Source organism: Hypanus sabinus, chromosome 8 (assembly GCF_030144855.1).
Source record: "Hypanus sabinus isolate sHypSab1 chromosome 8, sHypSab1.hap1, whole genome shotgun sequence".
Lineage (NCBI taxonomy): Eukaryota > Metazoa > Chordata > Chondrichthyes > Myliobatiformes > Dasyatidae > Hypanus > Hypanus sabinus.
The window spans coordinates 99,354,543-99,498,721 of NC_082713.1; positions in this window are offsets into that span (position 1 = coordinate 99,354,543).

Sequence of the window (144,179 nt, forward strand, 5' to 3'; positions counted from 1 at the left end):
GCAAGTTTCTTCCGGACCTATCAAAGGTTTTGGCCCGACTGTATAAGCTGCTTCACAATGACACTAAGTGGCAGTGGGGTGAAGAGCAGGAGGAAGCTTTCAGGGAAGTGAAAGAACTCCTCCACTCAGCGAAGCTGCTCGTTCACTATGACCCAGACAAAGAGATCACCCTTTCATGCGATGCTTCACCCTGTGGAGTCGGGGCAGTTCTCTCACACGTAATGGAGGACCGTTCAGAAAAGCCTATTGGTTTTGCTTCACGTACTCTGATGGCTGCTGAGAAGGGATATTCACAGCTAGACAAAGAAGGTCTGGCCATTGTTTTTGCGTCAAACATTTTCATCAGTACCTCTATGGACATGCATTCACAATTTATACGGACCATAAACCACTGATGAGCTTTTTTAGGGAGACCAGATGCATCCCACCGCTAGCCTCAGCCAGGATACAGTGTTGGGCTCTCACATTGTCAGCCTACCAGTATACTATAGTGTACAGAGCGGGTGGAGATAGTGCAAACATCGATGTGCTGAGTCGACTCCCTTTACCCGAGACGCCTGTTACTACAGATGTGCCTCCAGAGACTGTGTTTTCATTGGAGAGGCTGTCCGAGACACCTGTAAAGGTGACCCAGATCAAGCAATGGACAGAGAGGGACCCAGTCCTGTCTCAAGTCAAGACTTTTCTTTTACAAGGTTGGCCCAGAGTTGTGGAAGGAGAGGAACTGAGGCCTTATGCCAAACGCAAGACTGAAATGAGTCTGCAGGATGGTTGCATTTTCTGGGGGGCGAGGGTCATCGTGCCTCCCCCTGGCCATTCACAGATTGTGGAGTAAATTCATGAGACTCATCCAGGGGTGTCTCGAAAGAAAAGCCTTGCAAGATCCTACGTCTGGTGGCCAAGAGTGGATCAGGATCTGGAAAACAAGGTAAAATCATGCCCGCAATGTCAGACCAACCAGCTCCTTTGCACCCATGGGAGTGGCCAGTCTACCCCTGGTCTAGGCTACATTTGGACCTTGCTGGCCCCTTTATGGGACAGACATTTCTTGTAATGGTAAATGCGCATTCCAAATGGATCAAAGCTTACATCATGAGCAACATCACAGCCCCCTCAACCATAGACAAACTCAGGCAAGTTTTTGGAGTCCACGGGTTGCCTGACACACTGGTCACTGATAATCGCCCGATGTTCACAATTGAACTGTTCAGTGAGTTCATGGGGCAGAATGGCATTCGTCACATTTGGACGGCCCCTTTCCACCCAGCCTCAAATGGTTTAGCTGAGCAAGCTGTTCAGACAGTGAAGGAAGGCCTGAAGCGGATGACCGGGGACTCTCTTAGTACCGGGCTTTCACATTTCCTGTTTAAATACCTCCTCATGCCACAGACTACGACTGCACGCACTCCAGCAGAGATGCTGATGGGGCGTAGGCCTAAGTCAAGATTGGACCTGCTGCGCCCAGACATGAAGGCAAAAGTGGAGAGAAAGCAGGAAAAGCAGAAGGAGGGACATGATCAACAGCGAGAGAGATGGTTTAAACCAGATGACGATGTCTATGTGAGAAACAATCAGCAATGGCTACCTGGGGTTATTCTTGAGCAGAGAGGTCCAGTCTCCTATGTTGTTAAGCTGACCAATGGGCGTGCTTTCCGCAGACACCAGGACCATGTGCGCCTGCGTCATGGGTCCGGTTCAGGGGTAGACAGTTCCATGGAGTTTCCAATGATGAGACAGACTACTGGGGAGGTATGTCCAGCAGTGACATTGCTAGAGGGAGAGAGAGAGAAACACTGGCAGAGTCCCCTGAAGAGGATGGACATTCTCACGCAGACACACAGACCCGTCTTGTGTCCCCAACACCAGATCCACCCAAAACATCCTCATCGGCAGTTCCTGCTGGGTCACCGGGGGTAGTGTGTAGATCGCAGCGCCCTCGCAAACCTCCTGACAGACTGAATCTTTGATTGGATAGTTTCTTTTGTTGTTAGATTGAATGTTGAATTTGCCACGTTTTTTAGGTGTTTTTGTATTGGTAACCTGTTGCTAGTGATACCACTGTTTTTATTTCCCAGTTCTTCTATATTTGGGGAATGTTGGATTTTAAAGGGGGAGAAGTGTGGTAATGTGAGTATTATTAAAAGTAAGTTAATACTACTGGGGTTGGCGGGGTCTTTACTTCCGCTCTTTTTACTCCAAGTATACATTGTATGTAGTTCCTCCACCCATGCCGCACGAGGTACCTGGAAGCCTTTGTATTGTAAATATCATTTGCCGTCCCAGATAAAGATGTTCTTTTGGCCATCAAGTTGTCGAGAGGTCTTTTTGTAAAGTATAAGTTACCACAGTGTAGGTCTTGTAGCTTTAGTTTTTGGTTTGTTGGGTGGTAGAGTTGGTCTCTTGACTTGGTTTGTCTGGGTAGTCTTGTGTTGTCTGGTGGATTTTGAGCTCCTTTCTGGGGAACGCGCTAAGATGGTAGTGCGATATTAATACACAGCATCCTCTCCGGACTCTTGATTTGGGGATTACCAAACGTTATGTGGATTTTCTGGTGTAGTCTGTTTTGTCGTGTGCTTTTGTGATATCATTCTGGAGAACGTTGTCTCATTTTTTAACTGCATTGTATTTGTGGTTTCTAAATGACAATAAACTGAAACTGAACTGAACTGAACAGAACATGTACAGGTCAGGCCTGAACTACATACCCCTGTGCAGGCCAGACCAGAATTACAGAGAGGACTGCAGGCCAGATCTGAACTACAGATCCAACTGCAGGTCAGACCTGAACTACAGACAGTACTACAGAACAGCCCTGAACCGCAGACAGCACTAAGGCCAGGCCTGAAGGACAGACCTCACTGCAGGTCAGACCTGAACTCCAGACAGTACTACAGAACAGCCCTGAACCGCAGACAGCACTAAGGCCAGGCCTGAAGGACAGACCTCACTGCAGGGCAAACCTAAACTACAGACAGTACTACAGAACAGCCCTGAACCGCAGACAGCACTAAGGCCAGGCCTGAAGGACAGACCTCACTGCAGGGCAAACCTAAACTACAGAAACCTGTGCAGGCCAGACCTGAACTCCAGACATCAGTTCAGATCAGATCTTAACTACAGATCCCAGTGTAGGCCAGGCCTGAACTACCGATCGAAGTGCAGGATAGACCAGAATGGCACAAAGCACTGAGGCCAGACCTGAACTAGAGACAGCACTGCAATCCAGGCTTTAACTAAGAACATCACTGCAGGCCAGGCCTGAACTACAGACCTCACTGTAGGGCAACTCTGAACTACAGACAGTACTGCAGGCCAGGCCTGAAAAGCAGTCAGTGTTGCAGACCAGATCTGTACTAGATACCCCAGTGCAGGGCAGACCAGAACTGCAGACAGCAAAGCAGGCCAGGCCTGAACTACAGACCCCTGGCAGGTAAGGCGAGAGCTACAGACAGCTGTGCTACAGACTATACAGAATCTGTCTGAACTACAGACTATAGTGAAGTCCAGACCTGAACTACAGACAGCACTTTAGGCCAGGCCTGTCCTAACAGACCCCTGTGCAGGCCAGATCTGAACTACAAACCCCAATACAGGCCAGGACTGAGTTAGAGACCTATGTGCAACCATACCTGAACTACATAGAGCACTGCGGGACAGACCTGAACTCCAAACAATCCTGCAGGCCAGGCCTGAACAACAAACCTGTGCAACTAGTCCTGAACTACAGTCAGCACTTCAGGCCAGACCTGAAGAACAGACCCATGTGCAGGCCTGAACTGCAGATATTACAGAAGACCAACACTGAGGCCAGACTTGAGATACAGACCTCACTGCAGACCAGGCCTGAACTACAGACAGTGCTGCATGCCAGACTTTAACTACAGACAGTTCTGCAGGCCAGGCCTTAACTACAGACCCCTGTGAAGGACAGACCCAAATTGCAGACTGTGTTGAGTCCAGGCCTGAACTACATACCTCACTGCAGAGCAGGCCTGAACCACAGTGTGGTAAACTATGTGTATACCTGTCTGGACACACCCATCTGCTCCTGTGACTCCTCCCACAAACCCCTGTATAAAGGCAATTGGAGGCACTGCTCCTCCCTCAGTCTCCAAGATGTTGTGGTCACTTTTGCAGCTAATAAAAGCCTATCGTTTCCCTCCTGTCTCCGAGAGTTATTGATGGTGCGTCAATTTTATTAGCTGCAATTTTAAAACATGGAGAGTATTTTACGACCGGAAAAACTGGACATTGATCCTCAAGCTCCCGAAGCAGCCATTGCCTTTGAACTCTGGCGTGCATGCTTCCAATCCTACCTGGAAGAGATTCCCATGACTGAGCCTGCTATCATCCACAGAGTCCTCCTGTCCAGGGTCAGTCCGCGAGTGTACTCCCTTATCAGAGACCTGCCAACCTACCAAGGGGCACTGGACGCCCTCAAAAGACAGTACCTGCGGCCGGTGAACCCTGTCTACGCAAGATATCGCTTAGCGACGCGGTGGCAGCGGGCCGGAGAGTCGAGCGCTGAGTTTGTCCAGGCCCTACAGACACTCGTGTGGGCCTGCGACTGCAGGGGACTGACGGCGGAACAGCATTCGGAGCTCCTGGTACGAGACGCCTTCGTTACGGGGATCAGGTCAGTGTACATGCGCCAGTGGCTGCTGGAAAACGCCGATCTTACCTTACAGTTGGCTATCGAGCTGGTCGACACGCTGGAGGCTGCTCTGCACAATGCTGACGCTGTCCAGCCGTGCAATCTCCCGCTGGTCCCGTGGACGCTGCAGATCCCACCACCCGTCGGCGAATCGACCACAGCTGCTTCCAGTCGCGAGCCCGTGAAGTCCCGCAATTGACGACGGCTGCTGCCAGTCGCAAGTCCACGCAGTGTTACTTCTGCGGACTCGAAAAGCACCTCCAAAAATGCTGCCCGGCCCGAGAAACTGTCTGCTCCAGATGCGGAAAGAAAGGCCACTTCGCCAAGGCCTGTAAGTCTAAACTGCGAGCAGGGTTGAGCAGCGCCGCGTGAGAGGCAAGGGGTTCGCCATCTTGGTTGCCGCCATCTTGCCTGCCCACCTCATGCGAGGCATGGGGGCAGACATCTTTGTTGGCGCCACCTCGCCCCGCCTCCAACCCACGAGTGCTTACCGGACACCAAGACGGCCGTTCAACTCTGGCCTCCCTAACCCTCGACCAAAGCGCTCCACACCAGCTTGCAAGGTCAATGATGGACATCCTGGTGGAGGGGCACAGGACTAGCTGCCTGTTTGACACGGGCAGCACTGAGAGTTTTATTTACTCGGACATTGTGCAACGCTGCGGACTCATGACACGGCCGGTAAGCCAGAGGGTCACCATGGCTTCTGGGTCGCATTCCACAGACATCCGGGGGGGTTGTGTAGCGACATTGGTGGTGCAGGGCACAGAATATCGGGACTTTGCATTACTGGTCATGCCTCAACTGTGTGCCCCTGTGCTATTGGGGCTGGACTTCCAGAGCCACCTCGAAAGTGTGACTATGGAGTATGACGGCCCCTCCCACCACTCACTGTCCAGAATCCTCAGTTTTGTGGGACTTCATCACTACTGACCACACACACACACACACACACGGGCCCACACGTCCCATCCAGCACCATGCCGACAGCTGCGCTACCAACACCACTTGCAGTCTCTCCACCCTCAAAGTCCCTCCACCACCGCTGTTTGCCAACCTGACCCCTGACTGTAAACCTGTGGCAACTAAAAGCAGGAGGTACAGCGCGGGGGACAGGGCCTTCATTCAGTCAGAGGTTCAGCGGCTGCTCAGGGAGGGGATCATTGAGCCAAGCTCAAGCCCTTGGAGGGCCCAGGTGGTTGTTGTTCGGACTGGGCAGAAAAATAGGATGGTGGTGGACTATAGTCAAACCATCAATAGGTTCACGCACTTGACGCGTACCCCCTACCCTGCATCGCGGATATGGTCAACCAGATAGCTCAGTACAAGGTGTACTCGACCATAGACCTGAAATCTGCTTATCACCAGCTCCCCATCTGCCCAGAGGACTGCCCCTACACCGCCTTCGAGGCGGGCGGCAGGCTCTATCACTTCCTGCGCATCTCCTTCGGTGCCACAAATGGTGTCTCTGTCTTCCAGAGGGAAATGGACCAGATGGGGGACCAGTGCCAACTGAAGGCCACGTTCCCATATTTGGATAACATCACCATCTGCGGTCATGACTGGCAGGATCATGACACCAACCTCCAATGATTTTTCCAAGCAGCCAAAGCTCTTAACCTTACCTATAACAGAGACAAGTGTGTGTTCGGAACCACCCGACTTGCTATCCTTGGGTATGTCGTGGAGAACGGGGTCATTGGCCCTGACCCTGTCCATATGTGCCCCCTGTTAGAACTCCCTCTTCCCACCACCCTCAAGAGCCCTCAGACGGTGCCTGGCTTCTTTTCCTATTACGCCCAATGGGTCCCTCACTACGCAGACAAGGCCCACCCGCTGGTCAAGTCCACCGCATTTCCACTCTCAGCCGAGGCCTGTGCGGCCTTCAGCCGCATTAAAGGGGACATTGCCAAAGCAACAATGCATGCGGTGGACGAGACCATTCCCTTCCAAGTAGAGAGTGGTGCTTCCGATTTTGCGCTGGCTGCTACCCTCAATCAGGCAGGCGGGCCAGTAGCATTCATCTCTCGTACCCTTCAAGGCTCTGAAATTCGGCACTGCGCGGTGGAGAAAGAACCCCAGGCCATTGTGGAAGCTATTAGGCACTGGAGGCACTATCTCGCCGGCAAAAGGTTCACCTTGCTGATCGACCAGCGCTCAGTTGCGTTCATGTTCAGCAACCAACAGTGGGGCAAAGTCAAAAATGATAAAATTTGCGGTGGAGAATAGAACTCTCCACCTACAACTATGATATCCTGTACCGGCCTGGAAGGCTCAATGAGCCCCCTGATGCCCTATCCCGGGGAGCGTGTGCCAGCGCACAGCTCGACCAACTATACACCCTCCATGCAGATCTTTGCCACCCGGGGGTCACCCAACTTTACCATTTCATGAAAGCCCGGAACCTGCCTTACTCCCTTGAGGAAATCAGGACGATGTCCAGGGACTGCCAAGTCTGTGCTGAATGCAAACGGCACTTCTACCGACCTGAAAAGGCACAACTTATCAAGGCCACCTGCCCCTTTGAGCGACTGAGTGTCGACTTTAAGGGTCCCCTTCCCTCCACCGACCGCAATGTCTACTTTCTCAACGTAATCAACAAGTACTCGCGGTTCCCCTTTGCCATCCCCTGCCATGTCTGTCATAAAAGCCCTGCACCAGCACTTCACTCTATTCGGATATCCCTGCTATATCCACAGTGATAGAGGGTCCTCCTTTATGAGTGACGAGCTGCGCCAGTACCTGCTGGCTAGGGGCATTGCTACTAGTAGGACTATGAGCTATAATCCCCAGGGGAATAGACAGGTTGAGAGGGAGAATGCCACAGTGTGGAAGGCCACACTCTTAGCCCTTAGGTCAAAGGGATTGCCAGTCTCTCGCTGGCAAGAGGTCCTCCCCGAGGCGCTCCACTCCATCTGCTCCCTGTTATGCACATCCACCAATGCCACCCCTCATGAGCAACTCTTTTCTTTTCCCAGGAAGTCTGCCACTGGGACTACCCTACCAGCTTGGCTGACGTCCCCAGGGCCAGTGCTACTCCAGAAACATGCGAGGAGCAATAAATACTCCCCGCTGGTCGAGAGGGTTCACCTACTTCATGCGAACCCCCAGTATGCCTACGTGGTCTTACCTGATGGGCAGGAGGACACGGTCTCCGTCTGCAACCTTGTGCCCACAGGAGCACCAGACCCGTAACCCGAACACTCCATGGTGACTATGAACCCCGTACTCACCGATGTATATATATATATATCCCCACGAGACCCTGGGCACACTCCCCCTCAGCTGAGGCCCACGCGCACACCAAGCCCTACGCAAACCCCTCACGGCACTCCCATACCGGGCACCAGGCACACGCATGAGGGATCACTGATGCCTAACGGGCTGGCACCTCAAGTCAGGCCGGAGCCAGCACAACCACCAGCAATCACCACCGGTGCTCCACAGATTGCAACGACAGACTCGACCACCTGATAGACTTAACCTGTAAATATACTTGTGAGAAACTTCACCCCGTTTTAAAACAAAGGGGGGGGGGGTGAATGTGGTGGACTACATATACCTGTCTGGACACACCCCCCTGCTGACTGCTCCTGTGGCTCCTCCCACAGACCCCTGTATAAAGGCAATTGGAGGCACTGCTCCTCCCTCAGTCTCCAAGATGTTGTGGTCACTTTTGCAGCTAATAAAAGCCTATCGTTTGCCTCCCGTCCCCAAGAGTTATTGATGGTGCATCAAACAGACCCCAGTGTAGGCCCGTGGTAACTTCTACTTTAAAAAAGGATCACTTGCCAAAAGAATATTTTTATCTGGGATGGCAAATGATATTTACAATACAGAGGCTTCCAGGTACCTGGTGTGGCATGGTGTGGTGAACTGTCTGGACACGTCCCCTGCTGACTGCTCCTGTGGCTCCTCCCACAGGCCCCTGTATAAAGGCGATCTGAGGCCTGATGCTTGGCCTCAGTCTCCAGGACGTAGTATGATGGTCACTCACTTCTGGTTCCTTCTTCCAGTCAATAAAAGCCGATATCTCGCTTTACGTCTCAGAGTGAGTTATTGATGATGCATCAATTTTAGTGACTGAAAGTTTTAAAACTTTGCGTCCGGAAAGGTTGGATTTGGACCCTCAAGACCCTGAAGCAGCTCTTGCTTTTGAACTCTGGCTTTCATGCTTCCAATCATACTTGGAGGAGGTTCGTGCAACTGAACCCGCCGTTATGCACAGAATTCTCCTCTCGAGGGTCACCCCAAAAGTTTATTCCATTATCCGGGACCTGCCGACCTACGATGGGGCACGGGATGCCCTCAAAAGACAGTACGTGCAGCCGGTGAACACAGTCTACGCAAGACATCGTTTAGCTACCCGGCGACAGCGGCCTGGCGAATCGTGCGCTGAGTTTCTCCGAGCACTACAGACACTCGTCCGAACTTGTGACAGCAAGACGCTCACGGCAGAACAGCATGTGGAGCTGCTAGTGCGAGATGCCTTTGTGACGGGACTGAGGTCAGCGTACATGCACCAGCGGCTGCTGGAAAAAGCCGATCTGACCTTACGCTCGGCGATCGAGACGGCCAATGCTCTGGAAGCTGCTCTGCACAACGCCGACGCTGTCCAGTCACACAATTCCCCGCCGGTTCCGTGGACACCTCAGACCCTGCCACCGGCGGCTCCCGGGAGCGAATTCGCCAACGCCACTGCCAGTCGCGATTCCACGAGCTCCCCGAACCTGACCACGGCTGTGGCCCGTCAGAAGCCCGTGCTTTGTTATTTCTGCGGACTCAAAAAGCACCCCCGTCAATGCTGCCCAGCGCGAGAAGCGACCTGCTCCAGCTGCGGAAAGCGGGGCCATTTCGCCAAGGTCTGTAAGTCTAAACTACAAGCAGAGTGCAGCGCTGTGGGTGAGACGTGGGGGCTGCCATCTTGCCCAGATGTGGGCGGCCATCTTTGTCGGTGTCAGCATGCCCCGCCCCGACCCTCCGATACTTACCGGATACCCCGACGGCTCAACTCTGGCCACTGTAACCCTCGACCAAAGCGCCCCACACCAACTTGCAAGGTCCATGATGGACATCCCGGTGGAGGGGCACAGGACTAGATGCCTGTTTGACAAGGGCAGCACTGAGAGTTTTATTCACCCGGACACAGTATAACGCTGCGGACTCGCAAAGCGGCCGGTAAGTTGGAGGATCAATTTGGCTTCTGGGTCGCATTCCGCAGACATCCGGGCGGGTTGTGTAGCGACGTTGGTGGTGCAAGGAACAGAATATCGGAACTTTGCGCTACTGGTCATGCCTAAACTGTGCGCACCTGTGCTATTGGGGCTGGACTTCCAGAGCCATCTCGAAAGTGTGACTATGGTATATGATGGGCCCCTCCCACCACTCACTGTCCAGAATCCTCAGTTTTGTGGGACTTCATCACTTCTGACCACACACACACACACACACAGGCCCACACGTCCCATCCAGCACCATGTCGACAGCTGCGCTACCGACACCACTTGCAGTCTCTCCACCCTCAAGGTCCCTCCCCCACCACTGTTCGCCAACCTGACCCCTGACTGTAAACCTGTGGCAACTAAAAGCAGGAGGTACAGCGTGGGGGACAGGGCATTCATTCAGTCAGAGGTGCAGCGGCTGCTCAGGGAGGGGATCACTGAGCCACGCTCAAGCCCTTGGAGGGCCCAGGTGGTTGTTGATCAGACTGGGCAGAAAAATAGGATGGTGGTGGACTATAGTCAAACCATCAATAGGTTCACGCAGCTTGATGCGTACCCCCTACCCCGCATCGCGGATATGGTCAACCAGATAGCTCAGTACAAGGTGTACTCGACAATAGATCTGAAATCCGCTTATCACCAGCTACCCACCTGCCCAGAGGACCGCCCCTACACCGCCTTTGAAGCGGGCGGCAGGCTCTATCACTTCCTGCGCGTCCCTTTCAGTGTCACGAATGGTGTCTCTGTCTTCCAGAGGGAAATGGACCGGATAGTGGACCAGTACCAACTGCAGGCCACATTTCCCTATCTAGATAACATCACCATCTGTGGTCACGACTGGCCAGATCACGACGCCAACCTCCAATGATTTCTCCAAGTGGCCGCAGCTCTGAACCTTACTTATAACAGGGACAAGTGTGTGTTCGGAACCACCCGACTCGCTATCCTTGGGTATGTCGTGGAAAACGGGGTCATTGGCCCTGATCCTGACTGTAGGCGCCCCCTGTTAGAACTCTCTCTTCCCACCACTCTCAAAGCCCTCAGATGGTACCTGGGTTTTTTTTTCCTATTACGCCCAATGGGTCCCCCATTACACAGACAAGGCCCGCCCCCTGGTCAAGTCTACCACGTTTCCCCTCTCTGCTGAGGCCTGCGCGGCCTTCAGCTGCATTAAAGAGGACATTGCCAAAGCTACGATGCATGCGGTGGACGAGACCGTTCCCTTCCAAGTGGAGTGTGACGCCTCCGATTTCACTCTGGCTGCTACCCTCAATCAGGAAGGCAGGCCAGTAGCATTCTTTTCTCGCACCCTCCAAGGCTCTGAAATTCGGCACTCCGCGGTGGAGAAAGAAGCCCAGGCCATAGTGGAGGCTGTTAGGCACTGGAGGCACTATCTTGCTGGCAAAAGATTCACTGTGCTGACCGACCGGCGCTCGGTTGCGTTCATGTTCAGCAACCAACAGCGGGGCAAAATCAAAAATGATAAGATTTTGCGGTGGAGAATAGAACTCTCCACCTACAACTATGATATCCTGTACCGGCCTGGCAGACTCAATGAGCCCCCTGATGCCCTATCCCGGGGAACATGTGCTAGCACACAGCTCGACCAGCTGTACGCCCTTCATGCACAACTTTGCCATCCGGGGGTCACCCGATTTTACCATTTTGTGAAAGCTCGGAACCTGCCGTACTCTCTGGAGGACATCAGGATGATGACCAGGGACTGCCAAATTTGCGCTGAGTGCAAACCGCACTTCTACCGTCCTGACACGGCGCAACTTGTCAAGGCCACCCGCCCTTTTGAGCGATTGAGTGTTGACTTTAAGGGCCCACTTCCCTCCACTGACCGCAATGTCTATTTTCTCAATGTTATCGACGAGTACTCACGGTTCCCCTTTGCCATCCCCTACCCCGACACCACTGCCACGTCCGTCATAAAAGCCCTGCACCAGCTCTTCACTCTGTTCGGGTATCCCTGCTATATCCACAGTGATAGAGGGTCCTCCTTTATGAGTGACGAGCTGCGCCAGTATCTGCTAGCTAGGGAAATTGCTACTAGTCGGACCACGAGTTATAATCCCCGGGGTAATGGACAGGTGGAGCGGGAGAGTGCCACAGTGTGGAAGGCCACACTTTTAGCCCTTAAGTCAAAAGGGTTGCCGGTCTCTCGATGGCAGGAGGTCCTCCCTGAGGCACTCCACTCTCTGCTCTCTGTTATGTACGTCCACCAATGCCACCCCTCACGAACGCCTATTCTCTTTTCCCAGGAAGTCTGTCACTGGGACCACCCTACCAGTTTGACTGACGTCCCTGGGGCCAGTGCTGCTCCTGAAACAAGTGAGGAGTAATAAATACTCCCGGCTGGTCGAGAGGGTTCACCATCTACATGCGAACCCCCAGTATGCCTACGTGGTCTTACCTTATGGGCGGGAGGACACGGTCTCCATCCGCGACCTGGCACCCGCAGGTGCAGCAGACCACTACCTTGAACACTCTCCGGTAACTATGAACCCTGCACCTGAGGTGACACCGTGCTAGCCATGCCCTACACAGACTCCTCACGACACTTATATACCAAAATTCTTCCATCTTTTCCTAATTCAACTCCATCGGATTTTTCAGATTTGATTTTTACTTTTAATCCTTGTCAGAAGGGATTAGTAGCTTTTATTTATAACATGATTATGAAGATACAGCCAGAAATATCGGATAGAATTAGACAAGAATGGGAAAAAGAACTTCGATGTAATATATCAACAGATAAATGGGAAAAAATTTTACAAATGGTTAATTCCTCTTCTATTTGTGCTAAACATGCTTTAATACAATTTAAAATTGTACATAGAGCTTATATGTCTAAAGATAAGCTTGCCCGATTTTACTCGCATATCAATCCTCAATGTGACAGATGTCACTTAGAAGTGGCTTCATTGACTCACATGTTTTGGACATGTCCCACTTTACATAACTATTGGAAGGACATTTTTGATGTCATTTCCTCAGTATGGAATATCGATTTACAACCCCATTTTATTACTGCAATTTTCGGTATACCAAATGAAGATGGCAATCAGCTTTCCCCTTCAATCAGACGAATGATTGCCTTTGTAACATTAATTGCCAGAAGGTCTATATTACAAAACTGGAAAGAAGTAAATCCTCCTACTACATTTCAGTGGTTCTCCCAAACTATTTCTTATCTGAGTTTGGAAAAAATTAGAAGCACTATCTTTGATTCTTCAATTAAATTTGAAGAAACCTGGGGACCATTTATTCGACACTTTCATATGAATTAATTTGGCCTATTTCAGATCCTTCTCTCTACTTATCCTTGTTCAGGTATGGAGTTCCGGAGTTCTTTTCTTGACACCTTCATATATTTATAAAGTGCTATTATTGCCCATGTTAGTTTAGTTTAGTATTTTTTTCAATATATATTTTTTCTCATATATAATTTCAATTTTTTTTTCTTTTTTGATGATTATTTTTGTTTTTTTTTCATATATATTTATATAGACTTGATTGATTTATGTACCTTTTGTTGATTGATGTTTAATAGGATATTAGTATCCTATTACTAATGTAATCTCAAGTTTATTGAATTTGTAATCTATTCATTATTATGTGTTGTTTTTTTTTCTTATATATGAAATTTAATAAAAAGATTGAAAAAGAAAGAAAGACACTTATATACCGGGTGTTTCGTACGCATATATACCAGGCGCCTCGCACATGCGTGAGGGATCACTGGCAATTAGTGGGCTGGAACAAGCACAACCTCCGTCTCCTGTGCAATCAGCAATGTCGCCGGCGTCTGTGCAATCATAGCCGGTGCTACGTAGATCACAGCGACAGATTCGACCACCTGATAGACTTGACTTGTAAGAAACAGCCACATGGGGACTCTTTTAAACAAAGGGGGGGTGAATGTGGTGAACTACGTGTGCATGTCTGGAAAACGCCCCCTGCTGACTGCTCCTGTGGCTCCTCCCACAGGCCCCTGTATACAGGCGATCTGAGGCCTGATGCTCGGCCTCAGTCTCCAGTACGTAGTATGATGGTCACTCACTTCTGGTTCCTTCTTCCAGTCATTAAAAGCCGATATCTCGCCTTACGTCTCAGAGTGAGTTATTGATGGTGCATCACATGGGTGGTGGAACTATATACAAAGTATTCCAGGAGAAAAACCCCACCAACCCCGGAACCGGCCTTTTGTTACCAACAGCTTCCCGATTAGTATTAACTTACTTTTAACAACACTCACATTAAACAAGGCCATATCTTAACTACAATCCACACTTTAGGCCAGCACAGAAATCAATGAAGCCAGACCTGAACTGCAGCTATTACAGTAGACCAGGCCTGAACTAGAGACAGCAGTCCAGGCCATACCTCAACGACAGACTCCAGTGAAGGCCACACCTGAACTACAGACCACAGTGCAGACCAGACATGAACTACAGAGAGCACAGAGGTCAGGCCTGAGTGTTGTAGGCCAGCCCTCAACAGCACGTCATAGAGCTGGCCAGTCTATGAAGACCACTAGAGTCCTTGAATACTATAGAGACCTCCAGAGTCATTGTACATCATAGAGACCTCCAGAGTCATTGTACATTATACAGACCTCCAGAGTCATTGTAAACTATGGAGACGTCCTGAGTCATTGTAAACTATGGAGACATCCAGAGTCGTTGTAAACTATAGAGACCTCCAGAGTCATTGTAAACTATGGAGACCTCCAGAGGCATGGAAAGCAATGGAGACCTCCAGAGTCATTGTACATTATAGAGACCTCCAGAGTCAATGTACATCATAGAGACCTCCAGTCATTGTAAACTATCGAGATGTCCTGAGTCATTGTAAACTATAGAGACCTCAAGAGTCATTGTACATTATAGAGACCTCCACAGTCATTGTACATTATAGAGACATCCAGAGTCATTGTACATTATAGAGAACTCCAGAGTCATTGTAAACTATGGAGACCTCCAGAGTCATTGTACATTATAGAGACATCCAGAGTCATTGTACATTATAGAGACCTCAAGAGTCATTGTAAACTATGGAGACCTGCAGAATCATTGTACATTATAGAGACCTCCAGAGTCATTATAAACTATAGAGACCTCCTGAGTCATTGTAAACTATGGAGACATCCAGAGTCATTGTAAACTATGGAGGCCACCTGAGTCTGTACATTATACAGACATTCAGAGTCATTGTATATTATAGAGACCTCAAGAGTCATTGTAAACTATGGAGACCTCCAGAGTCATTGTACATTTTAGAGACCTCCAGAGTTATTGTACATTATAGAGACCTCCAGAGTCATTGTAAACTATGGAGACCTCCAGAGTCATTGTACAGTATAGAGACCTCCAGAGTCATTGAAAACTATAGAGACCTCCAGAGTCATTGTACATTATACAGACCTCCAGAGTCATTGTAAACTATGGAGACCTGCAGAGTCATTGTACATTATAGAGACCTCCAGAGTCATTGTAAACTATGGAGACCTCCAGAGTCATTATAAACTATGGAGACCTCCTGAGTCATTGTAAACTATGGAGACCTCCAGAGTCATTATAAACTATGGAGACCTCCAGAGTCATTGTAAACTATGGAGACCTCCAGAGTCATTGTACAGTATAGAGACCTCCAGAGTCATTGAAAACTATAGAGACCTCCAGAGTCATTGTACATTATACAGACCTCCAGAGTCATTGTAAACTATGGAGACCTGCAGAGTCATTGTACATTATAGAGACCTCCAGAGTCATTGTAAACTATGGATACGTCCTGAGTCATTGTAAACTATGGAGACCTCCAGAGTCATTGTAACTATGGAGACCTCCAGAGTCATTGTACATTATAGAGAGCTCCAGTGTCATTGTAAATTATGGAGTCCACCTGAGTCTTTGTGCTGTAGATTTCACAGAGAGAATTCCGTGTGTTTCTCAGGGGGAATGCTGTAGATTGCACAGAGAGAATGCCATGGGTTTCACAGGGGGAATGCAGTAGATTTCACAGAGAGAATGCCATGGGTTTCACAGGGGGAATGCAGTAGATTTCACACAGAGAATGCCGTGGGTTTCACAGAGGGAATGCTGTAGATTTCACACAGAGAATGCCATGGGTTTCACAGCGGGAATGCTGTAGATTTCACAGAGAGAATGCCCTGGGTTTCACAGCGGGAATGCTGTAGATTTCACAGAGAGAATGCCAATGGTTTCACAGGGGGAATGCTGTAGATTTCACAGAGAGAATGCCATGGGTTTCACAGGGGGAATGCTGTAGATTTCACAGAGAGAATGCCATGGGTTTCACACAGGGAATGCAGTAGATTTCACAGAGAGAATGCCAATGGTTTCACAGGGGGAATGCTGTAGATTTCACAGAGAGAATGCCATGGGTTTCACAGGGGGAATGCTGTAGATTTCACAGAGAGAATGCCATGGGTTTCACACAGGGAATGCAGTAGATTTCACAGAGAGAGTGCCATGGGTTTCACAGGGGGAATGCAGAAGATTTCACAGAGAGAATGCCGTGGGTTTCACAGTGGGAATGATGTAGATTTCACAGAGAGAATGCCATGGTTTTCACAGAGGGATTGCTGTAGATTTCACAGAGAGAATGCCGTGGGTTTCACAGAGGGAATGCAGTAGATTTCACAGAGAGAATGCCGTGGGTTTCACAGGGGGAATGCTGTAGATTTCACAGAAAGAATGCCATGGGTTTCACAGGGGGAATGCTGTAGATTTCACAGAGAGGATGCCATGGGTTTCACAGGGGAATGCTGTAGATTTCACAGAGAGAATGCCATGGGTTTCACAGAGGGAATGCTGTAGATTTCACAGAGAAAATGCAATGGGTTTCACAGAGAGAATGAAATGGGTTTCACAGAGGGAATGCTGTAGATTTCACAGAGAGAATGCCATGGGTTTCACAGGGGAATGCTGTAGATTTCACAGAGAGAATGCCGTGGGTTTCACAGAGGGAATGCAGTAGATTTCACAGAGAGAATGCCATGGGTTTCACAGGGGAATGCTGTAGATTTCACAGAGAGAATGCCATGGGTTTCACAGAGGGAATGCTGTAGATTTCAGAGAGAGAATGCCATGGGTTTCACAGAGGGAATGCTGTAGATTTCACAGAGAGATGCCATGGGTATCACAGAGGGAATGCAGTAGATTTCACAGAGAGAATGCCATGGGTATCACAGAGGGAATGCAGTAGATTTCACAGAGAGAATGCCGTGGGTTTCACAGAGAGAATGCAGTAGATTTCACAGAGAGAATGCCATGGGTTTCACAGGGGGAATGCAGTAGATTTCACAGAGAGATTGTCATGGGTTTCACAGAGGGAATGCAGTAGATTTCACAGAGAGAATGCAATGGGTTTAACAGGGTGAATGCTGTAGATTTCACAGAGAGAATGCCGTGGGTATCACAGAGGGAATGCAGGAGATTTCACAGAGAGAATGCCGTGGGTTTCACAGAGGGAATGCTGTAGATTTCACAGAGAGAATGCCATGGGTATCACAGAGGGAATACAGTAGATTTCACAGAGAGAATGCCGTGGGTTTCACAGAGGGAATGCAGTAGATTTCACAGAGAGAATGCCATGGGTTTCACAGAGGGAATGCTGTAGATTTCACAGAGAGAATGCCATGGGTTTCACAGGGGGAATGCTGTAGATTTCACAGAGAGAATGCCATGGGTTTCACAGTGGGAATGCTGTCGATTTCACAGAGAGAATGCCGTGGTTTTCACAGAGGGAATGCAGTAGATTTCACAGAGAGAATGCCGTGGGTTTCACAGAGGGAATGCAGTAGATTTCACAGAGAGAATGCCGTGGGTTTCACAGAGGGAATGCAGTAGATTTCACAGAGATAATGCCGTGGGTTTCACAGGGGGAATGCAGTAGATTTCACAGAGAGAATGCCATGGGTTTCACAGAGAGAATGCAGTAGATTTCACAGAGAGAATGCCGTGGGTTTCAGAGGGGGAATGCTGTAGATTTCACAGAGAGAATGCCGTGGGTTTTACAGAGGGAATGCAGTAGATTTCACAGAGAGAATGCAATGGGTTTAACAGGGTGAATGCTGTAGATTTCACAGAGAGAATGCCGTGGGTATCACAGAGGGAATGCAGGAGATTTCACAGAGAGAATGCTGTGGGTTTCACTCAGGGAATGCAGTAGATTTCACAGAGAGAATGCCATAGGTTTCACAGAGGGAATGCTGTAGATTTCTCAGAGAGAATGCCATGGGTTTCACAGGGGGAATGCTGTAGATTTCACAGAGAGAATGCCATGGGTTTCACAGTGGGAATGCTGTAGATTTCACAGAGAGAATGCCATGGGTTTCACAGAGAGAATGCAGTAGATTTCACAGAGAGAATGCCGTGGGTTTCACAGGGGGAATGCTGTAGATTTCACAGAGAGAATGCCGTGGGTTTCACAGAGGGAATGCTGTAGATTTCACAGAAAGAATGCCATGGGTTTCACAGGGGGAATGCTGTAGATTTCACAGAGAGGATGCCATGGGTTTCACAGGGGAATGCTGTAGATTTCACAGAGAGAATGCCATGGGTTTCACAGAGGGAATGCTGTAGATTTCACAGAGAGAATGCAATGGGTTTCACAGAGAGAATGAAATGGGTTTCACAGAGGGAATGCTGTAGATTTCACAGAGAGAATGCCATGGGTTTCACAGGGGAATGCTGTAGATTTCACAGAGAGAATGCCGTGGGTTTCACAGAGGGAATGCAGTAGATTTCACAGAGAGAATGCCATGGGTTTCACAGGGGAATGCTGTAGATTTCACAGAGAGAATGCCATGGGTTTCACAGAGGGAATGCTGTAGATTTCACAGAGAGAATGCCATGGGTTTCACAGAGGGAATGCTGTAGATTTCACAGAGAGATGCCATGGGTATCACAGAGGGAATGCAGTAGATTTCACAGAGAGAATGCCATGGGTATCGCAGAGGGAATGCAGTAGATTTCACAGAGAGAATGCCGTGGGTTTCACAGAGAGAATGCAGTAGATTTCACAGAGAGAATGCCATGGGTTTCACAGGGGGAATGCAGTAGATTTCACAGAGAGATTGTCATGGGTTTCACAGAGGGAATGCTGTAGATTTCACAGAGAGAATGCCATGGGTTTCACAGTGGGAATGATGTAGATTTCACAGAGAGAATGCCGTGTGTTTCACAGGGGGAATGCCGTAGATTTCACAGAGAGAATGCCATGGGTTTCACAGGGGGAATGCTGTAGATTTCACAGAGCGAACGCCGTGGGTATCACATGGGGAATGCTGTAGATTTCACAGAGAGAATGCCATGGGTTTCACAGTGGGAATGCTGTAGATTTCACAGAGAGTACGCCGTGGGTTTCACAGGGGGAATGCTGTAGATTTCACAGAGAGAATGCCGTAGGTTTCACAGGGGGAATGCTGTAGATTTCACAGAGAGAACGCCGTGGGTTTCACAGGGGGAATGCTGTAGATTTCACAGAGAGAATGCAGTGGGTTTCACAGGGGGAATGCTGTAGATTTCACAGAGAGAATGCCATGGGTTTCACAGAGGGAATGCAGTAGATTTCACAGAGAGAATGCCATGGGTTTCACAGGGGAATGCTGTAGATTTCACAGAGAGAATGCCATGCGTTTCACAGAGGGAATGCTGTAGATTTCACAGACAGAATGCCATGGGTTTCACACAGGGAATGCAGTAGATTTCACAGAGAGAGTGCCATGGGTTTCACAGGGGGAATGCAGAAGATTTCACAGAGAGAATGCCGTGGGTTTCACAGTGGGAATGATGTAGATTTCACAGAGAGAATGCCATGGTTTTCACAGAGGGATTGCTGTAGATTTCACAGAGAGAATGCCGTGGGTTTCACAGAGGGAATGCAGTAGATTTCACAGAGAGAATGCCGTGGGTTTCACAGGGGGAATGCTGTAGATTTCACAGAAACAATGCCATGGGTTTCACAGGGGGAATGCTGTAGATTTCACAGAGAGGATGCCATGGGTTTCACAGGGGAATGCTGTAGATTTCACAGAGAGAATGCCATGGGTTTCACAGAGGGAATGCTGTAGATTTCACAGAGAGAATGCCATGGGTTTCACAGAGAGAATGACATGGGTTTCACAGAGGGAATGCTGTAGATTTCACAGAGAGAATGCCATGGGTTTCACAGGGGAATGCTGTAGATTCACAGAGAGAATGCCGTGGGTTTCACAGAGGGAATGCAGTAGATTTCACAGAGAGAATGCCATGGGTTTCACAGGGGAATGCTGTAGATTTCACAGAGAGAATGCCATGGGTTTCACAGGGGGAATGCTGTAGATTTCACAGAGCGAACGCCGTGGGTATCACATGGGGAATGCTGTAGATTTCACAGAGAGAATGCCATGGGTTTCACAGTGGGAATGCTGTAGATTTCACAGAGAGTACGCCGTGGGTTTCACAGGGGGAATGCTGTAGATTTCACAGAGAGAATGCCGTAGGTTTCACAGGGGGAATGCTGTAGATTTCACAGAGAGAACGCCGTGGGTTTCACAGGGGGAATGCTGTAGATTTCACAGAGAGAATGCAGTGGGTTTCACAGGGGGAATGCTGTAGATTTCACAGAGAGAATGCCATGGGTTTCACAGAGGGAATGCAGTAGATTTCACAGAGAGAATGCCATGGGTTTCACAGGGGAATGCTGTAGATTTCACAGAGAGAATGCCATGCGTTTCACAGAGGGAATGCTGTAGATTTCACAGACAGAATGCCATGGGTTTCACAGAGGGAATGCGGTAGATTTCACAGAGAGAATGCCGTGGGTTTCACAGTGGGAATGCAGTAGATTTCACAGGGAGAATGCCGTGGGTTTCACAGGGGGAATGCTGTAGATTTCACAGAGAGAATGCCGTGGGTTTCACAGGGGGAATGCTGTAGATTTCACAGAGAGAATGCCATGGGTTTCACAGGGGAATGCTGAAGATTTCACAGAGAGAATGCCGTGGGTTTCACAGAGGGAATGCAGTAGATTTCATAGAGAGAATGCTGTGGGTTTCACAGAGGGAATGCAGTAGATTTCACAGAAAGAATGTCGTGGGATTCACAAGGGGAATGCTGAAGATTTCACAGAGAGAATGCCATGGGTATCACAGAGGGAATGCAGAAGATTTCACAGAGAGAATGCCGTGGGTTTCGCAGAGGGAATGCAGTAGATTTCACAGAGAGAATGCCATGGGTTTCACAGAGGGAATGCAGTAGATTTCACAGAGAGAATGCCATGGGTATCACAGAGGGAATGCAGTAGATTTCACAGAGAGAATGCTGTGGGTTTCACAAGGGGAATGCTGTGGATTGCACAGAGAGAATGCCATGGGTTTCACAGGGGGAATGCAGGAGATTTCACAGAGAGTATGCCGTGGGTTTCACAGAGGGAATGCTGTAGATTTCACAGAGAGAATGCCATGGGTATCACAGAGGGAATACAGTAGATTTCACAGAGAGAATGCCGTGGGTTTCACAGAGGGAATGCAGTAGATTTCACAGAGAGAATGCCATGGGTTTCACAGAGGGAATGCTGTAGATTTCACAGAGAGAATGCCATGGGTTTCACAGGGGGAATGCTGTAGATTTCACAGAGAGAATGCCATGGGTTTCACAGTGGGAATGCTGTCGATTTCACAGAGAGAATGCCGTGGTTTTCACAGAGGGAATGCAGTAGATTTCACAGAGAGAATGCCGTGGGTTTCACAGAGGGAATGCAGTAGATTTCACAGAGAGAATGCCGTGGGTTTCACAGAGGGAATGCAGTAGATTTCACAGAGATAATGCCGTGGGTTTCACAGGGGGAATGCAGTAGATTTCACAGAGAGAATGCCATGGGTTTCACAGAGAGAATGCAGTAGATTTCACAGAGAGAATGCCGTGGGTTTCACAGGGGGAATGCTGTAGATTTCACAGAGAGAATGCAGTGGGTTTCACAGAGGGAATGCAGTAGATTTCACAGAGAGAATGCAATGGGTTTAACAGGGTGAATGCTGTAGATTTCACAGAGAGAATGCCGTGGGTATCACAGAGGGAATGCAGGAGATTTCACAGAGAGAATGCCGTGGGTTTCACAGAGGGAATGCTGTAGATTTCACAGAGAGAATGCCATGGGTATCACAGAGGGAATACAGTAGATTTCACAGAGAGAATGCCGTGGGTTTCACAGAGGGAATGCAGTAGATTTCACAGAGAGAATGCCATGGGTTTCACAGAGGGAATGCTGTAGATTTCACAGAGAGAATGCCATGGGTTTCACAGGGGGAATGCTGTAGATTTCACAGAGAGAATGCCATGGGTTTCACAGTGGGAATGCTGTCGATTTCACAGAGAGAATGCCGTGGTTTTCACAGAGGGAATGCAGTAGATTTCACAGAGAGAATGCCGTGGGTTTCACAGAGGGAATGCAGTAGATTTCACAGAGAGAATGCCGTGGGTTTCACAGAGGGAATGCAGTAGATTTCACAGAGATAATGCCGTGGGTTTCACAGGGGGAATGCAGTAGATTTCACAGAGAGAATGCCATGGGTTTCACAGAGAGAATGCAGTAGATTTCACAGAGAGAATGCCGTGGGTTTCACAGGGGGAATGCTGTAGATTTCACAGAGAGAATGCCGTGGGTTTCACAGAGGGAATGCAGTAGATTTCACAGAGAGAATGCAATGGGTTTAACAGGGTGAATGCTGTAGATTTCACAGAGAGAATGCCGTGGGTATCACAGAGGGAATGCAGGAGATTTCACAGAGAGAATGCTGTGGGTTTCACTCAGGGAATGCAGTAGATTTCACAGAGAGAATGCCATAGGTTTCACAGAGGGAATGCTGTAGATTTCTCAGAGAGAATGCCATGGGTTTCACAGGGGGAATGCTGTAGATTTCACAGAGAGAATGCCATGGGTTTCACAGTGGGAATGCTGTAGATTTCACAGAGAGAATGCCGTGGGTTTCACAGAGGGAATGCAGTAGATGTCACAGAGAGAATGCCGTGGGTTTCACAGGGGGAATGCTGTAGATTTCACAGAGAGAATGTCATGGGTATAACAGGGGGAATGCTGTAGATTTCACAGATTGAATGCCATGGGTTTCACAGTGGGAATGCAGTAGATTTCACAGAAAGAATGCCATGGGTTTCTCAGGGGGAATGCAGTAGATTTCACAGAGAGAATGCCATGGGTTTCACAGGGGGAATGCAGTAGATTTCACAGAGAGAATGTCATGGGTATAACAGGGGGAATGCTGTAGATTTCACAGATTGAATGCCATGGGTTTCACAGTGGGAATGCAGTAGATTTCACAGAAAGAATGCCATGGGTTTCTCAGGGGGAATGCAGTAGATTTCACAGAGAGAATGCCATGGGTTTCACAGGGGCAATGCAGTAGATTTCACAGAGAGAATGCCGTGGGTTTCACAGAGGGAATGCAGTAGATTTCAGAGAGATAATGCCGTGGGTTTCACAGGGGGAATGCAGTAGATTTCACAGAGAGAATGCCGTGGTTTTCACTCAGGGAATGCAGTAGATTTCACAGAGAGAATGCCATGGGTTTCACAGAGGGAATGCTGTAGATTTCACAGAGAGAATGCCATGGGTTTCACAGGGGGAATGCTGTAGATTTCACAGAGAGAATGCCATGGGTTTCACAGTGGGAATGCTGCAGATTTCACAGAGAGAATGCCGTGGGTTTCACAGAGGGAATGCAGTAGATGTCACAGAGAGAATGCCGTGGGTTTCACAGGGGGAATGCTGTAGATTTCACAGAGAGAATGCCATGGATTTCACAGGGGGAATGCTGTAGATTTCACAGAGAGAATGTCGTCGGCTTCACAGGGGGAATGCAGTAGATTTCACAGAGAGAATGCCATGGGTTTCACAGGGGGAATGCAGTAGATTTCACAGAGATAATGCCGTGGGTTTCACAGGGGGAATGCAGTAGATTTCACAGAGAGAATGTCGTGGGTTTCACAGGGGGAATGCTGTAGATTTCACAGAGAGAATGTCGTGGGCTTCACAGGGGGAATGCTGTAGATTTCACAGAGAGAATGCCCTGGGTTTCACAGAGGGAATGCAGTAGATTTCACAGAGAGAATGCCGTGGGTTTCACAGAGGGAATGCAGTAGATTTCACAGAGATAATGCCGTGGGTTTCACAGGGGGAATGCAGTAGATTTCACAGAGAGAATGCCATGTGTTTCACAGAGGGAATGCAGTAGATTTCACAGAGAGAATGCCGTGGGTTTCACAGGGGGAATGCTGTAGATTTCACAGAGAGAATGCCATGGGTTTTCACAGTGGGAATGCAGTAGATTTCACAGAGAGAATGCCGTGGGTATCACAGAGTGAATGCAGTAGATTTCACAGAGAATGCCGTGGGTTTCACTCAGGGAATGCAGTAGATTTCACAGAGAGAATGCCATGGGTTTCACAGAGGGAATGCTGTAGATTTCACAGAGAGAATGCCATGGGTTTCACAGGGGGAATGCTGTAGATTTCACAGAGAGAATGCCATGGGTTTCACAGTGGGAATGCTGTAGATTTCACAGAGAGAATGCCGTGGTTTTCACAGAGGGAATGCAGTAGATGTCACAGAGAGAATGCCGTGGGTTTCACAGGGGGAATGCTGTAGATTTCACAGAGAGAATGCCATGGATTTCACAGGGGGAATGCTGTAGATTTCACAGAGAGAATGTCGTCGGCTTCACAGGGGGAATGCAGTATATTTCACAGAGAGAATGCCGTGGGTTTCACAGAGGGTATGAAGTAGATTTCACGGAGAGAGTGCCGTGGGTTTCACAGAGGGAATGCAGTAGATTTCACAGAGAGAATGCCATCGGTTTCACAGGGGGAATGCTGTAGATTTCACAGAGAGAATGCCATGGGTATAACAGGGGGAATGCTGTAGATTTCACAGATTGAATGCCATGGGTTTCACAGTGGGAATGCAGTAGATTTCACAGAAAGAATGCCATGAGTTTCTCAGTGGGAATGCAGTAGATTTCACAGAGATAATGCCGTGGGTTTCACAGGGGGAATGCAGTAGATTTCACAGAGAGAATGTCGTGGGTTTCATAGGGGGAATGCTGTAGATTTCACAGAGAGAATGTCGTGGGCTTCACAGGGGGAATGCTGTAGATTTCACAGAGAGAATGCCCTGGGTTTCACAGAGGGAATGCAGTAGATTTCACAGAGAGAATGCCGTGGGTTTCACAGAGGGAATGCAGTAGATTTCACAGAGATAATGCCGTGGGTTTCACAGGGGGAATGCAGTAGATTTCACAGAGAGAATGCCATGTGTTTCACAGAGGGAATGCAGTAGATTTCACAGAGAGAATGCCGTGGGTTTCACAGGGGGAATGCTGTAGATTTCACAGAGAGAATGCCATGGGTTTTCATAGTGGGAATGCAGTAGATTTCACAGAGAGAATGCCGTGGGTATCACAGAGTGAATGCAGTAGATTTCACAGAGAATGCCGTGGGTTTCACTCAGGGAATGCAGTAGATTTCACAGAGAGAATGCCATGGGTTTCACAGAGGGAATGCTGTAGATTTCACAGAGAGAATGCCATGGGTTTCACAGGGGGAATGCTGTAGATTTCACAGAGAGAATGCCATGGGTTTCACAGTGGGAATGCTGTAGATTTCGCAGAGAGAATGCCGTGGTTTTCACAGAGGGAATGCAGTAGATGTCACAGAGAGAATGCCGTGGGTTTCACAGGGGGAATGCTGTAGATTTCACAGAGAGAATGCCATGGATTTCACAGGGGGAATGCTGTAGATTTCACAGAGAGAATGTCGTCGGCTTCACAGGGGGAATGCAGTATATTTCACAGAGAGAATGCCGTGGGTTTCACAGAGGGTATGAAGTAGATTTTACGGAGAGAGTGCCGTGGGTTTCACAGAGGGAATGCAGTAGATTTCACAGAGAGAATGCCATCGGTTTCACAGGGGGAATGCTGTAGATTTCACAGAGGGAATGCCATGGGTATAACAGGGGGAATGCTGTAGATTTCACAGATTGAATGCCATGGGTTTCACAGTGGGAATGCAGTAGATTTCACAGAAAGAATGCCATGAGTTTCTCAGTGGGAATGCAGTAGATTTCACAGAGAGAATGCCATGGGTTTCACAGGGGCAATGCAGTAGATTTCACAGAGAGAATGCCGTGGGTTTCACAGAGGGAATGCAGTAGAATTCACAGAGATAATGCCGTGGGTTTCACAGGGGGAATGCAGTAGATTTCACAGAGAGAATGTCATGGGCTTCACAGGGGGAATGCTGTAGATTTCACAGAGAGAATGTCGTGGGCTTCACAGGGGGAATGCTGTAGATTTCACAGAGAGAATGCCCTGGGTTTCACAGAGGGAATGCTGTAGATTTCAGAGAGAGAATGCCATGGGTATCACATAGGGAATGCGGTAGATTTCACAGAGAGAATGCCGTGGGTTTCACAGAGGGAATGCAGTAGATTTCACAGAGAGAATGCCATGGGATTCACAGGGGAATGCTGTAGATTTCTCAGAGAGAATGCCATGGGTTTCACAGAGGGAATGCTGTAGATTTCACAGAGAGAATGCCATGGGTATCACAGAGGGAATGCAGTAGATTTCACAGAGAGAATGCAGTGGGTTTCACAGAGGGAATGCAGTAGATTTCACAGAGAGAATGCAATGGGTTTAACAGGGTGAATGCTGTAGATTTCACAGAGAGAATGCCGTGGGTATCACAGAGGGAATGCAGCAGATTTCACAGAGAGAATGTCGTGGGTTTCACTCAGGGAACGCAGTAGATTTCACGGAGAGAATGCCATGGGTTTCACAGAGGGAATGCTGTAGATTTCACAGAGAGAATGCCGTGGGTTTCACAGAGGGAATGCAGTAGATTTCACAGAGAGAATGCCATGGGTTTCACAGGGGGAATGCAGTAGATTTCACAGAGAGAATGCCATGGGTATAACAGGGGGAATGCTGTAAATTTCACAGATTGAATGCCATGGGTTTCACAGTGGGAATGCAGTAGATTTCACAGAAAGAATGCCATGGGTTTCTCAGGGGGAATGCAGTAGATTTCACAGAGAGAATGCCATGGGTTTCACAGGGGCAATGCAGTAGATTTCACAGAGAGAATGCCGTGGGTTTCACAGAGGGAATGCAGTAGATTTCACAGAGATAATGCCGTGGGTTTCACAGGGGGAATGCAGTAGATTTCACAGAGAGAATGCCGTGGGTTTCACTCAGGGAATGCAGTAGATTTCACAGAGAGAATGCCGTGGGTTTCACAGAGGGAATGCAGTAGATTTCACAGAGATAATGCCGTGGGTTTCACAGGGGGAATGCAGTAGATTTCACAGAGATAATGCCGTGGGTTTCACAGGGGGAATGCAGTAGATTTCACAGAGAGAATGTCGTGGGCTTCACAGGGGGAATGCTGTAGATTTCACAGAGAGAATGTCGTGGGCTTCACAGGGAGAATGCTGTAGATTTCACAGAGAGAATGCCCTGGGTTTCACAGAGGGAATGCTGTAGATTTCACAGAGAGAATGCCGTGGGTTTCACAGAGGGAATGCAGTAGATTTCACAGAGATAATGCCGTGGGTTTCACAGGGGGAATGCAGTAGATTTCACAGAGAGAATGCCATGGGTTTCACAGAGGGAATGCAGTAGATTTCACAGAGAGAATGCCGTGGGTTTCACAGGGGGAATGCTGTAGATTTCACAGAGAGAATGGTTTTCACAGTGGGAATGCAGTAGATTTCACAGAGAGAATGCCGTGGGTATCACAGAGTGAATGCAGTAGATTTCACAGAGAATGCCGTGGGTTTCACTCAGGGAATGCAGTAGATTTCACAGAGAGAATGCCATGGGTTTCACAGAGGGAATGCTGTAGATTTCACAGATTGAATGCCATGGGTTTCACAGTGGGAATGCAGTAGATTTCACAGAAAGAATGCCATGAGTTTCTCAGTGGGAATGCAGTAGATTTCACAGAGAGAATGCCATGGGTTTCACAGGGGCAATGCAGTAGATTTCACAGAGAGAATGCCGTGGGTTTCACAGAGGGAATGCAGTAGATTTCACAGAGAGAATGCCGTGGGTTTCACAGAGGGAATGCAGTAGATTTCACAGAGATAATGCCGTGGGTTTCACAGGGGGAATGCAGTAGATTTCACAGAGAGAATGCCATGGGTTTCACAGAGGGAATGCAGTAGATTTCACAGAGAGAATGCCGTGGGTTTCACAGGGGGAATGCTGTAGATTTCACAGAGAGAATGGTTTTCACAGTGGGAATGCAGTAGATTTCACAGAGAGAATGCCGTGGGTATCACAGAGTGAATGCAGTAGATTTCACAGAGAATGCCGTGGGTTTCACTCAGGGAATGCAGTAGATTTCACAGAGAGAATGCCAGGGTTTCACAGAGGGAATGCTGTAGATTTCACAGAGAGAATGCCATGGGTTTCACAGGGGGAATGCTGTAGATTTCACAGAGAGAATGCCATGGGTTTCACAGTGGGAATGCTGTAGATTTCACAGAGAGAATGCCGTGGTTTTCACAGAGGGAATGCAGTAGATGTCACAGAGAGAATGCCGTGGGTTTCACAGGGGGAATGCTGTAGATTTCACAGAGAGAATGCCATGGATTTCACAGGGGGAATGCTGTAGATTTCACAGAGAGAATGTCGTCGGCTTCACAGGGGGAATGCAGTATATTTCACAGAGAGAATGCCGTGGGTTTCACAGAGGGTATGCAGTAGATTTCACGGAGAGAATGCCGTGGGTTTCACAGAGGGAATGCAGTAGATTTCACAGAGAGAATGCCATGGGTTTCACAGGGGGAATGCTGTAGATTTCACAGAGAGAATGCCATGGGTATAACAGGGGGAATGCTGTAGATTTCACAGATTGAATGCCATGGGTTTCACAGTGGGAATGCAGTAGATTTCACAGAAAGAATGCCATGAGTTTCTCAGTGGGAATGCAGTAGATTTCACAGAGAGAATGCCATGGGTTTCACAGGGGCAATGCAGTAGATTTCACAGAGAGAATGCCGTGGGTTTCACAGAGGGAATGCAGTAGATTTCACAGAGATAATGCCGTGGGTTTCACAGGGGGAATGCAGTAGATTTCACAGAGAGAATGTCGTGGGCTTCACAGGGGGAATGCTGTAGAGTTCACAGAGAGAATGTCGTGGGCTTCACAGGGGGAATGCTGTAGATTTCACAGAGAGAATGCCCTGGGTTTCACAGAGGGAATGCTGTAGATTTCAGAGAGAGAATGCCATGGGTATCACATAGGGAATGCGGTAGATTTCACAGAGAGAATGCCGTGGGTTTCACAGAGGGAATGCAGTAGATTTCACAGAGAGAATGCCATGGGATTCACAGGGGAATGCTGTAGATTTCTCAGAGAGAATGCCATGGGTTTCACAGAGGGAATGCTGTAGATTTCACAGAGAGAATGCCATGGGTATCACAGAGGGAATGCAGTAGATTTCACAGAGAGAATGCCGTGGGTTTCACAGATGGAATGCAGTAGATTTCACAGAGAGAATGCAATGGGTTTAACAGGGTGAATGCTGTAGATTTCACAGAGAGAATGCCGTGGGTATCACAGAGGGAATGCAGCAGATTTCACAGAGAGAATGTCGTGGGTTTCACTAAGGGAACGCAGTAGATTTCATAGAGAGAATGCCATGGGTTTCACAGAGGGAATGCTGTAGATTTCACAGAGAGAATGCCATGGGTTTCACAGGGGAATGCAGTAGATGTCACAGAGAGAATGACATGGGTATAACAGGGGGAATGCTGTAGATTTCACAGATTGAATCCCATGGGTTTCACAGGGGGAATGCAGTAGATTTCACAGAGAAAATGCCATGGGTTTCAGAGGGGCAATGCAGTAGATTTCACAGAGAGAATGCCGTGGGTTTCACAGAGGGAATGCAGTAGATTTCACAGAGAGAATGCCGTGGGTTTCACAGAGGGAATGCAGTAGATTTCACAGAGAGAATGCCGTGGGTTTCACAGAGGGAATGCAGTAGATTTCACAGAGAGAATGCCGTGGGTTTCACAGAGGGAATGCAGTAGATTTCACAGAGAGAATGCCGTGGGTTTCACAGGGGGCATGCTGTAGATTTCACAGAGAGAATGCCGTGGGTTTCACAGAGGGAATGCAATAGATTTCACAGAGAGAATGCCGTGGGTTTCACAGAGGGAATGCAGTAGATTTCACAGAGATAATGCTGTGGGTTTCACAGGGGGAATGCAGTAGATTTCACAGAGAGAATGCCATTGGTTTCACAGAGGGAATGCAGTAGAATTCACAGAGAGAATGCCGTGGGTTTCACAGGGGGAATGCTGTAGATTTCACAGAGAGAATGCCATGGATTTCACAGGGGGAATGCTGTAGATTTCACAGAGAGAATGTCGTCGGCTTCACAGGGGGAATGCAGTATATTTCACAGAGAGAATGCCGTGGGTTTCACAGAGGGTATGCAGTAGATTTCACGGAGAGAATGCCGTGGGTTTCACAGAGGGAATGCAGTAGATTTCACAGAGAGAATGCCATGGGTTTCACAGGGGGAATGCTGTAGATTTCACAGAGAGAATGCCATGGGTATAACAGGGGGAATGCTGTAGATTTCACAGATTGAATGCCATGGGTTTCACAGTGGGAATGCAGTAGATTTCACAGAAAGAATGCCATGAGTTTCTCAGTGGGAATGCAGTAGATTTCACAGAGAGAATGCCATGGGTTTCACAGGGGCAATGCAGTAGATTTCACAGAGAGAATGCCGTGGGTTTCACAGAGGGAATGCAGTAGATTTCACAGAGATAATGCCGTGGGTTTCACAGGGGGAATGCAGTAGATTTCACAGAGAGAATGTCGTGGGCTTCACAGGGGGAATGCTGTAGAGTTCACAGAGAGAATGTCGTGGGCTTCACAGGGGGAATGCTGTAGATTTCACAGAGAGAATGCCCTGGGTTTCACAGAGGGAATGCTGTAGATTTCAGAGAGAGAATGCCATGGGTATCACATAGGGAATGCGGTAGATTTCACAGAGAGAATGCCGTGGGTTTCACAGAGGGAATGCAGTAGATTTCACAGAGAGAATGCCATGGGATTCACAGGGGAATGCTGTAGATTTCTCAGAGAGAATGCCATGGTTTTCACAGAGGGAATGCTGTAGATTTCACAGAGAGAATGCCATGGGTATCACAGAGGGAATGCAGTAGATTTCACAGAGAGAATGCCGTGGGTTTCACAGATGGAATGCAGTAGATTTCACAGAGAGAATGCAATGGGTTTAACAGGGTGAATGCTGTAGATTTCACAGAGAGAATGCCGTGGGTATCACAGAGGGAATGCAGCAGATTTCACAGAGAGAATGTCGTGGGTTTCACTAAGGGAACGCAGTAGATTTCATAGAGAGAATGCCATGGGTTTCACAGAGGGAATGCTGTAGATTTCACAGAGAGAATGCCATGGGTTTCACAGGGGAATGCAGTAGATGTCACAGAGAGAATGACATGGGTATAACAGGGGGAATGCTGTAGATTTCACAGATTGAATCCCATGGGTTTCACAGGGGGAATGCAGTAGATTTCACAGAGAAAATGCCATGGGTTTCAGAGGGGCAATGCAGTAGATTTCACAGAGAGAATGCCGTGGGTTTCACAGAGGGAATGCAGTAGATTTCACAGAGAGAATGCCGTGGGTTTCACAGAGGGAATGCAGTAGATTTCACAGAGAGAATGCCGTGGGTTTCACAGAGGGAATGCAGTAGATTTCACAGAGAGAATGCCGTGGGTTTCACAGAGGGAATGCAGTAGATTTCACAGAGAGAATGCCGTGGGTTTCACAGGGGGCATGCTGTAGATTTCACAGAGAGAATGCCGTGGGTTTCACAGAGGGAATGCAATAGATTTCACAGAGAGAATGCCGTGGGTTTCACAGAGGGAATGCAGTAGATTTCACAGAGATAATGCTGTGGGTTTCACAGGGGGAATGCAGTAGATTTCACAGAGAGAATGCCATTGGTTTCACAGAGGGAATGCAGTAGAATTCACAGAGAGAATGCCGTGGGTTTCACAGGGGGAATGCTGTAGATTTCACAGAGAGAATGCCATGGGTTTTCACAGTGGGAATGCAGTAGATTTCACAGAGAGAATGTCGTGGGTTTCACAGTGGGAATGCAGTAGATTTCACAGAGAGAATGCCGTGGGTTTCACGGAGGGAATGCAGTAGATTTCACAGAGATAATGCCGTGGGCTTCACAGGGGGAATGCTGTAGATTACACAGAGAGATTGACGTGGGCTTCACAGGGGGAATGCTGCAAATTTCACAGAGAGAATGTCGTGGGCTTCACAGGGGGAGTGCTGTAGATTTCACAGAGAGAATGCCCTGGGTTACACAGAGGGAATGGTGTAGATTTCAGAGAGAGAATGCCATGGGTATCACAGAGGGAATGCGGTAGATTTCACAGAGAGACTGCCGTGGGTTTCACAGAGGGAATGCAGTAGATTTCACAGAGAGAATGCCATGGGTTTCACAGGGGAATGCTGTAGATTTCACAGAGAGAATGCCATGGATTTCACAGGGGGAATGCAGTAGATTTCACAGAGAGAATGCCGTGGGTTTCACAGAGGGAATGCAGTAGATTTCACGGAGAGAATGCCGTGGGTTTCACAGAGGGAATGCAGTAGAGTTCACAGAGAGAATGCCATGGGTTTCACAGGGGGAATGCAGTAGATATCACAGAGAGAATGCCATGGGTATAACAGGGGGAATGCCGTAGATTTCACAGATTGAATGCCATGGGTTTCACAGGGGGAATGCAGTAGATTTCACAGAGAGCATGCCATGGGTTTCACAGGGGCAATGCAGTAGATTTCACAGAGAGAATGCCGTGGGTTTCACAGAGGGAATACAGTAGATTTCACAGAGAGAATGCCGTGGGTTTCACAGAGGGAATGCAGTAGATTTCACAGAGAGAATGCCATGGGTTTCACAGAGGGAATGCAGTAGATTTCACAGAGAGAATGCCGTGGGTTTCACAGAGGGAATGCAGTAGATTTCACAGAGAGAATGCCGTGGGTTTCACAGGGGGAATGCTGTAGACTTCACAGAGAGAATGCCGTGGGTTTCACAGGGGGAATGCTGTAGATTTCACAGAGAGAATGCCGTGGGTTTCACAGAGGGAATGCAGTAGATTTCACAGAGAGAATGCCGTGGGTTTCACAGAGGGAATGCAGTAGATTTCACAGAGAGAATGCCGTGGGTTTCACAGGGGGCATGCTGTAGATTTCACAGAGAGAATGCCGTGGGTTTCACAGAGGGAATGCGGTAGATTTCACAGAGAGAATGCCGTGGGTTTCACAGAGGGAATGCAGTAGATTTCTCAGAGATAATGCTGTGGGTTTCACAGGGGGAATGCAGTAGATTTCACAGAGAGAATGCCATGGGTTTCACAGAGGGAATGCAGTAGAATTCACAGAGAGAATGCCGTGGGTTTCACAGGGGGAATGCTGTAGATTTCACAGAGAGAATGCCATGGGTTTTCACAGTGGGAATGCAGTAGATTTCACAGAGAGAATGTCGTGGGTTTCACAGAGGGAATGCAGTAGATTTCACAGAGAGAATGCCGTGGGTTTCACGGAGGGAATGCAGTAGATTTCACAGAGATAATGCCGTGGGCTTCACAGGGGGAATGCTGTAGATTACACAGAGAGATTGACGTGGGCTTCACAGGGGGAATGCTGCAAATTTCACAGAGAGAATGTCGTGGGCTTCACAGGGGGAGTGCTGTAGATTTCACAGAGAGAATGCCCTGGGTTACACAGAGGGAATGGTGTAGATTTCAGAGAGAGAATGCCATGGGTATCACAGAGGGAATGCGGTAGATTTCACAGAGAGACTGCCGTGGGTTTCACAGAGGGAATGCAGTAGATTTCACAGAGAGAATGCCATGGGTTTCACAGGGGAATGCTGTAGATTTCACAGAGAGAATGCCATGGATTTCACAGGGGGAATGCAGTAGATTTCACAGAGAGAATGCCGTGGGTTTCACAGAGGGAATGCAGTAGATTTCACAGAGAGAATGCCGTGGGTTTCACAGAGGGAATGCAGTAGATTTCACAGAGAGAATGCCGTGGGTTTCACAGAGGGAATGCAGTAGATTTCACAGAGAGAATGCCGTGGGTTTCACAGGGGGCATGCTGTAGATTTCACAGAGAGAATGCCGTGGGTTTCACAGAGGGAATGCAATAGATTTCACAGAGAGAATGCCGTGGGTTTCACAGAGGGAATGCAGTAGATTTCACAGAGATAATGCTGTGGGTTTCACAGGGGGAATGCAGTAGATTTCACAGAGAGAATGCCATTGGTTTCACAGAGGGAATGCAGTAGAATTCACAGAGAGAATGCCGTGGGTTTCACAGGGGGAATGCTGTAGATTTCACAGAGAGAATGCCATGGGTTTTCACAGTGGGAATGCAGTAGATTTCACAGAGAGAATGTCGTGGGTTTCACAGTGGGAATGCAGTAGATTTCACAGAGAGAATGCCGTGGGTTTCACGGAGGGAATGCAGTAGATTTCACAGAGATAATGCCGTGGGCTTCACAGGGGGAATGCTGTAGATTACACAGAGAGATTGACGTGGGCTTCACAGGGGGAATGCTGCAAATTTCACAGAGAGAATGTCGTGGGCTTCACAGGGGGAGTGCTGTAGATTTCACAGAGAGAATGCCCTGGGTTACACAGAGGGAATGGTGTAGATTTCAGAGAGAGAATGCCATGGGTATCACAGAGGGAATGCGGTAGATTTCACAGAGAGACTGCCGTGGGTTTCACAGAGGGAATGCAGTAGATTTCACAGAGAGAATGCCATGGGTTTCACAGGGGAATGCTGTAGATTTCACAGAGAGAATGCCATGGATTTCACAGGGGGAATGCAGTAGATTTCACAGAGAGAATGCCGTGGGTTTCACAGAGGGAATGCAGTAGATTTCACGGAGAGAATGCCGTGGGTTTCACAGAGGGAATGCAGTAGAGTTCACAGAGAGAATGCCATGGGTTTCACAGGGGGAATGCAGTAGATATCACAGAGAGAATGCCATGGGTATAACAGGGGGAATGCCGTAGATTTCACAGATTGAATGCCATGGGTTTCACAGGGGGAATGCAGTAGATTTCACAGAGAGCATGCCATGGGTTTCACAGGGGCAATGCAGTAGATTTCACAGAGAGAATGCCGTGGGTTTCACAGAGGGAATACAGTAGATTTCACAGAGAGAATGCCGTGGGTTTCACAGAGGGAATGCAGTAGATTTCACAGAGAGAATGCCATGGGTTTCACAGAGGGAATGCAGTAGATTTCACAGAGAGAATGCCGTGGGTTTCACAGAGGGAATGCAGTAGATTTCACAGAGAGAATGCCGTGGGTTTCACAGGGGGAATGCTGTAGACTTCACAGAGAGAATGCCGTGGGTTTCACAGGGGGAATGCTGTAGATTTCACAGAGAGAATGCCGTGGGTTTCACAGAGGGAATGCAGTAGATTTCACAGAGAGAATGCCGTGGGTTTCACAGAGGGAATGCAGTAGATTTCACAGAGAGAATGCCGTGGGTTTCACAGGGGGCATGCTGTAGATTTCACAGAGAGAATGCCGTGGGTTTCACAGAGGGAATGCGGTAGATTTCACAGAGAGAATGCCGTGGGTTTCACAGAGGGAATGCAGTAGATTTCTCAGAGATAATGCTGTGGGTTTCACAGGGGGAATGCAGTAGATTTCACAGAGAGAATGCCATGGGTTTCACAGAGGGAATGCAGTAGAATTCACAGAGAGAATGCCGTGGGTTTCACAGGGGGAATGCTGTAGATTTCACAGAGAGAATGCCATGGGTTTTCACAGTGGGAATGCAGTAGATTTCACAGAGAGAATGTCGTGGGTTTCACAGAGGGAATGCAGTAGATTTCACAGAGAGAATGCCGTGGGTTTCACGGAGGGAATGCAGTAGATTTCACAGAGATAATGCCGTGGGCTTCACAGGGGGAATGCTGTAGATTACACAGAGAGATTGACGTGGGCTTCACAGGGGGAATGCTGCAAATTTCACAGAGAGAATGTCGTGGGCTTCACAGGGGGAGTGCTGTAGATTTCACAGAGAGAATGCCCTGGTTTACACAGAGGGAATGGTGTAGATTTCAGAGAGAGAATGCCATGGGTATCACAGAGGGAATGCGGTAGATTTCACAGAGAGACTGCCGTGGGTTTCACAGAGGGAATGCAGTAGATTTCACAGAGAGAATGCCATGGGTTTCACAGGGGAATGCTGTAGATTTCACAGAGAGAATGCCATGGATTTCACAGGGGGAATGCAGTAGATTAGACAGAGAGAATGCCGTGGGTTTCACAGAGGGAATGCAGTAGATTTCACGGAGAGAATGCCGTGGGTTTCACAGAATGAATGCAGTAGATTTCACAGAGAGAATGCCATGGGTTTCACAGGGGGAATGCAGTAGATATCACAGAGAGAATGCCATGGGTATAACAGGGGGAATGCCGTAGATTTCACAGATTGAATGCCATGGGTTTCACAGGGGGAATGCAGTAGATTTCACAGAGAGCATGCCATGGGTTTCACAGGGGCAATGCAGTAGATTTCACAGAGAGAATGCCGTGGGTTTCACAGAGGGAATGCAGTAGATTTCACAGAGAGAATGCCGTGGGTTTCACAGAGGGAATGCAGTAGATTTCACAGAGAGAATGCCGTGGGTTTCACAGAGGGAATGCAGTAGATTTCACAGAGAGAATGCCGTGGGTTTCACAGAGGGAATGCAGTAGATTACACAGAGAGATTGACGTGGGCTTCACAGGGGGAATGCTGCAAATTTCACAGAGAGCATGCCATGGGTTTCACAGGGGCAATGCAGTAGATTTCACAGAGAGAATGCCGTGGGTTTCACAGAGGGAATGCAGTAGATTTCACAGAGAGAATGCCGTGGGTTTCACAGAGGGAATGCAGTAGATTTCACAGAGAGAATGCCGTGGGTTTCACAGAGGGAATGCAGTAGATTTCACAGAGAGAATGCCGTGGGTTTCACAGAGGGAATGCAGTAGATTTCACAGAGAGAATGCCGTGGGTTTCACAGGGGGAATGCTGTAGATTTCACTGAGAGAATGCCATGGGTTTTCACAGTGGGAATGCAGTAGATTTCACAGAGAGAATGTCGTGGGTTTCACAGTGGGAATGCAGTAGATTTCACAGAGAGAATGCCGTGGGTTTCACGGAGGGAATGCAGTAGATTTCACAGAGATAATGCCGTGGGCTTCACAGGGGGAATGCTGTAGATTACACAGAGAGATTGACGTGGGCTTCACAGGGGGAATGCTGCAAATTTCACAGAGAGAATGTCGTGGGCTTCACAGGGGGAGTGCTGTAGATTTCACAGAGAGAATGCCCTGGGTTACACAGAGGGAATGGTGTAGATTTCAGAGAGAGAATGCCATGGGTATCACAGAGGGAATGCGGTAGATTTCAAAGAGAGACTGCCGTGGGTTTCACAGAGGGAATGCAATAGATTTCACAGAGAGAATGCCATGGGTTTCACAGGGGAATGCTGTAGATTTCACAGAGAGAATGCCATGGATTTCACAGTGGGAATGCAGTAGATTTCACAGAGAGAATGCCGTGGGTTTCACTGAGGGAATGCAGTAGATTTCACGGAGAGAATGCCGTGGGTTTCACAGAGGGAATGCAGTAGATTTCACAGAGAGAATGCCATGAGTTTCACAGGGGGAATGCAGTAGATATCACAGAGAGAATGCCATGGGTATAACAGGGGGAATGCCGTAGATTTCACAGATTGAATGCCATGGGTTTCACAGGGGGAATGCAGTAGATTTCACAGAGAGCATGCCATGGGTTTCACAGGGGCAATGCAGTAGATTTCACAGAGAGAATGCCGTGGGTTTCACAGAGGGAATGCAGTAGATTTCACAGAGAGAATGCCGTGGGTTTCACAGAGGGAATGCAGTAGATTTCACAGAGAGAATGCCGTGGGTTTCACAGAGGGAATGCAGTAGATTTCACAGAGAGAATGCCGTGGGTTTCACAGAGGGAATGCAGTAGATTTCACAGAGAGAATGCCGTGGGTTTCACAGGGGGAATGCTGTAGACTTCACAGAGAGAATGCCGTGGGTTTCACAGGGGGAATGCTGTAGATTTCACAGAGAGAATGCCCTGGGTTACACAGAGGGAATGGTGTAGATTTCAGAGAGAGAATGCCATGGGTATCACAGAGGGAATGCGGTAGATTTCACAGAGAGACTGCCGTGGGTTTCACAGAGGGAATGCAGTAGATTTCACAGAGAGAATGCCATGGGTTTCACAGGGGAATGCTGTAGATTTCACAGAGAGAATGCCATGGATTTCACAGGGGGAATGCAGTAGACTTCACAGAGAGAATGCCGTGGGTTTCACAGAGGGAATGCAGTAGATTTCACGGAGAGAATGCCGTGGGTTTCACAGAGGGAATGCAGTAGATTTCACAGAGAGAATGCCATGGGTTTCACAGGGGGAATGCAGTAGATATCACAGAGAGAATGCCATGGGTATAACAGGGGGAATGCCGTAGATTTCACAGATTGAATGCCATGGGTTTCACAGGGGGAATGCAGTAGATTTCACAGAGAGCATGCCATGGGTTTCACAGGGGCAATGCAGTAGATTTCACAGAGAGAATGCCGTGGGTTTCACAGAGGGAATGCAGTAGATTTCACAGAGAGAATGCCGTGGGTTTCACAGAGGGAATGCAGTAGATTTCACAGAGAGAATGCCGTGGGTTTCACAGAGGGAATGCAGTAGATTTCACAGTGAGAATGCCGTGGGTTTCACAGAGGGAATGCAGTAGATTACACAGAGAGATTGACGTGGGCTTCACAGGGGGAATGCTGCAAATTTCACAGAGAGCATGCCATGGGTTTCACAGGGGCAATGCAGTAGATTTCACAGAGAGAATGCCGTGGGTTTCACAGAGGGAATGCAGTAGATTTCACAGAGAGAATGCCGTGGGTTTCACAGAGGGAATGCAGTAGATTTCACAGAGAGAATGCCGTGGGTTTCACAGAGGGAATGCAGTAGATTTCACAGAGAGAATGCCGTGGGTTTCACAGAGGGAATGCAGTAGATTTCACAGAGAGAATGCCGTGGGTTTCACAGGGGGAATGCTGTAGATTTCACAGAGAGAATGCCATGGGTTTTCACAGTGGGAATGCAGTAGATTTCACAGAGAGAATGTCGTGGGTTTCACAGTGGGAATGCAGTAGATTTCACAGAGAGAATGCCGTGGGTTTCACGGAGGGAATGCAGTAGATTTCACAGAGATAATGCCGTGGGCTTCACAGGGGGAATGCTGTAGATTACACAGAGAGATTGACGTGGGCTTCACAGGGGGAATGCTGCAAATTTCACAGAGAGAATGTCGTGGGCTTCACAGGGGGAGTGCTGTAGATTTCACAGAGAGAATGCCCTGGGTTACACAGAGGGAATGGTGTAGATTTCAGAGAGAGAATGCCATGGGTATCACAGAGGGAATGCGGTAGATTTCACAGAGAGACTGCCGTGGGTTTCACAGAGGGAATGCAATAGATTTCACAGAGAGAATGCCATGGGTTTCACAGGGGAATGCTGTAGATTTCACAGAGAGAATGCCATGGATTTCACAGTGGGAATGCAGTAGATTTCACAGAGAGAATGCCGTGGGTTTCACTGAGGGAATGCAGTAGATTTCACGGAGAGAATGCCGTGGGTTTCACAGAGGGAATGCAGTAGATTTCACAGAGAGAATGCCATGAGTTTCACAGGGGGAATGCAGTAGATATCACAGAGAGAATGCCATGGGTATAACAGGGGGAATGCCGTAGATTTCACAGATTGAATGCCATGGGTTTCACAGGGGGAATGCAGTAGATTTCACAGAGAGCATGCCATGGGTTTCACAGGGGCAATGCAGTAGATTTCACAGAGAGAATGCCGTGGGTTTCACAGAGGGAATGCAGTAGATTTCACAGAGAGAATGCCGTGGGTTTCACAGAGGGAATGCAGTAGATTTCACAGAGAGAATGCCGTGGGTTTCACAGAGGGAATGCAGTAGATTTCACAGAGAGAATGCCGTGGGTTTCACAGAGGGAATGCAGTAGATTTCACAGAGAGAATGCCGTGGGTTTCACAGGGGGAATTCTGTAGACTTCACAGAGAGAATGCCGTGGGTTTCAGAGGGGGAATGCTGTAGATTTCACAGAGAGAATGCCGTGGGTTTCACAGAGGGAATGCAGTAGATTTCACAGAGAGAATGCCATGGGTTTCACAGAGGGAATGCAGTAGATTTCACAGAGAGAATGCCATGGGTTTCACAGGGGGCATGCTGTAGATTTCACAGAGAGAATGCCGTGGGTTTCACAGAGGGAATGCAGTAGATTTCACAGAGAGAATGCCGTGGGTTTCACAGAGGGAATGCAGTAGATTTCACAGAGATAATGCTGTGGGTTTCACAGGGGGAATGCAGTAGATTTCACAGAGAGAATGCCATGGGTTTCACAGAGGGAATGCAGTAGAATTCACAGAGAGAATGCCGTGGGTTTCACAGGGGGAATGCTGTAGATTTCACAGAGAGAATGCCATGGGTTTTCACAGTGGGAATGCAGTAGATTTCACAGAGAGAATGTCGTGGGTTTCACAGAGGGAATGCAGTAGATTTCACAGAGAGAATGCCGTGGGTTTCACGGAGGGAATGCAGTAGATTTCACAGAGATAATGCCGTGGGCTTCACAGGGGGAATGCTGTAGATTACACAGAGAGATTGACGTGGGCCTCACAGGGGGAATGCTGCAAATTTCACAGAGAGAATGTCGTGGGCTTCACAGGGGGAGTGCTGTAGATTTCACAGAGAGAATGCCCTGGGTTACACAGAGGGAATGGTGTAGATTTCAGAGAGAGAATGCCATGGGTATCACAGAGGGAATGCGGTAGATTTCACAGAGAGACTGCCGTGGGTTTCACAGAGGGAATGCAGTAGATTTCACAGAGAGAATGCCATGGGTTTCACAGGGGAATGCTGTAGATTTCACAGAGAGAATGCCATGGATTTCACAGGGGGAATGCAGTAGATTTCACAGAGAGAATGCCGTGGGTTTCACAGAGGGAATGCAGTAGATTTCACGGAGAGAATGCCGTGGGTTTCACAGAGGGAATGCAGTAGATTTCACAGAGAGAATGCCATGGGTTTCACAGGGGGAATGCAGTAGATATCACAGAGAGAATGCCATGGGTATAACAGGGGGAATGCCGTAGATTTCACAGATTGAATGCCATGGGTTTCACAGGGGGAATGCAGTAGATTTCACAGAGAGCATGCCATTGGTTTCACAGGGGCAATGCAGTACATTTCACAGAGAGAATGCCGTGGGTTTCACAGAGGGAATGCAGTAGATTTCACAGAGAGAATGCCGTGGGTTTCACAGAGGGAATGCAGTAGATTTCACAGAGAGAATGCCGTGGGTTTCACAGAGGGAATGCAGTAGATTTCACAGAGAGAATGCCGTGGGTTTCACAGAGGGAATGCAGTAGATTACACAGAGAGATTGACGTGGGCTTCACAGGGGGAATGCTGCAAATTTCACAGAGAGCATGCCATGGGTTTCACAGGGGCAATGCAGTAGATTTCACAGAGAGAATGCCGTGGGTTTCACAGAGGGACTGCAGTAGATTTCACAGAGAGAATGCCGTGGGTTTCACAGAGGGAATGCAGTAGATTTCACAGAGAGAATGCCGTGGGTTTCACAGAAGAAATGCAGTAGATTTCACAGAGAGAATGCCGTGGGTTTCACAGAGGGAATGCAGTAGATTTCACAGAGAGAATGCCGTGGGTTTCACAGGGGGAATGCTGTAGACTTCACAGAGAGAATGCCGTGGGTTTCACAGGGGGAATGCTGTAGATTTCACAGAGAGAATGCCGTGGGTTTCACAGAGGGAATGCAGTAGATTTCACAGAGAGAATGCCGTGGGTTTCACAGAGGGAATGCAGTAGATTTCACAGAGAGAATGCCGTGGGTTTCACAGGGGGCATGCTGTAGATTTCACAGAGAGAATGCCGTGGGTTTCACAGAGGGAATGCAGTAGATTTCACAGAGAGAATGCCGTGGGTTTCACAGAGGGAATGCAGTAGATTTCACAGAGATAATGCTGTGGGTTTCACAGGGGGAATGCAGTAGATTTCACAGAGAGAATGCCATGGGTTTCACAGAGGGAATGCAGTAGAATTCACAGAGAGAATGCCGTGGGTTTCACAGGGGGAATGCTGTAGATTTCACAGAGAGAATGCCATGGGTTTTCACAGTGGGAATGCAGTAGATTTCACAGAGAGAATGTCGTGGGTTTCACAGAGGGAATGCAGTAGATTTCACAGAGAGAATGCCGTGGGTTTCACGGAGGGAATGCAGTAGATTTCACAGAGATAATGCCGTGGGCTTCACAGGGGGAATGCTGTAGATTACACAGAGAGATTGACGTGGGCCTCACAGGGGGAATGCTGCAAATTTCACAGAGAGAATGTCGTGGGCTTCACAGGGGGAGTGCTGTAGATTTCACAGAGAGAATGCCCTGGGTTACACAGAGGGAATGGTGTAGATTTCAGAGAGAGAATGCCATGGGTATCACAGAGGGAATGCGGTAGATTTCACAGAGAGACTGCCGTGGGTTTCACAGAGGGAATGCAGTAGATTTCACAGAGAGAATGCCATGGGTTTCACAGGGGAATGCTGTAGATTTCACAGAGAGAATGCCATGGATTTCACAGGGGGAATGCAGTAGATTTCACAGAGAGAATGCCGTGGGTTTCACAGAGGGAATGCAGTAGATTTCACGGAGAGAATGCCGTGGGTTTCACAGAGGGAATGCAGTAGATTTCACAGAGAGAATGCCATGGGTTTCACAGGGGGAATGCAGTAGATATCACAGAGAGAATGCCATGGGTATAACAGGGGGAATGCCGTAGATTTCACAGATTGAATGCCATGGGTTTCACAGGGGGAATGCAGTAGATTTCACAGAGAGCATGCCATTGGTTTCACAGGGGCAATGCAGTAGATTTCACAGAGAGAATGCCGTGGGTTTCACAGAGGGAATGCAGTAGATTTCACAGAGAGAATGCCGTGGGTTTCACAGAGGGAATGCAGTAGATTTCACAGAGAGAATGCCGTGGGTTTCACAGAGGGAATGCAGTAGATTTCACAGAGAGAATGCCGTGGGTTTCACAGAGGGAATGCAGTAGATTACACAGAGAGATTGACGTGGGCTTCACAGGGGGAATGCTGCAAATTTCACAGAGAGCATGCCATGGGTTTCACAGGGGCAATGCAGTAGATTTCACAGAGAGAATGCCGTGGGTTTCACAGAGGGACTGCAGTAGATTTCACAGAGAGAATGCCGTGGGTTTCACAGAGGGAATGCAGTAGATTTCACAGAGAGAATGCCGTGGGTTTCACAGAAGAAATGCAGTAGATTTCACAGAGAGAATGCCGTGGGTTTCACAGAGGGAATGCAGTAGATTTCACAGAGAGAATGCCGTGGGTTTCACAGGGGGAATGCAGTAGATTTCACAGAGAGAATGCCGTGGGTTTCACAGGGGGAATGCTGTAGACTTCACAGAGAGAATGCCGTGGGTTTCACAGGGGGAATGCTGTAGATTTCACAGAGAGAATGCCGTGGGTTTCACAGAGGGAATGCAGTAGATTTCACAGAGAGAATGCCGTGGGTTTCACAGAGGGAATGCAGTAGATTTCACAGAGAGAATGCCGTGGGTTTCACAGGGGGCATGCTGTAGATTTCACAGAGAGAATGCCGTGGGTTTCACAGAGGGAATGCAGTAGATTTCACAGAGCGAATGCCGTGGGTTTCACAGAGGGAATGCAGTAGATTTCACAGAGATAATGCTGTGGGTTTCACAGGGGGAATGCAGTAGATTTCACAGAGAGAATGCCATGGGTTTCACAGAGGGAATGCAGTAGAATTCACAGAGAGAATGCCGTGGGTTTCACAGGGGGAATGCTGTAGATTTCACAGAGAGAATGCCATGGGTTTTCACAGTGGGAATGCAGTAGATTTCACAGAGAGAATGTCGTGGGTTTCACAGAGGGAATGCAGTAGATTTCACAGAGAGAATGCCGTGGGTTTCACGGAGGGAATGCAGTAGATTTCACAGAGATAATGCCGTGGGCTTCACAGGGGGAATGCTGTGGATTACACAGAGAGATTGACGTGGGCTTCACAGGGGGAATGCTGCAAATTTCACAGAGAGAATGTCGTGGGCTTCACAGGGGGAGTGCTGTAGATTTCACAGAGAGAATGCCCTGGGTTACACAGAGGGAATGGTGTAGATTTCAGAGAGAGAATGCCATGGGTATCACAGAGGGAATGCGGTAGATTTCACAGAGAGACTGCCGTGGGTTTCACAGAGGGAATGCAGTAGATTTCACAGAGAGAATGCCATGGGTTTCACAGGGGAATGCTGTAGATTTCACAGAGAGAATGCCATGGATTTCACAGGGGGAATGCAGTAGATTTCACAGAGAGAATGCCATGGGTTTCACAGAGGGAATGCAGTAGATTTCACGGAGAGAATGCCGTGGGTTTCACAGAGGGAATGCAGTAGATTTCACAGAGAGAATGCCATGGGTTTCACAGGGGGAATGCAGTAGATATCACAGAGAGAATGCCATGGGTATAACAGGGGGAATGCCGTAGATTTCACAGATTGAATGCCATGGGTTTCACAGGGGGAATGCAGTAGATTTCACAGACAGCATGCCATGGGTTTCACAGGGGCAATGCAGTAGATTTCACAGAGAGAATGCCGTGGGTTTCACAGAGGGAATGCAGTAGATTTCACAGAGAGAATGCCGTGGGTTTCACAGAGGGAATGCAGTAGATTTCACAGAGAGAATGCCGTGGGTTTCACAGAGGGAATGCAGTAGATTTCACAGAGAGAATGCCGTGGGTTTCACAGACGGAATGCAGTAGATTTCACAGAGAGAATGCCGTGGGATTCACAGGGGGAATGCTGTAGACTTCACAGAGAGAATGCCGTGGGTTTCACAGGGGGAATGCTGTAGATTTCACAGAGAGAATGCCGTGGGTTTCACAGAGGGAATGCAGTAGATTTCACAGAGAGAATGCCGTGGGTTTCACAGAGGGAATGCAGTAGATTTCACAGAGAGAATGCCGTGGGTTTCACAGAGGGAATGCAGTAGATTTCACGGAGAGAATGCCGTGTGTTTCACAGGGGGAATGCTGTAGATTTCACAGAGAGAATGCCATGGGTTTTCACAGTGGGAATGCAGTAGATTTCACAGAGAGAATGTCGTGGGTTTCACAGAGGGAATGCAGTAGATTTCACAGAGAGAATGCCGTGGGTTTCACAGAGGGAATGCAGTAGATTTCACAGAGAGAATGCAATGGGTTTAACAGGGTGAATGCTGTAGATTTCACAGAGAGAATGCCGTGGGTATCACAGAGGGAATGCAGTAGATTTCACAGAGAGAATGCTGTGGGTTTCACTCAGGGAATGCAGTAGATTTCACAGAGAGAATGGCATAGGTTTCACAGAGGGAATGCTGTAGATTTCTCAGAGAGAATGCCGTGGGTTTCACAGAGGGAATGCAGTAGATGTCACAGAGAGAATGCCGTGGGTTTCACAGGGGGAATGCTGTAGATTTCACAGAGAGAATGCCATGGATTTCACAGGGGGAATGCTGTAGATTTCACAGAGAGAATGTCGTCGGCTTCACAGGGGGAATGCAGTAGATTTCACAGAGAGAATGCTGTGGGTTTCACAGAGGGAATGCAGTAGATTTCACGGAGAGAATGCCGTGGGGTTCACAGAGGGAATGCAGTAGATTTCACAGAGAGAATGCCATGTGTATAACAGGGGGAATGCTGTAGATTTCCCAGATTGAATGCCATGGGTTTCACAGTGGGAATGCAGTAGATTTCACAGAAAGAATGCCATGGGTTTCTCAGGGGGAATGCAGTAGATTTCACAGAGAGAATGCCATGGGTTTCACAGGGGCAATGCAGTAGATTTCACAGAGAGAATGCCGTGGGTTTCACAGAGGGAATGCAGTAGATTTCACAGAGATAATGCCGTGGGTTTCACAGGGGGAATGCAGTAGATTTCACAGAGAGAATGCCGTGGGTTTCACTCAGGGAATGCAGTAGATTTCACAGAGAGAATGCCATGGGTTTCACAGAGGGAATGCTGTAGATTTCACAGAGAGAATGCCATGGGTTTCACAGGGGGAATGCTGTAGATTTCACAGAGAGAATGCCCTGGGTTTCACAGAGGGAATGCAGTAGATTTCACAGAGAGAATGCCGTGGGTTTCACAGAGGGAATGCAGTAGATTTCACAGAGATAATGCCGTGGGTTTCACAGGGGGAATGCAGTAGATTTCACAGAGAGAATGCCATGGTTTTCACAGAGGGAATGCAGTAGATTTCACAGAGAGAATGCCGTGGGTTTCACAGGGGGAATGCTGTAGATTTCACAGAGAGAATGCCATGGGTTTTCACAGTGGGAATGCAGTAGATTTCACAGAGAGAATGTCGTGGGTATCACAGAGGGAATGCAGTAGATTTCACGGAGAGAATGCCGTGGGTTTCACAGAGGGAATGCAGTAGATTTCACAGAGAGAATGCCATGGGTTTCACAGGGGGAATGCAGTAGATATCACAGAGAGAATGCCATGGGTATAACAGGGGGAATGCTGTAGATTTCACAGATTGAATCCCATGGGTTTCACAGGGGGAATGCAGTAGATTTCACAGAGAGCATGCCATGGGTTTCACAGGGGCAATGCAGTAGATTTCACAGAGAGAATGTCGTGGGTTTCACAGAGGGAATGCAGTAGATTTCACAGAGAGAATGCCGTGGGTTTCACAGAGGGAATGCAGTAGATTTCACAGAGAGAATGCCGTGGGTTTCACAGAGGGAATGCAGTAGATTTCACAGAGAGAATGCCGTGGGTTTCACAGGGGGCATGCTGTAGATTTCACAGAGAGAATGCCATGGGTATCACAGAGGGAATGCGGTAGATTTCACAGAGAGACTGCCGTGGGTTTCACAGAGGGAATGCAGTAGATTTCACAGAGAGAATGCCATGGGTTTCACAGGGGAATGCTGTAGATTTCACAGAGAGAATGCCATGGATTTCACAGGGGGAATGCAGTAGATTTCACAGAGAGAATGCCATGGGTTTCACAGAGGGAATGCAGTAGATTTCACGGAGAGAATGCCGTGGGTTTCACAGAGGGAATGCAGTAGATTTCACAGAGAGAATGCCATGGGTTTCACAGGGGGAATGCAGTAGATATCACAGAGAGAATGCCATGGGTATAACAGGGGGAATGCCGTAGATTTCACAGATTGAATGCCATGGGTTTCACAGGGGGAATGCAGTAGATTTCACAGACAGCATGCCATGGGTTTCACAGGGGCAATGCAGTAGATTTCACAGAGAGAATGCCGTGGGTTTCACAGAGGGAATGCAGTAGATTTCACAGAGAGAATGCCGTGGGTTTCACAGAGGGAATGCAGTAGATTTCACAGAGAGAATGCCGTGGGTTTCACAGAGGGAATGCAGTAGATTTCACAGAGAGAATGCCGTGGGTTTCACAGAGGGAATGCAGTAGATTTCACAGAGAGAATGCCGTGGGATTCACAGGGGGAATGCTGTAGACTTCACAGAGAGAATGCCGTGGGTTTCACAGGGGGAATGCTGTAGATTTCACAGAGAGAATGCCGTGGGTTTCACAGAGGGAATGCAGTAGATTTCACAGAGAGAATGCCGTGGGTTTCACAGAGGGAATGCAGTAGATTTCACAGAGAGAATGCCGTGGGTTTCACAGAGGGAATGCAGTAGATTTCACGGAGAGAATGCCGTGTGTTTCACAGGGGGAATGCTGTAGATTTCACAGAGAGAATGCCATGGGTTTTCACAGTGGGAATGCAGTAGATTTCACAGAGAGAATGTCGTGGGTTTCACAGAGGGAATGCAGTAGATTTCACAGAGAGAATGCCGTGGGTTTCACAGAGGGAATGCAGTAGATTTCACAGAGAGAATGCAATGGGTTTAACAGGGTGAATGCTGTAGATTTCACAGAGAGAATGCCGTGGGTATCACAGAGGGAATGCAGTAGATTTCACAGAGAGAATGCTGTGGGTTTCACTCAGGGAATGCAGTAGATTTCACAGAGAGAATGGCATAGGTTTCACAGAGGGAATGCTGTAGATTTCTCAGAGAGAATGCCGTGGGTTTCACAGAGGGAATGCAGTAGATGTCACAGAGAGAATGCCGTGGGTTTCACAGGGGGAATGCTGTAGATTTCACAGAGAGAATGCCATGGATTTCACAGGGGGAATGCTGTAGATTTCACAGAGAGAATGTCGTCGGCTTCACAGGGGGAATGCAGTAGATTTCACAGAGAGAATGCTGTGGGTTTCACAGAGGGAATGCAGTAGATTTCACGGAGAGAATGCCGTGGGGTTCACAGAGGGAATGCAGTAGATTTCACAGAGAGAATGCCATGGGTATAACAGGGGGAATGCTGTAGATTTCCCAGATTGAATGCCATGGGTTTCACAGTGGGAATGCAGTAGATTTCACAGAAAGAATGCCATGGGTTTCTCAGGGGGAATGCAGTAGATTTCACAGAGAGAATGCCATGGGTTTCACAGGGGCAATGCAGTAGATTTCACAGAGAGAATGCCGTGGGTTTCACAGAGGGAATGCAGTAGATTTCACAGAGATAATGCCGTGGGTTTCACAGGGGGAATGCAGTAGATTTCACAGAGAGAATGCCGTGGGTTTCACTCAGGGAATGCAGTAGATTTCACAGAGAGAATGCCATGGGTTTCACAGAGGGAATGCTGTAGATTTCACAGAGAGAATGCCATGGGTTTCACAGGGGGAATGCTGTAGATTTCACAGAGAGAATGCCCTGGGTTTCACAGAGGGAATGCAGTAGATTTCACAGAGAGAATGCCGTGGGTTTCACAGAGGGAATGCAGTAGATTTCACAGAGATAATGCCGTGGGTTTCACAGGGGGAATGCAGTAGATTTCACAGAGAGAATGCCATGGTTTTCACAGAGGGAATGCAGTAGATTTCACAGAGAGAATGCCGTGGGTTTCACAGGGGGAATGCTGTAGATTTCACAGAGAGAATGCCATGGGTTTTCACAGTGGGAATGCAGTAGATTTCACAGAGAGAATGTCGTGGGTATCACAGAGGGAATGCAGTAGATTTCACGGAGAGAATGCCGTGGGTTTCACAGAGGGAATGCAGTAGATTTCACAGAGAGAATGCCATGGGTTTCACAGGGGGAATGCAGTAGATATCACAGAGAGAATGCCATGGGTATAACAGGGGGAATGCTGTAGATTTCACAGATTGAATCCCATGGGTTTCACAGGGGGAATGCAGTAGATTTCACAGAGAGCATGCCATGGGTTTCACAGGGGCAATGCAGTAGATTTCACAGAGAGAATGTCGTGGGTTTCACAGAGGGAATGCAGTAGATTTCACAGAGAGAATGCCGTGGGTTTCACAGAGGGAATGCAGTAGATTTCACAGAGAGAATGCCGTGGGTTTCACAGAGGGAATGCAGTAGATTTCACAGAGAGAATGCCGTGGGTTTCACAGAGGGAATGCAGTAGATTTGACAGAGAGAATGCCGTGGGTTTCACAGGGGGAATGCTGTAGACTTCACAGTGAGAATGCCGTGGGTTTCACAGAGGGAATGCTGTAGATTTCACAGAGAGAATGCCGTGGGTTTCACAGAGGGAATGCAGTAGATTTCACAGAGAGAATGCCGTGGGTTTCACAGAGGGAATGCAGTAGATTTCACGGAGAGAATGCCATGGGTTTCACAGATGGAATGCAGTAGATTTCACAGAGAGAATGCCGCGTGTTTCACAGGGGGAATGCTGTAGATTTCACATAGAGAATGCCATGGGTTTTCACAGTGGGAATGCAGTAGATTTCACCGAGAGAATGTCGTGGGTTTCACAGAGGGAATGCAGTAGATTTCACAGAGAGAATGCCGTGGGTTTCACAGAGGGAATGCAGTAGATTTCACAGAGAGAATGCAATGGGTTTAACAGGGTGAATGCTGTAGATTTCACAGAGAGAATGCCGTGGGTATCACAGAGGGAATGCAGTAGATTTCACAGAGAGAATGCTGTGGGTTTCACTCAGGGAATGCAGTAGATTTCACAGAGAGAATGCCATAGGTTTCACAGAGGGAATGCTGTAGATTTCTTAGAGAGAATGCCATGGGTTTCACAGGGGGAATGCTGTAGATTTCACAGAGAGAATGCCATGGGTTTCACAGTGGGAATGCTGTAGATTTCACAGAGAGAATGCCGTGGGGTTCACAGAGGGAATGCAGTAGATGTCACAGAGAGAATGCTGTGGGTTTCACAGAGGGAATGCAGTAGATTTCACGGAGAGAATGCCGTGGGTTTCACAGAGGGAATGCAGTAGATTTCACAGAGAGAATGCCATGGGTTTCACAGGGGGAATGCAGTAGATTTCACAGAGAGAATGCCATGGGTATAACAGGGGGAATGCTGTAGATTTCACAGATTGAATGCCATGGGTTTCACAGTGGGAATGCAGTAGATTTCACAGAAAGAATGCCATGGGTTTCTCAGGGGGAATGCAGTAGATTTCACAGAGAGAATGCCATGGGTTTCAAAGGGGCAATGCAGTAGATTTCACAGAGAGAATGCCGTGGGTTTCACAGAGGGAATGCAGTAGATTTCACAGAGATAATGCCGTGGGTTTCACAGGGGGAATGCAGTAGATTTCACAGAGAGAATGCCGTGGGTTTCACTCAGGGAATGCAGTAGATTTCACAGAGAGAATGCCATGGGTTTCACAGAGGGAATGCTGTAGATTTCACAGAGAGAATGCCATGGGTTTCACAGGGGGAATGCTGTAGATTCACAGAGAGCATGCCATGGGTTTCACAGGGGCAATGCAGTAGATTTCACAGAGAGAATGCCGTGGGTTTCACAGAGGGAATGCAGTAGATTTCACAGAGAGAATGCCGTGGGTTTCACAGAGGGAATGCAGTAGATTTCACAGAGAGAATGCCGTGGGTTTCACAGAGGGAATGCAGTAGATTTCACAGAGAGAATGCCGTGGGTTTCACAGAGGGAATGCAGTAGATTTCACAGAGAGAATGCCGTGGGTTTCACAGGGGGAATGCTGTAGACTTCACAGAGAGAATGCCGTGGGTTTCACAGGGGGAATGCTGTAGATTTCACAGAGAGAATGCCGTGGGTTTCACAGAGGGAATGCAGTAGATTTCACAGAGAGAATGCCGTGGGTTTCACAGAGGGAATGCAGTAGATTTCACAGAGAGAATGCCGTGGGTTTCACAGAGGGAATGCAGTAGATTTCAAGGAGACAATGCCATGGGTTTCACAGATGGAATGCAGTAGATTTCACAGAGAGAATGCCGTGGGTTTCACAGGGGGCATGCTGTAGATTTCACAGAGAGAATGCCGTGGGTTTCACAGAGGGAATGCAGTAGATTTCACAGAGAGAATGCCGTGGGTTTCACAGAGGGAATGCAGTAGATTTCACAGAGATAATGCCATGGGTTTCACAGAGGGAATGCAGTAGAATTCACAGAGAGAATGCCGTGGGTTTCACAGGGGGAATGCTGTAGATTTCACAGAGAGAATGCCATGGGTTTTCACAGTGGGAATGCAGTAGATTTCACAGAGAGAATGTCGTGGGTTTCACAGAGGGAATGCAGTAGATTTCACAGAGAGAATGCCGTGGGTTTCACAGAGGGAATGCAGTAGATTTCACAGAGAGAATGCAATGGGTTTAACAGGGTGAATGCTGTAGATTTCACAGAGAGAATGCCGTGGGTATCACAGAGGGAATGCAGTAGATTTCACAGAGAGAATGCTGTGGGTTTCACTCAGGGAATGCAGTAGATTTCACAGAGAGAATGGCATAGGTTTCACAGAGGGAATGCTGTAGATTTCTCAGAGAGAATGTCGTGGGTTTCACAGAGGGAATGCAGTAGATGTCACAGAGAGAATGCCGTGGGTTTCACAGGGGGAATGCTGTAGATTTCACAGAGAGAATGCCATGGATTTCACAGGGGGAATGCTGTAGATTTCACAGAGAGAATGTCGTCGGCTTCACAGGGGGAATGCAGTAGATTTCACAGAGAGAATGCTGTGGGTTTCACAGAGGGAATGCAGTAGATTTCACGGAGAGAATGCCGTGGGTTTCACAGAGGGAATGCAGTAGATTTCACAGAGAGAATGCCATGGGTTTCACAGGGGGAATGCAGTAGATTTCACAGAGAGAATGCCATGGGTATAACAGGGGGAATGCTGTAGATTTCACAGAGAGAATGTCGTCGGCTTCACAGGGGGAATGCAGTAGATTTCACAGAGAGAATGCCGTGGGTTTCACAGGGGGCATGCTGTAGATTTCACAGAGAGAATGCCGTGGGTTTCACAGAGGGAATGCAGTAGATTTCACAGAGCGAATGCCGTGGGTTTCACAGAGGGAATGCAGTAGATTTCACAGAGATAATGCTGTGGGTTTCACAGAGGGAATGCAGTAGATTTCACAGAGAGAATGCCGTGGGTTTCACAGGGGGAATGCTGTAGATTTCACAGAGAGAATGCCATGGGTTTTCACAGTGGGAATGCAGTAGATTTCACAGAGAGAATGTCGTGGGTTTCACAGAGGGAATGCTGCAAATTTCACAGAGAGAATGTCGTGGGCTTCACAGGGGGAGTGCTGTAGATTTCACAGAGAGAATGCCCTGGGTTACACAGAGGGAATGGTGTAGATTTCAGAGAGAGAATGCCATGGGTATCACAGAGGGAATGCGGTAGATTTCACAGAGAGACTGCCGTGGGATTCACAGAGGGAATGCAGTAGATTTCACAGAGAGAATGCCATGGGTTTCACAGGGGAATGCTGTAGATTTCACAGAGAGAATGCCATGGATTTCACAGGGGGAATGCAGTAGATTTCACAGAGAGAATGCCGTGGGTTTCACAGAGGGAATGCAGTAGATTTCACGGAGAGAATGCCGTGGGTTTCACAGAGGGAATGCAGTAGATTTCACAGAGAGAATGCCATGGGTTTCACAGGGGGAATGCAGTAGATATCACAGAGAGAATGCCATGGGTATAACAGGGGGAATGCCGTAGATTTCACAGATTGAATGCCATGGGTTTCACAGGGGGAATGCAGTAGATTTCACAGACAGCATGCCATGGGTTTCACAGGGGCAATGCAGTAGATTTCACAGAGAGAATGCCGTGGGTTTCACAGAGGGAATGCAGTAGATTTCACAGAGAGAATGCCGTGGGTTTCACAGAGGGAATGCAGTAGATTTCACAGAGAGAATGCCGTGGGTTTCACAGAGGGAATGCAGTTGATTTCACAGAGAGAATGCCGTGGGTTTCACAGAGGGAATGCAGTAGATTTCACAGAGAGAATGCCGTGGGTTTCACAGGGGGAATGCTGTAGACTTCACAGAGAGAATGCCGTGGGTTTCACAGGGGGAATGCTGTAGATTTCACAGAGAGAATGCCGTGGGTTTCACAGAGGGAATGCAGTAGATTTCACAGAGAGAATGCCGTGGGTTTCACAGAGGGAATGCAGTAGATTTCACAGAGAGAATGCCGTTGGTTTCACAGAGGGAATGCAGTAGATTTCACGGAGAGAATGCCATGGGTTTCACAGATGGAATGCAGTAGATTTCACGGAGAGAATGCCGTGTGTTTCACAGGGGGAATGCTGTAGATTTCACAGAGAGAATGCCATGGGTTTTCACAGTGGGAATGCAGTAGATTTCACAGAGAGAATGTCGTGGGTTTCACAGAGGGAATGCAGTAGATTTCACAGAGAGAATGCCGTGGGTTTCACAGAGGGAATGCAGTAGATTTCACAGAGAGAATGCCGTGGGTATCACAGAGGGAATGCAGTAGATTTCACAGAGAGAATGCCATGGGTTTCACAGGGGCAATGCAGTAGATTTCACAGAGAGAATGCCGTGGGTTTCACAGAGGGAATGCAGTAGATTTCACAGAGATAATGCCGTGGGTTTCACAGGGGGAATGCAGTAGATTTCACAGAGAGAATGCCGTGGGTTTCACTCAGGGAATGCAGTAGATTTCACAGAGAGAATGCCATGGGTTTCACAGAGGGAATGCTGTAGATTTCACAGAGAGAATGCCATGGGTTTCACAGGGGGAATGCTGTAGATTCACAGAGAGCATGCCATGGGTTTCACAGGGGCAATGCAGTAGATTTCACAGAGAGAATGCCGTGGGTTTCACAGAGGGAATGCAGTAGATTTCACAGAGAGAATGCCGTGGGTTTCACAGAGGGAATGCAGTAGATTTCACAGAGAGAATGCCGTGGGTTTAACAGAGGGAATGCAGTAGATTTCACAGAGAGAATGCCGTGGGTTTCACAGAGGGAATGCAGTAGATTTCACAGAGAGAATGCCGTGGGTTTCACAGGGGGAATGCTGTAGACTTCACAGAGAGAATTCCGTGGGTTTCACAGGGGGAATGCTGTAGATTTCACAGAGAGAATGCCGTGGGTTTCACAGAGGGAATGCAGTAGATTTCACAGAGAGAATGCCGTGGGTTTCACAGAGGGAATGCAGTAGATTTCACAGAGAGAATGCCGTGGGTTTCACAGAGGGAATGCAGTAGATTTCAAGGAGACAATGCCATGGGTTTCACAGATGGAATGCAGTAGATTTCACAGAGAGAATGCCGTGGGTTTCACAGGGGGCATGCTGTAGATTTCACAGAGAGAATGCCGTGGGTTTCACAGAGGGAATGCAGTAGATTTCACAGAGAGAATGCCGTGGGTTTCACAGAGGGAATGCAGTAGATTTCACAGAGATAATGCCATGGGTTTCACAGAGAGAATGCCGTGGGTTTCACAGGGGGAATGCTGTAGATTTCACAGAGAGAATGCCATGGGTTTTCACAGTGGGAATGCAGTAGATTTCACAGAGAGAATGTCGTGGGTTTCACAGAGGGAATGCAGTAGATTTCACAGAGAGAATGCCGTGGGTTTCACAGAGGGAATGCAGTAGATTTCACAGAGAGAATGCAATGGGTTTAACAGGGTGAATGCTGTAGATTTCACAGAGAGAATGCCGTGGGTATCACAGAGGGAATGCAGTAGATTTCACAGAGAGAATGCTGTGGGTTTCACTCAGGGAATGCAGTAGATTTCACAGAGAGAATGGCATAGGTTTCACAGAGGGAATGCTGTAGATTTCTCAGAGAGAATGTCGTGGGTTTCACAGAGGGAATGCAGTAGATGTCACAGAGAGAATGCCGTGGGTTTCACAGGGGGAATGCTGTAGATTTCACAGAGAGAATGCCATGGATTTCACAGGGGGAATGCTGTAGATTTCACAGAGAGAATGTCGTCGGCTTCACAGGGGGAATGCAGTAGATTTCACAGAGAGAATGCTGTGGGTTTCACAGAGGGAATGCAGTAGATTTCACGGAGAGAATGCCGTGGGTTTCACAGAGGGAATGCAGTAGATTTCACAGAGAGAATGCCATGGGTTTCACAGGGGGAATGCAGTAGATTTCACAGAGAGAATGCCATGGGTATAACAGGGGGAATGCTGTAGATTTCACAGAGAGAATGTCGTCGGCTTCACAGGGGGAATGCAGTAGATTTCACAGAGAGAATGCCGTGGGTTTCACAGGGGGCATGCTGTAGATTTCACAGAGAGAATGCCGTGGGTTTCACAGAGGGAATGCAGTAGATTTCACAGAGCGAATGCCGTGGGTTTCACAGAGGGAATGCAGTAGATTTCACAGAGATAATGCTGTGGGTTTCACAGGGGGAATGCAGTAGATTTCACAGAGAGAATGCCATGGGTTTCACAGAGGGAATGCAGTAGAATTCACAGAGAGAATGCCGTGGGTTTCACAGGGGGAATGCTGTAGATTTCACAGAGAGAATGCCATGGGTTTTCACAGTGGGAATGCAGTAGATTTCACAGAGAGAATGTCGTGGGTTTCACAGAGGGAATGCTGCAAATTTCACAGAGAGAATGTCGTGGGCTTCACAGGGGGAGTGCTGTAGATTTCACAGAGAGAATGCCCTGGGTTACACAGAGGGAATGGTGTAGATTTCAGAGAGAGAATGCCATGGGTATCACAGAGGGAATGCGGTAGATTTCACAGAGAGACAGCCGTGGGTTTCACAGAGGGAATGCAGTAGATTTCACAGAGAGAATGCCATGGGTTTCACAGGGGAATGCTGTAGATTTCACAGAGAGAATGCCATGGATTTCACAGGGGGAATGCAGTAGATTTCACAGAGAGAATGCCGTGGGTTTCACAGAGGGAATGCAGTAGATTTCACGGAGAGAATGCCGTGGGTTTCACAGAGGGAATGCAGTAGATTTCACAGAGAGAATGCCATGGGTTTCACAGGGGGAATGCAGTAGATATCACAGAGAGAATGCCATGGGTATAACAGGGGGAATGCCGTAGATTTCACAGATTGAATGCCATGGGTTTCACAGGGGGAATGCAGTAGATTTCACAGACAGCATGCCATGGGTTTCACAGGGGCAATGCAGTAGATTTCACAGAGAGAATGCCGTGGGTTTCACAGAGGGAATGCAGTAGATTTCACAGAGAGAATGCCGTGGGTTTCACAGAGGGAATGCAGTAGATTTCACAGAGAGAATGCCGTGGGTTTCACAGAGGGAATGCAGTTGATTTCACAGAGAGAATGCCGAGGGTTTCACAGAGGGAATGCAGTAGATTTCACAGAGAGAATGCCGTGGGTTTCACAGGGGGAATGCTGTAGACTTCACAGAGAGAATGCCGTGGGTTTCACAGGGGGAATGCTGTAGATTTCACAGAGAGAATGCCGTGGGTTTCACAGAGGGAATGCAGTAGATTTCACAGAGAGAATGCCGTGGGTTTCACAGAGGGAATGCAGTAGATTTCACAGAGAGAATGCCGTTGGTTTCACAGAGGGAATGCAGTAGATTTCACGGAGAGAATGCCATGGGTTTCACAGATGGAATGCAGTAGATTTCACGGAGAGAATGCCGTGTGTTTCACAGGGGGAATGCTGTAGATTTCACAGAGAGAATGCCATGGGTTTTCACAGTGGGAATGCAGTAGATTTCACAGAGAGAATGTCGTGGGTTTCACAGAGGGAATGCAGTAGATTTCACAGAGAGAATGCCGTGGGTTTCACAGAGGGAATGCAGTAGATTTCACAGAGAGAATGCTGTGGGTTTCACTCAGGGAATGCAGTAGATTTCACAGAGAGAATGGCATAGGTTTCACAGAGGGAATGCTGTAGATTTCTCAGAGAGAATGCCGTGGGTTTCACAGAGGGAATGCAGTAGATGTCACAGAGAGAATGCCGTGGGTTTCACAGGGGGAATGCTGTAGATTTCACAGAGAGAATGCCATGGATTTCACAGGGGGAATGCTGTAGATTTCACAGAGAGAATGTCGTCGGCTTCACAGGGGGAATGCAGTAGATTTCACAGAGAGAATGCTGTGGGTTTCACAGAGGGAATGCAGTAGATTTCACGGAGAGAATGCCGTGGGTTTCACAGAGGGAATGCAGTAGATTTCACAGAGAGAATGCCATGGGTTTCACAGGGGGAATGCAGTAGATTTCACAGAGAGAATGCCATGGGTATAACAGGGGGAATGCTGTAGATTTCCCAGATTGAATGCCATGGGTTTCACAGTGGGAATGCAGTAGATTTCACAGAAAGAATGCCATGGGTTTCTCAAGGGGAATGCAGTAGATTTCACAGAGAGAATGCCATGGGTTTCACAGGGGCAATGCAGTAGATTTCACAGAGAGAATGCCGTGGGTTTCACAGAGGGAATGCAGTAGATTTCACAGAGATAATGCCGTGGGTTTCACAGGGGGAATGCAGTAGATTTCACAGAGAGAATGCCGTGGGTTTCACTCAGGGAATGCAGTAGATTTCACAGAGAGAATGCCATGGGTTTCACAGAGGGAATGCTATAGATTTCACAGAGAGAATGCCATGGGTTTCACAGGGGGAATGCTGTAGATTTCACAGAGAGAATGCCCTGGGTTTCACAGAGGGAATGCAGTAGATTTCACAGAGAGAATGCCGTGGGTTTCACAGAGGGAATGCAGTAGATTTCACAGAGATAATGCCGTGGGTTTCACAGGGGGAATGCAGTAGATTTCACAGAGAGAATGCCATGGTTTTCACAGAGGGAATGCAGTAGATTTCACAGAGAGAATGCCGTGGGTTTCACAGGGGGAATGCTGTAGATTTCACAGAGAGAATGCCATGGGTTTTCACAGTGGGAATGCAGTAGATTTCACAGAGAGAATGTGGTGGGTATCACAGAGGGAATGCAGTAGATTTCACGGAGAGAATGCCGTGGGTTTCACAGAGGGAATGCAGTAGATTTCACAGAGAGAATGCCATGGGTTTCACAGGGGGAATGCAGTAGATATCACAGAGAGAATGCCATGGGTATAACAGGGGGAATGCTGTAGATTTCACAGATTGAATGCCATGGGTTTCACAGGGGGAATGCAGTAGATTTCACAGAGAGCATGCCATGGGTTTCACAGGAGCAATGCAGTAGATTTCACAGAGAGAATGTCGTGGGTTTCACAGAGGGAATGCAGTAGATTTCACAGAGAGAATGCCGTGGGTTTCACAGAGGGAATGCAGTAGATTTCACAGAGAGAATGCCGTGGGTTTCACAGAGGGAATGCAGTAGATTTCACAGAGAGAATGCCGTGGGTTTCACAGAGGGAATGCAGTAGATTTCACAGAGAGAATGCCGTGGGTTTCACAGGGGGAATGCTGTAGACTTCACAGAGAGAATGCCGTGGGTTTCAGAGGGGGAATGCTGTAGATTTCACAGAGAGAATGCCGTGGGTTTCACAGAGGGAATGCTGTAGATTTCACAGAGAGAATGCCGTGGGTTTCACAGAGGGAATGCAGTAGATTTCACAGAGAGAATGCCGTGGGTTTCACAGAGGGAATGCAGTAGATTTCACGGAGAGAATGCCATGGGTTTCACAGATGGAATGCAGTAGATTTCACAGAGAGAATGCCGTGTGTTTCACAGGGGGAATGCTGTAGATTTCACAGAGAGAATGCCATGGGTTTTCACAGTGGGAATGCAGTAGATTTCACGGAGAGAATGTCGTGGGTTTCACAGAGGGAATGCAGTAGATTTCACAGAGAGAATGCCGTGGGTTTCACAGAGGGAATGCAGTAGATTTCACAGAGAGAATGCAATGGGTTTAACAGGGTGAATGCTGTAGATTTCACAGAGAGAATGCCGTGGGTATCACAGAGGGAATGCAGTAGATTTCACAGAGAGAATGCTGTGGGTTTCACTCAGGGAATGCAGTAGATTTCACAGAGAGAATGCCATAGGTTTCACAGAGGGAATGCTGTAGATTTCTCAGAGAGAATGCCATGGGTTTCACAGGGGGAATGCTGTAGATTTCACAGAGAGAAAGCCATGGGTTTCACAGTGGGAATGCTGTAGATTTCACAGAGAGAATGCCGTGGGTTTCACAGAGGGAATGCAGTAGATGTCACAGAGAGAATGCCGTGGGTTTCACAGGGGGAATGCTGTAGATTTCACAGAGAGAATGCCATGGATTTCACAGGGGGAATGCTGTAGATTTCACAGAGAGAATGTCGTCGGCTTCACAGGGGGAATGCAGTAGATTTCACAGAGAGAATGCTGTGGGCTTCACAGAGGGAATGCAGTAGATTTCACGGAGAGAATTCCGTGGGTTTCACAGAGGGAATGCAGTAGATTTCACAGAGAGAATGCCATGGGTTTCACAGGGGGAATGCAGTAGATTTCACAGAGAGAATGCCATGGGTATAACAGGGGGAATGCTGTAGATTTCACAGATTGAATGCCATGGGTTTCACAGTGGGAATGCAGTAGATTTCACAGAAAGAATGCCACGGGTTTCTCAGGGGGAATGCAGTAGATTTCACAGAGAGAATGCCATGGGTTTCACAGGGGCAATGCAGTAGATTTCACAGAGAGAATGCCGTGGGTTTCACAGAGGGAATGCAGTAGATTTCACAGAGATAATGCCGTGGGTTTCACAGGGGGAATGCAGTAGATTTCACAGAGAGAATGCCGTGGGTTTCACTCAGGGAATGCAGTAGATTTCACAGAGAGAATGCCATGGGTTTCACAGAGGGAATGCTGTAGATTTCACAGAGAGAATGCCATGGGTTTCACAGGGGGAATGCTGTAGATTCACAGAGAGCATGCCATGGGTTTCACAGGGGCAATGCAGTAGATTTCACAGAGAGAATGCCGTGGGTTTCACAGAGGGAATGCAGTAGATTTCACAGAGAGAATGCCGTGGGTTTCACAGAGGGAATGCAGTAGATTTCACAGAGAGAATGCCGTGGGTTTCACAGAGGGAATGCAGTAGATTTCACAGAGAGAATGCCGTGGGTTTCACAGAGGGAATGCAGTAGATTTCACAGAGAGAATGCCGTGGGTTTCACAGGGGGAATGCTGTAGACTTCACAGAGAGAATGCCGTGGGTTTCACAGGGGGAATGCTGTAGATTTCACAGAGAGAATGCCGTGGGTTTCACAGAGGGAATGCAGTAGATTTCACAGAGAGAATGCCGTGGGTTTCACAGAGGGAATGCAGTAGATTTCACAGAGAGAATGGCGTGGGTTTCACAGAGGGAATGCAGTAGATTTCAAGGAGAGAATGCCATGGGTTTCACAGATGGAATGCAGTAGATTTCACAGAGAGAATGCCGTGGGTTTCACAGGGGGCATGCTGTAGATTTCACAGAGAGAATGCCGTGGGTTTCACAGAGGGAATGCAGTAGATTTCACAGAGAGAATGCCGTGGGTTTCACAGAGGGAATGCAGTAGATTTCACAGAGAGAATGCCGTGGGTTTCACAGAGGGAATGCAGTAGATTTCACAGAGAGAATGCCGTGGGTTTCACAGAGGGAATGCAGTAGATTTCACAGAGATAATGCCATGGGTTTCACAGAGGGAATGCAGTAGAATTCACAGAGAGAATGCCATGGGTTTTCACAGTGGGAATGCAGTAGATTTCACAGAGAGAATGTCGTGGGTTTCACAGAGGGAATGCAGTAGATTTCACAGAGAGAATGCCGTGGGTTTCACAGAGGGAATGCAGTAGATTTCACAGAGAGAATGCAATGGGTTTAACAGGGTGAATGCTGTAGATTTCACAGAGAGAATGCCGTGGGTATCACAGAGGGAATGCAGTAGATTTCACAGAGAGAATGCTGTGGGTTTCACTCAGGGAATGCAGTAGATTTCACAGAGAGAATGCCATGGGTTTCACAGGGGGAATGCTGTAGATTTCACAGAGAGAATGCCCTGGGTTTCACAGAGTGAATGCAGTAGATTTCACAGAGAGAATGCCGTGGGTTTCACAGAGGGAATGCAGTAGATTTCACAGAGATAATGCCGTGGGTTTCACAGGGGGAATGCAGTAGATTTCACAGAGAGAATGCCATGGGTTTCACAGAGGGAATGCAGTAGATTTCACAGAGAGAATGCCATGGGTTTCACAGGGGGAATGCTGTAGATTTCACAGAGAGAATGCCATGGGTTTTCACAGTGGGAATGCAGTAGATTTCACAGAGAGAATGTCGTGGGTATCACAGAGGGAATGCAGTAGATTTCACGGAGAGAATGCCGTGGGTTTCACAGAGGGAATGCAGTAGATTTCACAGAGAGAATGCCATGGGTTTCACAGGGGGAATGCAGTAGATATCACAGAGAGAATGCCATGGGTATAACAGGGGGAATGCTGTAGATTTCACAGATTTAATGCCATGGGTTTCACAGGGGGAATGCAGTAGATTTCACAGAGAGCATGCCATGGGTTTCACAGGGGCAATGCAGTAGATTTCACAGAGAGAATGTCGTGGGTTTCACAGAGGGAATGCAGTAGATTTCACAGAGAGAATGCCGTGGGTTTCACAGAGGGAATGCAGTAGATTTCACAGAGAGAATGCCGTGGGTTTCACAGAGGGAATGCAGTAGATTTCACAGAGAGAATGCCGTGGGTTTCACAGAGGGAATGCAGTAGATTTCACAGAGAGAATGCCGTGGGTTTCACAGGGGGAATGCTGTAGACTTCACAGAGAGAATGCCGTGGGTTTCAGAGGGGGAATGCTGTAGATTTCACAGAGAGAATGCCGTGGGTTTCACAGAGGGAATGCTGTAGATTTCACAGAGAGAATGCCGTGGGTTTCACAGAGGGAATGCAGTAGATTTCACGGAGAGAATGCCATGGGTTTCACAGATGGAATGCAGTAGATTTCACAGAGAGAATGCCGTGTGTTTCACAGGGGGAATGCTGTAGATTTCACAGAGAGAATGCCATGGGTTTTCACAGTGGGAATGCAGTAGATTTCACGGAGAGAATGTCGTGGGTTTCACAGAGGGAATGCAGTAGATTTCACAGAGAGAATGCCGTGGGTTTCACAGAGGGAATGCAGTAGATTTCACAGAGAGAATGCAATGGGTTTAACAGGGTGAATGCTGTAGATTTCACAGAGAGAATGCCGTGGGTATCACAGAGGGAATGCAGTAGATTTCACAGAGAGAATGCTGTGGGTTTCACTCAGGGAATGCAGTAGATTTCACAGAGAGAATGCCATAGGTTTCACAGAGGGAATGCTGTAGATTTCTCAGAGAGAATGCCATGGGTTTCACAGGGGGAATGCTGTAGATTTCACAGAGAGAATGCCGTGGGTTTCACAGAGGGAATGCAGTAGATTTCACAGAGAGAATGCCGTGGGTTTCACAGAGTGAATGCAGTAGATTTCACGGAGAGAATGCCATGGGTTTCACAGAGGGAATGCAGTAGATTTCACAGAGAGAATGCCGTGGGTTTCACAGAGGGAATGCAGTAGATTTCACGGAGAGAATGCCATGGGTTTCACAGATGGAATGCAGTAGATTTCACAGAGAGAATGCCGTGTGTTTCACAGGGGGAATGCTGTAGATTTCACAGAGAGAATGCCATGGGTTTTCACAGTGGGAATGCAGTAGATTTCACGGAGAGAATGTCGTGGGTTTCACAGAGGGAATGCAGTAGATTTCACAGAGAGAATGCCGTGGGTTTCACAGAGGGAATGCAGTAGATTTCACAGAGAGAATGCAATGGGTTTAACAGGGTGAATGCTGTAGATTTCACAGAGAGAATGCCGTGGGTATCACAGAGGGAATGCAGTAGATTTCACAGAGAGAATGCTGTGGGTTTCACTCAGGGAATGCAGTAGATTTCACAGAGAGAATGCCATAGGTTTCACAGAGGGAATGCTGTAGATTTCTCAGAGAGAATGCCATGGGTTTCACAGGGGGAATGCTGTAGATTTCACAGAGAGAATGCCGTGGGTTTCACAGAGGGAATGCAGTAGATTTCACAGAGAGAATGCCGTGGGTTTCACAGAGGGAATGCAGTAGATTTCACAGAGATAATGCCATGGGTTTCACAGAGGGAATGCAGTAGAATTCACAGAGAGAATGCCATGGGTTTTCACAGTGGGAATGCAGTAGATTTCACAGAGAGAATGTCGTGGGTTTCACAGAGGGAATGCAGTAGATTTCACAGAGAGAATGCCGAGGGTTTCACAGAGGGAATGCAGTAGATTTCACAGAGAGAATGCAATGGGTTTAACAGGGTGAATGCTGTAGATTTCACAGAGAGAATGCCGTGGGTATCACAGAGGGAATGCAGTAGATTTCACAGAGAGAATGCTGTGGGTTTCACTCAGGGAATGCAGTAGATTTCACAGAGAGAATGCCATGGGTTTGACAGGGGGAATGCTGTAGATTTCACAGAGAGAATGCCCTGGGTTTCACAGAGTGAATGCAGTAGATTTCACAGAGAGAATGCCGTGGGTTTCACAGAGGGAATGCAGTAGATTTCACAGAGATAATGCCGTGGGTTTCACAGGGGGAATGCAGTAGATTTCACAGAGAGCATGCCATGGGTTTCACAGGGGCAATGCAGTAGATTTCACAGAGAACATGCCATGGGTTTCACAGGGGCAATGCAGTAGATTTCACAGAGAGAATGTCGTGGGTTTCACAGAGGGAATGCAGTAGATTTCACAGAGAGAATGCCGTGGGTTTCACAGAGGGAATGCAGTAGATTTCACAGAGAGAATGCCGTGGGTTTCACAGAGGGAATGCAGTAGATTTCACAGAGAGAATGCCGTGGGTTTCACAGAGGGAATGCAGTAGATTTCACAGAGAGAATGCCGTGGGTTTCACAGGGGGAATGCTGTAGACTTCACAGAGAGAATGCCGTGGGTTTCAGAGGGGGAATGCTGTAGATTTCACAGAGAGAATGCCGTGGGTTTCACAGAGGGAATGCAGTAGATTTCACAGAGAGAATGCCGTGGGTTTCACAGAGGGAATGCAGTAGATTTCACAGAGAGAATGCCGTGGGTTTCACAGAGGGAATGCAGTAGATTTCACGGAGAGAATGCCATGGGTTTCACAGATGGAATGCAGTAGATTTCACAGAGAGAATGCCGTGTGTTTCACAGGGGGAATGCTGTAGATTTCACAGAGAGAATGCCATGGGTTTTCACAGTGGGAATGCAGTAGATTTCACAGAGAGAATGCAATGGGTTTAACAGGGTGAATGCTGTAGATTTCACAGAGAGAATGCCGTGGGTATCACAGAGGGAATGCAGTAGATTTCACAGAGAGAATGCTGTGGGTTTCACTCAGGGAATGCAGTAGATTTCACAGAGAGAATGCCATAGGTTTCACAGAGGGAATGCTGTAGATTTCTCAGAGAGAATGCCATGGGTTTCACAGGGGGAATGCTGTAGATTTCACAGAGAGAATGCCGTGGGTTTCACAGAGGGAATGCAGTAGATTTCACAGAGAGAATGCCGTGGGTTTCACAGTGGGAATGCAGTAGATTTCACAGAGATAATGCCATGGGTTTCACAGAGGGAATGCAGTAGAATTCACAGAGAGAATGCCATGGGTTTTCACAGTGGGAATGCAGTAGATTTCACAGAGAGAATGTCGTGGGTTTCACAGAGGGAATGCTGTAGATTTGACAGAGAGAATGCCGAGGGTTTCACAGAGGGAATGCAGTAGATTTCACAGAGAGAATGCAATGGGTTTAACAGGGTGAATGCTGTAGATTTCACAGAGAGAATGCCGTGGGTATCACAGAGGGAATGCAGTAGATTTCACAGAGAGAATGCTGTGGGTTTCACTCAGGGAATGCAGTAGATTTCACAGAGAGAATCCCATGGGTTTCACAGGGGGAATGCTGTAGATTTCACAGAGAGAATGCCCTGGGTTTCACAGAGTGAATGCAGTAGATTTCACAGAGAGAATGCCGTGGGTTTCACAGAGGGAATGCAGTAGATTTCACAGAGATAATGCCGTCGGTTTCACAGGGGGAATGCAGTAGATTTCACAGAGAGAATGCCATGGGTTTCACAGAGGGAATGCAGTAGATTTCACAGAGAGAATGCCGTGGGTTTCACAGGGGGAATGCTGTAGATTTCACAGAGAGAATGCCATGGGTTTTCACAGTGGGAATGCAGTAGATTTCACAGAGAGAATGTCGTGGGTATCACAGAGGGAATGCAGTAGATTTCACGGAGAGAATGCCGTGGGTTTCACAGAGGGAATGCAGTAGATTTCACAGAGAGAATGCCATGGGTTTCACAGGGGGAATGCAGTAGATATCACAGAGAGAATGCCATGGGTATAACAGGGGGAATGCTGTAGATTTCACAGATTGAATGCCATGGGTTTCACAGGGGGAATGCAGTAGATTTCACAGAGAGCATGCCATGGGTTTCACAGGGGCAATGCAGTAGATTTCACAGAGAGAATGCCGTGGGTTTCACAGAGGGAATGCAGTAGATTTCACAGAGAGAATGCCGTGGGTTTCACAGAGGGAATGCAGTAGATTTCACAGAGAGATTGCCGTGGGTTTCACAGAGGGAATGCAGTAGATTTCACAGAGAGAATGCCGTGGGTTTCACAGAGGGAATGCAGTAGATTTCACAGAGAGAATGCCGTGGGTTTCACAGGGGGAATGCTGTAGACTTCACAGAGAGAATGCCGTGGGTTTCAGAGGGGGAATGCTGTAGATTTCACAGAGAGAATGCCGTGGGTTTCACAGAGGGAATGCTGTAGATTTCACAGAGAGAATGCCGTGGGTTTCACAGAGGGAATGCAGTAGATTTCACAGAGAGAATGCCGTGGGTTTCACAGAGGGAATGCAGTAGATTTCACGGAGAGAATGCCATGGGTTTCACAGATGGAATGCAGTAGATTTCACAGAGAGAATGCCGTGTGTTTCACAGGGGGAATGCTGTAGATTTCACAGAGAGAATGCCATGGGTTTTCACAGTGGGAATGCAGTAGATTTCACGGAGAGAATGTCGTGGGTTTCACAGAGGGAATGCAGTAGATTTCACAGAGAGAATGCCGTGGGTTTCACAGAGGGAATGCAGTAGATTTCACAGAGAGAATGTAATGGGTTTAACAGGGTGAATGCTGTAGATTTCACAGAGAGAATGCCGTGGGTTTCACAGGGGGAATGCTGTAGATTTCACAGAGAGAATGCCATGGATTTCACAGGGGGAATGCTGTAGATTTCACAGAGAGAATGTCGTCGGCTTCACAGGGGGAATGCAGTAGATTTCACAGAGAGAATGCTGTGGGTTTCACAGAGGGAATGCAGTAGATTTCACGGAGAGAATGCCGTGGGTTTCACAGAGGGAATGCAGTAGATTTCACAGAGAGAATGCCATGGGTTTCACAGGGGGAATGCAGTAGATTTCACAGAGAGAATGCCATGGGTATAACAGGGGGAATGCTGTAGATTTCACAGATTGAATGCCATGGGTTTCACAGTGGGAATGCAGTAGATTTCACAGAAAGAATGCCATGGGTTTCTCAGGGGGAATGCAGTAGATTTCACAGAGAGAATGCCATGGGTTTCACAGGGGCAATGCAGTAGATTTCACAGAGAGAATGCCGTGGGTTTCACAGAGGGAATGCAGTAGATTTCACAGAGATAATGCCGTGGGTTTCACAGGGGGAATGCAGTAGATTTCACAGAGAGAATGCCGTGGGTTTCACTCAGGGAATGCAGTAGATTTCACAGAGAGAATGCCATGGGTTTCACAGAGGGAATGCTGTAGATTTCACAGAGAGAATGCCATGGGTTTCACAGGGGGAATGCTGTAGATTCACAGAGAGCATGCCATGGGTTTCACAGGGGCAATGCAGTAGATTTCACAGAGAGAATGCTGTGGGTGTAACAGAGGGAATGCAGTAGATTTCACAGAGAGAATGCCGTGGGTTTCACAGAGGGAATGCAGTAGATTTCACAGAGAGAATGCCGTGGGTTTCACAGAGGGAATGCAGTAGATTTCACAGAGAGAATGCCGTGGATTTCACAGGGGGAATGCTGTAGACTTCACAGAGAGAATGCCGTGGGTTTCACAGGGGGAATGCTGTAGATTTCACAGAGAGAATGCCGTGGGTTTCACAGAGGGAATGCAGTAGATTTCACAGAGAGAATGCCGTGGGTTTCACAGAGGGAATGCAGTAGATTTCACAGAGAGAATGCCGTGGGTTTCACAGAGGGAATGCAGTAGATTTCAAGGAGAGAATGCCATGGGTTTCACAGATGGAATGCAGTAGATTTCACAGAGAGAATGCCGTGGGTTTCACAGGGGGCATGCTGTAGATTTCACAGAGAGAATGCCGTGGGTTTCACAGAGGGAATGCAGTAGATTTCACAGAGAGAATGCCGTGGGTTTCACAGAGGGAATGCAGTAGATTTCACAGAGATAATGCCATGGGTTTCACAGAGGGAATGCAGTAGAATTCACAGAGAGAATGCCGTGGGTTTCACAGGGGGAATGCTGTAGATTTCACAGAGAGAATGCCATGGGTTTTCACAGTGGGAATGCAGTAGATTTCACAGAGAGAATGTCGTGGGTTTCACAGAGGGAATGCAGTAGATTTCACAGAGAGAATGCCGTGGGTTTCACGGAGGGAATGCAGTAGATTACACAAAGAGATTGACGTGGGCTTCACAGGGGGAATGCTGCAAATTTCACAGAGAGAATGTCGTGGGCTTCACAGGGGGAGTGCTGTAGATTTCACAGAGAGAATGCCCTGGGTTACACAGAGGGAATGGTGTAGATTTCAGAGAGAGAATGCCATGGGTATCACAGAGGGAATGCGGTAGATTTCACAGAGAGACTGCCGTGGGTTTCACAGAGGGAATGCAGTAGATTTCACAGAGAGAATGCCATGGGTTTCACAGGGGGAATGCAGTAGATATCACAGAGAGAATGCCATGGGTATAACAGGGGGAATGCTGTAGATTTCACAGATTGAATGCCATGGGTTTCACAGGGGGAATGCAGTAGATTTCACAGAGAGCATGCCATGGGTTTCACAGGGGCAATGCAGTAGATTTCACAGAGAGAATGCCGTGGGTTTCACAGAGGGAATGCAGTAGATTTCACAGAGAGAATGCTGTGGGTTTCACAGAGGGAATGCAGTAGATTTCACAGAGAGAATGCCATGGGTTTCACAGGGGGAATGCAGTAGATATCACAGAGAGAATGCCATGGGTATAACAGGGGGAATGCTGTAGATTTCACAGATTGAATGCCATGGGTTTCACAGGGGGAATGCAGTAGATTTCACAGAGAGAATGCCATGGGTTTCACAGATGGAATGCAGTAGATTTCACAGAGAGAATGCCGTGGGTTTCACAGGGGAAATGCTGTAGATTTCACAGAGAGAATGCCGTGGGTTTTCACAGTGGGAATGCAGTAGATTTCACAGAGAGAATGTCGTGGGTTTCACAAAGGGATTGCAGTAGATTTCACAGAGAGAATGCCGTGGGTTTCACAGAGGGAATGCAGTAGATTTCACAGAGAGAATGCAATGGGTTTAACAGGGTGAATGCTGTAGATTTCACAGAGAGAATGCCGTAGGTATCACAGAGGGAATGCAGTAGATTTCACAGAGAGAATGCCGTGGGTTTCACTCAGGGAATGCAGTAGATTTCACAGATTGAATGCCATGGGTTTCACAGGGGGAATGCAGTAGATTTCACAGAGAGAATGGAATGGGTTTCACAGGGGCAATGCAGTAGATTTCACAGAGAGAATGCCGTGGGTTTCACAGAGGGAATGCAGTAGATTTCACAGAGAGAATGCCGTGGGTTTCATAGAGGGAATGCAGTAGATTTCACAGAGAGAATGCCGTGGGTTTCACAGAGGGAATGCAGTAGATTTCACAGAGATAATGCCATGGGTTTCACAGAGGGAATGCAGTAGAATTCACAGAGAGAATGCCGTGGGTTTCACAGGGGGAATGCTGTAGATTTCACAGAGAGAATGCCATGGGTTTTCACAGTGGGAATGCAGTAGATTTCACAGAGAGAATGTCGTGGGTTTCACAGAGGGAATGCAGTAGATTTCACAGAGAGAATGCCGTGGGTTTCACGGAGGGAATGCAGTAGATTTCACAGAGAGAATGCCGTGGGTTTCACAGAGGGAATGCAGTAGATTTCAAGGAGAGAATGCCATGGGTTTCACAGATGGAATGCAGTAGATTTCACAGAGAGAATGCCGTGGGTTTCACAGGGGGCATGCTGTAGATTTCACAGAGAGAATGCCGTGGGTTTCACAGAGGGAATGCAGTAGATTTCACAGAGAGAATGCCGTGGGTTTCACAGAGGGAATGCAGTAGATTTCACAGAGATAATGCCATGGGTTTCACAGAGGGAATGCAGTAGAATTCACAGAGAGAATGCCGTGGGTTTCACAGGGGGAATGCTGTAGATTTCACAGAGAGAATGCCATGGGTTTTCACAGTGGGAATGCAGTAGATTTCACAGAGAGAATGTCGTGGGTTTCACAGAGGGAATGCAGTAGATTTCACAGAGAGAATGCCGTGGGTTTCACGGAGGGAATGCAGTAGATTACACAAAGAGATTGACGTGGGCTTCACAGGGGGAATGCTGCAAATTTCACAGAGAGAATGTCGTGGGCTTCACAGGGGGAGTGCTGTAGATTTCACAGAGAGAATGCCCTGGGTTACACAGAGGGAATGGTGTAGATTTCAGAGAGAGAATGCCATGGGTATCACAGAGGGAATGCGGTAGATTTCACAGAGAGACTGCCGTGGGTTTCACAGAGGGAATGCAGTAGATTTCACAGAGAGAATGCCATGGGTTTCACAGGGGGAATGCAGTAGATATCACAGAGAGAATGCCATGGGTATAACAGGGGGAATGCTGTAGATTTCACAGATTGAATGCCATGGGTTTCACAGGGGGAATGCAGTAGATTTCACAGAGAGCATGCCATGGGTTTCACAGGGGCAATGCAGTAGATTTCACAGAGAGAATGCCGTGGGTTTCACAGAGGGAATGCAGTAGATTTCACAGAGAGAATGCCGTGGGTTTCACAGAGGGAATGCAGTAGATTTCACAGAGAGAATGCCATGGGTTTCACAGGGGGAATGCAGTAGATATCACAGAGAGAATGCCATGGGTATAACAGGGGGAATGCTGTAGATTTCACAGATTGAATGCCATGGGTTTCACAGGGGGAATGCAGTAGATTTCACAGAGAGAATGCCATGGGTTTCACAGATGGAATGCAGTAGATTTCACAGATTGAATGCCATGGGTTTCACAGGGGGAATGCAGTAGATTTCACAGAGAGAATGCCATGGGTTTCACAGGGGCAATGCAGTAGATTTCACAGAGAGAATGCCGTGGGTTTCACAGAGGGAATGCAGTAGATTTCACAGAGAGAATGCCGTGGGTTTCACAGAGGGAATGCAGTAGATTTCACAGAGAGAATGCCGAGGGTTTCACAGAGGGAATGCAGTAGATTTCACAGAGAGAATGCCGTGGGTTTCACTGGTGGAATGCTGTAGATTTCAGAGAGATAATGCCATGGGTTTCACAGGGGCAATGCTGTAGATTTCACAGAGAGAATGCCGTGGGTTTCACAGAGGGAATGCAGTAGATTTAACAGAGAGAATTCCGTGGGTTTCACAGAGGGAATGCAGTAGATTTCACAGAGAGAATGCCGTGGGTTTCACAGGGGGAATGCAGTAGATTTCACAGAGAGAATGCCATGGGTTTCACAGAGGGAATGCAGTAGATTTCACAGAGAGAATGCCGTGGGTTTCACAGGGGGATTGCTGTAGATTTCACAGAGAGAATGCCATGGGTTTTCACAGTGGGAATGCAGTAGATTTCACAGAGAGAATGTCGTGGGTTTCACAGAGGGAATGCAGTAGATTTCACAGAGAGAATGCCGTGGGTTTCACGGAGGGAATGCAGTAGATTTCACAGAGATAATGCCGTGGGCTTCACAGGGGGAATGCTGTAGATTACACAGAGAGATTGTCGTGGGCTTCACAGGGGGAATGGTGTAGATTTCACAGAGAGAATGTCGTGGGCTTCACAGGGGGAATGCTGTAGATTTCACAGAGAGAATGCCCTGGGTTTCACAGAGGGAATGCTGTAGATTTCAGAGAGAGAATGCCTTGGGTATCACAGAGGGAATGCGGTAGATTTCACAGAGAGAATGCCATGGGTTTCACAGGGGGAATGCAGTAGATATCACAGAGAGAATGCCATGGGTATAACAGGGGGAATGCTGTAGATTTCACAGATTGAATGCCATGGGTTTCACAGGGGGAATGCAGTAGATTTCACAGAGAGCATGCCATGGGTTTCACAGGGGCAATGCAGTAGATTTCACAGAGAGAATGCCGTGGGTTTCACAGAGGGAATGCAGTAGATTTCACAGAGAGAATGCCGTGGGTTTCACAGAGGGAATGCAGTAGATTTCACAGAGAGAATGCCATGGGTTTCACAGGGGGAATGCAGTAGATATCACAGAGAGAATGCCATGGGTATAACAGGGGGAATGCTGTAGATTTCACAGATTGAATGCCATGGGTTTCACAGGGGGAATGCAGTAGATTTCACAGAGAGAATGCCATGGGTTTCACAGATGGAATGCAGTAGATTTCACAGATTGAATGCCATGGGTTTCACAGGGGGAATGCAGTAGATTTCACAGAGAGAATGCCATGGGTTTCACAGGGGCAATGCAGTAGATTTCACAGAGAGAATGCCGTGGGTTTCACAGAGGGAATGCAGTAGATTTCACAGAGAGAATGCCGTGGGTTTCACAGAGGGAATGCAGTAGATTTCACAGAGAGAATGCCGAGGGTTTCACAGAGGGAATGCAGTAGATTTCACAGAGAGAATGCCGTGGGTTTCACTGGTGGAATGCTGTAGATTTCAGAGAGATAATGCCATGGGTTTCACAGGGGCAATGCTGTAGATTTCACAGAGAGAATGCCGTGGGTTTCACAGAGGGAATGCAGTAGATTTAACAGAGAGAATTCCGTGGGTTTCACAGAGGGAATGCAGTAGATTTCACAGAGAGAATGCCGTGGGTTTCACAGGGGGAATGCAGTAGATTTCACAGAGAGAATGCCATGGGTTTCACAGAGGGAATGCAGTAGATTTCACAGAGAGAATGCCGTGGGTTTCACAGGGGGATTGCTGTAGATTTCACAGAGAGAATGCCATGGGTTTTCACAGTGGGAATGCAGTAGATTTCACAGAGAGAATGTCGTGGGTTTCACAGAGGGAATGCAGTAGATTTCACAGAGAGAATGCCGTGGGTTTCACGGAGGGAATGCAGTAGATTTCACAGAGATAATGCCGTGGGCTTCACAGGGGGAATGCTGTAGATTACACAGAGAGATTGTCGTGGGCTTCACAGGGGGAATGGTGTAGATTTCACAGAGAGAATGTCGTGGGCTTCACAGGGGGAATGCTGTAGATTTCACAGAGAGAATGCCCTGGGTTTCACAGAGGGAATGCTGTAGATTTCAGAGAGAGAATGCCTTGGGTATCACAGAGGGAATGCGGTAGATTTCACAGAGAGACTGCCGTGGGTTTCACAGAGGGAATGCAGTAGATTTCACAGAGAGAATGCCATGGGTTTCATAGGGGTATGCTGTAGATTTCACAGAGAGAATGCCATGGATTTCACAGGGGGAATGCAGTAGATTTCTCAGAGAGAATGCCGTGGGTTTCACAGAGGGAATGCAGTAGATTTCACAGAGAGAATGCCGTGGGTTTCACGGAGGGAATGCAGTAGATTACACTGAGAGATTGACGTGGGCTTCACAGGGGGAATGCTGCAAATTTCACAGAGAGAATGTCGTGGGCTTCACAGGGGGAGTGCTGTAGATTTCACAGAGAGAATGCCCTCGGTTACACAGAGGGAATGGTGTAGATTTCAGAGAGAGAATGCCATGGGTATCACAGAGGGAATGCGGTAGATTTCACAGAGAGACTGCCGTGGGTTTCACAGAGGGAATGCAGTAGATTTCACAGAGAGAATGCCATGGGTTTCACAGGGGGAATGCAGTAGATATCACAGAGAGAATGCCATGGGTATAACAGGGGGAATGCTGTAGATTTCACAGATTGAATGCCATGGGTTTCACAGGGGGAATGCAGTAGATTTCACAGAGAGCATGCCATGGGTTTCACAGGGGCAATGCAGTAGATTTCACAGAGAGAATGCCGTGGGTTTCACAGAGGGAATGCAGTAGATTTCACAGAGAGAATGCCGTGGGTTTCACAGAGGGAATGCAGTAGATTTCACAGAGAGAATGCCGTGGGTTTCACAGAGGGAATGCAGTAGATCTCACAGAGAGAATGCCGTGGGTTTCACAGAGGGAATGCAGTAGATTTCACAGAGAGAATGCCGTGGGTTTCACAGGGGGAATGCTGTAGACTTCACAGAGAGAATGCCGTGGGTTTCACAGGGGGAATGCTGTAGATTTCACAGAGAGAATGCCGTGGGTTTCACAGAGGGAATGCAGTAGATTTCACAGAGAGAATGCCGTGGGTTTCACAGAGGGAATGCAGTAGATTTCACAGAGAGAATGCCGTGGGTTTCACAGAGGGAATGCAGTAGATTTCACGGAGAGAATGCCATGGATTTCACAGATGGAATGCAGTAGATTTCACAGAGCGAATGCCGTCGGTTTCACAGGGGGAATGCTGTAGATTTCACAGAGAGAATGCCATGGGTTTTCACAGTGGGAATGCAGTAGATTTCACAGAGAAAATGTCGTGGGTTTCACAGTGGGAATGCAGTAGATTTCACAGAGAGAATGCCGTGGGTTTCACAGAGGGTATGCAGTAGATTTCACAGAGAGAATGCAATGGGTTTAACAGGGTGAATGCTGTAGATTTCACAGAGAGAATGCCGTGGGTATCACAGAGGGAATGCAGTAGATTTCATAGAGAGAATGCCGTGGGTTTCACTCAGGGAATGCAGTAGATTTCACAGATTGAATGCCATGGGTTTCACAGGGGGAATGCAGTAGATTTCACAGAGAGAATGCCATGGGTTTCACAGGGGCAATGCAGTAGATTTCACAGAGAGAATGCCATGGGTTTCACAGAGGGAATGCAGTAGATTTCACAGAGAGAATGCCGTGGGTTTCACAGAGGGAATGCAGTAGATTTCACAGAGAGAATGCCGAGGGTTTCACAGAGGGAATGCAGTAGATTTCACAGAGAGAATGCCATGGGTTTCACAGAGGGAATGCAGTAGATTTCACAGAGAGAATGCCGTGGGTTTCACTGGTGGAATGCTGTAGATTTCAGAGAGAGAATGCAATGGGTTTCACAGGGGGAATGCTTTAGATTTCACAGAGAGAATGCCGTGGGTTTCACAGAGGGAATGCAGTAGATTTCACAGAGAGAATGCCGTGGGTTTCACAGAGGTAATGCAGTAGATTTCACAGAGAGAATGCCGTGGGTTTCACAGGGGGAATGCAGTAGATTTCACAGAGAGAATGCCATGGGTTTCACAGAGGGAATGCAGTAGATTTCACAGAGAGAATGCCGTGGGTTTCACAGGGGGATTGCTGTAGATTTCACAGAGAGAATGCCATGGGTTTTCACAGTGGGAATGCAGTAGATTTCACAGAGAGAATGTCGTGGGTTTCACAGAGGGAATGCAGTAGATTTCACAGAGAGAATGCCGTGGGTTTCACGGAGGGAATGCAGTAGATTTCACAGAGATAATGCCGTGGGCTTCACAGGGGGAATGCTGTAGATTACACAGAGAGATTGTCGTGGGCTTCACAGGGGGAATGCTGTAGATTTCACAGAGAGAATGTCGTGGGCTTCACAGGGGGAATGCAGTAGATTTCACAGAGAGAATGCCCTGGGTTTCACGGAGGGAATGCAGTAGATTTCACAGAGATAATGCCGTGGGCTTCACAGGGGGAATGCTGTAGATTACACAGAGAGATTGTCGTGGGCTTCACAGGGGGAATGGTGTAGATTTCACAGAGAGAATGTCGTGGGCTTCACAGGGGGAATGCTGTAGATTTCACAGAGAGAATGCCCTGGGTTTCACAGAGGGAATGCTGTAGATTTCAGAGAGAGAATGCCTTGGGTATCACAGAGGGAATGCGGTAGATTTCACAGAGAGACTGCCGTGGGTTTCACAGAGGGAATGCAGTAGATTTCACAGAGAGAATGCCATGAGTTTCATAGGGGTATGCTGTAGATTTCACAGAGAGAATGCCATGGATTTCACAGGGGGAATGCAGTAGATTTCTCAGAGAGAATGCCGTGGGTTTCACAGAGGGAATGCAGTAGATTTCACAGAGAGAATGCGGTGGGTTTCACGGAGGGAATGCAGTAGATTACACAGAGAGATTGACGTGGGCTTCACAGGGGGAATGCTGCAAATTTCACAGAGAGAATGTCGTGGGCTTCACAGGGGGAGTGCTGTAGATTTCACAGAGAGAATGCCCTCGGTTACACAGAGGGAATGGTGTAGATTTCAGAGAGAGAATGCCATGGGTATCACAGAGGGAATGCAGTAGATTTCACAGAGAGAATGCAATGGGTTTAACAGGGTGAATGCTGTAGATTTCACAGAGAGAATGCCGTGGGTATCACAGAGGGAATGCAGTAGATTTCATAGAGAGAATGCCGTGGGTTTCACTCAGGGAATGCAGTAGATTTCACAGATTGAATGCCATGGGTTTCACAGGGGGAATGCAGTAGATTTCACAGAGAGAATGCCATGGGTTTCACAGGGGCAATGCAGTAGATTTCACAGAGAGAATGCCGTGGGTTTCACAGAGGGAATGCAGTAGATTTCACAGAGAGAATGCCGTGGGTTTCACAGAGGGAATGCAGTAGATTTCACAGAGAGAATGCCGAGGGTTTCACAGAGGGAATGCAGTAGATTTCACAGAGAGAATGCCATGGGTTTCACAGAGGGAATGCAGTAGATTTCACAGAGAGAATGCCGTGGGTTTCACTGGTGGAATGCTGTAGATTTCAGAGAGAGAATGCAATGGGTTTCACAGGGGGAATGCTTTAGATTTCACAGAGAGAATGCCGTGGGTTTCACAGAGGGAATGCAGTAGATTTCACAGAGAGAATGCCGTGGGTTTCACAGAGGTAATGCAGTAGATTTCGCAGAGAGAATGCCGTGGGTTTCACAGGGGGAATGCAGTAGATTTCACAGAGAGAATGCCATGGGTTTCACAGAGGGAATGCAGTAGATTTCACAGAGAGAATGCCGTGGGTTTCACAGGGGGATTGCTGTAGATTTCACAGAGAGAATGCCATGGGTTTTCACAGTGGGAATGCAGTAGATTTCACAGAGAGAATGTCGTGGGTTTCACAGAGGGAATGCAGTAGATTTCACAGAGAGAATGCCGTGGGTTTCACGGAGGGAATGCAGTAGATTTCACAGAGATAATGCCGTGGGCTTCACAGGGGGAATGCTGTAGATTACACAGAGAGATTGTCGTGGGCTTCACAGGGGGAATGCTGTAGATTTCACAGAGAGAATGTCGTGGGCTTCACAGGGGGAATGCAGTAGATTTCACAGAGAGAATGCCCTGGGTTTCACGGAGGGAATGCAGTAGATTTCACAGAGATAATGCCGTGGGCTTCACAGGGGGAATGCTGTAGATTACACAGAGAGATTGTCGTGGGCTTCACAGGGGGAATGGTGTAGATTTCACAGAGAGAATGTCGTGGGCTTCACAGGGGGAATGCTGTAGATTTCACAGAGAGAATGCCCTGGGTTTCACAGAGGGAATGCTGTAGATTTCAGAGAGAGAATGCCTTGGGTATCACAGAGGGAATGCGGTAGATTTCACAGAGAGACTGCCGTGGGTTTCACAGAGGGAATGCAGTAGATTTCACAGAGAGAATGCCATGGGTTTCATAGGGGTATGCTGTAGATTTCACAGAGAGAATGCCATGGATTTCACAGGGGGAATGCAGTAGATTTCTCAGAGAGAATGCCGTGGGTTTCACAGAGGGAATGCAGTAGATTTCACAGAGAGAATGCGGTGGGTTTCACGGAGGGAATGCAGTAGATTACACAGAGAGATTGACGTGGGCTTCACAGGGGGAATGCTGCAAATTTCACAGAGAGAATGTCGTGGGCTTCACAGGGGGAGTGCTGTAGATTTCACAGAGAGAATGCCCTCGGTTACACAGAGGGAATGGTGTAGATTTCAGAGAGAGAATGCCATGGGTATCACAGAGGGAATGCGGTAGATTTCACAGAGAGACTGCCGTGGGTTTCACAGAGGGAATGCAGTAGATTTCACAGAGAGAATGCCATGGGTTTCACAGGGGGAATGCAGTAGATATCACAGAGAGAATGCCATGGGTATAACAGGGGGAATGCTGTAGATTTCACAGATTGAATGCCATGGGTTTCACAGGGGGAATGCAGTAGATTTCACAGAGAGCATGCCATGGGTTTCACAGGGGCAATGCAGTAGATTTCACAGAGAGAATGCCGTGGGTTTCACAGAGGGAATGCAGTAGATTTCACAGAGAGAATGCCGTGGGTTTCACAGAGGGAATGCAGTAGATTTCACAGAGAGAATGCCGTGGGTTTCACAGAGGGAATGCAGTAGATTTCACAGAGAGAATGCCGTGGGTTTCACAGAGGGAATGCAGTAGATTTCACAGAGAGAATGCCGTGGGTTTCACAGGGGGAATGCTGTAGACTTCACAGAGAGAATGCCGTGGGTTTCACAGGGGGAATGCTGTAGATTTCACAGAGAGAATGCCGTGGGTTTCACAGAGGGAATGCAGTAGATTTCACAGAGAGAATGCCGTGGGTTTCACAGAGGGAATGCAGTAGATTTCACAGAGAGAATGCCGTGGGTTTCACAGAGGGAATGCAGTAGATTTCACGGAGAGATTGCCATGGGTTTCACAGATCGAATGCAGTAGATTTCACAGAGCGAATGCCGTGGGTTTCACACGGGGAATGCTGTAGATTTCACAGAGAGAATGCCATGGGTTTTCACAGTGGGAATGCAGTTGATTTCACAGAGAGAATGTCGTGGGTTTCACAGAGGGAATGCAGTAGATTTCACAGAGAGAATGCCGTGGGTTTCACAGAGGGAATGCAGTAGATTTCACAGAGAGAATGCAATGGGTTTAACAGGGTGAATGCTGTAGATTTCACAGAGAGAATGCCGTGGGTATCACAGAGGGAATGCAGTAGATTTCACAGAGAGAATGCCGTGGGTTTCACTCAGGGAATGCAGTAGATTTCACAGATTGAATGCCATGGGTTTCAAAGGGGGAATGCAGTAGATTTCACAGAGAGAATGCCATGGGTTTCACAGGGGCAATGCAGTAGATTTCACAGAGAGAATGCCGTGGGTTTCACAGAGGGAATGCAGTAGATTTCACAGAGAGAATGCCGTGGGTTTCACAGAGGGAATGCAGTAGATTTCACAGAGAGAATGCCGAGGGTTTCACAGAGGGAATGCAGTAGATTTCACAGAGAGAATGCCATGGGTTTCACAGAGGGAATGCAGTAGATTTCACAGAGAGAATGCCGTGGGTTTCACTGGTGGAATGCTGTAGATTTCAGAGAGAGAATGCCATGGGTTTCACAGGGGGAATGCTTTAGATTTCACAGAGAGAATGCCGTGGGTTTCACAGAGGGAATGCAGTAGATTTCACAGAGAGAATGCCGTGGGTTTCACAGAGGCAATGCAGTAGATTTCACAGAGAGAATGCCGTGGGTTTCACAGGGGGAATGCAGTAGATTTCACAGAGAGAATGCCATGGGTTTCACAGAGGGAATGCAGTAGATTTCACAGAGAGAATGCCGTGGGTTTCACAGGGGGATTGCTGTAGATTTCACAGAGAGAATGCCATGGGTTTTCACAGTGGGAATGCAGTAGATTTCACAGAGAGAATGTCGTGGGTTTCACAGAGGGAATGCAGTAGATTTCACAGAGAGAATGCCGTGGGTTTCACGGAGGGAATGCAGTAGATTTCACAGAGATAATGCCGTGGGCTTCACAGGGGTAATGCTGTAGATTACACAGAGAGATTGTCGTGGGCTTCACAGGGGGAATGCTGTAGATTTCACAGAGAGAATGTCATGGGCTTCACATGGGGAATGCTGTAGATTTCACAGAGAGAATCCCCTGGGTTTCACAGAGGGAATGCTGTAGATTTCAGAGAGAGAATGCCTTGGGTATCACAGAGGGAATGCGGTAGATTTCACAGAGAGACTGCCGAGGGTTTCACAGAGGGAATGCAGTAGATTTCACAGAGAGAATGCCATGGGTTTCATAGGGGTATGCTGTAGATTTCACGGAGAGAATGCCATGGATTTCACAGGGGGAATGCAGTAGATTTCTCAGAGAGAATGCCGTGGGTTTCACAGAGGGAATGCAGTAGATTTCACAGAGAGAATGCCGTGGGTTTCACAGAGGTTATGCAGTAGATTTCACAGAGAGAATGCCATGGGTTTCACAGGGAGAATGCAGTAGATATCACAGAGAGAATGACATGGGTATAACAGGGGGAATGCTGTAGATTTCACAGATTGAATGCCATGGGTTTCACAGGGGGAATGCAGTAGATTTCACATAGAGAATGCCATGGGTTTCACAGGGGCAATGCAGTAGATTTCACAGAGAGAATGCCGTGGGTTTCACAGAGGGAATGCAGTAGATTTCACAGAGAGAATGCCGTGGGTTTCACAGAGGGAATGCAGTAGATTTCACAGAGAGAATGCCGTGGGTTTCACAGGGGGAATGCTGTAGATTTCACAGTGAGAATGCCGTGGGTTTCACAGGGGGAATGCTGTAGATTTCACAGAGAGAATGCCGTGGGTTTCACAGAGGGAATGCAGTAGATTTCACAGAGAGAATGCCGTGGGTTTCACAGAGGGAATGCAGTAGATATCACAGAGATAATGCCGTGGGTTTCACAGGGGGAATGCAGTAGATTTCACAGAGAGAATGCCATGGGTTTCACAGATGGAATGCAGTAGATTTCACAGAGAGAATGCCGTGGGTTTCACAGGGGGAATGCTGTAGATTTCACAGAGAGAATGCCATGGGTTTTCACAGTGGGAATGCAGTAGATTTCACAGAGAGAATGTCGTGGGTTTCACAGAGGGAATGCAGTAGATTTCACAGAGAGAATGCCGAGGGTTTCACAGACGGAATTCAGTAGATTTCACAGAGAGAATGCCATGGTTTTCACAGAGGGAATGCAGTAGATTTCACAGAGAGAATGCCATGGGTTTCACATGGGGAATGCTGTAGATTTCACGGAGAGTATGCCATGGGTTTTCACAGTGGGAATGCAGTAGATTTCACAGAGAGAATGTCGTGGGTTTCACAGAGGGAATGCAGTAGATTTCACAGAGAGAATGCCGTGGGTTTCACGGAGGGAATGCTGTAGATTTCACAGAGATAATGCCGTGGGCTTCACAGGGGGAATGCTGTAGATTACACAGAGAGATTGTCGTGGGCTTCACAGGGGGAATGCTGTAGATTTCACAGAGAGAATGTCGTGGGCTTCACAGGGGGAATGCTGTAGATTTCACAGAGAGAATGCCCTGGGTTTCACAGCGGAATGCTGTAGATTTCAGAGAGAGAATGCCTTGGGTATCACAGAGGGAATGCGGTAGATTTCACAGAGAGACTGCCGGGGGTTTCACAGAGGGAATGCAGTAGATTTCACAGAGAGAATGCCATGGGTTTCACAGGGGAATGCTGTAGATTTCACAGAGAGAATGCCATGGGTATAACAGGGGGAATGCAGTAGATTTCTCAGAGAGAATGCCGTGGGTTTCACAGAGAGAATGCAGTAGATTTCACAGAGAGAATGCCGTGGGTTTCACAGAGGGAATGCAGTAGATTTCACAGAGAGAATGCCATGGGTTTCACAGGGGGAATGCAGTAGATATCACAGAGAGAATGCCATGGTTATAACAGGGGGAATGCTGTAGATTTCACAGATTGAATGCCATGGGTTTCACAGGGGGAATGCAGTAGATTTCACAGAGAGAATGCCATGGGTTTCACTGGGGCAATGCAGTAGATTTCACAGAGAGAATGCCGTGGGTTTCACAGAGGGAATGCAGTAGATTTCACAGAGAGAATGCCGTGGGTTTCACAGAGGGAATGCAGTAGATTTCACAGAGAGAATGCCGTGGGTTTCACAGAGGGAATGCAGTAGACTTCACAGAGAGAATGCCGTGGGTTTCCCAGAGGGAATGCAGTAGGTTTCACAGAGAGAATGCCGTGGGTTTCACAGGGGGAATGCTGTAGATATCACAGAGAGAATGCCGTGGGTTTCACAGGGGGAATGCTGTAGATTTCACAGAGAGAATGCCGTGGGTTTCACAGAGGGAATGCAGTAGATTTCACAGAGAGAATGCCGTGGGTTTCACAGAGGGAATGCAGTAGATTTCACAGAGATAATGCCGTGGGTTTCACAGGGGGAATGCAGTAGATTTCACAGAGAGAATGCCATGGGTTTCACAGATGGAATGCAGTAGATTTCACAGAGAGAATGCCGTGGGTTTCACAGGGGGAATGCTGTAGATTTCACAGAGAGAATGCCATGGGTTTTCACAGTGGGAATGCAGTAGATTTCAGAGAGAGAATGCCGTGGGTTTCACAGAGGGAATGCAGTAGATTTCACAGAGAGAATGCAATGGGTTTAACAGGGTGAATGCTGTAGATATCACAGAGAGAATGCCGTGGGTATCACAGAGGGAATGCAGTAGTTTTCACAGAGAGAATGCCGTGGGTTTCACTCAGGGAACGCAGTAGATTTCACAGAGAGAATGTCATGGGTTTCACAGAGGGAATGCTGTGGATTTCACAGAGAGAATGACAATGGGTTTCACAGGGGGAATGCAGTAGATTTCACAGAGAGAATGCCATGGGTATAACAGGGGGTATGCTGTAGATTTCACAGATTGAATGCCATGGGTTTCACAGGGGGAATGCAGTAGATTTCACAGAGAGAATGCCATGGGTTTTACAGGGGCAATGCAGTAGATTTCACAGAGAGAATGCCGTGGGTTTCACAGAGGGAATGCAGTAGATTTCACAGAGAGAATGCCGTGGGTTTCACAGAGGGAATGCAGTAGATTTCACAGAGAGAATGCCGTGGGTTTCACAGGGGGAATGCTGTAGATTTCACAGAGAGAATGCTGTGGGTTTCACAGGGGGAATGCTGTAGATTTCACAGAGAGAATGCCGTGGGTTTCACAGAGGGAATGCAGCAGATTTCACAGAGAGAATGCCGTGGATTTCACAGAGGGAATGCAGTAGATTTCACAGAGATAATACCGTGGGTTTCACAGGGGGAATGCAGTAAATTTCACAGAGAGAATGCCATGGGTTTCACAGAGGGAATGCAGTAGATTTCACAGAGGGAATTCCGTGGGTTTCACAGGGGGAATGCTGTAGATTTCACAGAGAGAATGTCGTGGGCTTCACAGGGGGAGAGCTGTAGATTTCACAGAGAAAATGCCCTGGGTTACACAGAGGGAATGCTGTAGATTGCAGAGAGAGAATGCCATGGGTATCACGGAACGAATGCGGTAGATTTCACAGAGAGACCGCCGTGGGTTTCACAGAGGGAATGCAGTAGATTTCACAGAGAGAATGCCATGGGTTTCACAGGGGAATGCTGTAGATTTCACAGAGAGAATGCCATGGATTTCACAGGGGGAATGCAGTAGATTTCACAGAGAGAATGCCGTGGGTTTCACAGAGGGAATGCAGTAGATTTCACGGAGAGAATGCTGTGGGTTTCACAGAGGGAATGCAGTAGATTTCACAGAGAGAATGCCATGGGTTTCACAGGGGGAATGCAGTAGATATCACAGAGAGAATGCCATGGGTATAACAGGGGGAATGCTGTAGATTTCACAGATTGAATGCCATGGGTTTCACAGGGGGAATGCAGTAGATTTCACAGAGAGCATGCCATGGGTTTCACAGGGGCAATGCAGTAGATTTCACAGAGAGAATGCCGTGGGTTTCACAGAGGGAATGCAGTAGATTTCACAGAGAGAATGCCGTGGGTTTCACAGAGGGAATGCAGTAGATTTCACAGAGAGAATGCCGTGGGTTTCACAGAGGGAATGCAGTAGATTTCACAGAGAGAATGCCGTGGGTTTCACAGAGGGAATGCAGTAGATTTCACAGAGAGAATGCCGTGGGTTTCACAGGGGGAATGCTGTAGACTTCACAGAGAGAATGCCGTGGGTTTCACAGGGGGAATGCTGTAGATTTCACAGAGAGAATGCCGTGGGTTTCACAGAGGGAATGCAGTAGATTTCACAGAGAGAATGCCGTGGGTTTCACAGAGGGAATGCAGTAGATTTCACAGAGAGAATGCCGTGGGTTTCACAGAGGGAATGCAGTAGATTTCACGGAGAGATTGCCATGGGTTTCACAGATCGAATGCAGTAGATTTCACAGAGCGAATGCCGTGGGTTTCACACGGGGAATGCTGTAGATTTCACAGAGAGAATGCCATGGGTTTTCACAGTGGGAATGCAGTTGATTTCACAGAGAGAATGTCGTGGGTTTCACAGAGGGAATGCAGTAGATTTCACAGAGAGAATTCCGTGGGTTTCACAGAGGGAATGCAGTAGATTTCACAGAGAGAATGCAATGGGTTTAACAGGGTGAATGCTGTAGATTTCACAGAGAGAATGCCGTGGGTATCACAGAGGGAATGCAGTAGATTTCACAGAGAGAATGCCGTGGGTTTCACTCAGGGAATGCAGTAGATTTCACAGATTGAATGCCATGGGTTTCAAAGGGGGAATGCAGTAGATTTCACAGAGAGAATGCCATGGGTTTCACAGGGGCAATGCAGTAGATTTCACAGAGAGAATGCCGTGGGTTTCACAGAGGGAATGCAGTAGATTTCACAGAGAGAATGCCGTGGGTTTCACAGAGGGAATGCAGTAGATTTCACAGAGAGAATGCCGAGGGTTTCACAGAGGGAATGCAGTAGATTTCACAGAGAGAATGCCATGGGTTTCACAGAGGGAATGCAGTAGATTTCACAGAGAGAATGCCGTGGGTTTCACTGGTGGAATGCTGTAGATTTCAGAGAGAGAATGCCATGGGTTTCACAGGGGGAATGCTTTAGATTTCACAGAGAGAATGCCGTGGGTTTCACAGAGGGAATGCAGTAGATTTCACAGAGAGAATGCCGTGGGTTTCACAGAGGCAATGCAGTAGATTTCACAGAGAGAATGCCGTGGGTTTCACAGGGGGAATGCAGTAGATTTCACAGAGAGAATGCCATGGGTTTCACAGAGGGAATGCAGTAGATTTCACAGAGAGAATGCCGTGGGTTTCACAGGGGGATTGCTGTAGATTTCACAGAGAGAATGCCATGGGTTTTCACAGTGGGAATGCAGTAGATTTCACAGAGAGAATGTCGTGGGTTTCACAGAGGGAATGCAGTAGATTTCACAGAGAGAATGCCGTGGGTTTCACGGAGGGAATGCAGTAGATTTCACAGAGATAATGCCGTGGGCTTCACAGGGGGAATGCTGTAGATTACACAGAGAGATTGTCGTGGGCTTCACAGGGGGAATGCTGTAGATTTCACAGAGAGAATGTCATGGGCTTCACAGGGGGAATGCTGTAGATTTCACAGAGAGAATGCCCTGGGTTTCACAGAGGGAATGCTGTAGATTTCAGAGAGAGAATGCCTTGGGTATCACAGAGGGAATGCGGTAGATTTCACAGAGAGACTGCCGAGGGTTTCACAGAGGGAATGCAGTAGATTTCACAGAGAGAATGCCATGGGTTTCATAGGGGTATGCTGTAGATTTCACGGAGAGAATGCCATGGATTTCACAGGGGGAATGCAGTAGATTTCTCAGAGAGAATGCCGTGGGTTTCACAGAGGGAATGCAGTAGATTTCACAGAGAGAATGCCGTGGGTTTCACAGAGGTTATGCAGTAGATTTCACAGAGAGAATGCCATGGGTTTCACAGGGGGAATGCAGTAGATATCACAGAGAGAATGACATGGGTATAACAGGGGGAATGCTGTAGATTTCACAGATTGAATGCCATGGGTTTCACAGGGGGAATGCAGTAGATTTCACATAGAGAATGCCATGGGTTTCACAGGGGCAATGCAGTAGATTTCACAGAGAGAATGCCGTGGGTTTCACAGAGGGAATGCAGTAGATTTCACAGAGAGAATGCCGTGGGTTTCACAGAGGGAATGCAGTAGATTTCACAGAGAGAATGCCGTGGGTTTCACAGGGGGAATGCTGTAGATTTCACAGTGAGAATGCCGTGGGTTTCACAGGGGGAATGCTGTAGATTTCACAGAGAGAATGCTGTGGGTTTCACAGAGGGAATGCAGTAGATTTCACAGAGAGAATGCCGTGGGTTTCACAGAGGGAATGCAGTAGATATCACAGAGATAATGCCGTGGGTTTCACAGGGGGAATGCAGTAGATTTCACAGAGAGAATGCCATGGGTTTCACAGATGGAATGCAGTAGATTTCACAGAGAGAATGCCGTGGGTTTCACAGGGGGAATGCTGTAGATTTCACAGAGAGAATGCCATGGGTTTTCACAGTGGGAATGCAGTAGATTTCACAGAGAGAATGTCGTGGGTTTCACAGAGGGAATGCAGTAGATTTCACAGAGAGAATGCCGAGGGTTTCACAGACGGAATTCAGTAGATTTCACAGAGAAAATGCCATGGTTTTCACAGAGGGAATGCAGTAGATTTCACAGAGAGAATGCCATGGGTTTCACATGGGGAATGCTGTAGATTTCACGGAGAGTATGCCATGGGTTTTCACAGTGGGAATGCAGTAGATTTCACAGAGAGAATGTCGTGGGTTTCACAGAGGGAATGCAGTAGATTTCACAGAGAGAATGCCGTGGGTTTCACGGAGGGAATGCTGTAGATTTCACAGAGATAATGCCGTGGGCTTCACAGGGGGAATGCTGTAGATTACACAGAGAGATTGTCGTGGGCTTCACAGGGGGAATGCTGTAGATTTCACAGAGAGAATGTCGTGGGCTTCACAGGGGGAATGCTGTAGATTTCACAGAGAGAATGCCCTGGGTTTCACAGCGGAATGCTGTAGATTTCAGAGAGAGAATGCCTTGGGTATCACAGAGGGAATGCGGTAGATTTCACAGAGAGACTGCCGGGGGTTTCACAGAGGGAATGCAGTAGATTTCACAGAGAGAATGCCATGGGTTTCACAGGGGAATGCTGTAGATTTCACAGAGAGAATGCCATGGGTATAACAGGGGGAATGCAGTAGATTTCTCAGAGAGAATGCCGTGGGTTTCACAGAGAGAATGCAGTAGATTTCACAGAGAGAATGCCGTGGGTTTCACAGAGGGAATGCAGTAGATTTCACAGAGAGAATGCCATGGGTTTCACAGGGGGAATGCAGTAGATATCACAGAGAGAATGCCATGGGTATAACAGGGGGAATGCTGTAGATTTCACAGATTGAATGCCATGGGTTTCACAGGGGGAATGCAGTAGATTTCACAGAGAGAATGCCATGGGTTTCACTGGGGCAATGCAGTAGATTTCACAGAGAGAATGCCGTGGGTTTCACAGAGGGAATGCAGTAGATTTCACAGAGAGAATGCCGTGGGTTTCACAGAGGGAATGCAGTAGATTTCACAGAGAGAATGCCGTGGGTTTCACAGAGGGAATGCAGTAGACTTCACAGAGAGAATGCCGTGGGTTTCCCAGAGGGAATGCAGTAGATTTCACAGAGAGAATGCCGTGGGTTTCACAGGGGGAATGCTGTAGATATCACAGAGAGAATGCCGTGGGTTTCACAGGGGGAATGCTGTAGATTTCACAGAGAGAATGCCGTGGGTTTCACAGAGGGAATGCAGTAGATTTCACAGAGGGAATGCCGTGGGTTTCACAGAGGGAATGCAGTAGATTTCACAGAGATAATGCCGTGGGTTTCACAGGGGGAATGCAGTAGCTTTCACAGAGAGAATGCCATGGGTTTCACAGATGGAATGCAGTAGATTTCACAGAGAGAATGCCGTGGGTTTCACAGGGGGAATGCTGTAGATTTCACAGAGAGAATGCCATGGGTTTTCACAGTGGGAATGCAGTAGATTTCAGAGAGAGAATGCCGTGGGTTTCACAGAGGGAATGCAGTAGATTTCACAGAGAGAATGCAATGGGTTTAACAGGGTGAATGCTGTAGATATCACAGAGAGAATGCCGTGGGTATCACAGAGGGAATGCAGTAGTTTTCACAGAGAGAATGCCGTGGGTTTCACTCAGGGAACGCAGTAGATTTCACAGAGAGAATGTCATGGGTTTCACAGAGGGAATGCTGTGGATTTCACAGAGAGAATGACAATGGGTTTCACAGGGGGAATGCAGTAGATTTCACAGAGAGAATGCCATGGGTATAACAGGGGGTATGCTGTAGATTTCACAGATTGAATGCCATGGGTTTCACAGGGGGAATGCAGTAGATTTCACAGAGAGAATGCCATGGGTTTTACAGGGGCAATGCAGTAGATTTCACAGAGAGAATGCCGTGGGTTTCACAGAGGGAATGCAGTAGATTTCACAGAGAGAATGCCGTGGGTTTCACAGAGGGAATGCAGTAGATTTCACAGAGAGAATGCCGTGGGTTTCACAGGGGGAATGCTGTAGATTTCACAGAGAGAATGCCGTGGGTTTCACAGGGGGAATGCTGTAGATTTCACAGAGAGAATGCCGTGGGTTTCACAGAGGGAATGCAGCAGATTTCACAGAGAGAATGCCGTGGATTTCACAGAGGGAATGCAGTAGATTTCACAGAGATAATACCGTGGGTTTCACAGGGGGAATGCAGTAAATTTCACAGAGAGAATGCCATGGGTTTCACAGAGGGAATGCAGTAGATTTCACAGAGGGAATGCCGTGGGTTTCACAGGGGGAATGCTGTAGATTTCACAGAGAGAATGTCGTGGGCTTCACAGGGGGAGAGCTGTAGATTTCACAGAGAAAATGCCCTGGGTTACACAGAGGGAATGCTGTAGATTGCAGAGAGAGAATGCCATGGGTATCACGGAACGAATGCGGTAGATTTCACAGAGAGACCGCCGTGGGTTTCACAGAGGGAATGCAGTAGATTTCACAGAGAGAATGCCATGGGTTTCACAGGGGAATGCTGTAGATTTCACAGAGAGAATGCCATGGATTTCACAGGGGGAATGCAGCAGATTTCACAGAGAGAATGCCGTGGGTTTCACAGAGGGAATGCAGTAGATTTCACGGAGAGAATGCTGTGGGTTTCACAGAGGGAATGCAGTAGATTTCACAGAGAGAATGCCATGGGTTTCACAGGGGGAATGCAGTAGATATCACAGAGAGAATGCCATGGGTATAACAGGGGGAATGCTGTAGATTTCACAGATTGAATGCCATGGGTTTCACAGGGGGAATGCAGTAGATTTCACAGAGAGAATGCCATGGGTTTCACAGGGGCAATGCCGTAGATTTCACAGAGAGAATGCCGTGGGTTTCACAGAGGGAATGCAGTAGATTTCACAGAGAGAATGCTGTGGGTTTCACAGAGGTAATGCAGTAGATTTCACAGAGAGAATGCCGTGGGTTTCACAGAGGGAATACAGTAGATTTCACAGAGAGAATGCCGTGGGTTTCACAGGGGGAATGCTGTAGATTTCACAGAGAGAATGCCATGGGTTTTCACAGTGGGAATGCAGTAGATTTCACAGAGAGAATGTCGTGGGTTTCACAGAGGGAATGCAGTAGATTTCACAGAGAGAATGCAATGGGTTTAACAGGGTGAATGCTGTAGATTTCACAGAGAGAATGCCGTGGGTATCACAGAGGGAATGCAGTAGATTTCACAGAGAGAATGCCGTGGGTTTCACTCAGGGAATGCAGTAGATTTCACAGAGAGAATGCCATGGGTTTCACAGAGGGAATGCTGTAGATTTCACAGAGAGAATGCCATGGGTTTCACAGTGGGAATGCTGTAGATTTCACAGAGAGAATGCCATGGGTTTCACAGTGGGAATGCTGTAGATTTCACAGAGAGAATGCCGTGGGTTTCACAGAGGGAATGCAGTAGATGTCACAGAGAGAATGCCATGGGTTTCACAGGGGGAATGCTGTAGATTTCACAGAGAGAATGCCATGGATTTCACAGGGGGAATGCTGTAGATTTCACAGAGGGAATGCCATGGGTTTCACAGTGGGAATGCAGTAGATATCACAGAGAGAATGCCATGGGTATAACAGGGGGAATGCTGTAGATTTCACAGATTGAATGCCATGGGTTTCACAGGGGAATGCAGTAGACTTCACAGAGAGAATGTCATGGGTTTCACAGGGGCAATGCCGTAGATTTCACAGAGAGAATGCCGTGAGTTTCACAGAGGGAATGCAGTAGATTTCACAGAGAGAATGCTGTGGGTTTCACAGAGGGAATGCAGTAGATTTCACAGAGAGAATGCCGTGGGTTTCACAGAGGGAATGCAGTAGATTTCACAGAGAGAATGCCGTGGGTTTCACAGGGGGAATGCTGTAGATTTCACAGAGAGAATGCCGTGGGTTTCACAGAGGGAATGCAGTAGATTTCACAGAGAGAATGCCGTGGGTTTCACAGAGGGAATGCAGTAGATTTCACAGAGATAATGCAGTGGGTTTCACTGGGGGAATGCAGTAGATTTCACTGAGAGAATGCCATGGGTTTCCCAGATGGAATGCAGTAGATTTCACAGAGACAATGCCGTGGGTTTCACAGGGGGAATGCTGTAGATTTCACAGAGAGAATGCCATGGGTTTTCACAGTGGGAATGCAGTAGATTTCACAGAGAGAATGTCGTGGGATTCACAGAGGGAATGCAGTAGATTTCACAGAGAGAATGCAATGGGTTTAACAGGGTGAATGCTGTAGATTTCACAGAGAGAATGCCGTGGGTATCACAGAGGGAATGCAGTAGATTTCACAGAGAGAATGCCGTGGGTTTCACTCAGGGAATGCAGTAGATTTCACAGAGAGAATGCCATGGGTTTCACTGAGGGAATGCTGTAGATTTCACAGAGAGAATGCCATGGGTTTCACAGTGGGAATGCTGTAGATTTCACAGAGAGAATGCCATGGGTTTCACAGTGAGAATGCTGTAGATTTCACAGAGAGAATGCCGTGGGTTTCACAGAGGGAATGCAGTAGATGTCAGAGAGAGAATGCCGTGGGTTTCACAGGGGGAATGCTGTAGATTTCACAGAGAGAATGCCATGGATTTCACAGGGGGAATGCTGTAGATTTCACAGAGAGAATGTCGTCGGCTTCACAGGGGGAATGCAGTAGATTTCACAGAGAGAATGCCGTGGGTTTCACAGAGGGAATGCAGTAGAATTCACGGAGAGAATGCCGTGGGTTTCACAGAGGGAATGCAGTAGATTTCACAGAGAGAATGCCATGGGTTTCACAGGGGGAATGCAGTAGATTTCACAGAGAGAATGCCATGGGTATAACAGTGGGAATGCTGTAGATTTCACAGATTGAATGCCATGGGTTTCACAGTGGGAATGCAGTAGATTTCACAGAGAGAATGCCATGGGTTTCTCAGGGGGAATGCAGTTGATTTCACAGAGAGAATGCCATGGGTTTCACAGGGGCAATGCAGTAGATTTCACAGAGATAATGCCGTCGGTTTCACAGGGGGAATGCAGTAGATTTCACAGAGATAATGCCGTCCGTTTCACAGGGGGAATGCAGTAGATTTCACAGAGAGAATGTCGTGGGCTTCACAGGGGGAATGCTGTAGATTTCACAGGGAGAATGTCGTGGGCTTCACAGGGGGAATGCTGTAGATTTCACAGAGAGAATGCCCTGGGTTTCACAGAGGGAATGCTGTAGATTTCAGAGAGAGAATGCCATGGGTATCATATAGGGAATGCGGTAGATTTCTCAGAGAGAATGCCGTGGGTTTCACAGAGGGAATGCAGTAGATTTCACAGAGAGAATGCCATGGGTTTCACAGGGGAATGCTGTAGATTTCTCAGAGAGAATGCCATGGGTTTCACAGAGGGAATGCTGTAGATTTCACAGAGAGAATGCCATGGGTATCACAGAGGGAATGCAGTAGATTTCACAGAGAGAATGCTGTGGGTTTCACAGAGGGAATGCAGTAGATTTCACAGAACGAATGCCATGGGATTCACAGGGGGAATGCTGTAGATTTCAGAGAGAGAATGCCATGGCTTTCACAGAGGGAATGCAGTAGATTTCACAGAGAGAATGCCGTGGGTATCACAGAGGGAATGCAGTAGATTTCACGGAGAGAATGCCGTGGGTTTCACTCAGGGAATGCAGTAGATTTCACAGAGTGAATGCCATGGGTTTCACAGAGGGAAAGCTGTAGATTTCACAGATATAATGCCATGGGTTTCACAGTGGGAATGCTGTAGATTTCACAGAGAGAATGCCATGGGTTTCACAGTGGGAATGCTGTAGATTTCACAGAGAGAATGCCGTGGGTTTCACAGAGGGAATGCAGTAGATGTCACAGAGAGAATGCCGTGGGTTTCACAGGGGGAATGCTGTAGATTTCACAGAGAGAATGCCATGGATTTCACAGGGGGAATGCTGTAGATTTCACAGAGAGAATGTCGTCGGCTTCACAGGGGGAATGCAGTAGATTTCACAGAGAGAATGCCGTGGGTTTCAGAGAGGGAATGCAGTAGATTTCACGGAGAGAATGCCGTGGGTTTCACAGAGGGAATGCAGTAGATTTCACAGAGAGAATGCCATGGGTTTCACAGGGGGAATGCAGTAGATTTCACAGAGATAATGCCATGGGTATAACAGGGGGAATGCTGTAGATTTCACAGATTGAATGCCATGGGTTTCACAGTGGGAATGCAGTAGATTTCACAGAGAGAATGCCATGGGTTTCTCATTGGGAATGCAGTTGATTTCACAGAGAGAATGCCATGGGTTTCACAGGGGCAATGCAGTAGATTTCACAGAGAGAATGCCGTGGGTTTCACAGAGGGAATGCAGTAGATTTCACAGAGAGAATGTTGTGGGCTTCACAGGGGGAATGCTGTAGATTTCACAGAGAGAATGTTGTGGGCTTCACAGGGGGAATGCTGTAGATTTCACAGAGAGAATGCCGTGGGTTTCACAGAGGGAATGCTGTAGATTTCACAGAGAGAATGCCATGGGTTTCACAGGGGAATGCTGTAGATTTCTCAGAGAGAATGCCATGGGTTTCACAGAGGGAATGCTGTAGATTTCACAGAGAGAATGCCATGGGTATCACAGAGGGAATGCAGTAGATTTCACAGAGAGAATGCCGTGGGTTTCACAGAGGGAATGCAGTAGATTTCACAGAACGAATGCCATGGGTTTCACAGGGGGAATGCTGTAGATTTCACAGAGAGAATGCCATGGCTTTCACAGAGGGAATGCTGTAGATTTCACAGAGAGAATGCCATGGGTATCATAGAGGGAATACAGTAGATTTCACCGAGAGAATTCCGTGGGTTTCACAGAGGGAATGCAGTAGATTTCACAGAGAGAATGCCATGGGTTTCACAGAGGGAATGCTGTAGATTTCACAGAGAGAATGCCATGGGTTTCACAGGGGGAATGCTGTAGATTTCACAGAGAGAATGCCATGGGTTTCACAGTGGGAATGCTGTCGATTTCACAGAGAGAATGCCGTGGTTTTCACAGAGGGAATGCAGTAGATTTCACAGAGAGAATGCCGTGGGTTTCACAGAGGGAATGCAGTAGATTTCACAGAGAGAATACCGTGGGTTTCACAGAGGGAATGCAGTAGATTTCACAGAGATAATGCCGTGGGTTTCACAGGGGGAATGCAGTAGATTTCACAGAGAGAATGCCATGGGTTTCACAGAGGGAATGCAGTAGATTTCACAGAGAGAATGCCGTGGGTTTCACAGGGGGAATGCTGTAGATTTCACAGAGAGAATGCCATGGGTTTTCACAGTGGGAATGCAGTAGATTTCACAGAGAGAATGTCGTGGGTTTCACGGAGGGAATGCAGTAGATTTCACAGAGAGAATGCCGTGGGTTTTACAGAGGGAATGCAGTAGATTTCACAGAGAGAATGCAATGGGTTTAACAGGGTGAATGCAGTAGATTTCACAGAGAGAATGCCGTGGGTATCACAGAGGGAATGCAGTAGATTTCACAGAGAGAATGCTGTGGGTTTCACTCAGGGAATTCAGTAGATTTCACAGAGAGAATGCCATAGGTTTCACAGAGGGAATGTTGTAGATTTCTCAGAGAGAATGCCATGGGTTTCACAGGGGGAATGCTGTAGATTTCACAGAGAGAATGCCATGGGTTTCACAGTGGGAATGCTGTAGATTTCACAGAGAGAATGCCGTGGGTTTCACAGAGGGAATACAGTAGATGTCACAGAGAGAATGCCGTGGGTTTCACAGGGGGAATGCTGTAGATTTCACAGAGAGAATGCCATGGATTTCACAGGGGGAATGCTGTAGATTTCACAGAGAGAATGTCGTCGGCTTCACAGGGGGAATGCAGTAGATTTCACAGAGAGAATGCTGTGGGTTTCACAGAGGGAATGCAGTAGATTTCACGGAGATAATGCCGTGGCTTTCACAGAGGGAATGCAGTAGATTTCACAGAGAGAATGCCATGGGTTTCACAGGGGGAATGCAGTAGATTTCACAGAGAGAATGCCATGGGTATAACAGGGGGAATGCTGTAGATTTCACAAATTGAATGCTATGGGTTTCACAGTGGGAATGCAGTAGATTTCACAGAAAGAATGCCATGGGTTTCTCAGGGGGAATGCAGTAGATTTCACAGAGAGAATGCCATGGGTTTCACAGGGGCAATGCAGTAGATTTCACAGAGAGAATGCCGTGGGTTTCACAGAGGGAATGCAGTAGATTTCACAGAGATAATGCCGTGGGTTCACAGGGGGAATGCAGTAGATTTCACAGAGAGAATGCCATGGGTTTCACAGATGGAATGCAGTAGATTTCACAGAGAGAATGCCGTGGGATTCACAGGGTGAATGCTGTAGATTTCACAGAGAGAATGCCATGGGTTTTCACAGTGGGAATGCAGTAGATTTCACAGCTAGAATGTCGTGGGTTTCACAGAGGGAATGCAGTAGATTTCACAGAGAGAATGCAATGGGTTTAACAGGGTGAATGCTGTAGATTTCACAGAGAGAATGCCGTGGGTATCACAGAGGGAATGCAGTAGATTTCACGGAGAGAATGCCGTGGGTTTCACTCAGGGAATGCAGTAGATTTCACAGAGCGAATGCCATGGGTTTCACAGAGGGAATGCTGTAGATTTCACAGATATAATGCCATGGGTTTCACAGTGGGAATGCTGTAGATTTCACAGAGAGAATGCCATGGGTTTCACAGTGGGAATGCTGTAGATTTCACAGAGAGAATGCCGTGGGTTTCACAGAGGGAATGCAGTAGATGTCACAGAGAGAATGCCGTGGGTTTCACAGGGGGAATGCTGTAGATTTCACAGAGAGAATGCCATGGATTTCACAGGGGGAATGCTGTAGATTTCACAGAGAGAATGTCGTCGGCTTCACAGGGGGAATGCAGTAGATTTCACAGAGAGAATGCCGTGGGTTTCACAGAGGGAATGCAGTAGATTTCATGGAGAGAATGCCGTGGGTTTCACAGAGGGAATGCAGTAGATTTCACAGAGAGAATGCCATGGGTTTCTCAGGGGGAATGCAGTTGATTTCACAGAGAGAATGCCATGGGTTTCACAGGGGCAATGCAGTAGATTTCACAGAGAGAATGCAGTGGGTTTCACAGAGGGAATGCAGTAGATTTCACAGAGATAATGCCGTCGGTTTCACAGGGGGAATGCAGTAGATTTCACAGAGAGAATGTTGTGGGCTTCACAGGGGGAATGCTGTAGATTTCACAGAGAGAATGTCGTGGGCTTCACAGGGGGAATGCTGTAGATTTCACAGAGAGAATGCCCTGGGTTTCACAGAGGGATTGCTGTAGATTTCAGAGAGAGAATGCCATGGGTATCACATAGGTAATGCGGTAGATTTCACAGAGAGAATGCCATGGATTTCACAGGGGGAATGCTGTAGATTTCACAGAGAGAATGTCGTCGGCTTCACAGGGGGAATGCAGTAGATTTCACAGAGAGAATGCTGTGGGTTTCACAGAGGGAATGCAGTAGATTTCACGGAGAGAATGCCGTGGCTTTCACAGAGGGAATGCAGTAGATTTTACAGAGAGAATGACATGGGTTTCACAGGGGGAATGCAGTAGATTTCACAGAGAGAATGCCATGGGTATAACAGGGGGAATGCTGTAGATTTCACAGATTGAATGCTATGGGTTTCACAGTGGGAATGCAGTAGATTTCACAGAAAGAATGCCATGGGTTTCTCAGGGGGAATGCAGTAGATTTCACAGAGAGAATGCCATGGGTTTCAAAGGGGCAATGCAGTAGATTTCACAGAGAGAATGCCGTGGGTTTCACAGAGGGAATGCAGTAGATTTCACAGAGATAATGCCGTGGGTTTCACAGGGGGAATGCAGTAGATTTCACAGAGAGAATGCCATGGGTTTCACAGATGGAATGCAGTAGATTTCACAGAGAGAATGCCGTGGGTTTCACAGGGGGAATGCTGTAGATTTCACAGAGAGAATGCCACGGGTTTTCACAGTGGGAATGCTGTAGATTTCACAGCTAGAATGTCGTGGGTTTCACAGAGGGAATGCAGTAGATTTCACAGAGAGAATGCAATGGGTTTAACAGGGTGAATGCTGTAGATTTCACAGAGAGAATGCCGTGGGTATCACAGAGGGAATGCAGTAGATTTCACGGAGAGAATGCCGTGGGTTTCACTCAGGGAATGCAGTAGATTTCACAGAGTGAATGCCATGGGTTTCACAGAGGGAATGCTGTAGATTTCAGAGATATAATGCCATGGGTTTCACAGTGGGAATGCTGTAGATTTCACAGAGAGAATGCCATGGGTTTCACAGATGGAATGCAGTAGATTTCACAGAGAGAATGCAATGGGTTTAACAGGGTGAATGCTGTAGATTTCACAGAGAGAATGCCATGGGTTTTCACAGTGGGAATGCAGTAGATTTCACAGAGAGAATGCAATGGGTTTAACAGGGTGAATGCTGTAGATTTCACAGAGAGAATGCCGTGGGTATCACAGAGGGAATGCAGTAGATTTCACGGAGAGAATGCCGTGGGTTTCACTCAGGGAATGCAGTAGATTTCACAGAGCGAATGCCATGGGTTTCACAGAGGGAATGCTGTAGATTTCACAGATATAATGCCATGGGTTTCACAGTGGGAATGCTGTAGATTTCACAGAGAGAATGCCATGGGTTTCACAGTGGGAATGCTGTAGATTTCACAGAGAGAATGCCGTGGGTTTCACAGAGGGAATGCAGTAGATGTCACAGAGAGAATGCCGTGGGTTTCACAGGGGGAATGCTGTAGATTTCACAGAGAGAATGCCATGGATTTCACAGGGGGAATGCTGTAGATTTCACAGAGAGAATGTCGTCGGCTTCACAGGGGGAATGCAGTAGATTTCACAGAGAGAATGCCGTGGGTTTCACAGAGGGAATGCAGTAGATTTCATGGAGAGAATGCCGTGGGTTTCACAGAGGGAATGCAGTAGATTTCACAGAGAGAATGCCATGGGTTTCACAGGGGGAATGCAGTAGATTTCACAGAGAGAATGCCATGGGTTTCTCAGGGGGAATGCAGTTGATTTCACAGAGAGAATGCCATGGGTTTCACAGGGGCAATGCAGTAGATTTCACAGAGAGAATGCAGTGGGTTTCACAGAGGGAATGCAGTAGATTTCACAGAGATAATGCCGTCGGTTTCACAGGGGGAATGCAGTAGATTTCACAGAGAGAATGTTGTGGGCTTCACAGGGGGAATGCTGTAGATTTCACAGAGAGAATGTCGTGGGCTTCACAGGGGGAATGCTGTAGATTTCCCAGAGAGAATGCCCTGGGTTTCACAGAGGGAATGCTGTAGATTTCAGAGAGAGAATGCCATGGGTATCACATAGGTAATGCGGTAGATTTCACAGAGAGAAAGCCATGGATTTCACAGGGGGAATGCTGTAGATTTCACAGAGAGAATGTCGTCGGCTTCACAGGGGGAATGCAGTAGATTTCACAGAGAGAATGCTGTGGGTTTCACAGAGGGAATGCAGTAGATTTCACGGAGAGAATGCCGTGGGTATCACAGAGGGAATGCAGTAGATTTCACGGAGAGAATGCCGTGGGTTTCACTCAGGGAATGCAGTAGATTTCACAGAGAGAATGCCATGGGTTTCACAGGGGCAATGCAGTAGATTTCACAGAGAGAATGCCGTGGGTTTCACAGAGGGAATGCAGTAGATTTCACAGAGGTAATGCCGTGGGTTTCACAGGGGGAATGCAGTAGATTTCACAGAGAGAATGCCATGGGTTTCACAGATGGAATGCAGTAGATTTCACAGAGAGAATGCCGTGGGTTTCACAGGGGGAATGCTGTAGATTTCACAGAGAGAATGCCACGGGTTTTCACAGTGGGAATGCAGTAGATTTCACAGCTAGAATGTCGTGGGTTTCACAGAGGGAATGCAGTAGATTTCACAGAGAGAATGCAATGGGTTTAACAGGGTGAATGCTGTAGATTTCACAGAGAGAATGCCGTGGGTATCACAGAGGGAATGCAGTAGATTTCACGGAGAGAATGCCGTGGGTTTCACTCAGGGAATGCAGTAGATTTCACAGAGTGAATGCCATGGGTTTCACAGAGGGAATGCTGTAGATTTCACAGATATAATGCCATGGGTTTCACAGTGGGAATGCTGTAGATTTCACAGAGAGAATGCCATGGGTTTCACAGATGGAATGCAGTAGATTTCACAGAGAGAATGCAATGGGTTTAACAGGGTGAATGCTGTAGATTTCACAGAGAGAATGCCATGGGTTTTCACAGTGGGAATGCAGTAGATTTCACAGAGAGAATGCAATGGGTTTAACAGGGTGAATGCTGTAGATTTCACAGAGAGAATGCCGTGGGTATCACAGAGGGAATGCAGTAGATTTCACGGAGAGAATGCCGTGGGTTTCACTCAGGGAATGCAGTAGATTTCACAGAGCGAATGCCATGGGTTTCACAGAGGGAATGCTGTAGATTTCACAGATATAATGCCATGGGTTTCACAGTGGGAATGCTGTAGATTTCACAGAGAGAATGCCATGGGTTTCACAGTGGGAATGCTGTAGATTTCACAGAGAGAATGCCGTGGGTTTCACAGAGGGAATGCAGTAGATGTCACAGAGAGAATGCCGTGGGTTTCACAGGGGGAATGCTGTAGATTTCACAGAGAGAATGCCATGGATTTCACAGGGGGAATGCTGTAGATTTCACAGAGAGAATGTCGTCGGCTTCACAGGGGGAATGCAGTAGATTTCACAGAGAGAATGCCGTGGGTTTCACAGAGGGAATGCAGTAGATTTCATGGAGAGAATGCCGTGGGTTTCACAGAGGGAATGCAGTAGATTTCACAGAGAGAATGCCATGGGTTTCACAGGGGGAATGCAGTAGATTTCACAGAGAGAATGCCATGGGTTTCTCAGGGGGAATGCAGTTGATTTCACAGAGAGAATGCCATGGGTTTCACAGGGGCAATGCAGTAGATTTCACAGAGAGAATGCAGTGGGTTTCACAGAGGGAATGCAGTAGATTTCACAGAGATAATGCCGTCGGTTTCACAGGGGGAATGCAGTAGATTTCACAGAGAGAATGTTGTGGGCTTCACAGGGGGAATGCTGTAGATTTCACAGAGAGAATGTCGTGGGCTTCACAGGGGGAATGCTGTAGATTTCCCAGAGAGAATGCCCTGGGTTTCACAGAGGGAATGCTGTAGATTTCAGAGAGAGAATGCCATGGGTATCACATAGGTAATGCGGTAGATTTCACAGAGAGAAAGCCATGGATTTCACAGGGGGAATGCTGTAGATTTCACAGAGAGAATGTCGTCGGCTTCACAGGGGGAATGCAGTAGATTTCACAGAGAGAATGCTGTGGGTTTCACAGAGGGAATGCAGTAGATTTCACGGAGAGAATGCCGTGGGTATCACAGAGGGAATGCAGTAGATTTCACGGAGAGAATGCCGTGGGTTTCACTCAGGGAATGCAGTAGATTTCACAGAGAGAATGCCATGGGTTTCACAGGGGCAATGCAGTAGATTTCACAGAGAGAATGCCGTAGGTTTCACAGAGGGAATGCAGTAGATTTCACAGAGAGAATGCCGTGGGTTTCACAGTGGGAATGCAGTAGATTTCACAGAGAGAATGCTGTGGGTTTCACAGAGGGAATGCAGTAGATTTCACGGAGAGAATGCCGTGGGTATCACAGAGGGAATGCAGTAGATTTCACGGAGAGAATGCCGTGGGTTTCACTCAGGGAATGCAGTAGATTTCACAGAGAGAATGCCATGGGTTTCACAGGGGCAATGCAGTAGATTTCACAGAGAGAATGCCGTGGGTTTCACAGAGGGAATGCAGTAGGTTTCACAGAGGTAATGCCGTGGGTTTCACAGGGGGAATGCAGTAGATTTCACAGAGAGAATGCCATGGGTTTCACAGATGGAATGCAGTAGATTTCACAGAGAGAATGCCGTGGGTTTCACAGGGGGAATGCTGTAGATTTCACAGAGAGAATGCCACGGGTTTTCACAGTGGGAATGCAGTAGATTTCACAGCTAGAATGTCGTGGGTTTCACAGAGGGAATGCAGTAGATTTCACAGAGAGAATGCAATGGGTTTAACAGGGTGAATGCTGTAGATTTCACAGAGAAAATGCCGTGGGTATCACAGAGGGAATGCAGTAGATTTCACGGAGAGAATGCCGTGGGTTTCACTCAGGGAATGCAGTAGATTTTACAGAGTGAATGCCATGGGTTTCACAGAGGGAATGCTGTAGATTTCACAGATATAATGCCATGGGTTTCACAGTGGGAATGCTGTAGATTTCACAGAGAGAATGCCATGGGTTTCACAGATGGAATGCAGTAGATTTCACAGAGAGAATGCAATGGGTTTAACAGGGTGAATGCTGTAGATTTCACAGAGAGAATGCCATGGGTTTTCACAGTGGGAATGCAGTAGATTTCACAGAGAGAATGCAATGGGTTTAACAGGGTGAATGCTGTAGATTTCACAGAGAGAATGCCGTGGGTATCACAGAGGGAATGCAGTAGATTTCACGGAGAGAATGCCGTGGGTTTCACTCAGGGAATGCAGTAGATTTCACAGAGCGAATGCCATGGGTTTCACAGAGGGAATGCTGTAGATTTCACAGATATAATGCCATGGGTTTCACAGTGGGAATGCTGTAGATTTCACAGAGAGAATGCCATGGGTTTCACAGTGGGAATGCTGTAGATTTCACAGAGAGAATGCCGTGGGTTTCACAGAGGGAATGCAGTAGATGTCACAGAGAGAATGCCGTGGGTTTCACAGGGGGAATGCTGTAGATTTCACAGAGAGAATGCCATGGATTTCACAGGGGGAATGCTGTAGATTTCACAGAGAGAATGTCGTCGGCTTCACAGGGGGAATGCAGTAGATTTCACAGAGAGAATGCCGTGGGTTTCACAGAGGGAATGCAGTAGATTTCATGGAGAGAATGCCGTGGGTTTCACAGAGGGAATGCAGTAGATTTCACAGAGAGAATGCCATGGGTTTCACAGGGGGAATGCAGTAGATTTCACAGAGAGAATGCCATGGGTTTCTCAGGGGGAATGCAGTTGATTTCACAGAGAGAATGCCATGGGTTTCACAGGGGCAATGCAGTAGATTTCACAGAGAGAATGCAGTGGGTTTCACAGAGGGAATGCAGTAGATTTCACAGAGATAATGCCGTCGGTTTCACAGGGGGAATGCAGTAGATTTCACAGAGAGAATGTTGTGGGCTTCACAGGGGGAATGCTGTAGATTTCACAGAGAGAATGTCGTGGGCTTCACAGGGGGAATGCTGTAGATTTCCCAGAGAGAATGCCCTGGGTTTCACAGAGGGAATGCTGTAGATTTCAGAGAGAGAATGCCATGGGTATCACATAGGTAATGCGGTAGATTTCACAGAGAGAAAGCCATGGATTTCACAGGGGGAATGCTGTAGATTTCACAGAGAGAATGTCGTCGGCTTCACAGGGGGAATGCAGTAGATTTCACAGAGAGAATGCTGTGGGTTTCACAGAGGGAATGCAGTAGATTTCACGGAGAGAATGCCGTGGGTATCACAGAGGGAATGCAGTAGATTTCACGGAGAGAATGCCGTGGGTTTCACTCAGGGAATGCAGTAGATTTCACAGAGAGAATGCCATGGGTTTCACAGGGGCAATGCAGTAGATTTCACAGAGAGAATGCCGTGGGTTTCACAGAGGGAATGCAGTAGATTTCACAGAGGTAATGCCGTGGGTTTCACAGGGGGAATGCAGTAGATTTCACAGAGAGAATGCCATGGGTTTCACAGATGGAATGCAGTAGATTTCACAGAGAGAATGCCGTGGGTTTCACAGGGGGAATGCTGTAGATTTCACAGAGAGAATGCCACGGGTTTTCACAGTGGGAATGCAGTAGATTTCACAGCTAGAATGTCGTGGGTTTCACAGAGGGAATGCAGTAGATTTCACAGAGAGAATGCCGTGGGTTTCACTCAGGGAATGCAGTAGATTTCACAGAGTGAATGCCATGGGTTTCACAGAGGGAATGCTGTAGATTTCACAGATATAATGCCATGGGTTTCACAGTGGGAATGCTGTAGATTTCACAGAGAGAATGTTGTGGGCTTCACAGGGGGAATGCTGTAGATTTCACAGAGAGAATGTCGTGGGCTTCACAGGGTGAATGCTGTAGATTTCACAGAGAGAATGCCGTGGGTATCACAGAGGGAATGCAGTAGATTTCACGGAGAGAATGCCGTGGGTTTCACTCAGGGAATGCAGTAGATTTCACAGAGTGAATGCCATGGGTTTCACAGAGGGAATGCTGTAGATTTCACAGATATAATGCCATGGGTTTCACAGTGGGAATGCTGTAGATTTCACAGAGAGAATGCCATGGGTTTCACAGTGGGAATGCTGTAGATTTCACAGAGAGAATGCCGTGGGTTTCACAGAGGGAATGCAGTAGATGTCACAGAGAGAATGCCGTGGGTTTCACAGGGGGAATGCTGTAGATTTCACAGAGAGAATGCCATGGATTTCACAGGGGGAATGCTGTAGATTTCACAGAGAGAATGTCGTCGGCTTCACAGGGGGAATGCAGTAGATTTCACAGAGAGAATGCCGTGTGTTTCACAGAGGGAATGCAGTAGATTTCACGGACAGAATGCCGTGGGTTTCACAGAGGGAATGCAGTAGATTTCACAGAGAGAATGCCATGAGTTTCACAGGGGGAATGCAGTAGATTTCACAGAGAGAATGCCATGGGTTTCTCAGGGGGAATGCAGTTGATTTCACAGAGAGAATGCCATGGGTTTCACAGGGGCAATGCAGTAGATTTCACAGAGAGAATGCCGTGGGTTTCACAGAGGGAATGCAGTAGATTTCACAGAGATAATGCCGTCGGTTTCACAGGGGGAATGCAGTAGATTTCACAGAGAGAATGTTGTGGGCTTCACAGGGGGAATGCTGTAGATTTCACAGAGAGAATGTCGTGGGCTTCACAGGGGGAATGCTGTAGATTTCACAGAGAGAATGCCCTGGGTTTCACAGAGGGAATGCTGTAGATTTCAGAGAGAGAATGCCATGGGTATCACAGGGGCAATGCAGTAGATTTCACAGAGAGAATGCCGTGGGTTTCACAGAGGGAATGCAGTAGATTTCACAGAGATAATGCCGTCGGTTTCACAGGGGGAATGCAGTAGATTTCACAGAGAGAATGTTGTGGGCTTCACAGGGGGAATGCTGTAGATTTCACAGAGAGAATGTCGTGGGCTTCACAGGGGGAATGCTGTAGATTTCACAGAGAGAATGCCCTGGGTTTCACAGAGGGAATGCTGTAGATTTCAGAGAGAGAATGCCATGGGTATCACATAGGTAATGCGGTAGATTTCACAGAGAGAATGCCGTGGGTTTCACAGAGGGAATGCTGTAGATTTCACAGAGAGAATGCCATGGGTTTCACAGATGGAATGCAGTAGATTTCACAGAGAGAATGCCGTGGGTTTCACAGGGGGAATGCTGTAGATTTCACAGAGAGAATGCCATGGGTTTTCACAGTGGGAATGCAGTAGATTTCACAGCTAGAATGTCGTGGGTTTCACAGAGGGAATGCAGTAGATTTCACAGAGAGAATGCAATGGGTTTAACAGGGTGAATGCTGTAGATTTCACAGAGAGAATGCCGTGGGTATCACAGAGGGAATGCAGTAGATTTCACGGAGAGAATGCCGTGGGTTTCACTCAGGGAATGCAGTAGATTTCACAGAGCGAATGCCATGGGTTTCACAGAGGGAATGCTGTAGATTTCACAGAGAGAATGCCATGGGTTTCTCAGGGGGAATGCAGTTGATTTCACAGAGAGAATGCCATGGGTTTCACAGAGGCAATGCAGTAGATTTCACAGAGAGAATGCCGTGGGTTTCACAGAGGGAATGCAGTAGATTTCACAGAGATAATGCCGTCGGTTTCACAGGGGGAATGCAGTAGATTTCACAGAGAGAATGTCGTGGGCTTCACAGGGGGAATGCTGTAGATTTCACAGAGAGAATGCCCTGGGTTTCACAGAGGGAATGCTGTAGATTTCAGAGAGAGAATGCCATGGGTATCACATAGGTAATGCGGTAGATTTCACAGAGAGAATGCCGTGGGTTTCACAGTGGGAATGCTGTAGATTTCACAGAGAGAATGCCGTGGGTTTCACAGAGGGAATGCAGTAGATGTCACAGAGAGAATGCCGTGGGTTTCACAGGGGGAATGCTGTAGATTTCACAGAGAGAATGCCATGGATTTCACAGGGGGAATGCTGTAGATTTCACAGAGAGAATGTCGTCGGCTTCACAGGGGGAATGCAGTAGATTTCACAGAGAGAATGCCGTGGGTTTCACAGAGGGAATGCAGTAGATTTCATGGAGAGAATGCCGTGGGTTTCACAGAGGGAATGCAGTAGATTTCACAGAGAGAATGCCATGGGTTTCACAGGGGGAATGCAGTAGATTTCACAGAGAGAATGCCATGGGTTTCTCAGGGGGAATGCAGTTGATTTCACAGAGAGAATGCCATGGGTTTCACAGGGGCAATGCAGTAGATTTCACAGAGAGAATGCAGTGGGTTTCACAGAGGGAATGCAGTAGATTTCACAGAGATAATGCCGTCGGTTTCACAGGGGGAATGCAGTAGATTTCACAGAGAGAATGTTGTGGGCTTCACAGGGGGAATGCTGTAGATTTCACAGAGAGAATGTCGTGGGCTTCACAGGGGGAATGCTGTAGATTTCACAGAGAGAATGCCCTGGGTTTCACAGAGGGAATGCTGTAGATTTCAGAGAGAGAATGCCATGGGTATCACATAGGTAATGCGGTAGATTTCACAGAGAGAATGCCATGGATTTCACAGGGGGAATGCTGTAGATTTCACAGAGAGAATGTCGTCGGCTTCACAGGGGGAATGCAGTAGATTTCACAGAGAGAATGCTGTGGGTTTCACAGAGGGAATGCAGTAGATTTCACGGAGAGAATGCCGTGGGTATCACAGAGGGAATGCAGTAGATTTCACGGAGAGAATGCCGTGGGTTTCACTCAGGGAATGCAGTAGATTTCACAGAGAGAATGCCATGGGTTTCACAGGGGCAATGCAGTAGATTTCACAGAGAGAATGCCGTGGGTTTCACAGAGGGAATGCAGTAGATTTCACAGAGATAATGCCGTGGGTTTCACAGGGGGAATGCAGTAGATTTCACAGAGAGAATGCCATGGGTTTCACAGATGGAATGCAGTAGATTTCACAGAGAGAATGCCGTGGGTTTCACAGGGGGAATGCTGTAGATTTCACAGAGAGAATGCCATGGGTTTTCACAGTGGGAATGCAGTAGATTTCACAGCTAGAATGTCGTGGGTTTCACAGAGGGAATGCAGTAGATTTCACAGAGAGAATGCAATGGGTTTAACAGGGTGAATGCTGTAGATTTCACAGAGAGAATGCCGTGGGTATCACAGAGGGAATGCAGTAGATTTCACGGAGAGAATGCCGTGGGTTTCACTCAGGGAATGCAGTAGATTTCACAGAGTGAATGCCATGGGTTTCACAGAGGGAATGCTGTAGATTTCACAGATATAATGCCATGGGTTTCACAGTGGGAATGCTGTAGATTTCACAGAGAGAATGCCATGGGTTTCACAGTGGGAATGCTGTAGATTTCACAGAGAGAATGCCGTGGGTTTCACAGAGGGAATGCAGTAGATGTCACAGAGAGAATGCCGTGGGTTTCACAGGGGGAATGCTGTAGATTTCACAGAGAGAATGCCATGGATTTCACAGGGGGAATGCTGTAGATTTCACAGAGAGAATGTCGTCGGCTTCACAGGGGGAATGCAGTAGATTTCACAGAGAGAATGCCGTGGGTTTCACAGAGGGAATGCAGTAGATTTCACGGAGAGAATGCCGTGGGTTTCACAGAGGGAATGCAGTAGATTTCACAGAGAGAATGCCATGGGTTTCACAGGGGGAATGCAGTAGATTTCACAGAGAGAATGCCATGGGTTTCTCAGGGGGAATGCAGTTGATTTCACAGAGAGAATGCCATGGGTTTTACAGGGGCAATGCAGTAGATTTCACAGAGAGAATGCCGTGGGTTTCACAGCGGGAATGCAGTAGATTTCACAGAGATAATGCCGTCGGTTACACAGGGGGAATGCAGTAGATTTCACAGAGAGAATGTTGTGGGCTTCACAGGGGGAATGCTGTAGATTTCACAGAGAGAATGTCGTGGGCTTCACAGGGGGAATGCTGTAGATTTCACAGAGAGAATGCCCTGGGTTTCACAGAGGGAATGCTGTAGATTTCAGAGAGAGAATGCCATGGGTATCACATAGGTAATGCGGTAGATTTCACAGAGAGAATGCCGTGGGTTTCACAGAGGGAATGCTGTAGATTTCACAGAGAGAATGCCATGGGTTTCACAGATGGAATGCAGTAGATTTCACAGAGAGAATGCCGTGGGTTTCACAGGGGGAATGCTGTAGATTTCACAGAGAGAATGCCATGGGTTTTCACAGTGGGAATGCAGTAGATTTCACAGCTAGAATGTCGTGGGTTTCACAGAGGGAATGCAGTAGATTTCACAGAGAGAATGCAATGGGTTTAACAGGGTGAATGCTGTAGATTTCACAGAGAGAATGCCGTGGGTATCACAGAGGGAATGCAGTAGATTTCACGGAGAGAATGCCGTGGGTTTCACTCAGGGAATGCAGTAGATTTCACAGAGCGAATGCCATGGGTTTCACAGAGGGAATGCTGTAGATTTCACAGAGAGAATGCCATGGGTTTCTCAGGGGGAATGCAGTTGATTTCACAGAGAGAATGCCATGGGTTTCACAGAGGCAATGCAGTAGATTTCACAGAGAGAATGCCGTGGGTTTCACAGAGGGAATGCAGTAGATTTCACAGAGATAATGCCGTCGGTTTCACAGGGGGAATGCAGTAGATTTCACAGAGAGAATGTCGTGGGCTTCACAGGGGGAATGCTGTAGATTTCACAGAGAGAATGCCCTGGGTTTCACAGAGGGAATGCTGTAGATTTCAGAGAGAGAATGCCATGGGTATCACATAGGTAATGCGGTAGATTTCACAGAGAGAATGCCGTGGGTTTCACAGTGGGAATGCTGTAGATTTCACAGAGAGAATGCCGTGGGTTTCACAGAGGGAATGCAGTAGATGTCACAGAGAGAATGTCGTGGGTTTCACAGGGGGAATGCTGTAGATTTCACAGAGAGAATGCCATGGATTTCACAGGGGGAATGCTGTAGATTTCACAGAGAGAATGTCGTCGGCTTCACAGGGGGAATGCAGTAGATTTCACAGAGAGAATGCCGTGGGTTTCACAGAGGGAATGCAGTAGATTTCATGGAGAGAATGCCGTGGTTTTCACAGAGGGAATGCAGTAGATTTCACAGAGAGAATGCCATGGGTTTCACAGGGGGAATGCAGTAGATTTCACAGAGAGAATGCCATGGGTTTCTCAGGGGGAATGCAGTTGATTTCACAGAGAGAATGCCATGGGTTTCACAGGGGCAATGCAGTAGATTTCACAGAGAGAATGCAGTGGGTTTCACAGAGGGAATGCAGTAGATTTCACAGAGATAATGCCGTCGGTTTCACAGGGGGAATGCAGTAGATTTCACAGAGAGAATGCCGTGGGTTTCACAGGGGGAATGCTGTAGATTTCACAGAGAGAATGCCATGGGTTTTCACAGTGGGAATGCAGTAGATTTCACAGCTAGAATGTCGTGGGTTTCACAGAGGGAATGCAGTAGATTTCACAGAGAGAATGCAATGGGTTTAACAGGGTGAATGCTGTAGATTTCACAGAGAGAATGCCGTGGGTATCACAGAGGGAATGCAGTAGATTTCACGGAGAGAATGCCGTGGGTTTCACTCAGGGAATGCAGTAGATTTCACAGAGTGAATGCCATGGGTTTCACAGAGGGAATGCTGTAGATTTCACAGATATAATGCCATGGGTTTCACAGTGGGAATGCTGTAGATTTCACAGAGAGAATGCCATGGGTTTCACAGTGGGAATGCTGTAGATTTCACAGAGAGAATGCCGTGGGTTTCACAGAGGGAATGCAGTAGATGTCACAGAGAGAATGCCGTGGGTTTCACAGGGGGAATGCTGTAGATTTCACAGAGAGAATGCCATGGATTTCACAGGGGGAATGCTGTAGATTTCACAGAGAGAATGTCGTCGGCTTCACAGGGGGAATGCAGTAGATTTCACAGAGAGAATGCCGTGGGTTTCACAGAGGGAATGCAGTAGATTTCACGGAGAGAATGCCGTGGGTTTCACAGAGGGAATGCAGTAGATTTCACAGAGAGAATGCCATGGGTTTCACAGGGGGAATGCAGTAGATTTCACAGAGAGAATGCCATGGGTTTCTCAGGGGGAATGCAGTTGATTTCACAGAGAGAATGCCATGGGTTTCACAGGGGCAATGCAGTAGATTTCACAGAGAGAATGCCGTGGGTTTCACAGCGGGAATGCAGTAGATTTCACAGAGATAATGCCGTCGGTTTCACAGGGGGAATGCAGTAGATTTCACAGAGAGAATGTTGTGGGCTTCACAGGGGGAATGCTGTAGATTTCACAGAGAGAATGTCGTGGGCTTCACAGGGGGAATGCTGTAGATTTCACAGAGAGAATGCCCTGGGTTTCACAGAGGGAATGCTGTAGATTTCAGAGAGAGAATGCCATGGGTATCACATAGGTAATGCGGTAGATTTCACAGAGAGAATGCCGTGGGTTTCACAGAGGGAATGCTGTAGATTTCACAGAGAGAATGCCATGGGTTTCACAGATGGAATGCAGTAGATTTCACAGAGAGAATGCCGTGGGTTTCACAGGGGGAATGCTGTAGATTTCACAGAGAGAATGCCATGGGTTTTCACAGTGGGAATGCAGTAGATTTCACAGCTAGAATGTCGTGGGTTTCACAGAGGGAATGCAGTAGATTTCACAGAGAGAATGCCATGGATTTCACAGGGGGAATGCTGTAGATTTCACAGAGAGAATGTCGTCGGCTTCACAGGGGGAATGCAGTAGATTTCACAGAGAGAATGCCGTGGGTTTCACAGAGGGAATGCAGTAGATTTCACGGAGAGAATGCCGTGGGTTTCACAGAGGGAATGCAGTAGATTTCACAGAGAGAATGCCATGGGTTTCACAGGGGGAATGCAGTAGATTTCACAGAGAGAATGCCATGGGTTTCTCAGGGGGAATGCAGTTGATTTCACAGAGAGAATGCCATGGGTTTCACAGGGGCAATGCAGTAGATTTCACAGAGAGAATGCCGTGGGTTTCACAGCGGGAATGCAGTAGATTTCACAGAGATAATGCCGTCGGTTTCACAGGGGGAATGCAGTAGATTTCACAGAGAGAATGTTGTGGGCTTCACAGGGGGAATGCTGTAGATTTCACAGAGAGAATGTCGTGGGCTTCACAGGGGGAATGCTGTAGATTTCACAGAGAGAATGCCCTGGGTTTCACAGAGGGAATGCTGTAGATTTCAGAGAGAGAATGCCATGGGTATCACATAGGTAATGCGGTAGATTTCACAGAGAGAATGCCGTGGGTTTCACAGAGGGAATGCTGTAGATTTCACAGAGAGAATGCCATGGGTTTCACAGATGGAATGCAGTAGATTTCACAGAGAGAATGCCGTGGGTTTCACAGGGGGAATGCTGTAGATTTCACAGAGAGAATGCCATGGGTTTTCACAGTGGGAATGCAGTAGATTTCACAGCTAGAATGTCGTGGGTTTCACAGAGGGAATGCAGTAGATTTCACAGAGAGAATGCAATGGGTTTAACAGGGTGAATGCTGTAGATTTCACAGAGAGAATGCCGTGGGTATCACAGAGGGAATGCAGTAGATTTCACGGAGAGAATGCCGTGGGTTTCACTCAGGGAATGCAGTAGATTTCACAGAGCGAATGCCATGGGTTTCACAGAGGGAATGCTGTAGATTTCACAGAGAGAATGCCATGGGTTTCTCAGGGGGAATGCAGTTGATTTCACAGAGAGAATGCCATGGGTTTCACAGAGGCAATGCAGTAGATTTCACAGAGAGAATGCCGTGGGTTTCACAGAGGGAATGCAGTAGATTTCACAGAGATAATGCCGTCGGTTTCACAGGGGGAATGCAGTAGATTTCACAGAGAGAATGTCGTGGGCTTCACAGGGGGAATGCTGTAGATTTCACAGAGAGAATGCCCTGGGTTTCACAGAGGGAATGCTGTAGATTTCAGAGAGAGAATGCCATGGGTATCACATAGGTAATGCGGTAGATTTCACAGAGAGAATGCCGTGGGTTTCACAGAGGGAATGCTGTAGATTTCACAGAGAGAATGCCATGGGTTTCACAGGGGAATGCTGTAGATTTCTCAGAGAGAATGCCATGGGTTTCACAGAGGGAATGCTGTAGATTTCACAGAGAGAATGCCATGGGTATCACAGAGGGAATGCAGTAGATTTCACAGAGAGAATGCCGTGGGTTTCACAGAGGGAATGCAGTAGATTTCACAGAACGAATGCCATGGGTTTCACAGGGGGAATGCTGTAGATTTCACAGAGAGAATGCCATGGCTTTCACAGTGGGAATGCTGTAGATTTCACAGAGAGAATGCCATGGGTATCACAGAGGGAATACAGTAGATTTCACCGAGAGAATGCCGTGGGTTTCACAGAGGGAATGCAGTAGATTTCACAGAGAGAATGCCATGGGTTTCACAGAGGGAATGCTGTAGATTTCACAGAGAGAATGCCATGGGTTTCACAGGGGGAATGCTGTAGATTTCACAGAGAGAATGCCATGGGTTTCACAGTGGGAATGCTGTTGATTTCACAGAGAGAATGCCGTGGTTTTCACAGAGGGAATGCAGTAGATTTTACAGAGAGAATGCCGTGGGTTTCACAGAGGGAATGCAGTAGATTTCACAGAGAGAATACCGTGGGTTTCACAGAGGGAATGCAGTAGATTTCACAGAGATAATGCCGTGGGTTTCACAGGGGGAATGCAGTAGATTTCACAGAGAGAATGCCATGGGTTTCACAGAGGGAATGCAGTAGATTTCACAGAGAGAATGCCGTGGGTTTCACAGGGGGAATGCTGTAGATTTCACAGAGAGAATGCCATGGGGTTTCACAGTGGGAATGCAGTAGATTTCTCAGAGAGAATGCCATGGGTTTCACAGGGGGAATGCTGTAGATTTCACAGAGAGAATGCCATGGGTTTCACAGTGGGAATGCTGTAGATTTCACAGAGAGAATGCCGTGGGTTTCACAGAGGGAATGCAGTAGATGTCACAGAGAGAATGCCGTGGGTTTCACAGGGGGAATGCTGTAGATTTCACAGAGAGAATGCCATGGATTTCACAGGGGGAATGCTGTAGATTTCACAGAGAGAATGTCGTCGGCTTCACAGGGGGAATGCAGTAGATTTCACAGAGAGAATGCTGTGGGTTTCACAGAGGGAATGCAGTAGATTTCACGGAGAGAATGCCGTGGCTTTCACAGAGGGAATGCAGTAGATTTCACAGAGAGAATGCCATGGGTTTCACAGGGGGAATGCAGTAGATTTCACAGAGAGAATGCCATGGGTATAACAGGGGGAATGCTGTAGATTTCACAGATTGAATGCTATGGGTTTCACAGTGGGAATGCAGTAGATTTCACAGAAAGAATGCCATGGGTTTCTCAGGGGGAATGCAGTAGATTTCACACAGAGAATGCCATGGGTTTCACAGGGGCAATGCAGTAGATTTCACAGAGAGAATGCCGTGGGTTTCACAGAGGGAATGCAGTAGATTTCACAGAGATAATGCCGTGGGTTTCACAGGGGGAATGCAGTAGATTTCACAGAGAGAATTTCGTGGGTTTCACAGAGGGAATGCCGTGGGTTTCACAGGGGGAATGCTGTAGATTTCACAGAGAGAATGCCATGGATTTCACAGGGGGAATGCTGTAGATTTCACAGAGAGAATGTCGTCGGCTTCACAGGGGGAATGCAGTAGATTTCACAAAGAGAATGCTGTGGGTTTCACAGAGGGAATGCAGTAGATTTCACGGAGAGAATGCTGTGGGTTTCACAGAGGGAATGCAGTAGATTTCACAGAGAGAATGCCATGGGTTTCACAGGGGGAATGCAGTAGATTTCACAGAGAGAATGCCATGGGTATAACAGGGGGAATGCTGTAGATTTCACAGATTGAATGCCATGGGTTTCACAGTGGGAATGCAGTAGATTTCACAGAAAGAATGCCATGGGTTTCTCAGGGGGAATGCAGTAGATTTCACAGAGAGAATGCCATGGGTTTCACAGGGGCAATGCAGTAGATTTCACAGAGAGAATGCCGTGGGTTTCACAGGGGGAATGCAGTAGATTTCACAGAGAAAATGCCGTGGGTATCACAGAGTGAATGCAGTAGATTTCACAGAGAATGCCGTGGGTTTCACTCAGGGAATGCAGTAGATTTCACAGAGAGAATGCCATGGGTTTTCACAGTGGGAATGCAGTAGATTTCACAGAGAGAATGCCGTGGGTATCACAGTGTGAATGCAGTAGATTTCACAGAGAATGCCGTGGGTTTCACTCAGGGAATGCAGTAGATTTCACAGAGAGAATGCCATGGGTTTCACAGAGGGAATGCTGTAGATTTCACAGAGAGAATGCCATGGGTTTTCACAGTGGGAATGCAGTAGATTTCACAGAGAGAATGTCGTGGGTTTCACAGAGGGAATGCAGTAGATTTCACAGAGAGAATGCCGTGGGTTTCACAGAGGGAATGCAGTAGATTTCACAGAGAGAATGCAATGGGTTTAACAGGGTGAATGCTGTAGATTTCACAGAGAGAATGCTGTGGGTATCACGTAGGGAATGCAGTAGATTTCACAGAGAGAATGCTGTGGGTTTCACTCAGGGAATTCAGTAGATTTCACAGAGAGAATGCCATAGGTTTCACAGAGGGAATGCTGTAGATTTCTCAGAGAGAATGCCATGGGTTTCACAGGGGGAATGCTGTAGATTTCACAGAGAGAATGCCATGGGTTTCACAATGGGAATGCTGTAGATTTCACAGAGAGAATGCCGTGGGTTTCACAGAGGGAATGCAGTAGATGTCACAGAGAGAATGCCATGGGTTTCACAGGGGGAATGCTGTAGATTTCACAGAGAGAATGCCATGGATTTCACAGGGGGAATGCTGTAGATTTAACAGAGAGAATGTCGTCGGCTTCACAGGGGGAATGCAGTAGATTTCACAGAGAGAATGCTGTGGGTTTCACAGAGGGAATGCAGTAGATTTCACGGAGAGAATGCCGTGGCTTTCACAGAGGGAATGCAGTAGATTTCACAGAGAGAATGCCATGGGTTTCACAGGGGGAATGCTGTAGATTTCACAGATTGAATGCTATGGGTTTCACAGTGGGAATGCAGTAGATTTCACAGAAAGAATGCCATGGGTTTCTCAGGGGGAATGCAGTAGATTTCACACAGAGAATGCCATGGGTTTCACAGGGGCAATGCAGTAGATTTCACAGAGAGAATGCAGTGGGTTTCACAGAGGGAATGCAGTAGATTTCACAGAGATAATGCCGTGGGTTTCACAGGGGGAATGCAGTAGATTTCACAGAGAGAATTTCGTGGGTTTCACAGAGGGAATGCCGTGGGTTTCACAGGGGGAATGCTGTAGATTTCACAGAGAGAATGCCATGGATTTCACAGGGGGAATGCTGTAGATTTCACAGAGAGAATGTCGTCGGCTTCACAGGGGGAATGCAGTAGATTTCTCAAAGAGAATGCTGTGGGTTTCACAGAGGGAATGCAGTAGATTTCACGGAGAGAATGCTGTGGGTTTCACAGAGGGAATGCAGTAGATTTCACAGAGAGAATGCCATGGGTTTCACAGGGGGAATGCAGTAGATTTCACAGAGAGAATGCCATGGGTATAACAGGGGGAATGCTGTAGATTTCACAGATTGAATGCCAAGGGTTTCACAGTGGGAATGCAGTAGATTTCACAGATTGAATGCCATGGGTTTCACAGTGGGAATGCTGTAGATTTCACAGAGAGAATGCCGTGGGTTTCACAGAGGGAATGCAGGAGATGTCACAGAGAGAATGCCGTGGGTTTCACAGGGGGAATGCTGTAGATTTCACAGAGAGAATGCCATGGATTTCACAGGGGGAATGCTGTAGATTTCACAGAGAGAATGTCGTCGGCTTCACAGGGGGAATGCAGTAGATTTCACAGAGAGAATGCCGTGGGTTTCACAGAGGGAATGCAGTAGATTTCATGGAGAGAATGCCGTGGGTTTCACAGAGGGAATGCAGTAGATTTCACAGAGAGAATGCCATGGGTTTCACAGGGGGAATGCAGTAGATTTCACAGAGAGAATGCCAAAGGTTTCTCAGGGGGAATGCAGTTGATTTCACAGAAAGAATGCCATGGGTTTCACAGGGGCAATGCAGTAGATTTCACAGAGAGAATGCCGTGGGTTTCACAGAGGGAATGCAGTAGATTTCACAGAGATAATGCCGTCGGTTTCACAGGGGGAATGCAGTAGATTTCACAGAGAGAATGTTGTGGGCTTCACAGGGGGAATGCTGTAGATTTCACAGAGAGAATGTCGTGGGCTTCACAGGGGGAATGCTGTAGATTTCACAGAGAGAATGCCCTGGGTTTCACAGAGGGAATGCTGTAGATTTCAGAGAGAGAATGCCATGGGTATCACAGAGGGAATACAGTAGATTTCACCGAGAGAATGCCGTGGGTTTCACAGAGGGAATGCAGTAGATTTCACAGAGAGAATGCCATGGGTTTCACAGAGGGAATGCTGTAGATTTCACAGAGAGAATGCCATGGGTTTCACAGGGGGAATGCTGTAGATTTCACAGAGAGAATGCCATGGGTTTCACAGTGGGAATGCTGTTGATTTCACAGAGAGAATGCCGTGGTTTTCACAGAGGGAATGCAGTAGATTTTACAGAGAGAATGCCGTGGGTTTCACAGAGGGAATGCAGTAGATTTCACAGAGAGAATACCGTGGGTTTCACAGAGGGAATGCAGTAGATTTCACAGAGATAATGCCGTGGGTTTCACAGGGGGAATGCAGTAGATTTCACAGAGAGAATGCCATGGGTTTCACAGAGGGAATGCAGTAGATTTCACAGAGAGAATGCCGTGGGTTTCACAGGGGGAATGCTGTAGATTTCACAGAGAGAATGCCATGGGTTTTCACAGTGGGAATGCAGTAGATTTCTCAGAGAGAATGCCATGGGTTTCACAGGGGGAATGCTGTAGATTTCACAGAGAGAATGCCATGGGTTTCACAGTGGGAATGCTGTAGATTTCACAGAGAGAATGCCGTGGGTTTCACAGAGGGAATGCAGTAGATGTCACAGAGAGAATGCCGTGGGTTTCACAGGGGGAATGCTGTAGATTTCACAGAGAGAATGCCATGGATTTCACAGGGGGAATGCTGTAGATTTCACAGAGAGAATGTCGTCGGCTTCACAGGGGGAATGCAGTAGATTTCACAGAGAGAATGCTGTGGGTTTCACAGAGGGAATGCAGTAGATTTCACGGAGAGAATGCCGTGGCTTTCACAGAGGGAATGCAGTAGATTTCACAGAGAGAATGCCATGGGTTTCACAGGGGGAATGCAGTAGATTTCACAGAGAGAATGCCATGGGTATAACAGGGGGAATGCTGTAGATTTCACAGATTGAATGCTATGGGTTTCACAGTGGGAATGCAGTAGATTTCACAGAAAGAATGCCATGGGTTTCTCAGGGGGAATGCAGTAGATTTCACACAGAGAATGCCATGGGTTTCACAGGGGCAATGCAGTAGATTTCACAGAGAGAATGCCGTGGGTTTCACAGAGGGAATGCAGTAGATTTCACAGAGATAATGCCGTGGGTTTCACAGGGGGAATGCAGTAGATTTCACAGAGAGAATTTCGTGGGTTTCACAGAGGGAATGCCGTGGGTTTCACAGGGGGAATGCTGTAGATTTCACAGAGAGAATGCCATGGATTTCACAGGGGGAATGCTGTAGATTTCACAGAGAGAATGTCGTCGGCTTCACAGGGGGAATGCAGTAGATTTCACAAAGAGAATGCTGTGGGTTTCACAGAGGGAATGCAGTAGATTTCACGGAGAGAATGCTGTGGGTTTCACAGAGGGAATGCAGTAGATTTCACAGAGAGAATGCCATGGGTTTCACAGGGGGAATGCAGTAGATTTCACAGAGAGAATGCCATGGGTATAACAGGGGGAATGCAGTAGATTTCACAGAGAGAATGCCAAAGGTTTCTCAGGGGGAATGCAGTTGATTTCACAGAAAGAATGCCATGGGTTTCACAGGGGCAATGCAGTAGATTTCACAGAGAGAATGCCGTGGGTTTCACAGAGGGAATGCAGTAGATTTCACAGAGATAATGCCGTCGGTTTAACAGGGGGAATGCAGTCGATTTCACAGAGAGAATGTTGTGGGCTTCACAGGGGGAATGCTGTAGATTTCACAGAGAGAATGTCGTGGGCTTCACAGGGGGAATGCTGTAGATTTCACAGAGAGAATGCCCTGGGTTTCACAGAGGGAATGCTGTACATTTCAGAGAGAGAATGCCATGGGTATCACATAGGTAATGCGGTAGATTTCACAGAGAGAATGCCATGGATTTCACAGGGGGATTGCTGTAGATTTCACAGAGAGAATGTCGTCGGCTTCACAGGGGGAATGCAGTAGATTTCACAGAGAGAATGCTGTGGGTTTCACAGAGGGAATGCAGTAGATTTCACGGAGAGAATGCCGTGGCTTTCACAGAGGGAATGCAGTAGATTTTACAGAGAGAATGCCATGGGTTTCACAGGGGGAATGCAGTAGATTTCACAGAGAGAATGCCATGGGTATAACAGGGGGAATGCTGTAGATTTCACAGATTGAATGCTATGGGTTTCACAGTGGGAATGCAGTAGATTTCACAGAAAGAATGCCATGGGTTTCTCAGGGGGAATGCAGTAGATTTCACAGAGAGAATGCCATGGGTTTCACAGGGGCAATGCAGTAGATTTCACAGAGAGAATGCCGTGGGTTTCACAGAGGGAATGCAGTAGATTTCACAGAGATAATGCCGTGGGTTTCACAGGGGGAATGCAGTAGATTTCACAGAGAGAATGCCATGGGTTTCACAGATGGAATGCAGTAGATTTCACAGAGAGAATGCCGTGGGTTTCACAGGGGGAATGCTGTAGATTTCACAGAGAGAATGCCATGGATTTCACAGGGGGAATGCTGTAGATTTCACAGAGAGAATGTCGTCGGCTTCACAGGGGGAATGCAGTAGATTTCACAAAGAGAATGCTGTGGGTTTCACAGAGGGAATGCAGTAGATTTCACGGAGAGAATGCTGTGGGTTTCACAGAGGGAATGCAGTAGATTTCACAGAGAGAATGCCATGGGTTTCACAGGGGGAATGCAGTAGATTTCACAGAGAGAATGCCATGGGTATAACAGGGGGAATGCTGTAGATTTCACAGATTGAATGCCAAGGGTTTCACAGTGGGAATGCAGTAGATTTCACAGATTGAATGCCATGGGTTTCACAGTGGGAATGCTGTAGATTTCACAGAGAGAATGCCGTGGGTTTCACAGAGGGATTGCAGGAGATGTCACAGAGAGAATGCCGTGGGTTTCACAGGGGGAATGCTGTAGATTTCACAGAGAGAATGCCATGGATTTCACAGGGGGAATGCTGTAGATTTCACAGAGAGAATGTCGTTGGCTTCACAGGGGGAATGCAGTAGATTTCACAGAGAGAATGCCGTGGGTTTCACAGAGGGAATGCAGTAGATTTCATGGAGAGAATGCCGTGGGTTTCACGGAGGGAATGCAGTAGATTTCACAGAGAGAATGCCATGGGTTTCACAGGGGGAATGCAGTAGATTTCACAGAGAGAATGCCATGGGTTTCTCAGGGGGAATGCAGTTGATTTCACAGAGAGAATGCCATGGGTTTCACAGGGGCAATGCAGTAGATTTCACAGAGAGAATGCCGTGGGTTTCACAGAGGGAATGCAGTAGATTTCACAGAGATAATGCCGTCGGTTTCACAGGGGGAATGCAGTAGATTTCACAGAGAGAATGTTGTGGGCTTCACAGGGGGAATGCTGTAGATTTCACAGAGAGAATGTCGTGGGCTTCACAGGGGGAATGCTGTAGATTTCACAGAGAGAATGCCCTGGGTTTCACAGAGGGAATGCTGTAGATTTCAGAGAGAGAATGCCATGGGTATCACATAGGTAATGCGGTAGATTTCACAGAGAGAATGCCATGGATTTCACAGGGGGATTGCTGTAGATTTCACAGAGAGAATGTCGTCGGCTTCACAGGGGGAATGCAGTAGATTTCACAGAGAGAATGCTGTGGGTTTCACAGAGGGAATGCAGTAGATTTCACGGAGAGAATGCCGTGGCTTTCACAGAGGGAATGCAGTAGATTTTACAGAGAGAATGCCATGGGTTTCACAGGGGGAATGCAGTAGATTTCACAGAGAGCATGCCATGGGTATAACAGGGGGAATGCTGTAGATTTCACAGATTGAATGCTATGGGTTTCACAGTGGGAATGCAGTAGATTTCACAGAAAGAATGCCATGGGTTTCTCAGGGGGAATGCAGTAGATTTCACAGAGAGAATGCCATGGGTTTCACAGGGGCAATGCAGTAGATTTCACAGAGAGAATGCCGTGGGTTTCACAGAGGGAATGCAGTAGATTTCACAGAGATAATGCCGTGGGTTTCACAGGGGGAATGCAGTAGATTTCACAGAGAGAATGCCATGGGTTTCACAGATGGAATGCAGTAGATTTCACAGAGAGAATGCCGTGGGTTTCACAGGGGGAATGCTGTAGATTTCACAGAGAGAATGCCATGGATTTCACAGGGGGAATGCTGTAGATTTCACAGAGAGAATGTCGTCGGCTTCACAGGGGGAATGCAGTAGATTTCACAAAGAGAATGCTGTGGGTTTCACAGAGGGAATGCAGTAGATTTCACGGAGAGAATGCTGTGGGTTTCACAGAGGGAATGCAGTAGATTTCACAGAGAGAATGCCATGGGTTTCACAGGGGGAATGCAGTAGATTTCACAGAGAGAATGCCATGGGTATAACAGGGGGAATGCTGTAGATTTCACAGATTGAATGCCAAGGGTTTCACAGTGGGAATGCAGTAGATTTCACAGATTGAATGCCATGGGTTTCACAGTGGGAATGCTGTAGATTTCACAGAGAGAATGCCGTGGGTTTCACAGAGGGATTGCAGGAGATGTCACAGAGAGAATGCCGTGGGTTTCACAGGGGGAATGCTGTAGATTTCACAGAGAGAATGCCATGGATTTCACAGGGGGAATGCTGTAGATTTCACAGAGAGAATGTCGTCGGCTTCACAGGGGGAATGCAGTAGATTTCACAGAGAGAATGCCGTGGGTTTCACAGAGGGAATGCAGTAGATTTCATGGAGAGAATGCCGTGGGTTTCACAGAGGGAATGCAGTAGATTTCACAGAGAGAATGCCATGGGTTTCACAGGGGGAATGCAGTAGATTTCACAGAGAGAATGCCATGGGTTTCTCAGGGGGAATGCAGTTGATTTCACAGAGAGAATGCCATGGGTTTCACAGGGGCAATGCAGTAGATTTCACAGAGAGAATGCCGTGGGTTTCACAGAGGGAATGCAGTAGATTTCACAGAGATAATGCCGTCGGTTTCACAGGGGGAATGCAGTAGATTTCACAGAGAGAATGTTGTGGGCTTCACAGGGGGAATGCTGTAGATTTCACAGAGAGAATGTCGTGGGCTTCACAGGGGGAATGCTGTAGATTTCACAGAGAGAATGCCCTGGGTTTCACAGAGGGAATGCTGTAGATTTCAGAGAGAGAATGCCATGGGTATCACATAGGTAATGCGGTAGATTTCACAGAGAGAATGCCATGGATTTCACAGGGGGATTGCTGTAGATTTCACAGAGAGAATGTCGTCGGCTTCACAGGGGGAATGCAGTAGATTTCACAGAGAGAATGCTGTGGGTTTCACAGAGGGAATGCAGTAGATTTCACGGAGAGAATGCCGTGGCTTTCACAGAGGGAATGCAGTAGATTTTACAGAGAGAATGCCATGGGTTTCACAGGGGGAATGCAGTAGATTTCACAGAGAGCATGCCATGGGTATAACAGGGGGAATGCTGTAGATTTCACAGATTGAATGCTATGGGTTTCACAGTGGGAATGCAGTAGATTTCACAGAAAGAATGCCATGGGTTTCTCAGGGGGAATGCAGTAGATTTCACAGAGAGAATGCCATGGGTTTCACAGGGGCAATGCAGTAGATTTCACAGAGAGAATGCCGTGGGTTTCACAGAGGGAATGCAGTAGATTTCACAGAGATAATGCCGTGGGTTTCACAGGGGGAATGCAGTAGATTTCACAGAGAGAATGCCATGGATTTCACAGATGGAATGCAGTAGATTTCACAGAGAGAATGCCGTGGGTTTCACAGGGGGAATGCTGTAGATTTCACAGAGAGAATGCCATGGGTTTTCACAGTGGGAATGCAGTAGATTTCACAGCTAGAATGTCGTGGGTTTCACAGAGGGAATGCAGTAGATTTCACAGAGAGAATGCAATGGGTTTAACAGGGTGAATGCTGTAGATTTCACAGAGAGAATGCCGTGGGTATCACAGAGGGAATGCAGTAGATTTCACGGAGAGAATGCCGTGGGTTTCACTCAGGGAATGCAGTAGATTTCACAGAGTGAATGCCATGGGTTTCACAGAGGGAATGCTGTAGATTTCACAGATATAATGCCATGGGTTTCACAGTGGGAATGCTGTAGATTTCACAGAGAGAATGCCATGGGTTTCACAGTGGGAATGCTGTAGATTTCACAGAGAGAATGCCGTGGGTTTCACAGAGGGAATGCAGTAGATGTCACAGAGAGAATGCCGTGGGTTTCACAGGGGGAATGCTGTACATTTCACAGAGAGAATGCCATGGATTTCACAGGGGGAATGCTGTAGATTTCACAGAGAGAATGTCGTCGGCTTCACAGGGGGAATGCAGTAGATTTCACAGAGAGAATGCCGTGGGTTTCACAGAGGGAATGCAGTAGATTTCACAGAGAGAATGCCGTGGGTTTCACAGAGGGAATGCAGTAGATTTCACGGAGAGAATGCCATGGGTTTCTCAGGGGGAATGCAGTTGATTTCACAGAGAGAATGCCATGGGTTTCACAGGGGCAATGCAGTAGATTTCACAGAGAGAATGCCGTGGGTTTCACAGAGGGAATGCAGTAGATTTCACAGAGATAATGCCGTCGGTTTCACAGGGGGAATGCAGTAGATTTCACAGAGAGAATGTTGTGGGCTTCACAGGGTGAATGCTGTAGATTTCACAGAGAGAATGTCGTGGGCTTCACAGGGGGAATGCTGTAGATTTCACAGAGAGAATGCCCTGGGTTTCACAGAGGGAATGCTGTAGATTTCAGAGAGAGAATGCCATGGGTATCACATAGGTAATGCGGTAGATTTCACAGAGAGAATGCCGTGGGTTTCACAGAGGGAGTGCTGTAGATTTCACAGAGAGAATGCCATGGGTTTCACAGGGGAATGCTGTAGATTTCTCAGAGAGAATGCCATGGGTTTCACAGAGGGAATGCTGTAGATTTCACAGAGAGAATGCCATGGGTATCACAGAGGGAATGCAGTAGATTTCACAGAGAGAATGCCGTGGGTTTCACAGAGGGAATGCAGTAGATTTCACAGAACGAATGCCATGGGTTTCACAGGGGGAATGCTGTAGATTTCACAGAGAGAATGCCATGGCTTTCACAGAGGGAATGCTGTAGATTTCACAGAGAGAATGCCATGGGTATCACAGAGGGAATACAGTAGATTTCACCGAGAGAATGCCGTGGGTTTCACAGAGGGAATGCAGTAGATTTCACAGAGAGAATGCCATGGGTTTCACAGAGGGAATGCTGTAGATTTCACAGAGAGAATGCCATGGGTTTCACAGGGGGAATGCTGTAGATTTCACGGAGAGAATGCCATGGGTTTCACAGTGGGAATGCTGTTGATTTCACAGAGAGAATGCCGTGGTTTTCACAGAGGGAATGCAGTAGATTTTACAGAGAGAATGCCGTGGGTTTCACAGAGGGAATGCAGTAGATTTCACAGAGAGAATACCGTGGGTTTCACAGAGGGAATGCAGTAGATTTCACAGAGATAATGCCGTGGGTTTCACAGGGGGAATGCAGTAGATTTCACAGAGAGAATGCCATGGGTTTCACAGAGGGAATGCAGTAGATTTCACAGAGAGAATGCCGTGGGTTTCACAGGGGGAATGCTGTAGATTTCACAGAGAGAATGCCATGGGTTTTCACAGTGGGAATGCAGTAGATTTCACAGAGAGAATGTCGTGGGTTTCACAGAGGGAATGCAGTCGATTTCACAGAGACAATGCCGTGGGTTTCACAGAGGGAATGCAGTAGATTTCACAGAGAGAATGCAATGGGTTTAACAGCGTGAATGCTGTAGATTTCACAGAGAGAATGCCGTGGGTATCACAGAGGGAATGCAGTAGATTTCACAGAGAGAATGCTGTGGGTTTCACTCAGGGAATTCAGTAGATTTCACAGAGAGAATGCCATAGGTTTCACAGAGGGAATGCTGTAGATTTCTCAGAGAGAATGCCATGGGTTTCACAGGGGGAATGCTGTAGATTTCACAGAGAGAATGCCATGGGTTTCACAGTGGGAATGCTGTAGATTTCACAGAGAGAATGCCGTGGGTTTCACAGAGGGAATGCAGTAGATGTCACAGAGAGAATGCCGTGGGTTTCACAGGGGGAATGCTGTAGATTTCACAGAGAGAATGCCATGGATTTCACAGGGGGAATGCTGTAGATTTCACAGAGAGAATGTCGTCGGCCTCACAGGGGGAATGCAGTAGATTTCACAGAGAGAATGCTGTGGGTTTCACAGAGGGAATGCAGTAGATTTCACGGAGAGAATGCCGTGGCTTTCACAGAGGGAATGCAGTAGATTTCACAGAGAGAATGCCATGGGTTTCACAGGGGGAATGCAGTAGATTTCACAGAGAGAATGCCATGGGTATAACAGGGGGAATGCTGTAGATTTCACAGATTGAATGCTATGGGTTTCACAGTGGGAATGCAGTAGATTTCACAGAAAGAATGCCATGGGTTTCTCAGGGGGAATGCAGTAGATTTCACACAGAGAATGCCATGGGTTTCACAGGGGCAATGCAGTAGATTTCACAGAGAGAATGCCGTGGGTTTCACAGAGGGAATGCAGTAGATTTCACAGAGATAATGCCGTGGGTTTCACAGGGGGAATGCAGTAGATTTCACAGAGAGAATTTCGTGGGTTTCACAGAGGGAATGCCGTGGGTTTCACAGGGGGAATGCTGTAGATTTCACAGAGAGAATGCCATGGATTTCACAGGGGGAATGCTGTAGATTTCACAGAGAGAATGTCGTCGGCTTCACAGGGGGAATGCAGTAGATTTCACAAAGAGAATGCTGTGGGTTTCACAGAGGGAATGCAGTAGATTTCACGGAGAGAATGCTGTGGGTTTCACAGAGGGAATGCAGTAGATTTCACAGAGAGAATGCCATGGGTTTCACAGGGGGAATGCAGTAGATTTCACAGAAAGAATGCCATGGGTATAACAGGGGGAATGCTGTAGATTTCACAGATTGAATGCCATGGGTTTCACAGTGGGAATGCAGTAGATTTCACAGAAAGAATGCCATGGGTTTCACAGGGGGAATGCAGTAGATTTCACAGAGAGAATGCCATGGGTTTCACAGGGGAAATGCAGTAGATTTCACAGAGAGAATGCCGTGGGTTTCACAGGGGGAATGCAGTAGATTTCACAGAGAGAATGCCGTGGGTATCACAGAGTGAATGCAGTAGATTTCACAGAGAATGCCGTGGCTTTCACAGAGGGAATGCAGTAGATTTTACAGAGAGAATGCCATGGGTTTCACAGGGGGAATGCAGTAGATTTCACAGAGAGCATGCCATGGGTATAACAGGGGGAATGCTGTAGATTTCACAGATTGAATGCTATGGGTTTCACAGTGGGAATGCAGTAGATTTCACAGAAAGAATGCCATGGGTTTCTAAGGGGGAATGCAGTAGATTTCACAGAGAGAATGCCATGGGTTTCACAGGGGCAATGCAGTAGATTTCACAGAGAGAATGCCGTGGGTTTCACAGAGGGAATGCAGTAGATTTCACAGAGATAATGCCGTGGGTTTCACAGGGGGAATGCAGTAGATTTCACAGAGAGAATGCCGTGGGTTTCACAGGGGGAATGCTGTAGATTTCACAGAGAGAATGCCATGGGTTTTCACAGTGGGAATGCAGTAGATTTCACAGAGAGAATGCAATGGGTTTAACAGGGTGAATGCTGTAGATTTCACAGAGAGAATGCCGTGGGTATCACAGAGGGAATGCAGTAGATTTCACGGAGAGAATGCCGTGGGTTTCACTCAGGGAATGCAGTAGATTTCACAGAGTGAATGCCATGGGTTTCACAGAGGGAATGCTGTAGATTTCACAGATATAATGCCATGGGTTTCACAGTGGGAATGCTGTAGATTTCACAGAGAGAATGCCATGGGTTTCACAGTGGGAATGCTGTAGATTTCACAGAGAGAATGCCGTGGGTTTCACAGAGGGAATGCAGTAGATGTCACAGAGAGAATGCCGTGGGTTTCACAGGGGGAATGCTGTACATTTCACAGAGAGAATGCCATGGATTTCACAGGGGGAATGCTGTAGATTTCACAGAGAGAATGTCGTCGGCTTCACAGGGGGAATGCAGTAGATTTCACAGAGAGAATGCCGTGGGTTTCACAGAGGGAATGCAGTAGATTTCACGGAGAGAATGCCGTGGGTTTCACAGAGGGAATGCAGTAGATTTCACAGAGAGAATGCCATGGGTTTCACAGGGGGAATGCAGTAGATTTCACAGAGAGAATGCCATGGGTTTCTCAGGGGGAATGCAGTTGATTTCACAGAGAGAATGCCATGGGTTTCACAGGGGCAATGCAGTAGATTTCACAGAGAGAATGCCGTGGGTTTCACAGAGGGAATGCAGTAGATTTCACAGAGATAATGCCGTCGGTTTCACAGGGGGAATGCAGTAGATTTCACAGAGAGAATGTTGTGGGCTTCACAGGGGGAATGCTGTAGATTTCACAGAGAGAATGTCGTGGGCTTCACAGGGGGAATGCTGTAGATTTCACAGAGAGAATGCCCTGGGTTTCACAGAGGGAATGCTGTAGATTTCAGAGAGAGAATGCCATGGGTATCACATAGGTAATGCGGTAGATTTCACAGAGAGAATGCCGTGGGTTTCACAGAGGGAGTGCTGTAGATTTCACAGAGAGAATGCCATGGGTTTCACAGGGGAATGCTGTAGATTTCTCAGAGAGAATGCCATGGGTTTCACAGAGGGAATGCTGTAGATTTCACAGAGAGAATGCCATGGGTATCACAGAGGGAATGCAGTAGATTTCACAGAGAGAATGCCGTGGGTTTCACAGAGGGAATGCAGTAGATTTCACAGAACGAATGCCATGGGTTTCACAGGGGGAATGCTGTAGATTTCACAGAGAGAATGCCATGGCTTTCACAGAGGGAATGCTGTAGATTTCACAGAGAGAATGCCATGGGTATCACAGAGGGAATACAGTAGATTTCACCGAGAGAATGCCGTGGGTTTCACAGAGGGAATGCAGTAGATTTCACAGAGAGAATGCCATGGGTTTCACAGAGGGAATGCTGTAGATTTCACAGAGAGAATGCCATGGGTTTCACAGGGGGAATGCTGTAGATTTCACGGAGAGAATGCCATGGGTTTCACAGTGGGAATGCTGTTGATTTCACAGAGAGAATGCCGTGGTTTTCACAGAGGGAATGCAGTAGATTTTACAGAGAGAATGCCGTGGGTTTCACAGAGGGAATGCAGTAGATTTCACAGAGAGAATACCGTGGGTTTCACAGAGGGAATGCAGTAGATTTCACAGAGATAATGCCGTGGGTTTCACAGGGGGAATGCAGTAGATTTCACAGAGAGAATGCCATGGGTTTCACAGAGGGAATGCAGTAGATTTCACAGAGAGAATGCCGTGGGTTTCACAGGGGGAATGCTGTAGATTTCACAGAGAGAATGCCATGGGTTTTCACAGTGGGAATGCAGTAGATTTCACAGAGAGAATGTCGTGGGTTTCACAGAGGGAATGCAGTAGATTTCACAGAGACAATGCCGTGGGTTTCACAGAGGGAATGCAGTAGATTTCACAGAGAGAATGCAATGGGTTTAACAGCGTGAATGCTGTAGATTTCACAGAGAGAATGCCGTGGGTATCACAGAGGGAATGCAGTAGATTTCACAGAGAGAATGCTGTGGGTTTCACTCAGGGAATTCAGTAGATTTCACAGAGAGAATGCCATAGGTTTCACAGAGGGAATGCTGTAGATTTCTCAGAGAGAATGCCATGGGTTTCACAGGGGGAATGCTGTAGATTTCACAGAGAGAATGCCATGGGTTTCACAGTGGGAATGCTGTAGATTTCACAGAGAGAATGCCGTGGGTTTCACAGAGGGAATGCAGTAGATGTCACAGAGAGAATGCCGTGGGTTTCACAGGGGGAATGCTGTAGATTTCACAGAGAGAATGCCATGGATTTCACAGGGGGAATGCTGTAGATTTCACAGAGAGAATGTCGTCGGCCTCACAGGGGGAATGCAGTAGATTTCACAGAGAGAATGCTGTGGGTTTCACAGAGGGAATGCAGTAGATTTCACGGAGAGAATGCCGTGGCTTTCACAGAGGGAATGCAGTAGATTTCACAGAGAGAATGCCATGGGTTTCACAGGGGGAATGCAGTAGATTTCACAGAGAGAATGCCATGGGTATAACAGGGGGAATGCTGTAGATTTCACAGATTGAATGCTATGGGTTTCACAGTGGGAATGCAGTAGATTTCACAGAAAGAATGCCATGGGTTTCTCAGGGGGAATGCAGTAGATTTCACACAGAGAATGCCATGGGTTTCACAGGGGCAATGCAGTAGATTTCACAGAGAGAATGCCGTGGGTTTCACAGAGGGAATGCAGTAGATTTCACAGAGATAATGCCGTGGGTTTCACAGGGGGAATGCAGTAGATTTCACAGAGAGAATTTCGTGGGTTTCACAGAGGGAATGCCGTGGGTTTCACAGGGGGAATGCTGTAGATTTCACAGAGAGAATGCCATGGATTTCACAGGGGGAATGCTGTAGATTTCACAGAGAGAATGTCGTCGGCTTCACAGGGGGAATGCAGTAGATTTCACAAAGAGAATGCTGTGGGTTTCACAGAGGGAATGCAGTAGATTTCACGGAGAGAATGCTGTGGGTTTCACAGAGGGAATGCAGTAGATTTCACAGAGAGAATGCCATGGGTTTCACAGGGGGAATGCAGTAGATTTCACAGAAAGAATGCCATGGGTATAACAGGGGGAATGCTGTAGATTTCACAGATTGAATGCCATGGGTTTCACAGTGGGAATGCAGTAGATTTCACAGAAAGAATGCCATGGGTTTCACAGGGGGAATGCAGTAGATTTCACAGAGAGAATGCCATGGGTTTCACAGGGGAAATGCAGTAGATTTCACAGAGAGAATGCCGTGGGTTTCACAGGGGGAATGCAGTAGATTTCACAGAGAGAATGCCGTGGGTATCACAGAGTGAATGCAGTAGATTTCACAGAGAATGCCGTGGGTTTCACTCAGGGAATGCAGTAGATTTCACAGTGAGAATGCCATGGGTTTTCACAGTGGGAATGCAGTAGATTTCACAGAGAGAATGCCGTGGGTATCACAGAGTGAATGCAGTAGATTTCACAGAGAATGCCGTGGGTTTCACTCAGGGAATGCAGTAGATTTCACAGAGAGAATGCCATGGGTTTCACAGAGGGAATGCTGTAGATTTCACAGAGAGAATGCCATGGGTTTTCACAGTGGGAATGCAGTAGATTTCACAGAGAGAATGTCGTGGGTTTCACAGAGGGAATGCAGTAGATTTCACAGAGAGAATGCCGTGGGTTTCACAGAGGGAATGCAGTAGATTTCACAGAGAGAATGCAATGGGTTTAACAGGGTGAATGCTGTAGATTTCACAGAGAGAATGCCGTGGGTATCACAGAGGGAATGCAGTAGATTTCACAGAGAGAATGCTGTGGGTTTCACTCAGGGAATTCAGTAGATTTCACAGAGAGAATGCCATAGGTTTCACAGAGGGAATGCTGTAGATTTCTCAGAGAGAATGCCATGGGTTTCACAGGGGGAATGCTGTAGATTTCACAGAGAGAATGCCATGGGTTTCACAATGGGAATGCTGTAGATTTCACAGAGAGAATGCCGTGGGTTTCACAGAGGGAATGCAGTAGATGTCACAGAGAGAATGCCGTGGGTTTCACAGGGGGAATGCTGTAGATTTCACAGAGAGAATGCCATGGATTTCACAGGGGGAATGCTGTAGATTTCACAGAGAGAATGTCGTCGGCTTCACAGGGGGAATGCAGTAGATTTCACAGAGAGAATGCTGTGGGTTTCACAGAGGGAATGCAGTAGATTTCACGGAGAGAATGCCGTGGCTTTCACAGAGGGAATGCAGTAGATTTCACAGAGAGAATGCCATGGGTTTCACAGGGGGAATGCAGTAGATTTCACAGAGAGAATGCCATGGGTATAACAGGGGTAATGCTGTAGATTTCACAGATTGAATGCTATGGGTTTCACAGTGGGAATGCAGTAGATTTCACAGAAAGAATGCCATGGGTTTCTCAGGGGGAATGCAGTAGATTTCACACAGAGAATGCCATGGGTTTCACAGGGGCAATGCAGTAGATTTCACAGAGAGAATGCAGTGGGTTTCACAGAGGGAATGCAGTAGATTTCACAGAGATAATGCCGTGGGTTTCACAGGGGGAATGCAGTAGATTTCACAGAGAGAATTTCGTGGGTTTCACAGAGGGAATGCCGTGGGTTTCACAGGGGGAATGCTGTAGATTTCACAGAGAGAATGCCATGGATTTCACAGGGGGAATGCTGTAGATTTCACAGAGAGAATGTCGTCGGCTTCACAGGGGGAATGCAGTAGATTTCACAAAGAGAATGCTGTGGGTTTCACAGAGGGAATGCAGTAGATTTCACGGAGAGTATGCTGTGGGTTTCACAGAGGGAATGCAGTAGATTTCACAGAGAGAATGCCATGGGTTTCACAGGGGGAATGCAGTAGATTTCACAGAGAGAATGCCATGGGTATAACAGGGGGAAAGCTGTAGATTTCACAGATTGAATGCCAAGGGTTTCACAGTGGGAATGCAGTAGATTTCACAGATTGAATGCTATGGGTTTCACAGTGGGAATGCAGTAGATTTCACAGAAAGAATGCCATGGGTTTCTCAGGGGGAATGCAGTAGATTTCACAGAGAGAATGCCATGGGTTTCACAGGGGCAATGCAGTAGATTTCACAGAGAGAATGCCGTGGGTTTCACAGAGGGAATGCAGTAGATTTCACAGAGATAATGCCGTGGGTTTCACAGGGGGAATGCAGTAGATTTCACAGAGAGAATTTCGTGGGTTTCACAGAGGGAATGCCGTGGGTTTCACAGGGGGAATGCTGTAGATTTCACAGAGAGAATGCCATGGATTTCACAGGGGGAATGCTGTAGATTTCACAGAGAGAATGTCGTCGGCTTCACAGGGGGAATGCAGTAGATTTCACAAAGAGAATGCTGTGGGTTTCACAGAGGGAATGCAGTAGATTTCACGGAGAGAATGCTGTGGGTTTCACAGAGGGAATGCAGTAGATTTCACAGAGAGAATGCCATGGGTTTCACAGGGGGAATGCAGTAGATTTCACAGAGAGAATGCCATGGGTATAACAGGGGGAATGCTGTAGATTTCACAGATTGAATGCCATGGGTTTCACAGTGGGAATGCAGTAGATTTCACAGAAAGAGTGCCATGGGTTTCTCAGGGGGAATGCAGTAGATTTCACAGAGAGAATGCCATGGGTTTCACAGGGGCAATGCAGTAGATTTCACAGAGAGAATGCCGTGGGTTTCACAGGGGGAATGCTGTAGATTTCACAGAGAGAATGCCATGGGTTTTCACTGTGGGAATGCAGTAGATTTCACAGAGAGAATGCCGTGGGTATCACAGAGTGAATGCAGTAGATTTCACAGAGAATGCCGTGGGTTTCACTCAGGGAATGCAGTAGATTTCACAGAGAGAATGCCATGGGTTTCACAGAGGGAATGCTGTAGATTTCACAGAGAGAATGCCATGGGTTTCACAGGGGGAATGCTGTAAATTTCACAGAGAGAATGCCGTGGGTTTCACAGAGGGAATGCAGTAGATGTCACAGAGAGAATGCCGTGGGTTTCACAGGGGGAATGCTGTAGATTTCACAGAGAGAATGCCGTGAGTTTCACAGGGGGAATGCTGTAGATTTCACAGAGAGAATGCTGTAGATTTCTCAGAGAGAATGCCATGGGTTTCACAGGCGGAATGCTGTAGATTTCACAGAGAGAATGCCATGGGTTTCACAGGGGGAATGCTGTAGATTTCACAGAGAGAATGCCATGGGTTTCACAGTGGGAATGCTGAAGATTTCACAGAGAGAATGCCGTGGTTTTCACAGAGGGAATGCAGTAGATGTCACAGAGAGAATGCTGTGGGTTTCACAGGGGGAATGCTGTAGATTTCACAGAGAGAATGCCATGGATTTCACAGGGGGAATGCTGTAGATTTCACAGAGAGAATGTCGTCGGCTTCCCAGGGGGAATGCAGTATATTTCACAGAGTGAATGCCGTGGGTTTCACAGAGGGAATGCAGTAGATTTCACGGAGAGAATGCCGTGGGTTTCACAGAGGGAATGCAGTAGATTTCATAGAGAGAATGCCATGGGTTTCACAGGGGGAATGCAGTAGATTTCACAGAGAGAATGCCATGGGTATAACAGGGGGAATGCTGTAGATTTCACAGATTGAATGCCATGGGTTTCACAGTGGGAAAGCAGTAGATTTCACAGAAAGAATGCCATGAGTTTCTCAGGGGGAATGCAGTAGATTTCACAGAGTGAATGCCATGGGTTTCACAGGGGCAATGCAGTAGATTTCACAGAGAAAATGCCGTGGGTTTCACAGAGGGAATGCAGTAGATGTCACAGAGATAATGCCGTGGGTTTCACAGGGGGAATGCAGTAGATTTCACAGAGAGAATGTCGTGGGCTTCACAGGAGGAATGCTGTAGATTTCACAGAGAGAATGTCGTGGGCTTCACAGGGGGAATGCTGTAGATTTCACAGAGAGAATGCCCTGGGTTTCACAGAGGGAATGCTGTAGATTTCAGAGAGAGAATGCCATGGGTATCACATAGGGAATGCGGTAGATTTCACAGAGAGAATGCCGTGGGTTTCACAGAGGGAATGCAGTAGATTTCACAGAGAGAATGCCATGGGATTCACAGGGGAATGCTGTAGATTTCTCAGAGAGAATGCCATGGGTTTCACAGGGGGAATGCTGTAGATTTCACAGAGAGAATGCCGTGAGTTTCACAGGGGGAATGCTGTAGATTTCACAGAGAGAATGCTGTAGATTTCTCAGAGAGAATGCCATGGGTTTCACAGGGGGAATGCTGTAGATTTCACAGAGAGAATGCCATGGGTTTCACAGGGGGAATGCTGTAGATTTCACAGAGAGAATGCCATGGGTTTCACAGTGGGAATGCTTAAGATTTCACAGAGAGAATGCCGTGGTTTTCACAGAGGGAATGCAGTAGATGTCACAGAGAGAATGTCGTGGGCTTCACAGGGGGAATGCTGTAGATTTCACAGAGAGAATGCCCTGGGTTTCACAGAGGGAATGCTGTAGATTTCAGAGAGAGAATGCCATGGGTATCACATAGGTAATGCGGTAGATTTCACAGAGAGAATGCCGTGGGTTTCACAGAGGGAATGCTGTAGATTTCACAGAGAGAATGCCATGGGTTTCACAGATGGAATGCAGTAGATTTCACAGAGAGAATGCCGTGGGTTTCACAGTGGGAATGCTGTAGATTTCACAGAGAGAATGCCATGGGTTTTCACAGTGGGAATGCAGTAGATTTCACAGCTAGAATGTCGTGGGTTTCACAGAGGGAATGCAGTAGATTTCACAGAGAGAATGCAATGGGTTTAACAGGGTGAATGCTGTAGATTTCACAGAGAGAATGCCGTGGGTATCACAGAGGGAATGCAGTAGATTTCACGGAGAGAATGCCGTGGGTTTCACTCAGGGAATGCAGTAGATTTCACAGAGCGAATGCCATGGGTTTCACAGAGGGAATGCTGTAGATTTCACAGAGAGAATGCCATGGGTTTCTCAGGGGGAATGCAGTTGATTTCACAGAGAGAATGCCATGGGTTTCACAGAGGCAATGCAGTAGATTTCACAGAGAGAATGCCGTGGGTTTCACAGAGGGAATGCAGTAGATTTCACAGAGATAATGCCGTCGGTTTCACAGGGGGAATGCAGTAGATTTCACAGAGAGAATGTCGTGGGCTTCACAGGGGGAATGCTGTAGATTTCACAGAGAGAATGCCCTGGGTTTCACAGAGGGAATGCTGTAGATTTCAGAGAGAGAATGCCATGGGTATCACATAGGTAATGCGGTAGATTTCACAGAGAGAATGCCGTGGGTTTCACAGTGGGAATGCTGTAGATTTCACAGAGAGAATGCCGTGGGTTTCACAGAGGGAATGCAGTAGATGTCACAGAGAGAATGCCGTGGGTTTCACAGGGGGAATGCTGTAGATTTCACAGAGAGAATGCCATGGATTTCACAGGGGGAATGCTGTAGATTTCACAGAGAGAATGTCGTCGGCTTCACAGGGGGAATGCAGTAGATTTCACAGAGAGAATGCCGTGGGTTTCACAGAGGGAATGCAGTAGATTTCATGGAGAGAATGCCGTGGGTTTCACAGAGGGAATGCAGTAGATTTCACAGAGAGAATGCCATGGGTTTCACAGGGGGAATGCAGTAGATTTCACAGAGAGAATGCCATGGGTTTCTCAGGGGGAATGCAGTTGATTTCACAGAGAGAATGCCATGGGTTTCACAGGGGCAATGCAGTAGATTTCACAGAGAGAATGCAGTGGGTTTCACAGAGGGAATGCAGTAGATTTCACAGAGATAATGCCGTCGGTTTCACAGGGGGAATGCAGTAGATTTCACAGAGAGAATGTTGTGGGCTTCACAGGGGGAATGCTGTAGATTTCACAGAGAGAATGTCGTGGGCTTCACAGGGGGAATGCTGTAGATTTCACAGAGAGAATGCCCTGGGTTTCACAGAGGGAATGCTGTAGATTTCAGAGAGAGAATGCCATGGGTATCACATAGGTAATGCGGTAGATTTCACAGAGAGAATGCCATGGATTTCACAGGGGGAATGCTGTAGATTTCACAGAGAGAATGTCGTCGGCTTCACAGGGGGAATGCAGTAGATTTCACAGAGAGAATGCTGTGGGTTTCACAGAGGGAATGCAGTAGATTTCACGGAGAGAATGCCGTGGGTATCACAGAGGGAATGCAGTAGATTTCACGGAGAGAATGCCGTGGGTTTCACTCAGGGAATGCAGTAGATTTCACAGAGAGAATGCCATGGGTTTCACAGGGGCAATGCAGTAGATTTCACAGAGAGAATGCCGTGGGTTTCACAGAGGGAATGCAGTAGATTTCACAGAGATAATGCCGTGGGTTTCACAGGGGGAATGCAGTAGATTTCACAGAGAGAATGCCATGGGTTTCACAGATGGAATGCAGTAGATTTCACAGAGAGAATGCCGTGGGTTTCACAGGGGGAATGCTGTAGATTTCACAGAGAGAATGCCATGGGTTTTCACAGTGGGAATGCAGTAGATTTCACAGCTAGAATGTCGTGGGTTTCACAGAGGGAATGCAGTAGATTTCACAGAGAGAATGCAATGGGTTTAACAGGGTGAATGCTGTAGATTTCACAGAGAGAATGCCGTGGGTATCACGGAGGGAATGCAGTAGATTTCACGGAGAGAATGCCGTGGGTTTCACTCAGGGAATGCAGTAGATTTCACAGAGTGAATGCCATGGGTTTCACAGAGGGAATGCTGTAGATTTCACAGATATAATGCCATGGGTTTCACAGTGGGAATGCTGTAGATTTCACAGAGAGAATGCCATGGGTTTCACAGTGGGAATGCTGTAGATTTCACAGAGAGAATGCCGTGGGTTTCACAGAGGGTATGCAGTAGATGTCACAGAGAGAATGCCGTGGGTTTCACAGGGGGAATGCTGTAGATTTCACAGAGAGAATGCCATGGATTTCACAGGGGGAATGCTGTAGATTTCACAGAGAGAATGTCGTCGGCTTCACAGGGGGAATGCAGTAGATTTCACAGAGAGAATGCCGTGGGTTTCACAGAGGGAATGCAGTAGATTTCACGGAGAGAATGCCGTGGGTTTCACAGAGGGAATGCAGTAGATTTCACAGAGAGAATGCCATGGGTTTCACAGGGGGAATGCAGTAGATTTCACAGAGAGAATGCCATGGGTTTCTCAGGGGGAATGCAGTTGATTTCACAGAGAGAATGCCATGGGTTTCACAGGGGCAATGCAGTAGATTTCACAGAGAGAATGCCGTGGGTTTCACAGCGGGAATGCAGTAGATTTCACAGAGATAATGCCGTCGGTTTCACAGGGGGAATGCAGTAGATTTCACAGAGAGAATGTTGTGGGCTTCACAGGGGGAATGCTGTAGATTTCACAGAGAGAATGTCGTGGGCTTCACAGGGGGAATGCTGCAGATTTCACAGAGAGAATGCCCTGGGTTTCACAGAGGGAATGCTGTAGATTTCAGAGAGAGAATGCCATGGGTATCACATAGGTAATGCGGTAGATTTCACAGAGAGAATGCCGTGGGTTTCACAGAGGGAATGCTGTAGATTTCACAGAGAGAATGCCATGGGTTTCACAGATGGAATGCAGTAGATTTCACAGAGAGAATGCCGTGGGTTTCACAGGGGGAATGCTGTAGATTTCACAGAGAGAATGCCATGGGTTTTCAAAGTGGGAATGCAGTAGATTTCACAGCTAGAATGTCGTGGGTTTCACAGAGGGAATGCAGTAGATTTCACAGAGAGAATGCAATGGGTTTAACAGGGTGAATGCTGTAGATTTCACAGAGAGAATGCCGTGGGTATCACAGAGGGAATGCAGTAGATTTCACGGAGAGAATGCCGTGGGTTTCACTCAGGGAATGCAGTAGATTTCACAGAGCGAATGCCATGGGTTTCACAGAGGGAATGCTGTAGATTTCACAGAGAGAATGCCATGGGTTTCTCAGGGGGAATGCAGTTGATTTCACAGAGAGAATGCCATGGGTTTCACAGAGGCAATGCAGTAGATTTCACAGAGAGAATGCCGTGGGTTTCACAGAGGGAATGCAGTAGATTTCACAGAGATAATGCCGTCGGTTTCACAGGGGGAATGCAGTAGATTTCACAGAGAGAATGTCGTGGGCTTCACAGGGGGAATGCTGTAGATTTCACAGAGAGAATGCCCTGGGTTTCACAGAGGGAATGCTGTAGATTTCAGAGAGAGAATGCCATGGGTATCACATAGGTAATGCGGTAGATTTCACAGAGAGAATGCCGTGGGTTTCACAGAGGGAATGCTGTAGATTTCACAGAGAGAATGCCATGGGTTTCACAGGGGAATGCTGTAGATTTCTCAGAGAGAATGCCATGGGTTTCACAGAGGGAATGCTGTAGATTTCACAGAGAGAATGCCATGGGTATCACAGAGGGAATGCAGTAGATTTCACAGAGAGAATGCCGTGGGTTTCACAGAGGGAATGCAGTAGATTTCACAGAACGAATGCCATGGGTTTCACAGGGGGAATGCTGTAGATTTCACAGAGAGAATGCCATGGCTTTCACAGAGGGAATGCTGTAGATTTCACAGAGAGAATGCCATGGGTATCACAGAGGGAATACAGTAGATTTCACCGAGAGAATGCCGTGGGTTTCACAGAGGGAATGCAGTAGATTTCACAGAGAGAATGCCATGGGTTTCACAGAGGGAATGCTGTAGATTTCACAGAGAGAATGCCATGGGTTTCACAGGGGGAATGCTGTAGATTTCACAGAGAGAATGCCATGGGTTTCACAGTGGGAATGCTGTTGATTTCACAGAGAGAATGCCGTGGTTTTCACAGAGGGAATGCAGTAGATTTTACAGAGAGAATGCCGTGGGTTTCACAGAGGGAATGCAGTAGATTTCACAGAGAGAATACCGTGGGTTTCACAGAGGGAATGCAGTAGATTTCACAGAGATAATGCCGTGGGTTTCACAGGGGGAATGCAGTAGATTTCACAGAGAGAATGCCATGGGTTTCACAGAGGGAATGCAGTAGATTTCACAGAGAGAATGCCGTGGGTTTCACAGGGGGAATGCTGTAGATTTCACAGAGAGAATGCCATGGGTTTTCACAGTGGGAATGCAGTAGATTTCTCAGAGAGAATGCCATGGGTTTCACAGGGGGAATGCTGTAGATTTCACAGAGAGAATGCCATGGGTTTCACAGTGGGAATGCTGTAGATTTCACAGAGAGAATGCCGTGGGTTTCACAGAGGGAATGCAGTAGATGTCACAGAGAGAATGCCGTGGGTTTCACAGGGGGAATGCTGTAGATTTCACAGAGAGAATGCCATGGATTTCACAGGGGGAATGCTGTAGATTTCACAGAGAGAATGTCGTCGGCTTCACAGGGGGAATGCAGTAGATTTCACAGAGAGAATGCTGTGGGTTTCACAGAGGGAATGCAGTAGATTTCACGGAGAGAATGCCGTGGCTTTCACAGAGGGAATGCAGTAGATTTCACAGAGAGAATGCCATGGGTTTCACAGGGGGAATGCAGTAGATTTCACAGAGAGAATGCCATGGGTATAACAGGGGGAATGCTGTAGATTTCACAGATTGAATGCTATGGGTTTCACAGTGGGAATGCAGTAGATTTCACAGAAAGAATGCCATGGGTTTCTCAGGGGGAATGCAGTAGATTTCACACAGAGAATGCCATGGGTTTCACAGGGGCAATGCAGTAGATTTCACAGAGAGAATGCCGTGGGTTTCACAGAGGGAATGCAGTAGATTTCACAGAGATAATGCCGTGGGTTTCACAGGGGGAATGCAGTAGATTTCACAGAGAGAATTTCGTGGGTTTCACAGAGGGAATGCCGTGGGTTTCACAGGGGGAATGCTGTAGATTTCACAGAGAGAATGCCATGGATTTCACAGGGGGAATGCTGTAGATTTCACAGAGAGAATGTCGTCGGCTTCACAGGGGGAATGCAGTAGATTTCACAAAGAGAATGCTGTGGGTTTCACAGAGGGAATGCAGTAGATTTCACGGAGAGAATGCTGTGGGTTTCACAGAGGGAATGCAGTAGATTTCACAGAGAGAATGCCATGGGTTTCACAGGGGGAATGCAGTAGATTTCACAGAGAGAATGCCATGGGTATAACAGGGGGAATGCTGTAGATTTCACAGATTGAATGCAATGGGTTTCACAGTGGGAATGCAGTAGATTTCACAGAAAGAATGCCATGGGTTTCTCAGGGGGAATGCAGTAGATTTCACAGAGAGAATGCCATGGGTTTCACAGGGGCAATGCAGTAGATTTCACAGAGAGAATGCCGTGGGTTTCACAGGGGGAATGCAGTAGATTTCACAGAGAAAATGCCGTGGGTATCACAGAGTGAATGCAGTAGATTTCACAGAGAATGCCGTGGGTTTCACTCAGGGAATGCAGTAGATTTCACAGAGAGAATGCCATGGGTTTTCACAGTGGGAATGCAGTAGATTTCACAGAGAGAATGCCGTGGGTATCACAGAGTGAATGCAGTAGATTTCACAGAGAATGCCGTGGGTTTCACTCAGGGAATGCAGTAGATTTCACAGAGAGAATGCCATGGGTTTCACAGAGGGAATGCTGTAGATTTCACAGAGAGAATGCCATGGGTTTTCACAGTGGGAATGCAGTAGATTTCACAGAGAGAATGTCGTGGGTTTCACAGAGGGAATGCAGTAGATTTCACAGAGAGAATGCCGTGGGTTTCACAGAGGGAATGCAGTAGATTTCACAGAGAGAATGCAATGGGTTTAACAGGGTGAATGCTGTAGATTTCACAGAGAGAATGCTGTGGGTATCACGTAGGGAATGCAGTAGATTTCACAGAGAGAATGCTGTGGGTTTCACTCAGGGAATTCAGTAGATTTCACAGAGAGAATGCCATAGGTTTCACAGAGGGAATGCTGTAGATTTCTCAGAGAGAATGCCATGGGTTTCACAGGGGGAATGCTGTAGATTTCACAGAGAGAATGCCATGGGTTTCACAATGGGAATGCTGTAGATTTCACAGAGAGAATGCCGTGGGTTTCACAGAGGGAATGCAGTAGATGTCACAGAGAGAATGCCATGGGTATAACAGGGGGAATGCTGTAGATTTCACAGATTGAATGCTATGGGTTTCACAGTGGGAATGCAGTAGATTTCACAGAAAGAATGCCATGGGTTTCTCAGGGGGAATGCAGTAGATTTCACACAGAGAATGCCATGGGTTTCACAGGGGCAATGCAGTAGATTTCACAGAGAGAATGCCGTGGGTTTCACAGAGGGAATGCAGTAGATTTCACAGAGATAATGCCGTGGGTTTCACAGGGGGAATGCAGTAGATTTCACAGAGAGAATTTCGTGGGTTTCACAGAGGGAATGCCGTGGGTTTCACAGGGGGAATGCTGTAGATTTCACAGAGAGAATGCCATGGATTTCACAGGGGGAATGCTGTAGATTTCACAGAGAGAATGTCGTCGGCTTCACAGGGGGAATGCAGTAGATTTCACAAAGAGAATGCTGTGGGTTTCACAGAGGGAATGCAGTAGATTTCACGGAGAGAATGCTGTGGGTTTCACAGAGGGAATGCAGTAGATTTCACAGAGAGAATGCCATGGGTTTCACAGGGGGAATGCAGTAGATTTCACAGAGAGAATGCCATGGGTATAACAGGGGGAATGCTGTAGATTTCACAGATTGAATGCAATGGGTTTCACAGTGGGAATGCAGTAGATTTCACAGAAAGAATGCCATGGGTTTCTCAGGGGGAATGCAGTAGATTTCACAGAGAGAATGCCATGGGTTTCACAGGGGCAATGCAGTAGATTTCACAGAGAGAATGCCGTGGGTTTCACAGGGGGAATGCAGTAGATTTCACAGAGAAAATGCCGTGGGTATCACAGAGTGAATGCAGTAGATTTCACAGAGAATGCCGTGGGTTTCACTCAGGGAATGCAGTAGATTTCACAGAGAGAATGCCATGGGTTTTCACAGTGGGAATGCAGTAGATTTCACAGAGAGAATGCCGTGGGTATCACAGAGTGAATGCAGTAGATTTCACAGAGAATGCCGTGGGTTTCACTCAGGGAATGCAGTAGATTTCACAGAGAGAATGCCATGGGTTTCACAGAGGGAATGCTGTAGATTTCACAGAGAGAATGCCATGGGTTTTCACAGTGGGAATGCAGTAGATTTCACAGAGAGAATGTCGTGGGTTTCACAGAGGGAATGCAGTAGATTTCACAGAGAGAATGCCGTGGGTTTCACAGAGGGAATGCAGTAGATTTCACAGAGAGAATGCAATGGGTTTAACAGGGTGAATGCTGTAGATTTCACAGAGAGAATGCTGTGGGTATCACGTAGGGAATGCAGTAGATTTCACAGAGAGAATGCTGTGGGTTTCACTCAGGGAATTCAGTAGATTTCACAGAGAGAATGCCATAGGTTTCACAGAGGGAATGCTGTAGATTTCTCAGAGAGAATGCCATGGGTTTCACAGGGGGAATGCTGTAGATTTCACAGAGAGAATGCCATGGGTTTCACAATGGGAATGCTGTAGATTTCACAGAGAGAATGCCGTGGGTTTCACAGAGGGAATGCAGTAGATGTCACAGAGAGAATGCCGTGGGTTTCACAGGGGGAATGCTGTAGATTTCACAGAGAGAATGCCATGGATTTCACAGGGGGAATGCTGTAGATTTCACAGAGAGAATGTCGTCGGCTTCACAGGGGGAATGCAGTAGATTTCACAGAGAGAATGCTGTGGGTTTCACAGAGGGAATGCAGTAGATTTCACGGAGAGAATGCCGTGGCTTTCACAGAGGGAATGCAGTAGATTTCACAGAGAGAATGCCATGGGTTTCACAGGGGGAATGCTGTAGATTTCACAGATTGAATGCTATGGGTTTCACAGTGGGAATGCAGTAGATTTCACAGAAAGAATGCCATGGGTTTCTCAGGGGGAATGCAGTAGATTTCACACAGAGAATGCCATGGGTTTCACAGGGGCAATGCAGTAGATTTCACAGAGAGAATGCAGTGGGTTTCACAGAGGGAATGCAGTAGATTTCACAGAGATAATGCCGTGGGTTTCACAGGGGGAATGCAGTAGATTTCACAGAGAGAATTTCGTGGGTTTCACAGAGGGAATGCCGTGGGTTTCACAGGGGGAATGCTGTAGATTTCACAGAGAGAATGCCATGGATTTCACAGGGGGAATGCTGTAGATTTCACAGAGAGAATGTCGTCGGCTTCACAGGGGGAATGCAGTAGATTTCTCAAAGAGAATGCTGTGGGTTTCACAGAGGGAATGCAGTAGATTTCACGGAGAGAATGCTGTGGGTTTCACAGAGGGAATGCAGTAGATTTCACAGAGAGAATGCCATGGGTTTCACAGGGGGAATGCAGTAGATTTCACAGAGAGAATGCCATGGGTATAACAGGGGGAATGCTGTAGATTTCACAGATTGAATGCCAAGGGTTTCACAGTGGGAATGCAGTAGATTTCACAGATTGAATGCCATGGGTTTCACAGTGGGAATGCTGTAGATTTCACAGAGAGAATGCCGTGGGTTTCACAGAGGGAATGCAGGAGATGTCACAGAGAGAATGCCGTGGGTTTCACAGGGGGAATGCTGTAGATTTCACAGAGAGAATGCCATGGATTTCACAGGGGGAATGCTGTAGATTTCACAGAGAGAATGTCGTCGGCTTCACAGGGGGAATGCAGTAGATTTCACAGAGAGAATGCCGTGGGTTTCACAGAGGGAATGCAGTAGATTTCATGGAGAGAATGCCGTGGGTTTCACAGAGGGAATGCAGTAGATTTCACAGAGAGAATGCCATGGGTTTCACAGGGGGAATGCAGTAGATTTCACAGAGAGAATGCCAAAGGTTTCTCAGGGGGAATGCAGTTGATTTCACAGAAAGAATGCCATGGGTTTCACAGGGGCAATGTAGTAGATTTCACAGAGAGAATGCCGTGGGTTTCACAGAGGGAATGCAGTAGATTTCACAGAGATAATGCCGTCGGTTTCACAGGGGGAATGCAGTAGATTTCACAGAGAGAATGTTGTGGGCTTCACAGGGGGAATGCTGTAGATTTCACAGAGAGAATGTCGTGGGCTTCACAGGGGGAATGCTGTAGATTTCACAGAGAGAATGCCCTGGGTTTCACAGAGGGAATGCTGTAGATTTCAGAGAGAGAATGCCATGGGTATCACATAGGTAATGCGGTAGATTTCACAGAGAGAATGCCATGGATTTCACAGGGGGATTGCTGTAGATTTCACAGAGAGAATGTCGTCGGCTTCACAGGGGGAATGCAGTAGATTTCACAGAGAGAATGCTGTGGGTTTCACAGAGGGAATGCAGTAGATTTCACGGAGAGAATGCCGTGGCTTTCACAGAGGGAATGCAGTAGATTTTACAGAGAGAATGCCATGGGTTTCACAGGGGGAATGCAGTAGATTTCACAGAGAGAATGCCATGGGTATAACAGGGGGAATGCTGTAGATTTCACAGATTGAATGCTATGGGTTTCACAGTGGGAATGCAGTAGATTTCACAGAAAGAATGCCATGGGTTTCTCAGGGGGAATGCAGTAGATTTCACAGAGAGAATGCCATGGGTTTCACAGGGGCAATGCAGTAGATTTCACAGAGAGAATGCCGTGGGTTTCACAGAGGGAATGCAGTAGATTTCACAGAGATAATGCCGTGGGTTTCACAGGGGGAATGCAGTAGATTTCACAGAGAGAATGCCATGGGTTTCACAGATGGAATGCAGTAGATTTCACAGAGAGAATGCCGTGGGTTTCACAGGGGGAATGCTGTAGATTTCACAGAGAGAATGCCATGGATTTCACAGGGGGAATGCTGTAGATTTCACAGAGAGAATGTCGTCGGCTTCACAGGGGGAATGCAGTAGATTTCACAAAGAGAATGCTGTGGGTTTCACAGAGGGAATGCAGTAGATTTCACGGAGAGAATGCTGTGGGTTTCACAGAGGGAATGCAGTAGATTTCACAGAGAGAATGCCATGGGTTTCACAGGGGGAATGCAGTAGATTTCACAGAGAGAATGCCATGGGTATAACAGGGGGAATGCTGTAGATTTCACAGATTGAATGCCAAGGGTTTCACAGTGGGAATGCAGTAGATTTCACAGATTGAATGCCATGGGTTTCACAGTGGGAATGCTGTAGATTTCACAGAGAGAATGCCGTGGGTTTCACTGAGGGATTGCAGGAGATGTCACAGAGAGAATGCCGTGGGTTTCACAGGGGGAATGCTGTAGATTTCACAGAGAGAATGCCATGGATTTCACAGGGGGAATGCTGTAGATTTCACAGAGAGAATGTCGTCGGCTTCACAGGGGGAATGCAGTAGATTTCACAGAGAGAATGCCGTGGGTTTCACAGAGGGAATGCAGTAGATTTCATGGAGAGAATGCCGTGGGTTTCACAGAGGGAATGCAGTAGATTTCACAGAGAGAATGCCATGGGTTTCACAGGGGGAATGCAGTAGATTTCACAGAGAGAATGCCATGGGTTTCTCAGGGGGAATGCAGTTGATTTCACAGAGAGAATGCCATGGGTTTCACAGGGGCAATGCAGTAGATTTCACAGAGAGAATGCCGTCGGTTTCACAGGGGGAATGCAGTAGATTTCACAGAGAGAATGTTGTGGGCTTCACAGGGGGAATGCTGTAGATTTCACAGAGAGAATGCCGTGGGCTTCACAGGGGGAATGCTGTAGATTTCACAGAGAGAATGCCCTGGGTTTCACAGAGGGAATGCTGTAGATTTCAGAGAGAGAATGCCATGGGTATCACATAGGTAATGCGGTAGATTTCACAGAGAGAATGCCATGGATTTCACAGGGGGATTGCTGTAGATTTCACAGAGAGAATGTCGTCGGCTTCACAGGGGGAATGCAGTAGATTTCACAGAGAGAATGCTGTGGGTTTCACAGAGGGAATGCAGTAGATTTCACGGAGAGAATGCCGTGGCTTTCACAGAGGGAATGCAGTAGATTTTACAGAGAGTATGCCATGGGTTTCACAGGGGGAATGCAGTAGATTTCACAGAGAGCATGCCATGGGTATAACAGGGGGAATGCTGTAGATTTCACAGATTGAATGCTATGGGTTTCACAGTGGGAATGCAGTAGATTTCACAGAAAGAATGCCATGGGTTTCTCAGGGGGAATGCAGTAGATTTCACAGAGAGAATGCCATGGGTTTCACAGGGGCAATG